Raw genomic sequence first — 144179 nt, 5'->3', positions numbered from 1 at the left:
ATTAGTAGAAAATTAAAACATTTCTACCAAAAACAAATATTGCATAAAATGGCCTTTGCTCCATCTTTATGCCAAAAACATCATGATTGAAAACCCATCAAAACCAGATTTATTTTTAAACAAAGTATTTTGAGATTGTTTTCCTTTAGCCTAAGCCTGTAAGGAAAGTTCTGCCTGAGCCTGAAAGTTGTGCTTGGGTCAATGTATGATGTGCTTTTCTCTGAGCAGAATAAATGCACTTCTAATTTTTCAAGCAAAAGTTGACCTCAGTGATTAAGTTTCAAGAAAAACATTAAATATGGCAAGGTCTGGGACATATGCTAACAGTCAGCAACTTTACTCACATAAATGATTGCCAGCTTTAAAGGCCAACACATTTATTTGCACAAAATCAAATTTCTCTTCAGCAGCAGGACTCGGAGCAGCTCAGAGCACGGTGTCAGTGCAAAAAGAGCCCGATGTAGCTTTGAACGAGGGGCTGGTGCCACCCTGTGGAAATCTGTAGGAAACAGGGCCATGGCAGAACTTGTTTCTTGAACAAGGTGCCAAGATAAGTGTGTGAAATGTGAAGATCCTGGGGGAAAAAAATCCCATCTTCATTCCAATCAGTCCAGCAGATTGAATACATCACATTTCTCAGGTGAACATCGTCAGTTAGCAAAAAAACATTAGAGAAGGAAGAAAAAGCCACATGGCTGTGCCAATCACAATTATTTTTAATTCCAAAACTTAAACACACAGATAGATTGAGATTCCCCATGGAAGAAAGCAAGGTGACAAGGTAGTATGGTGTTGACACACCTTAAGAGAGAAGCTGTCAGCCCTCATGCTAGGAAGGCTCCCAAACTAGCTGTAATTTGCATGGTTGAGACCTACAGTTTGCGTGGTTAGGAGATACCTATTAAACTCATCAAATTATAGAATGGTTTGTCTTGCAAGAGTTCTTAAAGATCAAATAGTTCCAATCCCCCTGTATTGGATAGGGTTACCTCCCACTAGACCAGGCTGCTCAGAGCCCCATCCAACCCATCCTTGAATACTTCAGGGATGGAGTATCCACAGCTTCTCTGGGCAACATTCAAAATATATAGCTAGGGAAATTCTCCTGAAGAACTTCCTATCATTGGAGTGACAATCATAAGAGTCAAACATGAGATTTATAATGTAAGACAGACTCTTAAAGACACAAAGGAAATGGGAGTATCACAGAAGAGTAAAAAAACATTTTGTTTTTTTCTCCTTAACTTCTAAATGTTGAAAGATGGAAATAGTGACTCCACGGCAGAAATGCCAAAGAAATCTTGGGATTTTTTTGTGTGGTAGCAATGATATTTGTATTAACATCTTTCTTCTACTGAATTCGTATTTCCTTCAGAAATCCATGTTTACTGATCCAAACCCCTGGAATCTGCAGGGGTGAGCAAATCCTTAGCCTTGTACCATGAGAGCATAACAGGCATCAGTCAGGGGAGACTGGGAGCCACCATTTCATATTGTTCAGTGCTATTTTGGGCATTTGCATGAAAGCAGCAGCATTTGGCAGAGATGAGGGCAGGAAAACGGTGTACTGCAGCTGAGGGCAGGGCTCCCAGTGTGTACAACACACAGGGGACAGATGACTTTGTGAGCATGGGAATATATTGCCATTTATATTGCATGGGGGAGATCCCATGATCAGATGGGTCTTTATACTTATTGGAGTGCCTGCCATCCAAAATATCCTTTTCTAAAGGACATCCTGCCCTTCTCCTGCATCTGCAAGTAGCCATGAGCAGCTGAGTGAGAGACTCATGTCAAGAGCCAAAACAGCAATCTCCAGAGGCTCTTGACTCTGCAACTCTGTATAAACTTTTCCAAAGCTCTCTCCTTCTGTGCCGGGACATCCAGACTGTGGGGTTGAAATAAAAATCCTCCCAGTTGGCTGCTGTTGCTCTTACTCTACAGATTGACACAAATGCTTATTTTTCTGATCCAGGCATAAAGGAGGGTGGTAACTAGAGAGAAAACTATTAGCTTTGGTAGGCTGGTGACTACTGGCTTTTTCCAATTATTTGACCAAACATGTATTTTTGAGGCACTTGGATCCCTTCTATTGCATCCTACAGCAAGAAAACATAGTTTTCTGTGCCTGTAATACTGAGCTATTTTGTGGTTATTGTGCCAGGGTGCACATGGAAACTGTTTTTGGAGACGTTGCCCAGTGCTGGGATGAGCAGGTGTTTTGCCTGATTGATAAAATCAACCCTATTTTTTCCTCTGTACTGTTAATTTCTTCCCATCAAGTTGTTCAGGAATGTTGTTTTCCATCCTTCCATGTTATTTATATGCAAATAAGAGAGCAGAAATATCAGTAGCAAAAGGCCTTTGGGGCTTCCTTGACTTTCGGAGGAATGCCTCTTGCTGCTGCCAGAAAGGATGGTGGGATAGTAAAAATGAGTGAAAACAAAGACATGGAATTACCTGAAATGCCCAGATCACACACTGCTAAATTAACAGTCATTATCTCAGCAGGTCTCAACTTCTTTTTTCTCTTTGAGGACATAAAAATAACATACCCATTTCCCAAGGTTGAAAGGATCCCTGTAATAATGAAAAACAGAATAACAATCAAATTAGAAGCCTCCTCAAAAACAGCAATACCCCATCTTCCTTGTGAAATTCCCTGATATTTTCAGCCTAAATCTGTGGTCCTAAGGCTGGACATTTTACTCTGAAACATGGTCATCTCATTGTCATTATGCAGCTCATAGAGGCATCGACTACAGACACCTCCCTCCCTCAGCAAATACTATTTTCCCCTCTGCAGCAGAGCATTGCCTTCACCACCTGAGTCTGCACAACTATTGACTGAATGTTCTCAACAGAAATCCCATAATTCCTCTGTTATTGTCAATCCCATTTTTTCTCACAAACCATAAGGACTCCTGTGTGACCAATCTTAAATTTATTATATGTTGTAATCAGAGGTAGAGGAATGTAAATTAAGATATTAATATGAAATCTTGAATTTTACAATAAAATTAATTTCTATAATCAGAAAGAAAAACAATAAAATTAATCTGATTAATCTGATTTTAACTTCCAGGTGGAATTCAGTGCATGAGCAGGGACCCATTTCTTGTTGGCTGACATCTTTTTTTCCATATCACCACCTAAGCAACCACAGAGAACCACACTGCAAGTGGTTGATCACCCATGGAATTAATCACACCGGTACCAAAAACTGTAGGGTTTCCATTTCCCATAAAGAAAAATGTTTCTTCACTAACTCAGGTTTAAGTTCAGCATGAGGGTTTTGTTGAGGAAACACAGGACAGCACACACAACATCCCTTTCATGAAGCAAGAATCACACCCAAAGGTGGAAAACCCAAAGGGACCTTTGCCCATAGAGTCTCACACCAGAGCAGAGGAGACAAGTAAGAAGGAGGGAAACACAGAAGAAAAGACTGAAGAGCAAAGAATGACAGAAACCCCAACCTCCTGCCCTGACATTGTCTCACCAAAGGGACCTACAATGGCAACGAGGAAGATTTTGGACAGGAGTTCAACTCAGAGAAGCGTGAGAAAAGGTGTTCTCCTTAAGTACTTTATGTTTGTCATCTTTGTTTCTCCCTACGTAAACAATAATTAAATGTTAAGTTTGGGGGGTTGGAAGTTTGGGGATTGGAACTGGATGATCTTTAAAGTCCCTTCCAACCCAAACCATTCTTTAATTCTATGATTCTAAATTAAATTCCCCTCAATGAGTCTGTTTGCCACTTCAGTAACTGGGGATGGATCTCCCTGTCTTTACCTCCACCCTGGTTTCATCTCCACTGTTTTTTCTCTGCCTATTTCCTCCCTATCCCACTGTGAGGGTCATTCTGGGCGCTTGGCTACCAGCTGAGGCCCACTCACCACACTACTTCAAAGAAGTCATAAATACGCCAACTTTCCTCTGTTGATGAGGCAGCAAAGTCACCTTTTGTGATGTCTTCATCCACATGGCTCTGCTGGGGCAAACTCAGCTGTATTCTATGTTTCTAAAAGACCCCAGCAGCCCTCCAAGCCTCCCAGCAACTCTGACCTCTCCAAATACTGCACCTTTGAATACCACAAAATTTTCATCAGAATCTTCTGTCAGGCCAGACCTCAGGAATTGAAGCTCAGTAATTTAATTATTTAGTAATTAATTGGGTAATTCAGTAATTAATAGGCCAGTATTTAAATGGGTATTTAATTATTTACCGTGGCCCATCAATGGAACAATCCCCTTGCAAGGGTGCCATGTCCTCAAAAAATTGAGAAGCCCAACCTGGGAACATCCATGAGGCAGAGAGAAAAATGGTTCTCAGAGGCTAAAATCAGACTGCTTACCAAGACATATAACCAAGACATGTAACCATAGAGCCAAGAGTTTACCAAACTCAGGACAAAAATACTTTGATTTTTAATTTTTTGGTATTAAATGCAACACTAATTGGACCCTCTTCTTATTTTTATATTGACAGTATTGTTTTCTAGATTATTTTAAAAAAAACAGACAGGACAGAATCTGGCTTATTATTGATCTTAAGTTTTCACAGTAAATTTGATTTACCCGTGGTTAATTAAATTTAAAGAACAATCTACTCTTATGGCTCTACAAATTTAATCTGAATTATAAGCAGAAAGAAGTATTCATATGAATTATTTTCTTCCTTGCAGCTAAGTCAATGAATCTCAATGTCGTGAGAATTTTTTTATGTATTTTAATCCTTTTCTCTCTTATTGCCATTTTTCTCTCCAGTGATATTTTAGATAACTAGAGTGTCAGCATCCAATTTGAAATACTTTTTGAAAGCACTTGACATTTTCCTGAATCTTTTTCAACTGACTGGCAGTCTAGAGAGACATCTCCATCAGGCAAGCCTCTAAAGCAACTGCTAATTATTAATACCAATGTTCCAGAGAGCCCCAGCCCACTGACCTCCTAATCCTGCATCTGGAAGGGGCCCAGTGATTAATTTATGTCTATACTTTCATTGACAATTGCTTATCTGAATTCTTTTTTAACTCCTCAGTGATCAAAACTTTATAATCTCCTTAGAGGAGCATCTAATGCTCCATTTCCCCTTCTATTAAATGATTTTCCTAGCAGTTAGCTGGAGACCTTGCTGGTGCAATCTCCAGGTCTGGTAGTTTGGAAACAGGGGAAAAAGACTCTTCAGTTATAAAATAAAGGCTCTTTTCCAGGAGTGAACAGTTCAGGGTAAACAGTCCACGGCACTGCAGCACTATTACATATATACAAAGAGCCAAGGATGTGATAACTAAAAAAGTGACACCTGCAGAGAAAGAGCCAGGTTGAGATACACGACCTGCAGCAAGAGGGGAAAGTGTTTAAAAGTAGTAAACTAAAGAAATAAGCTTCCGTTTCTCCAACTGACAGCAGTACTAAACCACTAGAGAAAATGAAAAAAAAAAAACCAAAATGATAGTTCAGGATTTTTTTTTTCAATTAAGCTGTTTCATAACATGCTGAGGAAGCATGCAGCAACAGTTTGCAAATCAATAGTTAGTCGCCACAGGGTTTCAGAGGAGCTGGCAGCCAGCAGGCCTCCACTCAGTAGTTTGTCACCCTGCCTGGCCATACAGAGAATCAATCAAGCCAGTGATGAAAAAGCTGGTGGGGGAAGTGACAAAGTAAAAAGAATTGGATTCTCAAAACCACATGCATAGTTTGATTTATTTTTTTTCTAGACAATTAAAAAAACTACACATGGAAATGAACTAATCAGGAAAAAGGATCATGTGCTCACAAAGAATTTAGCACAGATTGGTCAAGACCCCTGATTTTCTTCAAAGACAAAAAAATATTACTTCTTCTATTTCAAGTTGCAATACTTCAGCTGTAGAACCAGTCTGACCCTAAAGCTCTGCCAAGTTGCCTGTTAGCATCGCAGCCTTGTTCAGCCACAGTGCAGCTTCTTCCCCTTTTTGAAAGAAATTTTAAACTCATTTGCACCTTACACACCTCAAGGGCAAAAAGATGTGCAATAGCAGTCCTGGCTTCCCACCTCCTGGCTTCCCTCTCACTGCTATCAGGATGTCCACACAGGCCATCCTCAAGAGGGGCCACAATTTTCTTGGAAGGGATCTGCAAAGGAGTAGGGAACACAGTTCAGTGCTGCCACTGAACTGAAGGTGACAAGTTCAGTCTGAACCACAAGTTATAACAAAAAACACAGACACATAATTATAGGATCATTCAGATTGGAAAAGACCTCCAAGATCATCAAGTCCAATGTCTACTTGTTTTCTAAACACTTCCAGGGTTGATGATTCCACCATTTTGCTGGGCAGCCTATTCCATCTGCTGAACCACTTTTTCAGTGAAGAAATTTTTCCTACTATCGAATCGAAACCTCCCCTGGTGCAATTTGAATGCATTTCCTCTTGTCCTATCACTTGTTGGGGGAAGAGACCAACCCCTACCTGACTACAACATCCTTTCAGGTCATCGTGGAGAGTGATAACGTCTCCCCTGAGCCTCCTTTTCTCCATACCCTCATTGGTTACAGGAACTGAATGCTCCAGCTTGGTTTTCTATCTTCTGTAGATTACACACACAATTTATAAAGTAAAATCTGCAATACTGCAGAGTTACCCCAAGGCACAGCTATGCACAAGAGCTATTAGAGTTTTGCTTACTGTTTTGGACACTTGGGAGCTGTGATTAACTGTAAAGCTGCCAATTAAAGCAAATTTGCAGCCTTAGCAATCTTGCAGTGTGCAATTTGATGTCAGTGAATAGCTTCATAGAGGCAAGCTTCCTTCTCCACTATCTACCACCCAAAAACTTTACAGAGCAGTGCTTTATGTCCTAACATAGATGTGGATGCTTTGAATTGCCAGAAATCAGCTTAATGGAAAAGGAAATTTGAGTTGTTCGTTGTTTTGGGTTTTTTGCAGTAAGTAAAAAAAGCTACTCAGAGATTTACCTGAGAACAATGACGATGAATTTCCTTCTAAGTTCTCAAGTCCAAGATATTACTAAGATGTTGCTATCCACCTAAACATGAGTGGGTACTAAAATCTGGACCTGCACAGCAGGAGGTGGTAATGGTGGCATCCCCAAGGCACTACACTAAATCAGCCTTGTGAGCTACAGCTCACATGAGAAGAATCAATCCAAGTCAAGCTTTATTTTTTTTTTTTAAGAAAAATGTGCTTAAAGGTTACTTTGCCCCATCTATTCACAAACACAGAAGACCTGGCATTGGTCCTTCCATCGGTTTTGTTTAATTTCCTCTCTTAGAGGCTGAGCCATAAGGTGAAATTGTACTTTACTGGTAAAAACTATCACACTCTCCTTCACACAAATCCCTACAAAAGGGTGAGAAGGGAGGAGGGGGAGTGGAGGGTTCTGCACTTCTCTTGGCCTTTGGCCACTTCATGTGCATTACTGTATGATATACAATGTCTAAAACATTGCTGTGCTGGTCTAGAAATGGTCTAGTTGCTGAAATGGCTGATGTCACAACTGAGCAGCAGCTTGGTGCTTAAAAACAGTGCAATGATTGCTAAAAGGAATTAAAAATATCTGTGCCAGGTACCGGTGGTGTCTTATTCTACAGATCCAAGTCCAAGGAAGATGCAAATGCAGCATTTACATGCATATGTGAAGACCATAATTCCCTCTAATGAAAGCTGCTACTGGAGTGTGTAATGGCCATAAGGGTAAAGTAACTAACCAAGTAAAATGCAATGCAAAACAAGCACATAAAAAATAAGTTAAATCTGGATCTAAGTGTGGGATATGGTGTGTAGAGCCACACACACAGCAGAACTGTGTCTTTAACTTCCCTGACTTGGGCCACTGGATGCAATGAGTCCACCACAGGCTGTCTGATGTCCAGTCCACAACATCAGGAAGGTGGGAATCTTATTGATAAATCCAATATCAAAATGATTATCAGACCTTTTTGAATTATAATTGCAGACTCCTCACACTGCTCATGGAAGTCTTTGCCTTTATGACTGGTTTTTGGCTTTTCACTGGAAACTTTTATTTCCTGTTCCTTGCCTTAATTTGATTACACCTGAGTTTTTCAATTTGTTTCATACCTGATGGGGTATTTTTTTTTTTTTTTGAACAGGATAAATCTACCCTAAATACAGCAAACATAACAAGGCAACACAGTGTATACTAGAAAGATTCATTGCAGCTACTCAAATACATTTCCTGGGATTAAAGCTAAATTTGCTTAACAAAGTGAATAAAGACCCAAAGTGGGGGTTGTTTTGGACAGTTCAGTGAAGACATCTCTCTGCAGAGCAGCAGGAAAAAACATATATGTGAAAAGTGAGGATACATAGAAAACAGCACATGAATACCAAAACCAGCACTGAGAGACAGCTTCACCTGCCACCTCTGCTGCTCTGAATTCTTTTTTCAATAAAGACATAAGCAGGAAAAAAAATGATAAATTAGCAGAAGGCATAAGTAGAAGAGAAATCATAAAATAACTCTGATACCTTTATTACAGAAAAGATATTAGATTACTTAGATCAGTGGGAGGAAAGGCAGTACGTGAGAGTAGGAGGGAAGGATGTAAAGTAGTGAATGAGAAACATAAATGTAGGAATGACAGATCAATCCTTGTATTTTGTGCAGAACTGGTTGAACAAGTTCTGGTTGAATCAATACTGAAATAAATGTCAAGGAATACGGTACACCCTGTATTCAGACTGGTGTTCAGCTGTCTGAACTGAGCTCAGTTTGGTGTAGTTATTTACGTGTCCTTAGCTCAGCTTTAGGAGAAAATCGCTGTGAGAAACTGCATGAACCAAAGCCATAAAACATAACAAAACCTAAATATATAAAGAAGAATAGAATAGAATAGAATAGAATAGAATAGAATAGAATAGAATAGAATAGAATAGAATAGAATACAGAATAGAATAGAATATAGAATAGAATATAGAATAGCATAGCATAGCATAGCATAGCATAGCATAGCATAGCATAGAATAGAATAGAATAGAATAGAATAGAATAGAATAGAATAGAATAGAATAGAATAGAATAGAATAGAATAGAATAGAATAGAATAGAATAGAATAGAATAGAATAGAATAGAATAGAATAGAATATCCTGAGCTGGAAGGACACACATGGGTCAACGAACTCCGACTCCTGGCCCTGCACAGGACACCCCAACAATTCCATGTGCCTGAGAGCATTGTCCAAACACTTCTTGAATTCTGTCAGGCTTGGTGTTGTGACCACTTCCCTGGGGAGCCTGCTTCAGTACCCAATCACCCTCTGGATGAAGAACCTTTTCCTAATATCCAACCCAAACCTTCCCTGACACAGCCTCATGCCATTCCCTTGGGAGTTGAGACAAGTACTGACACAAAAAGATGTAACTCCAGCCTTCTCCCTAAAGCAAATTTTTCCTGCTGAATGATGACTCCTTGGCATATGAATACTTAATGCAGAAATCAGTCCCAGCTATCATCTGTGTGCACTAACCAGTACGTAATTGTATTTATTATGCTTGCAAAGTCACTTTGAACATGGTGAAGGACTGCAACACAGAAGGCCGGGGAGGGTGCTAGGCAGAAAATATTGTTCAGTGTAACGTGTAAAAGAGGACAGATGATGCCAGGAGCTGAGCAAGGTTCAAATGAGCACATCTCAGGATGTTCTCTGCTGCACAGGCATGTGAGAGAGGCTTTGAAAACAGGCCACATGGCATAGTGGGAAAAATTCATTTCTGCTCAGAGACAATTAAACCATAAGGTAGTAACTTATCAGTAGAAAAAAAAATACCATTTATTCACTTTTTGCTGGAAGGTCCACTGCCAGTCACTTGTGGCTATCTGGAGCAGCATTGTCTGTTGACACTAACTGTTGACACCATATTTCTAATGCATTTTCTCCTCTACCTCCTAGATTTTTCTTTCTAGTATGAAGAAATATGTAATTACACATCAATGCACAGCAGCTTCTGCTTCCTTTGTGAGAGCTACAAGCAGGTAGTCATATCTCAAAGACCAGTTATAAAATCATTACCAATTACTGTCAAATAAAAGCCAGCTATGATGTCAGCTTCTCTAGAAAGCTTTGATGCAAAAGGGTCTCCCTTCTGGAGATAATGTGGGACGTATTCTTCCTGGGAGGAAGTGTTGTGGTCTGATGCCATCCCACTCATGTCCAGTTAAGTGCCTGAAAAACAAAAGAACAGTTTGCAATAGATCACATCTGCTGCTGGAAAACACGAAGATATTTTTGTTCATACACAAGATGCATCTTCCCATCCTCATTTCTGCTCTGCCACTTGCCAGGGCATGGTAGGATCCAACTCAAAATTGCGTAAAGCATCCTGCCATGATCTATTTCATGACTTTATCCAAGAACATCGTTATTCACATGGCACCACAGTATAAAAAAGACATTAAGGTATTAAAGAATGTCCAAAGGAGGGCCACAAGGATGGTGAAGGGTCTGGAGGGTAAGCCATATGAGCAGCAGCTGAGGTCATTTGGTCTGTTCAGCCTGGAGGAGTCTGAGGGGAAACCTCATTGCAGTCACAAATTCCTTGTGAGGGGAGGAGGAGGGGCAGGCACTGATCTCTGCTCTGTGGGGACTACTGACAGGACCCAAGGAAATGGCCCAAAGCTGTGTCAGGAGGGGGTTAGGCTGGATATTAGGAAAAAGTTCATCACCCAGGGGATGTTTGGGCACTGGAACAGCTTCCCTAGGGAAGCCGTCACAGCATCAAGCCTGATGGAGTTCAAGTAGTGTTTAGACAACACTCTCAGGTACATGATGTGACTCTTGGTCCTGTGCAGGGCCAGGTGTTGGACTCGATGATCCTGATGGGTCCCCTCCAACTCAGTGGATCTGTGGGTCTGTGGCAGTCCCCACAGTAACCCCTCTGAGCAGGTACCATTGTATCATGGCTTTCAAGACAGGTCTTTGGAAGTGCCTTCCCTGAATATCTTAAGGATCTCCCTGTTTCCAGCTTGGTCTAAGAGTGCCCCAAGACTGAGAATCCAGAAAAAATAAGCAAGGCAATCTTTTGTGTCTGATTATCTTCATTGCTCAATGTGTTTAATGTATACTGTACTACTTGTCTTTATCTATACACACAGTTCTCTTAATGCCAAGACACTGGTAATTACCAGTAAGACAGTCCCAGCAATTTCTTCATATCCTGAGGGACACTATGTCTACAGATGGCAACTCTAAAAATTTTAAAGATAAGTGAAAACTCATATCTATAAATTCTCCTTAGAGTTATTTAGGTGTTGGGTTCCAATGCAAATAGCTTTTCCTGGCTATGGTTATAAACAGCAATTGGCTGCTACAGTCATGAAGAAGCAGTAGAATTATTAAATAATGGACTCATGTAGGAAAGCTTGTTGAGTTTTCTTTCCATTTCCTTTCATGTGGAAATTGGCCATTGAGGTCAAATATACTAATGGAAATAAAGTGAACCCAGACATGGGAGAACTAGAATGTGGCAGACACCCCTGAGGAATATCCCTCCAGGACAACTGAAAAAGTAAAGTGAGGAACCCTTGCATAAGGCAAAAACCTTTCTACCATGCTTGAAACCACACAATCAGGAGCTTTTTAGGGCATTCAGACCCCTCAGTTCTTCTTGCCAGTGCTTGGTGAGAAGGAAAAAAGCATTGCCTTATTTTACCCATTTGCTATCTCTCCCGCATTTTGAAGGCAGACCTATGTGGCCTGGTACACCTAAAGCACAATCCTGTTGTCCCTCTAGCTCTGAAAAAAAGATGGTCTAAGGAGACCATCTAGTACAAAAGGATGGACTAAATCATGAATCTGGGAAACAAAATAGTCAGAACGATTACCCTCTCCATCCTATCATAGCCACAGGTCTTGATCCAGATTCCACCCGATCTTTAAAAGAATCCTGATGCTTTTCCATCCCCCAGCTTGCATGATGCCACAACTCTTCTGTGGCTGCAGCATTTGGGTGTCTGAAGTGATGCAAGTGGAAAAGCACATCTGGGACCTGTCAGGACAATTTGGGTTTGATACAAATACCAAAGTGTTTAAGGGCATTTTCTTCTTTTGAGCCACACTAGAATCTCCCACTCCAGTCAGTATCAGGTGGCTGACAAGGACAATCGTGTCCAGCTTACAAGCACACAAAAAAGTAGCTTTAAAAAGGAAATTTCAACTCCTGTATATGTTAAGCTTAACCACAAGTACTGCCATTGTGATTTTAAATTGGCATTAAAGAAAAGGTGCAGGTTTCCCAAACAAATCACAGCCCTGGGACAGGAGGGAGCCCTCTCTGATCCAACTACTCATGGAAGATTTTGCTACTCTGGTCAATCTAAGTTTTTTACCTGCTTGTAAATGTTAATGTTGTAACAGAGTACTCCTATCTGGTTGCTGAAAAAGAAGCACCTTATTGTGGCTTTAAGCAGAGAGAGCACATTATTTCTTGAAAATTTTCAACAAAAATAAAGGGAAATGATTGTCAAATTTCCAAGAAGATACAAAAACTCTCCTCGTTATTGTAATAATGACTGATTATTAATAATAAATTTCAGATATAAGGAGATAAAAAACAACTCTACTTGATTTACACAAAAAGTTAACAATGACATGTAATGCAGGGTATTAATACTAGATTATGGCTTTAAAAAATGTTCATCATCCTGATTAGGCAGGAATTGACTGTGTCCCCCAAAATGAAGCTCTATGCAAGAATCAGATCTCACTTTTAGAGCACATAAAACAGAAAAAGATGCAATTAACAAGGCAGAATAATTAGTTCTCTCATAATTCTAAGTCAAGAAAAGCTGTAATCCTAATCAGTATCTAGTATCTAAATGTTGGGCAAAAACCTATGGAGAGAGATAACTTTTATAATAATAGGCAAATCCTAGCAATTGTAGGGGATGTCCACTTTCCCAGACAAATTATTTCAGGAACCAACATCGGAACTGCTAACTCTGTTGGTTTTATTAATACATGTGCTTTTTAAGATGCCACAGTATTAAATGCCTGATAAAAGTCATAAATGTTCTGATCCACAGCTCCTAAAAGTTAATAGTCAGTGACAGGGACTACAAAATGTTCTTTTAATAGGAATGCCAGTGATCCCCCCTTGTACCAACCCTCATTGCTCCTGTGAACTCCTAAAACATATTGGGAAGCTACAAATAGGAAGTGGACTAACCCAGACTCCAATTACGCCTTCTTCCGCGGGGCTTAGATAAACATGGGCACATACAGGCAAAATCTGAAGTCCTTCAACTAAATTAGTAAGAAAACAATCACTATACTTATGTTAGGCAGCTAAAAATATAGTATATTTAGTTTATGTAGCACAGCCAAAGTGGTATGAAGTCGGGAAAGCGTTTTTGTAACTAATGAAGGAAATATTAATACCAACCATTAAAAAAATTTTTAAAAAAATCTGAAAAACATAAGGGTATTTAGTATTAGAAAAAGCCTTCTATGTTTCGTAGGAATCGCAGAAACTGGACTATTATCAGATGCTGCAGAAATCTGTGAAAGTTACAGTGGCAGCAATGCTTTCATGTGTTTGAAAAGAGAGCACAAGACATCGTGGACCACGTACAAGTGTTGTAATTATTTGTAGAAGCACACTAATTTACCAAGTGATAAATGGCAGAGTGGAACAAAAGATATCCATGATCCCAGCATCACCTCATAGAAAGTTAGTAGAGCTCGTTTTGAAGGACTTAATACAGCTGAAGTGATAACGTTATCAACTGTGCTAATTAAGAAAATAATTTTCTGCTCTCTCATGATACGTTAAAAACAATAAGGTTATGAATAATTTTATCTGAGTCAGTAAAAGACAAGAGCTAAAAGGATAAATCAGTACCAGCAAGTATTGTTATCTTTTTAAGAGAAAAAAAGGTAATTATCTCTTCCTTCAATTTGTCCGATGACATCTATTTCTCAGAGTCCCCACAGCAAAGTTAGTCATCTGTCAGTGTCTGCTGGATCCCAACTCCTGCTGTCAAGCATCATTTTTATCCTAAACTTCTCCTGTGTATTTTGAGGAGCTCATTTCATAGACAAGGGCTGTGGAAACAGGAAAAGGTCCCAATGGGCAGTGAGAGGTAAAAGTTATCTCTAATTAAAGCCCTGGTTAGGTGCTTCTATTTCCTTTCAGTTTTAATGCTATGCAGTAAGACTTACTATTGAACTTTGAAAAACATGCAATAATTTTAAAAAATGTGATGATAAATTCACAGGTAGTTATGTGAGTTTTAGGTGCTCCCTTCGCCTTAAGGGTGGGTTGTCACAGTGCCTGCAGCTACTTTTATGTTAGTAAGCAGTGCAGACCCCCAGCAGTGGATCTGCAAAGCAAAACAGGTACTGTTGAGGACCTTTATTTTTCCAAGGCTGTGCACTTTTCAAACACCAGTGCCTAAAAAAAAAAAAGGGAAAAGAAAAAAAAAAAAAGGAAGAAAAGAAAGGGAAAAAAGTGAATCAAAAAACAAGACTGCTTTTAATTGAGTCCTTGATTCTGATTAATAAGCATAGATATTAATAACCCAAGCTCTCAAAAGATATTTTGCAATATAAGTGCTTCATCTGCTGTAGCAGGCACACTTGGACAAGCACTGGGAAATGATCCAGTTATCAGGGACTGGTTTGTTCTTGCTGCCTCACAAGACCAAGTGATTCCACATAGCAGTAGGTCTCCAATGTCCAAAGCGTGGGAGCAGAGAGCACTGCACCACAGCCTACCATCTAGCTCATCTACAGACCATCTTTCCAGCACATTCCATGATGAAAGGCCCCCTGTGCCAGTGAAAACAGATTTAAAACCACAACAAAAGAAACCAACCTGCTGCTTCTTAGAAATGGACTCGTGCTTCTATCTGTGCTGCAGACACTCATCTTTAATTAATACGAACAATTCTGCTTTTAAATAATATATTCTTTAAAATGGAACTGTTCAACTCTAGCCAACCTCAGAAGATCAAAAATCATCACCCAGACACTATAAAATGTCAATATCAAGCCTCAGAACTCCTGACATTAAAGGAAAAAATTATTTGAGGATTTTTGTTGGGCCTCATGAATGCAGCTCTGCCCACCCTACATCAGTTTTGCTCTCACCTCTCTCCTCATCTCTCATTGGGGTGTTTCAACATGTCCTTTGTGGTTCAGCCAGGCTCTTCTCACCCTGAGGAGGGGCAGGAAACTACATCCCCACCTCTTTCAAGAAAGAAGCTGACCACAGAATAGTGGTAACCTTGCTGATCCCTTCCTCTTACAGAGACAGCACTGAAGGAGAGGGGAGAAAAAATCTTGATTGTTCTTGCAGAGCAGCTGATGCTTTTCCTCAGATTTAGGCAAATCCTGGGAATTTTCACCCCAGATTGCCAAAAGCATGACATTTTGCAGGAGCTGAGTGGAAGCAACCAAATGGACTTGACCATTCCCTGTCATTTATCATACAATCATGACATGGTTTCAGTTGGAAGGGACCTGAAAGATCATCTCGTTCCAACCCTCCTGCCACAGGCAGGGGCACCTTCCACTAGACCAGGTTGCTCAGAGCCCCATCCAACCTGTTCTTGAACACTTCCAGGAATAGGGTATCCACAGCTTCTCTGGGCAACCTGTGCCAGTGTCTCACAACCCTCACAGTAAAGAATTTCTTCCTAATATCTAATCTAAACCTGCCCCTGTCATTTTATTTCCCTTATTTATCAGGCACTGACATTTGGGTTCAGGGTTTTGTAGACCCCTTGGTGGCTGGCTCACTGCAGACGCAGCATGAGACTTTCCATGCCCCCCCAAAAAGTTTAGCCTGTGAACCTTTAGGTCCCATCTGCATATACGACATCACCTGGAGAAGAAAAAATTTTCACAGTAACTGCTACCTCAGCAGCTGCAAGCCTGTCCAGTCTGTGTTTTTGTCCATTTATATTTCATCACACATCATGACTTGGCCACTGTCCATCTTTTCCATACTAGCCCATCTGTTTTCCCATCTTCTGATGGAAATTCTCACAGTTCCCTACTCTCCTGAGGGAACAGAAAGGTCTGGAGGAGCAAGTAGAGAGCAACCCCCTGGGTCCTGCTGAGTTTCATCCCTTCTTCAACTTGATGGGCAATTTTCAGCAAATTGCTAACCCTCTTCCCCCTGAAGAGAAACAGAATGAATTTGCATCTACAGAGGAGGTGGGACAATGGACTAATGTGTTCTGGTGTAATGGCTCCCAAGTCAGTGATCCGAGGAAGAAAAATATGTTCAGCTGTTTTGGAAAATTATTATAAACCACAAGGTGTCCTAAGAGTTGTGGAGGCATTCAATGCTTTTGTGAAGCACACATTAACTTCTTAGCTCCAGCAACATCAGCTTATGATTTTGCAGGTGATGGAAAACTCAGAGACCTGAAGTTGTGGGCTTTTTTTCCACAGCATAACATCTTCAGAGGAAAACTGATTTCTTTACAAAAGGGAGATCAAACTGAAATTTCAGATTCATCTCAGCAGCCTGTTATATTTTCAATTTTTGATGTGAAAAACCACAAGTATTATTGTTTTCAAAATTTATACAGTTAGCCTTCAATATCCAGAGGGCATGTAACAACATTCACAAGCCTGAAGTCATCTGGATTATACAACATATTTGTGGATTTGTTTTCCTATAGCTCAATAAAATAATGAATAAATAATGATCTCTGTGGTGTAGTGCCTCCTAATATCCCTGCCAGTGGTCAGATATGTATTTTTGTCCAGGAGTAGCATCTGAAGCTGCTAGGGCATGCAAAAGGTGGAAAAATTCCTTCTTCTGAAAACAGCTGTATATTTGAGCGAGATGGGTAGAGAAGCAGCCTTCACAATAGCCATCTCTGATTAGGCAGATAAATCTCTTACATCCTCACTCTGGCTGTTAATAGACCCCCCTGCTGTTAATAGACCACTCCCCTCTGTGGTTTCCCAGAGCCCAGAACCACGATGCTCAATGGTAATTTTGAGTGGTGACTGGAGTGTCACACCCTGTAGAAGACAGACAACTGGGAAATGAGATTGTGGCATATGATCATTACAACCTTTATGACTGAAAAACAGGCTGGAGAGTACGTCATGCAAACACGTATTCCCTGTCTGATTTCATAGAAGAATAAATTCTGGTTTTGCTGCTACTGATGAGTGTCCAGCCTATTCCTAACCATGGAAATTTCACAGCTTTCCAAGGTAATTTTTCCTGAGGTTAAGTAAAATTCTCAGAGAATGAAACTTGAGACTATTCACCTGTTAAGCAACTTAAATCATTAGACCAGAAAAACTAATTTTCCTCCCAGATCCTTAATATCTGATATAGGTAGGTTCTTTTGGGGGATGAATAATATTAAGGATTAATTTCAATATTTTAGGGGTGTGATTAGTGCAGATTCAATGATCTGTTGAATTCAGCCTTGATAAAAGCCTTGTTAAAGCAAGACAGATTATGAACAGGGCTGCACACAAGGGAGGGAAATTCAAGTGCCTTGAACAGGGAACACACATGGACAAGGGTAGTAGTATATTGACTGGTGTCACTGCTTTGGCAAGAACTGGGCATCATCTGTGCTTTATAATGACTAAAAATAATATTGAAATTCGCCTTGATATTACATCACAAAATATACCTGAGCTTCAAGAACTCTAGGTGCAGGAAGATGAGAGGATCGCAGTAAGATAAATTCAGAAGAACTTGAATTCAAATACAAACATTACTTTATCTGGTGAATAGAAGGTGTTCAAGAAGCACTGAGAAAAACTCAGTTAAGGAAATTAGGATGAAGAACAATGTAAATGTAAACGTTTGATAAACAACAACAAGATTTCCTTCTGCTTGGGTTCTGGTCCATAAAACCAACCTAACTGCAAAGCACTGTACACACCAACACCACAACAACAGCCAGTGCCCACAGCAGAGGACACTGCCAGTGACCTTGCCAGGTTGGCAGCACCTGAAATGCATCCACAGCTTGCCCAAGAAGCAAAGCACACTATACCAGGGACCCTGTTTAGATTAAAAATTCATCTCCAGATCTGAGCACTCTTTGCAAAGTTCCTCAAAGTCGAGAGCCAGCCTATTAGGAGAAAAAGATCCGTATTCCCACTGTATCCTGACTGTATCAGGGAACCCTCTGACACATCAGAATTTCCTTACATCCGTGTTTGAGCTCGCCTTGTTTACAAATTTCAGGACACCCACCCTTGCTCTTGTCTGGGGAAGGCAGCACCATATTTTTTTGCAACAGTTTTCCTAGGAGTCCTGGTAGTGAGCAGATCAACTGTGTGAACCTGCTGCAGCAGAGTAATTGGCCCAATATCTGGCTCTACCCCTTTCCTAATATTTCAGAGGGAACTTGGCTGTCTCTATAGACCTAAGTCAAAACAAACTTAAATAAAAGAGACAGACATTTCACAGGATCTGGAGAGGCTGCAAAGCTTTTATTGACTATTTCTATGGCATCAACAGTACAGCAGCAAATAAAGCATTTCACACTCCCGCTTTCCTGAGGTTGACTTGTGAAAAAAGCATGTGCCACTCAAATATGGGAGCTACATAATCAGCAGAGGCAGTCTAGAAGAAAATGAAAAGCAGTCACAAACGAGCATCATTTAGAGAGGATGAAAAATAGTCTCAGTAACCCAGCAAGCAACATTTTAACCAGTACCCCAATTGTAGCACCACAGGAGGACAAGCAACAAGGAAAAGCCATGAAAATAAGACCACTTGGAGAAGAACAGAAAAGCAATGACAGCTCATGAGATACAGAACCTGCAATTTCAGTTTAGGCTCCGAGAACACTTTTTGGTAGAGGTTTCCTATTGCACAGAAAATCCTATCCCTCTGTTTCGACATCACTGTCCATTTGTCCATTACAGAAGTGTCCAGGAGACACACAAAAGCCTGACCCTGTCCCAGGGAGAAACAAGTGGCTTCCTTGCAGACCAGCATATGAAATCTCATCTGTTCCTTTCTCATGTAAAACAGAAGGTCTGGAGTAATGCACAACTATTTTCCATCTCATAAACTTAATTAGAACAGCTTAGTGATCTACATCCAGTCATATAACGAGTCAGAGGCTGGGAATGTAACTCGGAAACGCTGATTCCCTTTCCCTTACTCTCTCTGCTGGATCTTCTCCTACTGCAGGCTGAGACTGATGTTAGAATTGTCCATTTGCTGCCTGTTTCTGACTGAGGTGGTTGAGCACTGCAAACTGGGGTGCAGCCAGGCACCCAGAGAGGGTGCTGCATCCTGCTCAGCAAAGAAACAGTCTCCAACTGCAAGCAAATACAAGGATGTGCTGATCCCTGACTCTTTGGTGAGCACTTCAGGGCTATTTTACAATTAAATGCAGCTTAGAGTTCTGCTAAGTTCAAAGAACTGGATTTTCTTTGGTGCAAAGTGCCATCAAGCACTGTGCTGACTTGTTGTCTGGAGTTGTACAACTCCAGGCAATTCCCTTCTGTCTATGAACAAGGGAGTTGAACACAGTTTCTGCAAATACTTTCTCTCTTGTTGTAAGGGAGTGCTTTGGGATATTAATTTCTTCCTTTGAAATTAACCAATTATCAGTATAAAATCAATACCAGTCAGATAATCAGTATCAAATAAACAATGTTTTAGGTTTCTAATATTGTCCAAAGGCACAAGTGATCAGTTCTCTTTCAAATTCATTTTTTAATAAAGGCGATGCCATATTTGTGCAGAATTCCAAAAAGACTAAAGAAAGCACCAGTCTAAAAAGGATAATATTTATCAAAATGCCATTACACTGGCAAGTCCTGTTACACCATGAAATTATTCCTGGTTATATCACATATGCCTGGAGACTCTAATATCATCAGAAGGGGCAGAGGAAAGAAAGGAATAAATGACACCATGTAATATCAAAACTCTCAGAAAATATTTCTGAATTTCTCAGGTACATTTCTAAAGACTGCACTCTAAAATCTTTAATCCTATGGTGAAACATTTTACTCTACAGGAAGGAGAAGAAAAGTAGAATGGCAATCAAAAGGATTCTGTGAAACTAAGTATCAGTGAAGCTAATATGAAAATGGACCTAAATGAGGAATACAGTGAAAATACATAACATAAGCACCTAGATGTGTATCTATGCATGCCATTTTGCACCTGTATATCTTTTGCATGTACACAGCTACACTTTCAGCATCTTACAAGAACAGGAAGAGAAACAGGACGTACCTTATTAATGAACTCTGTATAGAGCATCCCCCCTAGAGCTCCACAGCTGCTTTTATTTCAATGTCTGGACCAGAGTGATCTGTAAAAGCATAAATCCACAGTGCTCTTGGTGTTTCAAGTTTTAGAATTCAAGAGAAAGAGGGGAAAATCATTCTGTTCCTCAGTACAAGGAGATCTCCCTCATTTTCCTCCTTCCCAACTCGGACTCCCAGACTCTGGATGCTGTGCTGTTCCTCCCTCTGTCACTCTTCCCAGTGGTGCTGCTGTCGATCACCCATCTCACCCCCCGAAATTCACTCTCCGGAGTACCTGCCCCTCTGTCCGTGTGAATCAGCTTTCCAAAGAGCACTGACACCTCAGAGAGGGACCCTGGGAGTGTACCACTGGCAGAGGAAGGGGCATAAGCCAAACCCAGCCAAAATCTGTCAAAGCACATGTCACATGTTGCTGGATCCCTCCTGTGAGCTCAGTTGTAATCCTGTTTATCACCCGCACCACAGAACAGCGAATGCTTTTAAAACTCAAAGGTGCTTTTTCTCCTCAAGTTATTCTTACTTTGTGGTAAGAGAGGAAAAAGAACTGCAGTCCTAAAAGGTGCTTTCACAGAGATAATAAAAGCATCTTTTAGGGTTCATTTTTCTTCTCTAGCTCCACCAGTCACTTATAAAACTGGGCTGGGTAGTAGAAATGCATGTGTGTAAATCATCATCACTGCCCTGAAAATTTTTAGATAAAGTGAAGACCTGACTTGCAATCCCCACTGCAGTGAAATAAAATCTAAAGTCTGAAGAAGCTAACAAAGATGAAATACAGGAATCAATCCCTGATTTTTCTCTCCAAGGCAGATTTCTGAGTCTGTATGGCTGAGCCCCACGGAGTCAGTTCTTTTTCATCAACTGCCTGGTCAAGAAGCACTTTCTTGGGTAACATAGCAAACTGAATCCAGTCATGGATATGGAAAGATTATTGCAGGGAACATTTTTAGATGCTTTGTAACCTGACACTTACCCTGACACCTTTCTGCCAGGGGCTAGGAATTAAGAGTCTGAAGAAGTCACTGAAAGATTTTAATAAACAGCAGCTTCACTTGGCATTTTTAATATCAAAGACAAATAGAGACTGTGACAGTTGTTTTGCTTTATTAAAAAAAAAAATCATGAATTTCATGGGAATCTTTCTATGCTTGCCAAAGGTGGAAGGATTGTATTCTACAAGTAACAAAGAAGAAAGAGTTCTCTCCTACAATGGTAAAAGAAAATAAAGGAAGTAAATTATTTCCAGAAATATGGAGATTTTTTGAGCCAGGGCAGAGCCTCACAGTAAGGCTGGACACAGCTCTCTGATGGTTACATAAAAACCAAAAAGTAGCTTTTTTTCTCCTTTCCTAATGCAGGAACTGGGAATAGCCCAGTTTTCAGTTACAGACTGGCCCCAGTCAGTTCAGTGCACACACACAGATCCTTCAGCTCACCAGCACTGCATGTCAAGGGAGGAATCCTGAAACTACAGAAAGTAACTTTCTAACTGACCCAAAATCCAGGCTACACCATCAAAAACCCTGTGTACCAAGTGACTCCAGGCCAGTTCACTGCAGAATTAACAGGGACACAGTGCTTTACGCTCAGCTGGTTTGAAGCTGCTTTGCAGAAAATGCTCATCGTTAATGCCATGTTTTATTTAGGGGGTGAAGAACCAGAGAAAGGTGAAAAGTACATGATTTTCAAAAAGGAAAGCTCACTCTAGGTAAGAATTGCAGTCTTCCAAACTTATGGTGTGTGCCAAAACAGTTGTAGACATCAGGAAAGCTCCAACCCCTCCAAAATCAATAATGTTCTGATACCCTGCAGGACTCAAGAGGAGACCAAGGAAACTGGCTGCTTTGTAGGTGGTAAGTTCTGAGGACAGATGACATCTGGTGTCCCTCCCCTCCTGATCTCCACCTTTTGATATCAACGTGGAGCAGAGCAATAAACAGCATCATTCAGTGAGGGTTAAAGAGAACAGTATAAATCAGGATGGTCAGAACTCGGTAAGGGCAAAGAACGATTGAAAAGGAGGAAAAGGGAAAGATGGTTTCTGGGTTATAGTATATAATCTCATTATGTATATCTGTCTTATATGTAAAAATATATATATTTTTGCTATAGCTTTGGTTGCTTGGTTTTTTTCTCCCCTCTCTGGGAAGCAGTCAAGTTTCAGAGACTTGGTGGGAAGCCAGCTCGAAACTTGTACAAGTGTAATTTAGAGCATCACCCAGAACCCTTGGCACTAGGAAACTGAAGGATCATGATTCTTCTCCAAGCAGTAATTTCTTTAAAGAGAACTCAACGGTTGCTATGGACTCAAAAACCAGTAGATATGAAGTATAAATCAAAGTCCTTCTAGTGCATATCACTTATCTCGAGGACAGAGTTTGCAGAAATCATGACTAACAACTCATGAAAGGAAGAAATGGAAGAAAACTGAGTTTATTTCTCAGTTGATTGCAGGTAGTGTTTGTGATATGACATTGTCATTGTTAGTAACAGGTTGCTGATGCCAATTCTCATCTTAGCTCCCATCTTAACTGGTCTTGACATGCTTTGCTAACTGGTCTTGAACTTGGTTTCCTTGCCTGAGCAGCAAAGTAGTCAGGACACTAAACTCTTAACAACAAAATAAGAAAAATGGTCAGAGAGGGTTATTTTTTTAACCAAAGTCCTTGTTCAGTAGCTTTAATCCTTGGAATTGTTCATATTTGGTAAGATTCAGTCATATTACACATGGCAAAATTCCAGCAAGGAACCACGTGTGAGTGAAAATCCTAACATAGTATAGGATCATAGATAGCTGGGAGAGAAGCTCACTAACAAAAATAGCATAAAATATCCCCAAGAAAACCACAAAGTTGAGGAGTATTAGAAAATACAAATCATTGCCATCAGCAGCAACACTGGCAACTTGGGGCACTGACATCTTGTCATGGCAGCCCTTGGCCAGACCACAGGAAAGCACAGGCAACAAGGCAGGGAAAGAAGCTTGGAGGAGAGGGACAGTAAGGGGACAATGTAGCCAGGATCTTGTTATTAATTACATTAGTAATACCACTCCTTTTATTTTAATTGAACAATTTGGATTATTGGTGCATTAATGTAATTTTAATTGGATTCAAAAGCAGCTTTTACCTTATTTTAATTAGACTAACAACCAATTCTTGTGTTTATTTATAAGGTCCATAACAGGATTTTGACTGTACCAGGGTAGGCTGAAGATGTAGTTCAAATGCTGTGAAGTGTTTGATGAACTAGTTTAGGCTTGGTGAAGATGTGAGACTTAAGGATTCAAGTTGTTGAAAAAATTTTTCAGGAATCCTGGAGACAAAGAAAACCACAAAGTTTGGAAAATGTTCCAGTGGCTGAAAGAACTAAGTTGCTGGTCTCCTGAAGCTTGGATGAATCTAGGTGGAATGTACCATGAGAAATAGAGAAATAAAAGCCAATATTGAACATGCTTGCAAGAACAGAAAATTGAATATTTTATTGATTTTTTTTTTAGGAAAATAATGTACAGAATAAAAAAGGTACAGGGAAAAATATCCTTAGCCTTCCAGCTCATTCATTATTTTTTTTTTCTATTTTTAAATCAGCTTTCTAACAGATTATTGATTTAATATAAAGCAAATAAAAAATAAATCAGAATGGCAGTATTTCTATTACTGATACACCACAACACTCTAGCACATATTTTCAACAACCGACACAAAGCACAGTGAAGCTCCATGTTAACTGCACACCACTACTCAGTAATCTTGGTGCAACAGTAAGAACATCAGTCCAGAGCAAACATAGTCATATGTCAGCTGCAGGGTGTCTTAAATGTTCAGCATATTTATTCACATGGTTATTAAAAAATATAAATTGCGGCTTTATTTTTTTTAATGCCACTCTGATCAACTGAGATAAAAATTAACTCTCTGCTCTGCTTGAGGGATTAAATCTTGACTACACGCAATGGGATGAAAGAAAGGAATTTGAGTCCAAAAGCTTCATCCATCAGGATGTGTCTATTGAAATTAGTCCTATGGCACTTGTATACTCTCATTAAAAAGTAGATGTGAGGACTCATTAGAAGGCAAGGCTGTGTGAACCTCCAAGTCATACATTACGACGTGTGACACGGCGAATTAACACAATGCCAGTGCAGAGCTTGAGGCACAGAAGAGCTCAGTGGTGGTGGATGCCATCCTCTTTTGGGGACTCATATTCTAGCTGCCAAAACATGTTAACTGAGTCACTGGCTGCACTGAATCTACTTGCACCGTTTTGGATGACATTTTAAATATTACTGCTGGGGCAGTTTTTCCAAGTGGAGCAACTGTGCATGTGCCCAGGTCTTCCCTGTTGATATGACACTGGATGAGCCCTGCTGCCCTCACCACTGAGAGCTTCTCCATGGTGCTGACCTTCTGAAAGGGATACCTTGCTCAGAAAATGCATAGGATAAAGAGAAATACAATAAAATCTTAAAACACCTTTCCCTCCACCCACCCCCCTTTTTCCCAGGTTCAACTTCACTCCAGATTTCCTGGCCCTCCTCCCCTCAGTGGCACCTGGGGACAGGGAATGGTTCTGCAGTCAGTTTGTCACATGGTGTCTCTAACACTGCTTCCTCCTCAGGGGCAGGACTCATCACACACTTCTCCTGATCCAGTGTGGGGTCCCCATCTTGAGAGACAGTCCTCCACGAACTGCTTCAGTGTGAGTCCTTCCCACAGGCTGCAGTTCTGCATGACCTGCTCCAGTGTAGATCCCTCCCACAGGCTGCAGTCCCTCAGGAACAGGTTGCTCCAGAGTGGGTTTCCTGCAGGTTCTGGCACCAAAACTGCTCTTCTATCCGTGGGGCCACAGGTCCTGTCAGGAACCTCTTCAAGTGTGGGCTTCCCGTGGGGTCACGTCCTCCTCTGGGCTCCCCCCTGCTCCAGCACAGGTTCCTCCATGGACTGCAGATGGATCTCTGCTCCCCTATGGACCTGCAGGGGCACAGCTGCCTCACCCCGCTCTGCACCACAGGCGTCAGGGGAATCCCTTCTTCAGTGCCTGGACCTCCTCCTGCCCCTCCTTGTGCACTGACCTGGGTGTCTGCAGGGCTGTTGCTCTCACACATTCTCATTCCTCCCTTCCAGCTGCTGTTCTGCAGCAGGTTTTTTCCTTCCTTCTTAAATATGTAATTACAGAGGCCATTTTACCTCACTGTAGAATTCATAGTTCAGAGTAGTCAAGTGAATTGTCCTCCAAAAATGCCAAGTTTTCTAGAACTAGAGAACTAGGTCTAACTAGAACTAGTCCTAACGTTTTCTTACGTGTCCCTCCAAAACAACCTGTACCAATCTCCACTGCAAAAGTAAGCAATGCCTCCTTTAGCACGCACACATGCAGTAATATATTTCTCTTACTAAGGCATATAAAATCTGTGTGGTCAATCAAGCCACTAATTCTGTCCTCTGGGTGTGCAGAACTTGCCAAAGACATCTTCAAACTAGGCCACCTGCTGACAGCTTACTCAGACCATCTGGGTACATCTCACTTTAAAAAAGGCCTGTCTCCAGCAGGGAGGACACCTTGGGATCCTTCACTTCCAGCCACTGGTCCCCAGTCTCTCAAGAAGAGAAACATGAATGGTACAAAGCAAAGAAACAACCAATAAAGTGCAGGTGAGCAGACTTTATTCTATGGCATATGAAGATAATTACATATGCAGGCGAGATTCATCTCACCTGATGGGAGTTGGTGAAACACTAAGCATCAAAATTTAAATACCTGTCAGCCTTTTATCTTTAGGCATCAGAAAAATAAACAGAAAAAAAATAAAACGTTTTCATCATTCAAAAGGGGTAAAAGAAAAATGGAAAAATGCACTTTGATTAAAAATTGAAATTAAAATTTCTGATGTTAGATACCTTCTAAATACTCATTTTTATTTCTTTATCCCTGAAAACGCACATTAATTCTGAAAATTTAATTAAAGTTAAGCAGTTGACTTGTTTCTCGGTTTCTTAAGGAAATGAGGACTATATAATTACACTGCCCAAGTTTTCCACACTAACTTTTGAACTTATTAATTCTCTCAAAACCAGAAACTAATGGAAATCTCTAATTATATCTCTTTTAATGTTTTGAAAAAACAGCAAGAACATAGATAAAGGAGATGCAGAACCATAGGCAAAGCAAGGGGAACCTCTAAATTTACGGTTTGGAGCAGCTCCCTTTTTTGACAGCAAATCCCTTCCCTGTCCATCTTTATCTGGAGAGAAGTGCTTGGGTTTGTACCTGCCAGTTTTTCAACTACAGATTTGCCTGCTTTTTGTGTAAGTTTTGTTAAACTAATCTAACTTAGGGCAGTGGTTTTAGCAAGTGGTTTTGATAAAATTCCACCCAAAACATGTCTCCTAATAGGAGCTGAGAGAAATAAATCTCTGCTTTCACAGTTACCACAAGTCCTCACTGGAGTCACTGGTTTATTCACCACAGTGAATGATTCTGTCTTGTTCCTTGATCCTCCAACAAGGATCAAGGAACTGTAACAGTCAGATCAGCCAGTTTAACACAAGGATGACTCAGCTGAGGCCACCAGCTGAGACATCCAATGGTAACTGTATGTGTAAATTATATTTTCAAGTCTTTCATTACCCTGGGTGCTCTTTGGGGACAGAAAACAAGAGAAAACTCTGTCCTTTAATGCAGAGTCTCTTGAAGAGAAGGGAAAGAGCAATTGCAGAACAGAGGAAAAGGAAAATAAGTGAAGAATGGGTAGGAGGTAGTAAAAAGAAAGATATTCAAACCAGTGAAAGCAAGAGAGAAAAGTCTTGAAGTAAAGTGGCCTGGAAGATGAAAGATATTCAAAAGGGGAAAAAAAAGAAAGAGGAGGAGTTTCTGAAAATACATCCTAGTTCATTTAAACAGTATCTTCTAGGGTGCAATAATCCCCAAGATCCCATTTAAAGCTTCAGGGTAGGGACATCTTTCCTTTTCAAGTCCCTATGCAATTCTCCACCTCAGCCTTGTCTATCATTTGCCTTTTCCCCTCTCTCCCCACTCCCTTCCTGGGTACTGTTACATATTTTAGTCCTTGGACAAGTCTCCTCATCTCCCCAGTCCCACAAGTGTCAGGCTGGAGTTTATCTACTATGCTTCATTTACTTAGAAATAAAAACAAGGAGCCATGATGTGATTTTGAGACTGTTGTTCCTGGTCTGGGTTATGTTTGTGGTGCCCTGACAACACGAATTGTACCAGCTGCATAATAGCAAGTGTGGGAGCAGGGAAGTCTCTGCATGCAGCAGAGGGATAAGAAGGCTCTACCATCAAATTAGCACTTTATACTACCAAAAAAAATGTCTAAACAGAGTTATCTTCAGTGCAACAGGAGGTGGCAGGGAAGAAAAATGGTAAGTTTCTCCAATAACCCAGAAGGAATTGGAGATGTGCTTGGAGTTGTTGACCTTTTGTCATTGATTTGTTTTGGGTGGAAATAAGAATGAAAAGTATACTTAATAAGAAAATATATAATCACAGCAGAAGACTGTTACTTGAACAACTTAATTAGTGGTTTTTTTGGAAGATAGTATAAAGGAAACGTTCCATTTTCTACACTTGAATGTGTTGGTGATAGATGCAGGTTTAACATTAAATCTTTCATGGTATTTTCAAACTTCAAAGACAGTCACATTTTATATTTTAAACAGGTATCCAAAACCTCAACCACTGCTTATTTTCTATCAGTAAAGCAATATTTACCCATTTTGCATCACTTGAGTCAAGATATAAAGAAAAAATCCTGACAGAACAGGAAAATCTTCCCAGCTGGGAGAAGACACTTGGGAAATACCTTGGGGATTGGGTCATTATACAGAAAACTGGACTGAACAATTACTAAAGTGAAGGCCACAGGAGATGAGAAAAGGGCAAAGAACAAGCCAATAACATTTGCAAACAGTTGATTGTAAGGGGCAACAAAATTTGAATTTGATGTAAATAATTTTTCACTTTCTTCAATTTTTGGGACCTAAAGGCAGCTGTCCCTGTATCCATAGAAAATGCTATCAAACAATGAGCACAAACCTTCATTTAATGGGACCACAGTGCCTACTTCTGACTTATTGCACACTGACAAATTTTGTGACTTCCTCGGATGTCATTAAATGCAAATCCAAAGCGCTGTGTGTTCATGTGTATGGATCAATATGAGAGGTCTCTCTGTGTATGTGGTCCAGCGCAGACCGCAGCCTGGAAACACCTTCCTCCAAAACAAACCCACTTTTTCTCTTGCTGTTTTGCACTTTCACAAAAGGTGTGACATGCAATGGCAGCAGTGGCTCACTGAGGGAATCCCACTTCGGTGACACCTCTGCCACCAGGACCTTCTGACTGGTTCTGCAGCTACAGAAGTGGTGCCCAAAAGTAAATAAAATGGAGTCAGCCTCAAACTCCTGACAGCACCTGCATGCCACCAAAGGAAGAAAAAGGTGAAGACAACATGGCCAGCCCTGCTTGATGACTCCAAGAGATGCCATCACTAGAAACACATATGAAACGTGTCCAGCTTGGCAATAGTGTTTCTGCACCTGTGTGCCAACCACTGCAAAACCACGTCACAGAAAGTACCAGCAAAGACTTTTCAGGTCATTTTTCTCTATTCTACATAGATAATTTTATTTACCACAACATTGGTGGTACAGTACTAGATCAGCTCAAGAACATAAGTCAGTTGTTTTCCTCTGCTAATGCAAGGTTATGATTCCCTTAATCCTAAATTCTCCTTCTTGAAGTCGTTCATACTGTGTGGATGGATCATTAAAAGTGTTTAAAAAGTGGCTCTTGGGTAAGCTATTATCACTGCCTATGAAGCCTTCTGTGATAAACTGCTCACTGGCTGGTAGAAGGCAGAGAAAAAAAGGATGATGGAAGAAAGTTTGTCTGACCCACATCTATTCACTGGAATTCAAGTGTCTAGTCATTTGGCTCTGCCTACGGATGCACTGGCACTTCCCAAAGGCCATTTGCCTCACTGTGTGCTTGCCAGTCCTGGCTGAAACAATATATCTTCTTTTGAAATAGAGATATAGATAATCTATATAAGATTAAAAAATAGAGAGGGAGGAAGACTATATTTAGAGATTATTTTTGATGCATTTAATACGTGGCTTACAGACTTATATAAGTATCCAGATGAAGAAGGAACACAGCATTAGGAAGAATGTTCAGAGCTATGAAATCTCACCACCAGCACTGCAGGCAAACAGTGTGTGAGCTGATCATTTTCTCTTTTCTGTACTCTCTTTCTCTTTCCTCTTTTCTGGATATTTGTTCCTTTTGGTTTTACCATAGGCCTATTCCCAGTGTTCATTCAGGAATTGTTAGAATTCTTTCTCTAAGGTCCAGCCTGAACACATACCTATTTGTTATTGTGTTGAAACTCTCCTGCTGCTCTGCTAACTTTCCCTGTTACACCATTTATTTCCCCATTGCATTAGAGGAATCATCATAATTTCAACCTTCCTTTAGTCACACAGATAAATGAAGTACCTTCAGTTTCTTCAAGAATAGAGATTCCCTGTTTCTAAGATCACAGTCGCTCTCATGATCTTAGTTTATCCACCATTTTTCAATGAGAGACATTTCATCCTAGATGAGGTTTTATAAATGTCACAACCTGAGAGATCCATTCTCCCTGTTGTTTTGAATACTTCTATGATACAACTTAGAAGAACTTTCAGATTTTTGACAGTAATGAAACAAGAGTCTGTGCTGAGTCCACGGTGGGAATCCTTCGTGTCAAGATAAGCTGAGCTCAGGAAACAACATAAGTGCAGCTTCTGTCACTATTTACTAAGTACCTACTTTGTCCTTGGTACATTATCTATCTCACTCCATTTCCACTTATTTCAGACTTCAGGATGATTCTGTTTTCATTGGCCACATTATTGCTGGGAAATTACTCCCTGGCACTGAATCTGTCACCTACACTTAAGCTGAATTTTTGGCACAGACAAATCAGCACCCTACCAACAAATCCCAACCATGGGTCAGGAACTATTCCCCAAAGGTAGTTGGATGTGGCCACACCATTTTGGAAGCCAGAACTTCTTTGTAGAATTGAAATACTGGGCTGGCACCAGGGCCAGAGGGGTGCTGCGATCCTGTTAAAGTTTCTGGTGCAAATGCACCTGATGTGCAGTTTTATTCTCCTGATGATCACTGAGGACAGGAACAGACTTGGCTTGTTGCTGATGCTTAAATCAGTAAAAAGCAGTATATTTCCTTTTGGATTAAGGATGACTTTTGTCTCTGTAACAGCTAGCTGTGAATGTGAGGAACTACAATTGTAGAAATCCATCAGTTTCTGAGAAAATACCGACATATTTAATTTCCAGCCTGTGGTGTTTATGAGCACTTTGTCCTTTTAAATATTAAAGCCTATAAGATATTTGCCCCTTTTTCTGTTTTGTTTTTTTTTTTATGCTTTTCTAAGATGTCAATTAGACTAATGCCTTCCAATAATCCTGAGGGGCATTTTTGTGTCATCCCAAAGCAATATTACACAAGATGCTAAAGGTAATAAAACCAAATCAATTCCTGCAAATAAAATCTCCTTCTTTGACTAGTCACTGTGCTAGGTTGATGGTTGATGACCTTAAACATCTGTTCCAACCTTAATGATTCTGTGACTCTTTGAATGCACTTCCAGTAAAATAGTTACTCTTCCACTTTAAAAAAAAAATCTATTAAAAAGCAGTCTAATTGTTCTGAACAAGGACAAATTGGATTTTAAAGACTTTTGATCATTAATACGATAGGAAACAGATGTGCATCTGTTTCTATAGAAGATATGTCATGCTAACAACAATAAAAAAGTGTTGTCTAATTCTTAAAACAGACATTGTATTAATTGGACCTTTTCTCCACAAACAAAAGAATTAACTTTTAATGACTAATTCTTGTTTATACTATACTAAGTATTGCAAAGATAATGCTGTTATTTTCAAATTGTGAGCTATCATTAAATCCAAAAAGTTTTTATATAAATCAAACTGTTGCTAAAGGTGGGTATTTAATTGCTTCAACATGCACAGAAGCAGAGAATCTATTTTCTGACGTTATAATAAATCTAAGATATTAAGCATATATTTAGCATACAAAAATTCAATGTGCTTTTAAATTATTTTACTATGACACATATATTTTTAACAAGATGATTGATGTTCTAAGTCCAAAGTAGATTAAGTGGGAGATGATAAAATGAACAGAGTAAGAGTTACAAGGTGAATAAAATCAAATGAGGCATCGCAACTATTTAAGATATCCATAAGAGATTATATTCACTAAGAGATAGAGACCAAAATGAGAGGTGGAGCACTGAGTGACTGCAGCACAAAAGGGTGAGGATTTAACCAGCACTCGTGGCCATGGTATGCAGATAAGCCTGGCTCAGTCTTGTAAAGGTCAATGAGAACAGACACATTTTTTTTTTCTAAACTTATCTTTTATGATGTTCTCATTGCAGTATAAAGACCATCAGAAAGATGGAGAAAACTTCCATGTAAGTAAGAGCCCTCTACACTCAGTGGATTAATTTTACAGTCTTCACACTATGAGAGCCTAATGTCCCACATAGCAACTGAGTAAAGTTCCAGTAAAAAACGTGTAACCTGAAGTGCTATCCTCTAAAAACATTTTGTTCCTAAAGGAATAAAAGATTTGAAAACATACAAACCCAGGATGGTGGATAAGCCTTCACCTCAACCGTTTCCAGCCATTCTATTTGTTTATTTGAAATCCCTTGCTGTTTGCAGTCTCTCCCTCTAAATGGTGACTCAGGAGTGTTATGGTCTCTGCTGGGGTACCGGCAGCTCCCAGACAGAGTGTTGGATCTCATAACATGAACTGGAACTTGGAAAAAAAGGTTCATCCAAGAAGCAAAAAATGCTTTAATAAATAACTTCTTTAGAACTGTAAACACATAATTTCAAAACAGTGTTCCCTGAAAGGACCAAAAGGAGAAAAGGTAATTACTGGAATGATGGCTGGAATTTTCACAACTTTGGGGGCAATCCCTTGAGGACTGGTAAATGACTAACACCTTCCTATTGAAGGAAAGAGGTTAAAAGAAAAGACTCAGGTGTATCATGACACACTAACCAGCACTCATACAACACTGAATATTTATGAGTACTTCACTAAACTATTCTAATCTGTGCTTTGATGAGGTCCCTAGTCCTTCTATGCCATGAAAACAGATTTACTTTTGCCCTCTCACAAGCAAACACAGTTCATCCATTAAACCATCCCTACCAAGATAATCCATTTAACTCATCATCTGGCAGCTATGCACCAGCCCTGAAAGCTGTAGCCTCTAGTACATCACTGGAAACACATTCATCTGCTTTCATGTGCCCAATTGAGAAGATGTCTTATAACTTTATTTTGAATCATTACTGCATTATGGTCCTCTAAAGTCCCAGTAAAATGAGGGTCTGTTTAAGCTTGGAAAGGTCTTCTGGTTAAAATCTACAGTATCCCAACTACGTGAGGCTGAGATGTGCAACATTATTTCTTTCTGAATCTCTAATTAGAACATTATAAGGCTTGTTTCTTTCTTCAGATTGTAAACATGAAGCAACTAGTCTTAAGTAGAAAGATATAGGTAAGTTTTTCTTTCTTGCCCTCACATTACTTGATTAAAGGGTTCCAGGCATTGCACAGAAATGTTTTCTCCTTACACCCCAAATTAATTTTAAAAATATTTAACTAGTAATTTTCTTTATGTATTATATCATCCATTTAATTGCAGGGTGCTTCCTTCCCATTCAATCTCCTTGAGATTGAATCCTTGAGATTTCTAAGTTTCTAAGATTACTACTCTTAAGTCACCAGAGAGAACAATAAAACTAAGAGATACTTGTCTATACCCTTGTGATTTAACAGCTTTTAACAGCTTTGCAAAGTATAATTAAGGTGTTTTTTTTTTAATTAACAATTTGCCAGTGAAATTAGTGCACGCCAAACTCATGCTAAAGTTCAGGATGATCAGCACGTATGGGTGATTTTTCTGAGAAAAGTTCACAGCCAGAAATTGCCTCAAGAATGTTAATTTAATCAGGTCACACTGACATTTTCCCCTAAAGAGAAATCAGACAACAACAGGAAAAGACACATCACATTTCTAATGAAAACAAATACCAACAGCATAAAATGTTCAGCTGATGAGACCATTTTACATGTGCAAAGGTGAAATTGTGCATTAACTTGCCAAGACAAGAAGATGTTTCCATTATCCTGCCTAAAGAATTTATTTAAACATTTTTTTCAGCTAAGCCGTGATTACATCTCGGACCGCAACAGACAGCCCCAGTGACAGAGGATTTCATAAAATCCAAAATAGCACAGAAAATCCAGGAAAATAATTAAGAAAAGGGGGTTTTCTGAGAGTACATTTAGTGCCATAGGCAAATCAGCCAAATTGTACTCAGATACTAAGAAAAAGAGATAAATGTGTCAAGCATGGAGGAACAGGGAGGGTTGTGAATTAACTGTAAAGTGTGTTTTGGACATTTATTTAGATTAGACAGACTTTGACTAAATTTCAGTTAAACCTCCAGTCAGACAGGTACCAAATTAGTATCCGTTATTCCATATGGGAAGAGCCTGGAACAAATAAAGGGGTAGAGATAAAAAAATGGAGTGAGAGAGGATTGACTGGCCTTCTAAAACATCTGCTCATGTTTGCCCGTAACACAGGAAGGAAAACTGCAGATGACATTTCTTATCTGTGTTACACTTACAGTCTGTGGCACAACTGTACTGCTAAATCCATCAAATTCTCCAGGGAATTTATCTAGAGCAACCCAATCCACACCAGTGAGGAGCCCAGGGGAACATTGGTACGTGAGTAGAGTTGTGGTGGCAAGTAAATCTAGCAATGCATGCTTCCACAGGGAGAATGCTGACTTACTGTTTCTATAAGGTGTTTATAAAAATGTTCAAAAGTTTGAAATAACCCCAACTTTTTCCAAGAAATACAGGTGCAATGAAATTGAGACTAGAGCTCCAGTTTTATCCAAACTCTTCGTTCTGTAAATTTTAGAAATTTTAAACATCAGCCAGGATACAGAAAGAAGACTCATGACTGATACTGGACAACAAGCACACCAAAAATTAACAAATCCACATGTACTGGCCATACAGTTTCTTGTGCAGATGATCCAGGACTTCCTTCCTCTTCCTTCTCCCTGTCCATCATCTGGCCCCCACCCATGGTACCAGCAGATATATGCAGTTCACTCAACTGCCCATGGGAGAAAAATGCAGTGACGTCCTGGAGCATTTACAGGCTTATCCCTGCAGTAAGACAAGACAGACATGGATTTTTTCCAAGACAACTGCATTTTGCTCTTAGAATGCTGCACAGTCTGTCATACAGCTGAGGGAGGGCCAGAAGAGCCCCTGCAAAAAGCTGGGGAAAGCATTCAGTGCAAGTGCCCCCATTTGCAAATTACTCCATTTCCTCCAAACTTCCCTGTGGGAAAAGGCAATACCCTGCATGTGAGAATCCCAGGAAGAGAATGGCAAGGTGTAGGTTGAAGGCTGGGTGTACTTTTTGCCTGAACTAGATGTAGCTTGAGGTCTCCACCTCAATACCCTTGGTCTAAAGAGTTAGGTGAATATTTACAGAAGATACAAAGTCAAATTGCACATTCTGAAAGTTCCCAGTAAAATACAGCTGCATTTTCAACATATTTCAACAAATTTCATACCAACAATACCACAGAATGGTTTGGGTTAGAAGGGGATCATCTGAAATATAAAATTTAAGATCATCGCCTGTACTGATATTTATGCAAGGTCTATCATTCAATTTGAAGATGTCAGGTCTCTAAACCCTGCAAACTCCCCAGGTCAATTTGTTACCTTTTTTTCGTACGAGTCAGATTCTTTGATAAATATTGTGAAATAAATGTACCATTTAAGGTAAGAAGCTTAATGTTCACAGGCTGCATCTTTTGGGTCATCAAGGGAAGTTTTTTTGCCCAGTGGAACAGGCAAGAAGAGCCGTAAATGCCATTAAATCATCTCTTCCATCCTGAACAAAACGGGGGGGCTTGCTAGCATTACTTCTGGTACATTTGGGTAGTGTAGGAGATGTTAGCAGTGAGCTTGGATTGTTACCCTGCACACAGAGAGACAATAAGCAATTATAAATTACTGAAAGTGGACTGTATTTGATAATCTCATGAATGCTTTCTGATACACTGTTTCTGTGAGGAGTTGGGCTCAGTGAGATGGGAATTGTTTTGCTGGGGAGAACACACATTTTTCTTACAGACTTCTGTAAGAACCTTGCTAAGATCTGAGATTATGTAGATCTCTAATACATCTTTGGAACTGTTAATATCTGAAGAGAAGATTTAAGATTATGCCACAGTCCCAGGGATGAAAAACCTGTTCTTTGGTTTAGGATCTGGTCAATAAAGAGAGGAAGTTCAAGTGTTTGTGTGTATTATCCCTACAAATATGTAATTTTGTGGTTTTAAAAAAAATATCATTTGGATTTGCTTTGTGTGGCTGATTCTGGTTGATAAATGAGGTTCTTCACGGGATGGAGAGCTCAGAGCTCACACTGAAAATTCCCTGTGGGTCTGTGCTCACACTGATGAGAGGGTGAAAATCTATGACATTAAAATGACAGATTCCATTATATTTGCACCTTCAGTGCTTGTCTTGTCAGGAAAAAGGAAGTGTGAATGTGCTGAGCAAGATGACTTTGACTTTTTAAAAAGCGCTTTTATCCAGGTCACGCAAAGAGCCAAAACTTTTAACTGGGTGCTGATCCCTGACCACAGGGATGCTCACCCTGTCCTGGGCTTCCTCTTTGGCTTCACACAGGAGTAAGGGCACAAGGTGTTTTCCACGTGACAGAGAGTCAAACCAACTATTTCCAAAGGCGCTCAGCTCACACCAAGCAGGAAAAGATGTTTCAGAGATGGTTTTTAGTTCTACACCAAGAAAAGTCTAAAGCCACAGCCTATCTGAATAATCTATCAGAAAGTTCCTGCAGTAGCAGAAACAGCAAGCAAAAGGGTAAGATCAGCCATTATTGGGTTCACGCTACAGTCAGGAAATATTGAACAAGGACACAAAGTCAGATTTTCATCTCAAATTCAACCCTGTCAAAAGATACACAAAAATGGTTTTCACTGACTTCTCATCTTGAAATTGCTTTCAATTCTTTTGGTGGACCATTTCAGAGGGGGCAAAGGTTCCTTCTGCTGTCCCCAGAAAATTGCTTTTTTGTTGCTAATAAAACAGCAAATCTCTAAAATATTCATCTTTTAAACCAAAATTTATGACTTCTTTGTAATTAAAATGTTTTGGTTTTACTTTATTCCATATTGTTTTCTTATTTCCATATTCTTCCACATTGTTTCCATTCTTAAAGTCCTTCAGTCAGCCTTCAGGGAAAAATTCTTGCCTTCACCTCCGCCCCTCTGAGAAGCTACTGTCTGTATCTTTGATGAAAAAAAAATGAAATTAATTCATGTTAATTCTCATCTTTCTTAACAAGTGTAGGCAACAAACAATCCCATGACTCTGGGGCCACAGCCATACAAGCTCTAACAGATACCACATCTTTGCTGCTGGCCACAAATTGGTACATTTCAGTCCTATCAAAGGCATTTCACTTAATTGGTTCAGTGGTTTATTTTTAATTATTCTGCTTATCCAAAGCCTTATAAAGATGTTAACAAACAAAATAACTTATTCCATGCACAATCTCTGTTGATGTTGCACGCACAGATGTACTTTTTCCTGCACGTAGAAAGGCTGTGCAGTGTATTTTGATACATGTACATACCTACACATGCCTTTAAGTCTGGTGATAAAGCCAGAGAAATATCTATCACCCACCTAAAATCTACCACATTCTACCTTTACAGCACTTTACTAAAAAAAAATAATAAAATTAATGCAGTGAGAAACACGTTGCTAGAGAAAATAAAATCATAAACTTCATCCAAAAGCTGCTACAGAGGTCTGCAACCTGAGACAGACCAACCCTCCCCAGGATACTTCAGGGGTAAAAGCCTCCTCAAAGCTTGTAGAATTGGTGTCTTTCAGGTCACCTTTCACCAGAAGCAACACAACCAGAACTATGCAAAATTTTTAACTAACAATAATTTTGCAATAATAGAAGGTTGTGTACGATTCCTCTTCACCAGGAACTGTAGTGACAGGACAAGGAGTAATGGGTACAAACTGAAATGGGAAATTTAGGTTAGATTTTAGGAAGAAATTTTTTACTGTGAGGGTAGCGAGACACTGGAACAGGTTGCCCAGGGATGTTGTGGATTCCCCATCCCTGGAAGTGTTCAAGGCCAGGTTGGACAGAGTTCAGAGCAACCTGGTCTAGTGGAAGGTGTCCCTGTCCACGGCAGGGGCGTTGGGACTGGGTGATCTTTAAGGTCACTTCCAACCCCTTAACATTCTATGATTCTAAGAAAGGGTTTAGGTTCGCTGAATGGCCCAAGGAAAGGCCAGAAAAAAAGTTGAAATTCAGATAGAACTTGCCTCAAATGTTGTTTTCCAAACGGGTATTTTGTGGCAAAGATGTTTTTTCATTCCTAACTTGTACAGCTGCTGGGTTGAATGGATGCCAAGACGATCACAATATAAAAGGCAACTGAAACTTCAGGCTTCTTCACATCAGGGCAAAGAAACTTTTCAGTAAGTGCCCCAGTTGCTCCTTCAAACTTTCAGTTTTTCTTTACTTATTAGGATAACTGCACTGTTGAACAAGAGAAGTGAGCAAATCCCATTACATTTGTTTTCTACTTTTCTTGGTTGCATGGTTTATCTTTACTGCAACAATGAAGTGACTTTGGTCTGAAAACAGCAGTAAAACATTGTGGAAATCATGGGTTTACCCTGAAGAAATAATCCAAGAATTTGGTACATACTATCTACTTTTATTTACATTGTCATAAGATCTGTCTCTGAGACACACGATTCATCTTTATTTCCTGGAAATAATGATTTAGTTATGTCAAATCATATCAAGCTAATTAGAGTTCAAGCCCACAGTTCACCAGTTGAAAATAATATGATTTTTAACAGAGTTTCTTTCATAGAAAGATGTGACTTCAGATGTAATGTCTGCAGAATACCCCTTTCCAGAGAAAGCTGTTGGATTCACTAGCATTTCTTATTACTATTACTCATACTCTGGCATCATGCAGGATCTTGAGCCATGGTCCAGGACTCTACGATGCTGAGTCCTGTGCAGTCACAGCATATTGGGACTCAATGATCTTAAAGGTCTTTTCCAACCTAAATGATTCCACGATTCTACAGCACAAAAGGACACGTTGTGTTCTCGATATTAATTTCTGGTACTTAGGTCAGGTTTGTGTTACCCCATTTCACCAAGGGAGAAGTTAAACAAGGTCAGAGAATACAGCTACCAGTGTGGACCAATCATCCACGGAATTGATTGGACTGGTCAATTTTATGAAAAATCAAGTTATTGACAACTTTCACTATTACAAATAGCATGAATGGATTTTTCTAACAGAGTTTAAAAATACAAGAATATGTAAAAAGTTTTTTTTACTCTCTGTAAAAAAAACTCTTGGGTAGATCCACATTTTAAAGTATTACTGTCTTGACACAGGAATTTTTAGATTAATTAAGGCATTAAGATTCTGAATGAGTTGAGGGTGAGCTGTGGATTCTCTCAGCCCTGATTACATTCAGCTTGATGTTGCCAACACATAATCTGTAAAACATTTTGTTTCCTGTATCCTGACCAGGGAATTACACAGCAGGACTGGGACTGCAAACCAGCATTGGACCTTTCCTGTGGCAAACTGGTTTTTTTTAATCTCTAAAGAGCAAATTCTGAGTTTTCAGCAGTTCTACCTGTGACCATTTCTGCTTCAGGGTTGCAGCCCGTGTCCAACCCATCCAGTGTTAGGTTATAGTCTCAGGCTCCCCACACATCTCCTCCACAGAGGATGCCAGACTTGGAGCTGTTCTTGGGTACAATCAACCGTACTGATTTTAGAAAAGGAGGATTCAGTCTCACATCCTCTCACTTCTTGAGGTTCCCCAAGTGAATTTACACACTGGGAGACATATGGACAGATAAACAGCAGTTCCACTAGTCTCTGCAGCAACATGACTGTCCCACCATCAGAACAATTATATTTTAGGCGTATTTCAGCTGAAAGTCAGGCTCGTTGGACTTACACAGCTTTCCTTCACGTGATTTCACCCCTCTGCACACTCGTATCCATAGAAAAGCTGGAAGCAATGATTGTTTCTAACTCAGCCCATCTTCTTTCTCCCCTCTGGCTCCATGTTCCATTTCCATAAAGCACTCATATTTTCAAGGATCTTGTAGAAGCCCAAGTGATCAGGAACACATGGCAGTTGTTATACAGCTCTATCATTCAGTAATTTGAATTCAAGTAAGTAAGTTGTGGCTGCCCCATCCCTGGAAGTGTTCAAAGACAGGTTGGATGGAGCTTTGAGCAACCTGATATAGTGGAAGGTGTCTCTGTCTTTAAGGTCCCTTCCAACTCAAATCATTATATGATTCTATGGTTCTAATTTAGGATTTTGACCAGCGAAATGGAAAACATTCCCTTAGAGAAAAAGGAGTCATTTATTCATCAGGAGCATCCTGTCCTGTGTGTTTATTCCTCATAAACGCTCCATAGTAGAGCATCCTAAACAGAGGCTGCCTTCTGCTGCTGCTAAACAATTGGAGAGCTCCAGATTACCTAGGAGAGCAATCTTTGGGCGTATCATGACCTTCTGCATCACCCTTTGCTTTCATTTTCAGGTACCTGCTGTCTCCCATCACCCAATATCCAGACATTTCAAATGCCCTCGGACAAAGCCTATCCATGCAAAGGTCTCCATGGAACTACCAGCCAGTGGACTTTCCACCTCTGCCATGAGGTAGTCAGAAAATCTAAATATTTGTAGCTTTTTTCATTGCCAACATTACAATTGAGTTGTCTTGTATCTCTTTCAGAGATCAGCTACTAACTGTTATGAATTTCGTTCCTGTATTTGCAGCTTAAGACTCAATAACCCAAATTTTTGTCTCGACTCTCCTTTTCCCTGCAGGTTTTCACATACATTCATTATAGGAAGAAGATCCAAATTCCTATTACTTTAACACAGCTTTTAACCTGACGGATGCATTTGTGTACTAAATTAATTCTTCTGACTGCAACAAAAACGGAAATCAATACAAATTCAATACTACAAGTCTTCTTCTTAAAGGGAAAAGACAGGTTAATCTATCTAGGTTGCTCAAAAGAAGCTTGAAAAGTGGTTTGATCACACTGGAGAGGAGAAGGCTCTGGTTAATCACAGCAGTTACTTCTGGCCTAAAATATAAAAGCTTAAAAAAGCTATCACTGAGTCTTTTCCCAAAAGCAGACATTTTCAGGATACTTAGGGTTTGGCAGCTCATTTTAAAGGCAGTGGGGAAATTTTCCTGCTAATCAGCACACTTCAAAGTCAGCCTTCAAGTTTTGCCTTCAATAGATCTTTTTGACAGAACCTGACATACATTATACTCCAATAGCTTTACAGCTTGTTGATAAAAAAGTCAAAATCCTTTATTCTGCTCCCTTATTCCTGGTCTGCCCAGCAGTGCCTACATTTGTGCCACAGGAGATAACAAGGGGATTTCTGCTGCACCTCTCCAGCTGCTGAGATGAATCCCTTGGGCTCCCTGCAGTGAGCAGGGATTAAGATAACATTTTGTAATAATGCGGAAGCTAAGCAAGAAATCCAGGCTGTCCCAGAGCTCCCAAGCCAACCATCTCAGCAATGTGGGAGATTTTTCAGCAACACCATGACAGAAATAAAGATTGCATGAATAATTGCCATTACTCAGGAAAAAATGGATCATTTACTGTGGAAACAGTGGTTGCTCAGAGAGGCACCAGAGGGATGGATCTGATGTGATCTAAACAGGCGAGTGGTACTGCAAGTCAAGTTCTGCTCCCTTATCCCACAAAAAGTGAGGGTTAACTACTGACATCAGTGGAGTATTTCTGAAAGAAAAAACACTCTAAGAGCAAGGTTGAGGGCCAAATGTACCACTAATGAACAACGGGGTGTATTAAAAAGCTTGGCCCTGATGCAAGTCTACTGAAACAAATACCCCACCTTGCTTTTCCTTACAACTGCCATCAGAGCCAGTCACAGCAGAGAGCTCTGCCTGGAGATGGCCACCTATAATACCAGAAATTCACGTTTGGCTGCTGCTAACAATACTGCAATGGTAAGAACAGCCTGGACAGTGATCAAGCATTAAGGCCAGAAGGGTCTGTTCCACAGGCTGGGGAACAGCTTTCACACCTTGTACAGAGCACAGTAATTAGTGTTTACTGAAAGCTGGTTTAGCAACATCTAAGGAAACTCACTGCTTCAAAAAACACTCACCCCACTACTAACTTACCCTTCTTAAACAAGGGTATTTAAAGCCAGACAAATTCAAGCTAAATATAGCTCCATCTACTAACAGCCCAGTAATTGCAATAGTCTGCCAGTTCCCTGCCCAGAGAGGCTGCAGCATGAATAAGAACTACACTGTAAAACTCAACTTGCACTGCCCAAGGGTCAGAATGATCTTGCTAATCAATCCATTGTTCAACACTTAATCCTCAAACAGCCCAAACAGATGATTTATTACTGGTCTCAACCTGAAACAAAAGTACCCAAAGGGTACATATACATCTTATGTGTGGGTTGAAGAGCTATAATTAAAGACTGATGCTTAAGCAAGCAAGAAAGCACTGGGCTTTTCAAGTTCAGCACTGCTGAGCAAATAAAAGTGCCATTCCCTGACTGGCTACAGTTCAGTAAACAAATAAACCTCAGATGACTTTTTCCAGTTGTGAAAGAGAGCAACTATAGCACATGGCTGCAGTAATTAGTGACAGATGAGCTATTTCTGTAAAATCAGAAGGGTCATGCACCTTTTCCCAAAGCCTGAACTGGCCTCAAGGTGTCACTGGATACAGATACAACAGGAACCTGAGAGGCCTGAAGGAACACAGTGTCCAACGACATCTGACCCGAAATTTAGACTTCATGTGAATAAGTTTACAAGCTTTACACCATTAGAAAGGTTTTGGTGTTGTGCACAGACGAAGGACAAATACCTCTAACCACAGTGTTCAGAGCAAAACCATGGAAGTTAAAATTCCAATCAACTGCAATAGCATTTTACAGAATCACACAATGGGCAAGGTTGGAAGGGATCACAGTGGGTTACCTGGTCCAATCTCTCTGTTCAAGCAGGATTATCCAGAGCACATGGCACAGGATTGTGTCCAGATGGTTCTGGAATATCCAGCGAGGGGAATTCCACACCCTCTCTGATCTCTGTTCCAGTGCTTGGTCACTGCACAGAAAAGTTCTTCCTCAAATTCAGGTGGAACTTCCTGTGCATCAATATCAATTTGATATTGATATGCCCCCCTTGGGAGAACAAAACCAAAAAATAATCTGCTTTATAGTGCAGAATATGTTAGAAAATGTGACTATGTAATCAGCATCATCTTGCCTTCAGGATACAAACGGGACATCTGACCTGGGGGTCAGGGAGGAGGGATGCTGTTGGGTTTATGATTTTGACCTAATGGTATTCGCAGATGTTCTAAAAATACATTCACATAGTGCTATTGGCCTCAACAAAACCATTGAAACTGGAGCCAGAGAAGGAGGCAGTGCTTTCAAGGGGCTCACTCCTGGAAGCACATCCACAGGGGATTTCAGCAGCATCCTCACTGTGGGGCAGGAGGTGAAAGAGGGCTCCATGTTCCAAACTATGCTTTCCCCCAGAAATGAGATTTAACTTTGGGAGAACATAATCCTACAGACCCTGCTTGTGTAGTCACATACTTGGCCATGCAAACAGTGCTGTAAATGTGTGCAAAAAAAATGGGATGTCCCATTAATTGTGACACTTTGTGAAGAAGGGCACTTTGGCAGGCAGTATGGAACTGCTCCAAAACAAGCTCCTGCACATCAAGGGATGTCTCACACAACACTGACATTATTAAGCTGTTTCTATACAGATAATTTGGGAAACAGGTAGAATTCCAACTTTAGTGATTCCCTCTCCTCAGCTGCAATTAGAACTGGACTCTCAGCCTATGGCATTTAGAGAAATACCAATTTTCAGCCCATGAAGGAACAGCTACAGCTTTCACCTCTCAAATATATTTATTCATTAAATGCTCCTGGTCAGTTTAAGTTTAGGGTATTAAAAATAGAAGTTCCGTGCCCATCCCCATCCTGTACCATTACCTGGTTCTCTGTAAGGCCCCACTCCCACCAGTTATTTTTAAATAAAACATGAGGTGTCACAAAACACAAGGTAAAACAAGGATATGTGCCAGCAGCTGAAAATAAGTACCATACAAACACCCTTTAATGAACAGCAGATGAAACAGATTTTTTTTTTTCATGGTGCTATTGCCCAGGCAAGACTTCTGCTGAATTTCCAGGGATTTTGGAGGAAGTTTGTATAAGGTCTCATCCTAGACCTTCTATAAATCCACAGTTTTAACAGACTTTTTTAACATGCGTGTTTGTGCACGTGAGAGGAGGGCAGGGTGCCAGGTTGAGGTAAGTTTTCTTAAATTTTCAGGTGTTATGGAAAAATCCAAACATTTCATTAATACAATTTCCCTGTTAACAGTGTAGCAAATGAAAAGAAAAAAATCCAGTTGAATTAAATGTGATCCTGAAGAGTGATGGGAATGGAACTCTTTTTAAATCCATGGTAGCAAATTCAGGTGCACAGCAGGTTGCTTTCTCCATGCTGCCAAATGCACAACTTGGCCCCTTTCCTTCAGAGGGAATAAAGGTACCTGTGTAAAGATTCACAGCTGCAAAGGACACCCACTGAACACTGACCAACACCTTCACCCGACACTACCTATCCCGTGCCAGTCTTTTATCTATTTTTTTAAAACACAGAAAATAAATCAGGTGTGCAACACCACAATGCAATAATCCCCTCAAGTATGAGGAGCACTGAGGTAGCTCTGATAATACTTGAAGAAGGACATTCAGGGGCTTGGGGGAGATGCTACTGATGTAAAAAAGGTTTAACAGAGACAACCCCAAGATACATGTAACTTCCTGGGGGGGGGGAAAGAAAGAAAAAACTCTCTCAGTGCTTCAAGGAGAGAAAGAAGCTACAGCAGAGAAGGAAGCTACAGCAAAGAAAATGTTCCTTGACACCAAGTAGCAGACTTAGGGATAATGGTCTTTTTAGATCTATGTTACAGCAGCACATAAGCCCAGTTTTACCTCTAATTGATTAAAGCTCTCCACTGTGTAAAAATACAGTACAGACTCTTGTAACAAGACCACAGTTTACAAGAAAAGAAGAGAGGAGAGTCAGCAACAGAGCCCTGAGGAAAAGAAGTGTCTCATGGCCCAGAGTAGAGCTCTGCCCTCCACCCTCTCCCACCAGGACATCTGGCTGTGGGTTTTTCCATCGTACATATCACACACCCCACACTACTCAGTTCATTTGCCAGGGCATTTTAATCCCTCTTCAGTAAAGGTGTATTGATGACATTAAACTCTATTATTTTTATTAAAACTTCTATATCTCAAATGTACGTGAAGCCACATGGGGGTAAGTGATTTCTGACTTGAGTAACGGCAGTGAATACTACAGGGCATTTATCTACATGTTTGGTAGAGAAGGATAAGTACCACTTATTAGTAATAATGACAAAACTTTATTTCCATTTGAAACCATCAAGTCATCCTGACAACAGACAATAATGTTTCTATCAAAGCCTTCATTAGAAAGGGTTTCTCAGACCAAGGACAGATTTTCTACTGAAACCAGATACTCCATCTCACATGGAAAAATCATTTCCTTGCTTAGTTGATGTCCATCAACTCTTGATTCAACTCTGAAGAATATTCCAAGCTTGTTTTCCCACATTTAAAGAAGGAAACTGATTTATTTGCAGAGTCCTCTTTATTATTTGTCTCTGTCATTGCCTTGCAGGACAGGAAAAAGAACAAAAATTCTGTCCTAACAGACTAGAAAAGGGTTTTGTACAATTGCTCTGACACACAGGTACAGAGATGGAGAGAACAGCTGTAATGCAGAAATAAAGTTATGTTATCCATCAGTCTGAGAGGACAAATGGAAATGATGAACACAGTGACACCAAATAGAATCGGTTTTGCTCAAAAGACAGCCAAAAGTAGCTAGATAATGCTCAACATTTGTACATATTAAAAATTAAATAATTTTAGAACAGTTCCACATACTGTACAGCTCCATATTGCACTGACATGAAAAAAAAAAAAAGAAAGAAATTGAAGCACTGAAATGGCAAATGAGGACAAACTCTCCTCACAGCAGTTTTCACAAAGGTGAGAAACAAGCTTTATGTATCAGCATGTTTCCTCCAAGGGTTGCAGCAACACTGATGGTTTCCTGCTCCTGACAGCAGGTTCGAGGTCTTTTCTCTTCTGGTTTTCATGATGCTTCCTGTGGTTGTGCTCCCAGACAGTGCTGTCCATGCTCCGAGCTGGTCAGACACTTCAGCTCACCTCAAACCAGGACTTCTGTGCAAGAAGTGCTCGTTTTCTTCTCGCTGGTCAGATCCACTGAAGACAACTGTCCACTGCTAGGACTAGGGAGAAAAAAAAAAAATCAGCAGGTCAGATTACAGATATCATCCATGGAGGGGGAGGGTCCACTCCAAACAGAAGGTGCTTCAGCACCCTGTGAGAAATGTCACAGGATGGTCAACTTAAAATCTGACCCAGAAGAAAGGCTCCTCTGAGTCTGGGGGAACATGAAACAAGTCTGCATACCCTTCTAGATGTATTATATCTCCACCATTAAACCCCCAGACACACAGTCCCATTTTGGGTCTCTCACTACAAGAAGGACATTGAGGTGCTGGAGCAAGTCCAGAGAAAGGCAGTGGAGCTGGGGAAGGGTCTGGAGTGCATGTCCATGTGAGGGGCAGCTGAGGGAGCTGGGGGGGCTCAGCCCAGAGAAAAGAAGGATTAGGGGGCCTTATTACTCTCTACAACTCCCTGAAAGCAGATTGGCTAGCCAGGCAGGGCTCAGTCTCTTCTCCCAAGTAACAAGTCATAAGACAAGAGGAAATGGCTTCGAGTTGTGCCTGGGGAGGTTTAGATGGGATATTAGGAACAACTTCTTCACTGAAAGGATTGACAAGCATTGGAACAGGCTGCCCAGGGCAGTGGTGGAGTCACCATCCCTGGAGGGATTTCAAAGACACATGGATGTGGCACTGAGGGACATGGTTTAGTGGTGGACTTGGCAGTGCTGGGTAATGGTTGGACTCAGTGACCTCAGAGGTCTTCTCCAAGCTAAACAATTCTATGATTCTGTGATTTTGAAACTCCCTGAAATGAGACTACTTTTTTTTAAATAACAATTATTTCAGGTGTGACCAACTTTTTCAGCTCTCATGAGTCAAACCCCATGCTTACACCCAAGTTTACAAAAGTGGATGACTAATATTTTCCCCCTCTGTTATGCCATTATAAACACCTACACATGGTTTCTTCCACCCAGGTGAGTGACAACATCAACCCAAATTCTTAGGCACATGCAGCCACAGTTTCCACACCAAGTTTTGCCCAGTGAGATCACTTAATACTTTTATCAAACGTTGCTGAGTCATGGGACTAGTGAAATTTAGAACTGTTGTTTCCAGAAGGTTATATTGGTGGTGACTTGAGAAAACTTTAACTTTCAAACTTTCAGTCCTGACCTAAAGCCTGATAAGATGTGAAACACCTTCACTGTTGTTTGGATCCTCAATCTGTATAAGCAAGAAATGTAATCTCAGTTTGTTAAATTTGGGGCAGCCACAAACACATCCTTTCTTTTTCCTCTGCTGGGTAGGAAAAATCTTCAGCAGAAATTTGAGGCTTGGTGGTTTTGTTTGTTATTGGGTTTGGGGTTTGTTTTTTTATTTTTTTTTCACTGGTTAGTTGTTTTGGTTTTGGTTTTGGTTTTTTTTTTAAGAGAAAACCTTCTGCAATGCATTTAAACTTAGCACATAGGGCTGGATGCAACTGAAAACTAAATTGGAGAGGTAGGATGCAGAGGAGTTAGAAGTTCCACAAACATGCAGCCTCTCCTGCCCCAAACAACCCAAATGCTGATATCAGAAGGGAGCCATAGTTTCCACAAACCCTCTATTTCCCCTCATAAATTAAGTATGTTTGCACACACTGTTAGTGAAAGACCCTCTGCAGCTTTCAATACTAGAATCACAAATGGATAAAAGCAAGGAAATTATTTTTTCAAAGTCCAAACTGAACTGACACAGTTTCTTTTGGCAGACAGCAGGAGTACTGTAGATAATTCTTGTGAGACTGCTAAAGAGGATTCCCTTTCATAAACACAGGGTAAAACCACTAAAGCCTTGGTACCAAAAGAAATCTGAGAACAACAGACAAAAGTTTTCCAGTACAGGTAGGAAGCACCAACTCAGTGATGCCAACACATCAATTCTGACAAGGTTTTCCTAGGAAGCTGCTGAAACACAGTTGTTTCCTTAAGGTTTAAACACTTGCTTTTAAGGAGCTGCCCTGATTTTTAAAAAGCCCTCAAGCTCTCGTGAGTACACAACATCAACTAGCACCAGCAAACACACTGTCTGGGCTCTGAATGGTTTCCATCCATCTGCTGAAAGCAGAACGATCCTCTGACATCCTAAAGCAGCCCTGCTGGCATACAGATCCACATTTTTGTGAAGGAAGCAACCAGGTCATTACATTGGGATTTTGGACTCCTAATTCTGTTCCTTCCTTATTCAGTAACCTTAAAGTAAATCTAATTTACAGATGGGGGGGGGGAAATGTCATTGGCATTGTGTATCTAAAGGGCTTGGACATCTACAGGTGAAGAGATTAGAATAAAATACCATTTTTAATTTTGTAACAACAGCAGTAGGTCATGTAGCAGTAACAAAAAAAGATCAATGGTCACTTCTGATATTTAGGAGCTTAATATCCTCAACATGCTTTTGAGATACCTGTATTTCCTTCAGCAAGCATTTGCCTTAGAAAAATGTTAAACTAGGTAAGATGCAGTGGATGGTTCCATTCTTTTCACATACAAATAAGAAGGTGTGTAAATTGGTAAATTAAGACAGTAACAGGGAAATAAAATAATCTTTACCTTTTCTAGACCCCACTTCCGTCTTGATGAAAGGCAGTTCATCCTTAAGGCTTCTCTTGTCTGTAGATTTAAATTAAAAATATTAAAGGGAATGGTTTCTCAGAGAGTAGAAAATGTTCATATAATCCAGAATAAGTACCTTTCTGTCCAGAAGTGTCCCAAACAACAGGATGAAGAATCCCTAAGAAATTGCAAAACCAGTTAACAAAACCAGCATAGCCACATGATGTTTCTTAAGTGCTTCTAGATGTCATTTCTGTAAGGACAGACCTCATCTGCTGTCATTCAGGTAACAGCAATGCACAAAATGGGTTTATCCACCCGGGCCATATGGGCTGTCTGGGAACATCAGGAATGGATATACAACCTGTGTTAATTCTCACTACAAACTGGACTGATGGGTTACATACCAGGACTTTCTCAGCCCACTCAGTTACAATCTGAATCAAGAAGAGCTAAGACAGACCAGGTGTACAACAGTGTGTCAGGTAACACTGGATGTTAACACCAATCAGTTATTCAAAACCATAGAATCAGTCATGGAATAGTTTGGGTTGGAAGGGACCTTAAAGACCATGTTGTTCCAACCCCCCTGCCATGGACAGGGATACCTCCCACTAGACCAGGTTGCTCAAAGCCCCATCCAACCTGGCCTTGAACACTTCCAGAGATGGGGCATCCACAGCTTTCCTGGGCAACCTGTGCCAGGGCCATCTTCAACAGTAAATGAGAATGTTCTGTGTATTCGTTAATTGATAAGGATGAGACATCTTTGCAGTTACTGGACATTAACTGGTATATTTTATGTTTAACAGAAATTCATCTTCTTAATTGTTCAACACACTTTAAACCAACTATTTTGCCCCGTTACCCATCTACCTTTACTATTCTAATGCAGGATGCCTCGTGCATGTATTATGTAAAGGGGCTGAGTCGAAAGGAAGGTTTAGATCCTATTTTTCATGCACAATGCATGCTGCCAGTCCCTCTTTGACCTGATACCTTTATCCCAGGCTCAAAATCTGAGCACATACTACTCCTGGTCTCCCAGAGTTTACCTGGAAAGCATTCAGCAGCGCGAACGTGATGTGGAACGCCAGGGATCGGCTGTCAAGAATCGTGGCCAATCCAAACCCCCAGGTGAGACCCAGAAGAGGAGTCAGAAGGGCAACGTTTTTGCTGATTCGGATCATGCTGCTCAAATCTTGTGACTTGCAGCCTTCTCCAACAGAGGACCTCCCAGTCTTCACCACAACCATCACCACCACCACCAGATTCACCACAATGATGCTCAGAGCAGGCACAACAAAGGCCAAAAGGGCTTTTGTCTCATACCAATTGAGCCAGCAGGCTCCACTCCTTAAATATCCATTCTTTGGTTCAGTGATGGCAACAGTGAGGACAGATATGACCAAGGGACATCCATATCCAATAGAGAATGCTGCAGCCAGGAACACAGATCTCGTTACCTTAAAAAAAATTAATAATAATCCATAGAGAATCAAGAGGCCCAGTGTTAACATCCAAAAAAACAAGGCAAGGTAGAAAAAGTGAAGGAAAAAAGTGGCTGCTACACACAACTGGTAGTTCAGGGCTGTATTGTGCACAATAGCTGCCAGGATGAACAAAACATCAGCAACGAGCAGCGACACAGCGATGTTGACCAAACAGAAGTGGCGCATGTAGGTTATTTCAGTTTTTGTGACGTGGTGCCAGACAACAGCCTCAATGACAAGGCAGAGAACCAGGCTGAGAATGGAAAGGCCTAAGCCCACCCTAGTGATGTAATCCAGCGCCATGCTCCGCGGCGTCGCGGGGGACATCAGAATGGAGAAGGACTTGTAGGTCCGGCGCTGGTGGGAGCAGACACAAACCACGCTGCTGACGGTGTCCAGCTGCGTCCTGCACGCCCGGCTGTCCCAGCGCCGCTCGGCAGAGTGCCACCCCACACACTGGGCCTCCACCTGCTCCAGCTTATTCACCTTCTCAAAGGTGAGCGAAACCCGCTGGAGCTCCTCCGGCAGCGACACCGACAACACCATCCCGTTCACAAACCCGGGGTCTGACCGGGTGCTCTCCATAACGGCCCCGAGCGTTGGGAACGCGATGCTGATGGCCTTGGAAGCCCTGGGCAACTTCAGAAGCTCTTCTTCTGGGATCACCATGTGCCCAGTGATGTTGCCCGTGTTGTTGAACTCCAAAGAAAAATCAAAGCTCGTTCCTGAAGTGTTTCTGTGTATGCTGTAGCCTTTCGTAGCGATGAAGGGTTCCTGCACACTTTCCGACCCGTTCCTTAGAAGAAGCTTCCCAGCAAATAAATTCACTGAGTCCAGTAATTCTGAACCAGCATTTCTGTCCCTTACAAAAGCCCAGTTGGAAATGATGGAGCTGTTCAGAATATGGTTTGCTATCCTGCTGTAGCTCTGAAACAAACATGAAAACAATATTTTTTTTTTTATATTAGAAGAAACCAAATATTATTCCACTGGCAGAGCTTCCCAAAAGGCTCATTTAATTCATGAGTGACTTTTACTTTTCCTTCTGACACTGAACATGCTCCCCATGATCCATCCCAGTCAAATCTAAACATCTCATTACTAGAATTGTCCTATCCTCTTCATATCATAGATCAAAAGGTGATTGGAGAAGTAAACATAAAGCAAAAAATCAGGACACTCTAGTTCTATTCCAGACACTGACCCACTGTGCAGATCTGATTTACGTCACCCTTCCTGTATTTCTTCCCCCACCTCTCTGATTTCTGAGTTCATCAGGAAAAGATACCAGTTTCTGTTGTGCAACACATGACAACACAGCTGCAGGTCAGCATCTCCAAAGCTGCCTTTCCTATAGTGTCATACTTCAAAAATTAATTCTTCCTTGTACTGCTATTCCACAGCTTCAACAGCAGGTCCTGAAAACTTTTGCTTTTAAAGAAATTTAATTCCACAGTATATTTTCATCACATGTGAATAAGTCAGTTTCTCTGACAACAAAACAATGGCCCACTCTGAAAACTCTTTCCAGCTGATCTCTGTGTGACTTGCAGCCACCACTTCATTGGACATTTTTGGTCATAAGGACAAAATACTGTATAGATGCTCTGGAAACCTCAGCAGCGCCTCCCAAAGCCCACGAGAGTAAATACCTGCATTTTTGCTCTAGTGACATTCTCTGATAACTGCAGAGAAATCTTCTTCAGCAAATCCACTATATCAGCTATGTTTCCTGGAATGGCTGGTGAAGACAGGATATCTGGGATGATGCACGAAAAATCAGCTTGGCAGCTCCTATTCCCACGGTCATCAGCACCAAAATGTTTTGGCCCATCTCCAGGCTTCTCATGCCCTGGCTTTCCTCCTGCTACAAAAGGAAGATGTTCTCCAGCAACATGTCCTCCAGAGCATGGAAAGAGTCCACTTTCAGATATCCTCTGGAGGGAGGAAAACACATTTGAGACAATTAATGAACAGAATGAAAATGAAGCTTCAGTTACAACCAGGCAAGAGGTCTAGTGCTGGGTGTGCAGGGAATGTGCCAGATGGACTGAAATCCAGAACCAAAGCTCACCTGAGAAAACATTGTACTGGAACAACACACAAGAAAAGAGGGGCAAGAACTAAATGTAGTGCCTTATTCTTGAAGTGATTTAAGTTTTATTTTGTCCTTGAGGAGAATTTACCACAAATGATCTGATCATTACAGATATTGCTATTGCTCTTTTCTCAGGTTCATCCTGGTGTATCCTTGTCTTGGTTGAGATCCACATGAGGAACATCAACAAACTGAACAAGGCAACTTTGTTTCTGAATTATGTTTCCACACACGGATTTCCCAAAGTTTATTTCCTTTCACTTGATTTAAGATGGTGAAAGGACAAAAGCACAAGTCTGATGAGGAGCAGCTGAGGGAGCTGGGGATATTTAGCCTGGAGAAAAGGAGGCTCAGGGGTGACTTTACTGCTCTCTACAACTACCTGAAAGGAGGTTGTAGCGTGGTGGGGGTTGGTCTCTTCTCCCAAGTAACAAGCGACAGGACAAGAGGAAATGGCCTCGAGTTGCACCATGGCAGGTGTAAATTGAATATTAGAAAAAATTTCTTCACTGAAAGGGTGGTCAGGCATTGGAACAAACTGCCTAGGAAAGTGGTGAAATCACAATCCCTGGAAGTGTTCAAAAAACATGTGGATGTGGCACCTGGGACATGGTTTAGTCATAAACACAGTATTAATGAATTGTTATGGGTTAATGATTGGACTTGATGATCTTAGAGGTCTTTTCCAACATAAATGATTCTGTGATTCCATGAAGTCAAAGTTTTGCTCAAGATTGAGAGGGTATGGAGGGACAGGCTGTCTTTGCAAATTATGAGCATCGGCCAAAGAAGGTGCATAACAGTTAACTCACCTGAAAAAGGGACTGAACATCCAAGTTTGCACAGGCATCAGACAACATTTGCCACTTTCTGTCTTCACAGACGAAGCTTGTCTCCCCATGGAAGGAGGGAGAACAAGGCTGAATACAAATAGCTCCATTGTCTTGGCAGGGAACGACATTTATACAGGCATCTGAAAAATAAATCAAGCAGATATTGTTATAAGGTGTAAGACCTCATGGTCCTCATGGTCCATGAGGTGAGTATGGGTGGTGTAAAGTATTGATAACTGATAACAACTCACAAAGAATTAAACAAGATACATAGTTATTCACTGTACCTTGCTCATTACCAGTCTTTGATTCCCTACCGAGAACCTGAAAAATAAGAAGTAGAATATATGCTGAATATTTAAATAAATAACTAAAGGATGATTCCTTGGTACAAACCACAAAGAGGGGAAATAGTCCTTTTGAGTCCAGAATGCAGAGCTCATGTCCCCTTGCTCATACAGACCAATTCAGAATTCACTACTTAGAGTTTGTCTCTCTAGATGAAACCTTCAGTTGGACCCTTCTACTGAAATGACACACTGAGGATCACACAACTCCAGCAGTTACTCCTCAGTCAAAAAGCCTCTGTTAGGTTCCAGTATTTCTCATGTTGATGAGAATATATGAATTTCTGATGTGATCTATATGACTTTTGCCATAAGATAGTGCTACAGTTGTACAAATACCAATATCTGCTTTGCTCCCCTCCGGACTGGGGAGCAGCCCCGAGGTCTGTGTGTAGAGCTCCTGCAGGCAGGAACACCTGCTGGAACTGTGTGTTGTACAGCCTGACACAATCCAAAACAGCTTCCATCGTTGCTTGGGCCATCATCTACAACCAGTCAAACCTTCCAAAACCTAAAGGGGGCTACAAGGCTGGAGAGGCACTTTTTACAAGGGTAGAGTGGCAGAACAAGGGGGAATGGCACTAAAATGACAGAGGGCAGGTTTGGATTAGGTATCAGGAAGAAATTCTTTACTGTGAGGGTGGTGAGGCACTTGCACAGGTTGCCCAGAGAAGTTGTGGCTGCCCCATCCCTGGAAGTGTTCAAGGTTAGGATTCATGAGGCTTTGAGCAACCTGGTTCTCGCAAGCTGAATAGCAGGTTTTTAGCACTGCAGGAGTTGTGCTGGAGGTTCACTGGCATCTGGCATACTGAACATACTGAATACTTCAAAGTATTTTCTCCTACAGCAACAGGACAAGGGGTAATGGTTTTAAACTGAAAGAGGGTAGATTTAGACCAGACGAGGAAGAAATTATGATGAGGGTGCTGAAGCACTGGAACAGGTTGCTCAGAGAAGCCGTGGTTGCCCCATCCCTAAAAGTGTTCAAGGTCAGGTGGGATGGGGATTTCAGCAACCTGGTCTAGTGGAACTCACCCTGAGAGCACTGTGTGGTGTGGCCAGGAAGAAGTGCACAGCCCAAAGGAGCAGGAAGCAGACCACCCTCACATCCATCGCTGAGCATTTGCTGCTTTCCTCCTGGAAGAAACATGTTAAAGAAGTTTAGACACCACTGTTTCCACTTTTTGAACACAGTCTGAAAGCAGATAAACCTATGACAAAGACTGTCCTTACTGGGCTTGCAAGGTGGATTTGGGGCATTCATAATTTATTACCTTTACTGAGAATGATTTGTGAGCCCTTTCTTGAAAAAAAAAGAAAAAAAGACATAAAATCTGTCCAACACTGAAAGTTACTGCATTAATAATTTACTGTAAACCGAGAGCTGGAGAGCTTATTAAAGCAGTTCAGCCTGTGGGTCCCTTTAGAAGTGATTCAAGACAGCCTTGCCTCCACTTCGACACTGCTGCTCTCCTTGGGCAGTTCCTGAGGAGCCCCATCATGAGGTAAGAAACTTGGGCACTCAGGCCTTGGATATCAAAAACTAATAAACAAGGACCAGACCAAGTAAAGAGTTATTTCCTTTGCAGGTGGATTCAGACCTCTGGTCCCTCCATGAAGCTTCCTGTGGTCCTTGATAGAAGCTAAACATCCTGGGATGCAACTTGTTACAGGCATATTTGTTGGAGGAAAATAATTCAGTAAAAGAAATTAAGGAAAAACAATGTTTTAGATCAAACCTGATTATTACATGCTTTACATGTCCAAGGCAAAAGCAACAGCTGCTCTGCATTCAAAAGAATTGAGACACTGATCTTCTATCAGTGGATGTATAAGTAGATTAGGTCATTTACTAAAAAATAAAAAACATAAAACCAGTGAGCGAAAACACTAAAGCACAAAACAAATGCTCAGCTGCAAAGCAGGATGGTTACTAGATTTCAGGAGATGGCAACAAGGAAAAGCTCATCAAACCACCATGCCTTGATAGGACCCACTCAATTTTCCCCTGACACATACTGATCAGCACAGATGATGTAGATCAGAAGTACAAAGGGTCCTGTACTGATGGAGCAGAGATGTGTTCTCCCATCCAGGAGACTCCAAGCTCTCACCATCTGACAGCATCAAAGGCCCAGGCACACAGCTGGCTGCCCCTTTCATCTGTGACATTTGTTCACACCTTTCTATGCTTTTAGGTCTGTGGGTTTATTACTTAACTGTGAAATAATCATAAATGTAGAGCTTGATGCACTGAATTTCTAAGCTAGCTCTAAAGGAGAGCCTTGTGACAGCCTCTTGAATTCAACTGCTAACTGGAAAAGCATTTTCTGGGTTAAAAGCTACAAGCCATTAGCTTTATTAGGAAACAAAATGGATATGGAGAAGTGAACCAAAATACTTGGATCAATATTGCCAAAGAAGGGGAGGTGGCTGGGAAACACCTACAGGTCTGAGGCAAAAGGTTGTATCAAATTCTTTCCCGATTTCTGCAGTCATTAATGTTGATTGTATGCTCGTAGCCCTAATTCCATTTCACAGCTACAATCCTTGAGCTCATCATGCCTCACCATTAATTAATTCACATTCATTTTGTATTTAATCACCAATGGATCTCCACCCAGGGCTGTTACCTTTGAGTGAGGCAGAAATCTGGGACACCTCCAGGTATCTCAGGCTCACAGAGATACTGGCCCGTGTTGCCAGTGAAACACTGATCTCGCTCAGCTGCATTGCTTGACTCATCATGGAAACCTCCCAGTCTCACCAATGCAAGAATCCGCCAAGGAAACCACTGTGCAGCAACAGAAGCTTAGAGCAAAACAAGTAATACAGCAGCAAGTCACTGCCACTTTAGGAAAAAACAGGGATGTAGTGACACAGGGCCACATGAAGGCATATACAGATAGTCCTCCTCCTCCAAAGCATCCAATTATGGCACTCCAGACAGAGGATAATTTATCTCTTCTCATAAACTGTCTACTACCACTGATGCCTGACTTTTTAAGCAGCTGTAAACATGTTAATTCTCTCTTCCAGAGGATTCTGTTTTGTCGGGACACAGGTACACGAGCAGCTGAGTTGTCAATACTCTCTCACATGAAAAGGATTTTCTAGTGAGAAGACACTTCCACACCCACAGGTTTCTCCCACCCAGCTCAGGAGACCGTCACCAGCTGCTGATCCTCCTCCAGGTCATTTCAAAGCCCTCAACAGAAGGGAAAGAGCAAAGAGTGAGTGGAGGGACAGTGGTTACAAGAGAGCAAAGAGCCTCTTAAAACAGTAAAAAGAAAGGTAAACTGATCATGTATTTAAAAAGTAATCCATATGCTGGTTAATGCATCATAGCCTCAAATTCAAATCCCTTACTCTGTCACTCTTGTTGGCTTAAAACTGAAGTATTTCATAAAATCCTACAAAACTATCTTCCTTGACTCTACCCCAAGCATGTTCTTGCTTTTAACTTCTGGCAGGAAGCATTGCATGGCAGTCTGGCCCCAGATGGGCACAGCTACCAGAGGGCTCTGCCCAAGCAGTGACAAATGTGGTAGCTACACCCCCACACTGGTGGACCCAGGGTCTCTGGTTAAAGGGTTCTCCATCACCTGGAGTCACCTCTCTTCCCTCTCCACATGACAAACTATAGTTAAGTTTACAGGGAAAGTTACAAGCTCATGTTGTACAAAATTAAAATTTATAGTGACCTTGCCATAATTAGCTGGACAAATATATTTTCCCAAACAGTAAAAACTTGCACTGTGTGTATTTAACATTTAATAAAAATACTAAATCCATTGTTACAGAACCTAATCTATTAGTTTTAGGGCTTGAATGGCCATGATCACTTGCCACTGCTACCATGCAATTTGAGGCTGCAGCAGGAGACTTCAGAGTGTTCAGCATGCTCATCCAAGCATAAAAAGTAAATTTCTTAATTCTCCCAGAATGGTATTAGTTGTATTTTTAAAGGAATCACACTTAAAAAATTTAAATAAAGCAAGTTCTGAGAAGAGTTATAGTTAACTTTAGCCATAAGAAAACTCCAGATTTTCTTAAAAGTTACAGCACCGTGATTAGAGACCAATTACAAAACTTCAAGAAAAAAAAAATCAGAGGTTAAGTAATTATTTCCAAAGATGCAAAGAGAATGTAAAACAGATGAAGTAATTGCAAAGTAAATACAGCCACAGCAATTACATGCATTTTAGATTATGAATGAACCAATTTCACAGATAATTCCCAAGCAGTTCTGGAATAGTGAAGTTTTGTGATAGTACTCACCGTTTTCAGAAGTCTGGGTTCTGCATTAAGCAAAGTTAACCCAGCCAGAGATCATCAAGGTATCAGAGGTGATTGTCTAACCATTCATCTGCTGCCATTGTGCCCCAGTCTCACTCTCACAGCCTTACCCAGTGCTCCCTGGGTGCTCTGATTCAGCTGGAGTTTTCCCATGAAGAAATAACCTTGGGCACCAGCTGCTTCTTGTCTTGCCTGACTGGATTAATGTTAAGGAATCTGCAGATGACAATGAAGGTATTGCACTGCAAAATGACAAAACAAGTTACAAACACACCCACAGAACTGCCAGATTGCCACCTTTGCCAGGAGTCCACACTGATGAATCACACCCATGTGGTTGGTACCCTTCCTCCTGGTGGAGGAGGCAGCTTCTGCTCTTCTGTATTTCACAGAACTACAGAATGGTTTGGGTCAGAAGGGACCTTAAGGATCACCCAGTTCCAACTCCTCTGCCATGGGCAGGGACACCTTCCACTAGACCAGGTTGTTCAGAGCCCCATCCAACCTGGCCTTGGACACTTCCAGGAATGAGGCATTCACAACTTCTCTGAGCAACAGACCTTCTTAACACCCCAAAACAAAATCTTATCAAGTTAATGCATCACCCTTTATAAATCCAAGATGACAGTGCTGACAGGAGCACAGCTGAAAAGCTCAGTGAGCAAGTAATAACCTTTTCTTTAGGGACACCCGATTGTAAGGGGTGACAATTGTCTGATGAACCTCGTGCCATGGCCACTGCTGGCTTTCCTAAATATCACCTCACCTCCAACAGCCAGATTCCCAACAGCCAGTAACATACAGCAAGTAGTTTATTGTAACAGATGAGAAATTCCTAAAGCTCTTCCTACTAACAAGGCTGCTTTCAAAGAGCTTTAGTCACTACATTTTTCCACATCCTTGCAATATGTTTACAGGGTTTCCTGAGATACTGTCATTTTGTCTGCTACCACAAATCCAAACATTCCTCAGCCACAGGAAAGTCTCCAATTTAGCTGAAAAGTAGGTATTATTTACTGTTCTGTTTTGATACAGCCAGTCTCACATCTCACATCAGCACTAAGTAGGAATTTAGCCAAGCACAATCATACACAGCCAACACAACCCACCTGGGAAGGTTAAATTACTTGTACCTGATACAACAGGAGGTAGAGATGAATTTAAAAAAATACCTCTAAGTAAGAAGGGCCAAAACCCAATCATGTTGAAGTATGGACACCTGTTTTAAAAGGCTTTAAAAGCCCATGTCACCTGGAGCTGTGCTTCTACATACCCTCTGAACCCTTATGATGGCAAAACTGAATGCTCCTTGATTGTCAAACATCTCCTCAACCTCAGCAATAGTCCTCTGAAGGACACAAAGACCAGCATCCTGCAACACTCAGATGCAAACCTGCTTCTCCCAGGAGGAATAACTGAATTTGTGCTCCCAGGGGGCTTGGAAAAAGACTGAAACCATGACTTCCAGCAAGGGGGGCACTCCAAACCCTAAACCAGCAGTATCAGTCTGAGGCTTTACAAGCTGGTCATGGTTGTTTTCATTCCTCAGGCTGGGAGGTGTGTGCCCAGACACCCAAAGGGAGTGGTTTGTCTTCTCAGCTCTTGCAAAATCCAATTACTCAAGATCTACGATCAGCTGCCACAATGCTGTGCTGTTTGATTTCTCGGAGATCAGAAACATCTCAGATAACTTTAACAGCAGCCAAAAGCAGCTGTGAAAACCTGTTTTTACCATCCCTTTGAAAAGAGTTAACAGACTTCTGAAAATTTATGACTTTAATGAATACAAGGTATTTATTTAAAAGCTCAACAGATATTTTTCTACACAACTCAAAGTTGAAACTTGCATGACGTCACAGGCTTCCATCAGAAACTTCACTACCATGAAGCAACGTTAATGAAAAAAGTCATCTTTGTGGAAAAAATCAAAAAAGTAGACCTGTAATTTCGGTGTGTTTGGTTTTTTTTACTATACTTTGTATGCAAACAAAACCTTTTTAGAGAATCTTGTTAAGATTGAATAAAAACCTTAAGAGTTTAAAAACACCCTTTTGTTGTTCTGTTCCTCATTTACCTTTACCCTCATATGTATCCCTATTAAACATCCCACACCACAGTCTTCAGTTCTTCACTATACACTTAAGTGCTTCATGCATTCATCCATGTTACTGAATGGAACAGGGAGCCTAAAAAGAGGCTCTGAAGATGCACATTAAGGTCAGTTCAATATGAACCAACAGGGGGGAAAAAAAAGAGAGAAAGAAGAAATCCTGAGAAGTTACATTTGCAAAAAGCCCAGTAAGCTTTCCAAATATTTGGATCCTAAGCCATCCTGACAGTCAGGAACCAGAGCATCCCAGTGAACAAATGAAAATCTGAAAGCCTCAAATGGAGACTGTATAAATACTTTGGCCTGCCCTCCCCCCGCAACTCCTCCTGCAAAGGATTTACTAGCATACAAAATCATTCCTGAACAGAACTGAGAAGACATTTGAACAGGTTTTTATACTGATTTTATTTGCTGAGTTTGGATAGCATGCATCATTTTACAGCACCAGTATAAAGTCAGTGAAGCACACAGCTCGTAGGAACTTGTACTGTGGAATGTCTTCAAAACCATTACCCTCTCCCCCTCCACCGCAGTACATAACACTGGCTGAAGACAGGACAGACACATATCAGGGCAACTTCCTTATGGCTAAAAATACTCATAGCAGCGACTTTTAAAGAAGGGTTCATTAAATCAAGTCATTGCACTTGGGTCATTTATTGCTATAGCAAACAAAGGCCATTAAATAACAAATGCCTTCCATTTGTGGCTTTAACTGATTGTCTTGTTCTGTTCATCCTCTACAAGCTCACACAGAGGCACAACTTCTGCAGAGCAAATCCATCCCAAGATTTGTTTCGTGCTCCAACCACAGCGAAGAGCTTGTATAACAAAACTGAGTATTCCATTAGGTTCAATTCTTGCTTTCCATCACCTGCTTTCGGGGTGAATTCCAAGCAAGGGTTTAGTGTCTGACGAGAAGCATTGCTGCTGCACATGATTCCTCAACATAAACACATGGCTCAACCCTTCATTTGTGGTGCATTTAGGCAATTCGAAGTTAAAAGCATTAATATTGAATCAGCTTATTACCAATTTGACTAGCAAATATTCCTCAATACCTGCATAGTATATTAATCAAATTTCATTAACTATTTGAATCAGCAATTGATGAACATCCTCCAGATGACTTTCTGACATTTAATGTTTTATGATGCATCAACTGTGGAAAAAGTACACTCTCAAGAAGCAACACTTCCATGTCACTTGAGCTAGTGACATACTAAATAATTACTATATGTATGACTACTCCCATGAATAGAAGTTTAATTACTTCTTTAATTGGTGAAGTTGCCAAACTATGTGACACTTTTTTTTCATTTAAATTACAGCAGATCAAAATGAGATGAGCTGATTACTAACAGAATTAATGCATTTTGACTGGCTTTCTAAAGCTGTATGTTTTTTAATTCTTTAATCAAACAAACACAGCAATAAATACCATTGTCTCCCACCACTTTGCATATTATTTGTATATTGTTCTGCTGCAAGTGCTGAGCTCAGGGGTTAAAGATAATGGTAATCCACAAGATCTCAACTGTTTTCCATAAAATAAAGACTCTGTCTTGGACATCAGCAAAATCATGTCAAAGCAATTGTTCCAATTACTCATTAAAATACAAAGGTGTTATTAAATTTAGAGGTACACAGTATACTGAGAAAGGTCATGGCATAAATATATAAATATTGAGACCTTTTGAGAGTATCAAAGTTCCAAAGGGATTTATTTGGAGACATGTTATAAACAAAACCTGACTACTGTAAAAACAGATCAAGATGCATATTGAACCATTACAAAGACTGATGACTTCAGTTTAGACACACAGGTACACAGACGTCGTGACTTAAGGTTTCCTTTTCCATGCTGTATACTGGAGTATTTCAGGCACATCAGGTTAAGACTGGACTCAAGCCTTTTTTCTGTATTTCCTGCATTTTGTGGTTTTACAAACTGATTTTTTCATAATGTCATGATTCAGTCCTAAGTCCCTTTTTAATCCAATAGTGCAAGTGACAAACCGTTCTGCTGAACTACTCGGATTAGATCATCCATTCTCACTACAATGCATAGGAGTTTCACCTGCTTCATTGCACTAACAAATTCCTATCTCATTACTCAACTTATAAACAGCATAGTATTAATATTCTCACTGCAGACAGGCACAACAGCATAACCCTGGGTGAGACTGCCAAAATTATACAAATATCATATACTCCCTTTTGCGTGTAGGGGAAAAGTAGTGACTACAATTACAATACAGTTATTCCACCCCTCCCAATAGACTATTTTACAGATTAGTTGTAAAGATAGATCACCCTATTTATAGTATACATCTCTTTAAAAATTAAGCTACAGGTATTCCATAAAAATCTATTAAGAATTCCCTCTCCTTTCTATACAGATTCAGTAGTATTTTCTAGCAAACCAAAAAAATAAGGTCTGCAATTCCAGCACAGTAAGAAATAAGGCCTCTTTTATATTGGCAAAAAAATTACACCATTATTCTTTTTTGTTTTCTTATCTCTCTGAATATAAGACTATATTCCTTTTTTTACTATATTTTTTCTTTAAGACTGTAGAACAACAGCATCCATCATTATGAAATAAGAGTCAGTTCTCCTTGTGTTCAGCTTTGAATTCCTGGTGAGTTAAAAACATTGAGTCCATAGCTCTCATGTAGACATCACTGCTTTCTTCAATTTTTCTATTTCAAGCTGGAAAATGGACATTTTGAAAAGAAAGTTAGCACTAAAGTAGCAATAAAGGAAAGTCTTCAGAGCTTTCACCAAAGTTGTAACATTTTCAAATACACTGAAGTTAATAATATTGTAACATTACTGCATATAACAGCTCAATATTTACAGCTGATTTGGTAATACCATATTGCTAAACAAACAGGAACAGAAAATCATTAAGAATTTGCCTACAGTTCTGGTACATCTTGTCAGATAAACTCACTCTGAACAAAGCAAAGCTGAGTTATGGAATCACTTGATGTGTCCCAATGTGATGCTGCATCATCACCTCAGAGTAACTTTCTACAACAGCCTTCATACAAAACACTGTGCCATGATCAATTTGTATTTCTTCAAATGCACTTAGGGGATACCTGGAAGTTACCTCTTCTTCATCCCCAGTGCATATTTAAGGCAACTGCATTGATTGCTTTAGAGACACGTTAAAAAGTGGACTCACCAGAAGTTGTTCTCAAGTGTCAAAAGTAGCTTTGTAGTCAGTAAGATGCACTACTTCACAAACAAAATGCCCTTTCGTACCAGACTGAAATAACTTCCTACAATGAGCTCATCCTATTAACTACTTAATGGCATCATACTGCAATGCAGGCAGTGGTCTTCATCTATGAATTGAGGAGTGGTGTTCATTCATAAGGAAATTTTTCAGATGCATTCTGTTCTTTTGGCCAATTATCCACACTTAATATTTAGACACTTCATCAAAAATTTAGAGCAGTTTACTTTTGCCCTGTTTTTCTTTTGATTCCCTAAAGTAAATTTGTCTTTCAATCTTAAAAAAGCAAAGTACTACCTGTCCAGTTGGACATATTTCTAGCAACACTAAACTGAACTCACACCTCAACACCCACACACTTTGTTAGAAATAATATTCCAGGTAACAAAAGCTGAACTTGGATCTTCTATATACATCCAACTGCCTTGTGAAGGATTCATTCAACCACACACTAACACAGCAATGCAAAAAAAGACTGAACAGGTTTGTTGAGACTTTCCTGTGACATCGAATTCCAAAACAATGCCTACTTCTGAACTACCCACCCCTTCCCAAACCGGTAACTTTACCTCCAGATTGCTTCGCAACAGCTTCTCCTCTTCCAAATCCTTCTTTAGTTTTTCCAGTTCTCTCCTAATAGTAAAGATACCAGAAATACAAGTTAGAGAGGGGCAGAAAAAATCTTCACATCACTGAGGACACAGGCTTTGTTTAAATTTTACAAGTGAAATTCAGATATGAAGGTACATGCCCACTAGTGAATTGTTACTCAAATCTGTTGGACCACGAGCTTCCACCAACTCCCAACACTTATCTATCACAATGCACCTATTCCTAATTGTTAATCACAATTTTAAGTAGGCTACTTAAAAGTTCGAAACGTTATGTAACCTGTAAAGTTGAATTTAAGGTAAAATAACCTGGCAATTTCTACAAAGAGAACAAATTACTTAGAACAGAAAATCAAGAAAGTGCTAAGAATTGTGATCGTACACGGTGGAGTCACCATGATCACCAGTTTGAATATCTTTCTCTACTAACAGTCATGGCAATACTGCAAACACTTGTGCACAGTGTTACACAAGGCCAGCACAGGTACTTACGTTATTACATTATTGCCACAAAAAATTACCTACTTTTCCTTACAGTGAAAGCATAAACTGTTTGAGAAGCACTTTCAAAAAGCTGTAGCAAATGCAGGAGTGCAAATGTGTACAAATTCCAAAAATATTCTGACATCACATTTGTTCATATTTAGGACATTTAGTTGGATCAACTTTGAAAGAAAAGTTCTAAATTAATATTAATATATTATCATACAATAATTTTCTTACTTTTAATTCTGGCAATAAAGACATTTATAAGATTCTCTATATATCCCTTTGGAGACGAGAAAGAAAATATTTACCCATGTTCTTTCTTCAGTGCGTCTATTAAACCCATCAAATCATTAATCTGAGTCCTGAGTTCTTCCATAGTAATTTTTTCATCATCAGTTTCTCCTTTAAGTTGGATGTCTCCAGGTAAAAAGTCAAGTATGACAGAACTTGGTCTCTGAGATGAAGATGTAATTGGGCTGAATGCAGATGGCTGAAAAAATAAATTAGTAGAAAGCTAAGAAACAAAAACTTTATGAACTGACCACTTACAACACACAGGGTGGGAGCTAAACATGCACAAGCTTCTTTAATATTCAATCTAAAAGGTAAAACAATGTCCAGTTCAAAGGTACTACTGTAATACACAAAATAGTTATTTCATAATTAATAGTTCTTAATTAAGAGTTTCCCCGAGGTTCCTGAGGGCACTAAAAAAGTACTCACAGTCCAGTTCTCTACACTTAAAAATGTGGTTTAATGGAGCCCATTGGATCATTATAAATAAACTTTTGTGCACTTTGCTGATCTGCTTAGGTGTTCTGTCTGTCAGGAGACCAAAGGCTGAGCAAAACTGGAAGTTACTTGGGAAATACCACCTGATACAACAGTTCTCATCAGAACTGATGCACTTTATACCAAAGATAAATGAACTTCGTACTAAAGTTTTTACTATGAACTTATACTAAATGACACAGTTCACTTGCAGTTAAATACAATCATTTGCCTTTAGGTCATTGCATCAACCTATACTGGAAACACAAGCAAAATGAACAGAACACCAAGCTGCCTGGTACTCCTCTAGCTCCTTGGTGTCATCATACCTTTTTTGTTTCAACTGGCTTTGGTTTGGCACTTTCTTCTTCTTTCTGCACCTTCAGATTTTTTTCTGGACTCACATTCTGACTTCCCTGGTACACCATTCACAAAAAATGAAAAGGTTTTCAGAATTAAAAAAAATTAAAATTAAATTAAAAAAAACCAGAACTGTCACATATTTCTAAAGATTCAATAGTAAAGGGGAAATAAGTAATGAAATTTAAAATTGCTAGACTAGAAGATATTCAGTTAAATTTAAAAATAGGAATCTTGGGCAGGGTTTTCAAGCATATCTGCAATACCAAAGTCCTTGATGTTTTGGGGAGCCTGTAGGTGTTTCCATAAAACATAAATGGTTGGTGACTACAGATGGTAACTGGCATAACTGAACTGTACAACACCCAATGACAAAAACTGATTTCAAGGAGTTGGCCCCACATGCTTCTCATTGTCTGACAATCTCACATCAGCATGTAAGATCACAAGTCTCACGTTACAGCAACATTAAATTCCAAATTTGTAGTGACCATTTGCTAGCCTTGTAAGACACTGCAGACACCTTCAAAACTGTGTGTATGTGCAACACCTATTCCACCATCAGTCATGACAGAAGAGCTGAATATTTCCTGCAGCAACACCCCATGGAACAGAAAGACTCCTCCAGCTGCAAGCAACTCAATCCTGTTGTTTCTCTTACATTCACTTCCCTGCTGGGAATGGTTATTCCTCTAGACACAGTCTATAGGAACCGAACCTTTGTGGCAATATGCTCTCGGGTAAATGGTTCACAGGACTGTTTCCCAGTGCAGTCCTGTTTCCTGGGAAGTTAGTTAGTAGTTCACTAGGACAAAAACACCCCCAATATACTCACAGGACTGCTATTGAAACGTGAGGGCAGCCTCCTACCAGGCATCTTGGGCCGGTTCGCAGTCGGGTGTGACAGATTATCTGAGGTAGCTATTACATCATCAAAGCTTAACAGATCTAGAAAGAGATGAAAACAAAGACCACCATCAAGACCAGAAAGTTCTGCTGTGTTCTTTTTATCGCTTTATTTTCCTTAAGTAAAAAAAAAAAAAAAAATTCAGAATTCTTACTATTTCAAAGACCTTCAGCACATACAATACAGGAGCCACATGAAACAACTACATGACTTGGACATGTCTGGCAAATCATATTTTCCCCTTGAAAAAAATTAAGAGTTAACTCAAATGAATTTCAAGTTATGAACATAACTGCTGTAGTGGCAGGGCAGCATAAAACAAACCTAACGAGTATCTGCAGAAAAACATATTTATTACTTCTTTCAAGAGCTGCCATATTCAAATACTTGAGAGCCTATTTTGTTATTGCTAACCTTGTATGAAAATACAAGTTTACTGACTAAGACAAAAATAAAGATAACCCAGTAAAGTACACACTGGTGTATGTCACACATTGGTGAAAGTAAATTAACAGCATTAACTGCACATATGTCTGTGCAGGGTAGTTTTTTTCATATGCAGTATCTAAAGAAAATACACAACTTCATAAATCTGTAGTAAAACACTTCAAAACTCCATTCTGATAATTCATTAAATACTATAAATCTCTTTGCTCATCAGTCTCTTATGCTCACAGTTCTAGGTAATCTCTCAGATCAGCAGAAATACTTTATGTCCTCTGAGAAGAGGCAATTTTAGGAAAAAAACATTAACAGAAATAACTGAACATAACTAATCTAATAACACAAGTACTTCACCTAATTAACAACTGGACTTCTTAACTATTTCACCACAAAAATAAACATACTTACCTGGCAACAGATGTGTAGTGAGATTAAGTTGTGGTTTTTATTTAAACATTGACATAAGATTACAGTTATATATTTTACAACCCAAATTCATCACTTATTTTATATATTCTAACTAAAATGCCACCCAGTATTTACTACAGGCACCAAAAGTAATGTTTAAGATTGTTTTGGGGGTTTTTTTGTGTGATCTCTGATTCTTCCATGACATTATGATTTAGCAAACAGAACCTTCTTTCCCTATGTTTTCACTCATTTTGAATCTACAGCAAGAGGTCAGATAAGAATAAAAAACCCTGTAAACACTGAGCCAGACCATTCATACTCCTTCAGTGTCTGGAGGACTTAAAATCATCTGATTAATGCAAGTTTTACTCACACATTGTCAAAGCTAATTTATACCTGCACGTACTGAGTTTTCCACTGAACGTTTTAATTGATTTTAAAGTCTTCTCATATTAATATCCTTGAAGTCCTTAAAACATTCACCTCTTTTGGACAGCCCTGATCAGACCTACTTCATCCCCCATTCCCTTGTTGAAATGAAAGCATTTGTAACACTATCTGTTACCAATCAGTTTTGCTGCTTTTTACTTCTACGAAAGAGAATGTCAAAAGAGTCTTTTGCAAACATGCAACCACATCTGCAATTTAAAAAGCAGGGAAGAAAAATAAAGAAGGGAGAAACAGAAGAATGATGAATGGCAAGCAGCTGATGGAAAAGAGGATGAGGGGGAAATAAATGTGAAGGGATTTCTGTTGCCAATACAGTATTTAATACAAGACAAGCAACAGTGACCAAAGGGTGTATCTGCATGGTCTTTACTCAATTATCAGTAATCCCAGAGTACTAATCCATCACAGAATCACAGAATGGTATGGTTTGGAACAGACCTTAAAGAACACCTCATTCCACACTCCCCCACCACAGGCAGGGACACCTTCCACTAGACCAGGTTGCCAAAATGCAAATTAGGATTTATGTTACCTAGATGTTATTAAAAAGCTAATAAGAAAAACATATATGCCTTTTCCTCCATTTCAGTAATTTCTAACTGTAAACAATCCTCCTTTTGTCATTCTGCAGAAATGACAAATCATTTGGCAGGAAATTTAAATAAGAATTAAAAATTGAGTTGCTATTATGATTGTAATGCCAGCCCTGTCTCTGCGAACAAAGCAAACATCAGGCATATTAAGAATATTATGAATTTACTAAGAATAATGTGATATTAAAAAAAAAAATCACAATATTTGACAAGGCTTGAAGATGAAGACTGCTACAGTCTTGAACTGTAAATCATTTAAATATAGATGGTAGGATAACACTAAAGCCAAGAATTTTTTCCACGTTATTAGGAGTTTCTAAAGGAAATTGTTACATTTGAGAGAATTGTTCAGCATTAAAATATTACCAGCAGATTACAGTCAGAGGGAATTCTGACTGCACTTGCATTTTCATTTTTACCTCTCCATTAGTATAGGGAAGAAATTAGAACACAGGTTGGTGGGGATTTGTGTTTGTGTTTTTGACGGTGGGTTGGTTGGTTTCCTTGCAGGCTTAGGGGGTTTATTTGATTGTTTTTCTTTTTAAACAAGATTTTTAGTTATTTTAAGAGAAAATTAAACCAGTAAACCATTAAACCAATAGACATACTGATGAAACCCACTGTAAGTTCACAGTTTACACTCATTTCAATCAATAAAGTGATTTATCAATTAAGATTCTTATAGACAGCCTGTGAGTAACTGCTAAAGAAAATCCCATCATAGTGCCAAAAGAGCAATACCACACATCTGGGGATACTCTGAGTCAAAACAGAATTTTAAGGTTGAGCAAGGACACCTTTCTTTCTAAGAACACAAGCTAAGCTCAAACAGTTACACTGGATGGACTACTAGAAATGTCTCTTCTGTAAGCTTACCATGGATCCATCACAGAACTGTTAGGAGCTTGGATATAATTAGGTGAGAGGTTAAGATTTGTGAGTGCTTCAAGTGTATTCACAGCAGTTTGCCTTAAAAAGCCTTCACAAAAAGAAGCAAAGCTGAAGGGGTGTCCAAAGAAATTACAGTTCCACTACCTCATATATCTTGGGTGTTTAAACCCCAGCCACAAGTGAAATGTATCCAATATTTCAGAGGACAAAAACTCACATTAATCTGTGGAGTAAGAAGATGGCAGCCCTTTCTCCTATTTCTCATCCTGCTGAGATTTCACCCCCCAAAATTTAGGGGACAGATATAAGCTTTCAAATATTCACATGAGCAGTCAAGCAATAGTAAGGTATTTGATACAATTAAGAATGTGCCTAATACAGAACTTCTAAAACTACTGTTTTACAAGACTCATGATAAACTAAATAGTCAACACTAATGGATCCACTGCCTAAAAGCTTCAAAATTGCATAATTTATGTGTACAGAATGATAAATCCTTCCAACCTACATATACCTAAAGGTACTGAACACATTTCACTATAAACAAACACTAGGTTTGGCTTATCAATAGCTGAAATGTAAGTTTTTTTCTTATTTTGTTTTAATCCCCAAAAGTTCCTAATTGAAAAGCATACTTAAAAGTAACTTCTTTTAACAGCTAAGGAAAACAGGCATTCAAACAAACAAATAAAGCATTTTAAATAGAAACCCCAAAGTTTTACTACCAATAACTGCAAATGAAAATCACGCTTATGATGTTAAGAAGAGGATATGTGTATGGAATAAAGCATTTGGATTTCCTTATAGATTGTTATCTTACCAAAATGGAGAAGGGTAGGGTAATTTCCTGACACGTAAGAAGGGAAACATGGCAAACAGGATAGGAAACAAAATCTGGAAAGAAAAGTCAAGGAGAGGAATGTCTAGAAAAAGATTCTGAACAAAAAATTATTTTACAAAGCAGGAAAAAGAAACATTTGTAGAAGAAACAGAATTGCTTTACATGTTCAGCATGCCAGTATTAAAGCTTTAGTCTTTCACAGCACTTGAATTCTATTCCATCAGAGAAACATTTATGCATTTTTTCAAATAACACTTCAGAAGGAGCTATTTCAATGTGATCAATGTTTCTGAATGGTTTTGAGTATTTGTCCTCATTTGATGGCTGGGGGTCTAATTTTGGTAGACTAGGTTGTTTTTTTCCTTACACAATATGTACAGCTTCTCCTTATGCTACATGGAAAGTGGCTCAACCTACACCACACTAAGTTGCAGAAAACCAGAACCCATACTTAAAAATCAACTGATTTTCTAAAATTTCATTCACTTCAGGATCATAATCTAAAGGTGCAGGGGAGGAACTAAAAATAAAGACTCTGGTAAAGCAGTTGCCAGCCTCAGCCATACATTTTCCCTCATCTTTTAGCATCTATTCTGGTTATTGTAAGATTAAACAGCCTTAAACGTTATATAAGGACCCAACATCTTTTGAGTTTTAGAGAGCCTTGGCTGCACAGAGTATTAGGTCTTTAGCAGCAGAATATACACAAGGAAAAAGAGCATGAGATTCATTATGTTTTACTGGCAGGATTTTGGACTAGTCTTTTTTCGCAAGAGTAATAAAACTAAAAGTGACTTATGTGGATTGTTTTGAGGAATGTTTGACATAACAGAGGATTTTCGAAACTGTCCTTCAATAGCAGCTCCTTGACCCTGTCAGTGCTGCATCCCCACATGGACTCCCTGAGCCAAACAAGGGCCACTGAACAGACCTCACCCACAGGCTTGTTCCGCACCTCTGTCCACCCCACCATCTGGGTATTAAAAACTTTACTTTCTCCATAAGCCTGAACAAACTTATGTCAATAAAACAGAATTCACTGATTTATTTTTTTTTCTAAACTGTATGAAACTAAGGGGTTTTATATATATATGAACACCTAATATCACAGCTAATATGTTACCAGTGTGGTTATAGATAACCACAAGGTAACTGCACCTGAAGAAGAAAAAAATATATTCCATCTGTTTTCATAGGGAGTTTTTTCCTGAGGTTCAGTGATACTGTGCTATACAGTAACACTTCTAATACAACCCCAGAGATAATCACAGAATGGTTTGGGTTGGAAGGCACCTTAATATCACCCAGTTCCAACCCCACTGCCATGGGCAGAGACACTTTCCACTAGACCAGGTTGCTCAGAGCCCCATCCAACCTGGCCTTGAACACTTCCAGGGATGGGGCAGCCACAGCTTCTCTGGGCCACCTGTGCCAGAGCCTCACCTCCCTCAGGGAAGAACTTTTTTCTAGTATATAATCTGAGTAGTAGGACAAGGCTCACATTTTAAGATTAGGTTTGCATCCCTCCTTCATCTCTCAGCTTATTTTGGTCTGGAAGTCTTTCTTCCATACCCTCACTCAAACTCATCTTTAAGTAGAGGCAATAGTTAAACTGCCAATTCAAAAGCTCCAAAATAAAGCCTATCACAGCACAGGTACAGACTTTCTGGGAAATAAAAAATGAATTTCTCCTTTAGGGTATCACTGATAATATTTGTAGTGTTTCCAGGATATATGATTACCTGCTGAAGACCAGCTTTCTGTGGCTCAGGAAAATATAACTTTTGTGTTACAAACAAACAAGAACTAACCTTTACTCATACAAAGCATTTATGCTTAGAAGCATATTTTAAAATGCTTAATAAAAAAATCAGGAGCACTCTTTTCTATTCGTAAACTGCTTCAGTTTTTCTAATGCATTATTTTTATCTTCTAGATGAATTTATTAAACTTTAGAACCAACTATTCCACAATCAGAATATCATCATTGGCCTAAAAAATTAAATAAATCAAGCTATATTATTTTAAAATGTATTATTACTAAAAACCTTTTCTGAGATGAAAAGTTACATTTGAGACGTGCAAGACACATACTGCAAGTACAAGTCACTAAATCTTTTTATATGCTGGTTAATCACACAATTAATTTAGAGTTTAGAAAAATATGCCTGCAGCAGGTGATCTCTGCCTAAGAGACACACAAAAGTCTCATATCAGTTGCACTGTCAGTAAAGGATGAAAGGTAACTATATAGTAGCTCAGTCTGATCCTCAAATGTGGGTGCTTTAACCAGTGTTAAGGTTTTTACTGGATATGTCTAGAATGAAAGAGATGCCAGGTTTGGTTCAAGGTGCATCAAGCAAAGCCTTATGCATGAAATTCAAATGTACAATGCTCATGCTGGCCCAAATTTAAGGTATGATAAAAGTCATAATCTAGAATAGCTCTGAACTTAAGAAGGCTGAAGGTAACAGTATTACTAAAAATACACGAGTTAGCTGGAAAAGCAAAAGTTATCTGAAATGCAAGAGCAGAACAAACAGAACCAGTCAGTAAGAAAAACAACGTCATAAAAACTCAAGATAAAAGTAGCAGCTAAAAAAGCATGCATTCAAATTAGAAGAACAAATCATTACCTACATTTCCCCCTTCCTGTCCACTGTTACAACACAGAGCTCATCAGCCACCTCCAAATACCCTGCTGACATCTGTTCATCCCTTCATCCCTTCCTCACTCTTACCTTCAGTTATCTTCAGCAATTCTAAAAACTACATTTTTCACTGAACAGGTAAAACCACACTCAGTGGTATTTTGAGTAAATGACCTAAAAAGCTTATTCCAAAACCCTGTGAAACACTGCAATCCAAAGAAAGACCCAAAAGAACATTTACTCTTTTCTTACCTGATTCTTTAGAGCTCTTTACCACAAGTGAATCTACCTCTACTGATTTTGGTCTATGTGGTAATGGTTCAGAGTCTAACTTTGGTTTTGCTACTGGCTCAATTTCAGATTTCGGTCGAAGAGAAACAACTTCTCCATTAGTTCTGTAGTGAGAAAAAAACCAACAAAACATACCTAGTCAAGAGATTAAACAGTTTAACAGTAAAACATTCCAAGAATTAGATGTAAACGGAAAAATATTGTTTTCTAAAGCCTTGGTTAAAATCAAGTCTTTTGGAGACCAATTTTATTCCTATAAAAGCCAATTCTTCTGTTCCAGCTCTCGTAGAATTGTCAAACATGTACAAACCCGTTGTGAAAATAATCCAGAACTTTTTCTACAGGGTACACTTTGGCTCTGCAGTCCAAAGTATTACACTTCAGAAAACAAGCAAGCTGAATAACATCTTCAGGAATCTCTCTCGAACTAATTCAGAATCTGACTCCTTGAAATTAAACAAATATTCCTGCACAGGAAAAAACCTGCCAAGAACAAGTTATTTCTTGCTTGATGTAGAATAAACTACCCTGTACGCACGGCTTTTGTTCTACCATGCATTCTTTGCATATCTGCTCACATCATTCACAGACACCAAAAAAAAAAACAAACCCACCAAAAACCCCAAAGAAATAAACCTCCCACCAAAATAAATAAACAAAAAAGAACAGATAACATTTTCCTTTAAAATTCTTGCCATCACGAACCCTGGCTGACTGGGCCTATATGTGTGTGGTGGGGGTGACAACTGACCAGTTGTCACCTTCAGTGTGTCCCTGTCATTAATTCACCACCCAAAGCCTTTATTTGGAAATTTTACTGCAGCAGCAGAAGACACAGCAGCCTTATCTTCCTAAAACAATTTCAAACCTTCAGACATTTTTAAATACCTCTAAGATTTAAAGGTTTCAATTACTAAAGGCTACAGACCTCTATTTAACTGCACATGTATACTCCCTTTAGAGTCATAATTATTTTCTAAACAAGAGAACATGATTTGTGGCTTAAAAAAGTAAAATCTTTACTCAGGAAAGTCCCCAAATGCCAAGTCAATATAACACAATTCTATACTGAAAAGGTATTTAAGGTGCAAGCTCTTTGATGTAGCAGATGTCTGCTCCTTTATTTGCACAAGGCCAAGTGCATCATGACCTTACTTTCTCAAGGTTCTTTCAAGCCAACTGAACATCCCAAGGGGACAGTAACCCATCAGCAGTTTATTTACAATTCTGGGTAAGGATCTAGCAAATACTTTGATGGAGAAAGAAAGGAACACTGTGTGGGAGAACATACTGATGTAAAATTAGTCTTAGAGAAAAACTATAAATAATTGTTTTCATTTCATGAGAAAAAAAAATTAAGTGGATCTAAAAAGTATTTGTCCCTGTTTGTCCAGTAATCCAACTGAAAAGGCTCAACAGTACAGAGAGTCAATGTGCTTCTGTACTAAGTGCTTTTTCCCCCCCAGAGGAGAACATGAGCCACACTGAGTGCCTTTAGCACAGGTACTACCTGTGCTCAATTCTGCCTTTCCATCTATCTTGTCCTACACAAAGTGCTGAAACACTGAGGCAGCTCAAATCTTCAGAGGTTTTTTCAACACAATAATAATTCTCAAGGACCGTGTCCCCAGATTCTTTTACACCACCAAGCTACTGTAGTTACAGCTTCTACTACATTGTGGGGCAGGCTCAAAGCAAAGCAGCCCCCAGGTGTGTAAGTTCACCTGGTTACTTATGCTGTAATACTGACTCTGAGATGGATTCAATGTCTCAAAGAATTTGAAAGGTTTACATTCACATTGATAAAGACTTGTTGGAAAACTAAGACACTGGTTGGTGTAGGGCAAAATTTATCCTTTTCACCCTTAAAACACACATTTCTGCCCACCTCAACCATGAGGGAAGACCAAACAACAAACCAAATAAAATATACTCAGTGCACACAGTTTAAGTTGTACTGACTTGGGTGCAGGTGATGGCAAACCAGGTTTATCCGGGCGCTTTGGGTGCAGGAGTCCTGCTCTCAGCAAGCTGTTAGTCTTGCTTGGAGGAATAGGCTTCTTGGGTGGTACTTGAGGAGCTTGTGGTTTCAAAGGCTTCTGATCCAAAGCTCCTTTTTCATCTGACAAAATAAGTTACTATTTTAAAAACACCACACTGTCTATAAAATTCTTACACCACTAATCCATCAGAAAGCAACTGCTGTCAGAAATACCTTCTCTGAAGATCAAAGTGAAAAACAGATATGTGTCTTAAGTGATGCCTTATCAAGACACACAAACTACTTACCTGAACTTAAAAAACATTATCTTAAAGTAAGCAAAATGCCTTTCTACTGACGTGAAACCATGGTAAGAAATTATGGATCACATTATCACACTACAAATGACAGCTAAGAACCAAGAGTCTCTCTGTACAGCAGCACAGATAAAGCTATTGCTTTATCTTTTTTTTGAATTCACCTTATCTCCTTTTAAAGAGATAGGGTTTGGGTTTTATTTTGTTGTAACCAGACTTCTTCCATGCACACAAAGCAGCATAATTATCTCTGAGAAAAAAGGGGGGAAATGAATATTTATCTAAATAGCCGAATTTATTTTAGATAAAGTCTACTTTCCTACAAATAGATAGGAATTAAGTATAGATAATCAAACAAAAAAAGTTAAATTTATTTTTTAGTGACTGCATGACCTAATTGAATACTGTCCAGAGGAGCTGACATATTACATGGGAAACTGAAAAATTCAAGCTGTTTCACAAACATTAGCTGAATACTTTTCAACCCATGTTCCCTAATCCTACCTTGTGGGACATCCAGAACATACTTTCTACTTTTTCCTGTAAAACTATGCCACAGTTCTTCAGGCATGCACAAAGTAGTGAGGATTTAAAGAAATAATTGTTAGGTTACAGTTCCTTACAGTTAGTGCCCTTATACATCAGCAAATCAGTAAACTGGGATGGAGAGAGTGACCTTCAGCTTTGATTCTCCCCATTCTCCCCTCCTATGACTTTGCTTTTAACCAAGTATTGATCTAATGTAAAATGTTTGCATATGGTATGGATTTGGGAGCAGGGCTGGATATTTGCCTTAGCTCCCTGTCAGCAAAGTGCCTGAACTGCCAGGTCTGTGACTGATTTACTGCGGACAAGTCCTGCAGCCATTGTCAGTCCTCCAACCCTAAAATGGGAAGAGGCCAGTTTTCTTTCACACAAATCTCTGGAAGTAAAGGAATCCCAGAGATCCTTCTGCCAAAAGCATTGTCCAGGGCAGAACTGCCTTCCCGCTTTGGGACACTCGAACATCAGCAGGAGCTAAGAACAAAAAATCTAAACTGGTTGGCAACACCTTCCAGTCTGTCTCAGTGTGGAGTTAAAAAACCAGGATAGCGGAGCAGTGGGAGGATTTGCCACACGGTGGTGCTGGCTGTCCTGTGTAAAGCAGCCCTTCAGGAGCGCCAGCCACTCCTGCTCCTCACCCTACACAACATTTACATTTTAAATGCCCAACAGCAGCTAATATTAACTGCAGATCAACTGGCTTCATTTAAGCGGTGCTGAACAAAAGTTGAGAATTACCCCTTTAGCTTTTAAGAATAAGTGGGTTCATAAATAGGGCAGAAAACGTGCTGCCACCAAATCGTATCCCTGAATTCTTATGTCAGTTTTCCCTTCAATTACTCCCACTCAAAATCTGAATATAAAAACTGTATACAGCTAAGTGGAAAAAGTTAATACCAAAGGTCAAGGTTCACCATGAGCACAGAAACTGGACATTTCTGCTGGACAAAATGGTATGCCTCTTTCTGGGATTTTGGTCTTCAATGAAAAAGAGGGTTGGCTTAAAAATGAGCAGTTTAATAATGGAAATAAAGATACTAATCTGAAGGCATTTACACCGGACAAAAATTTCTACATGACACCACTAAGTGTCCTTCACTATAAATACAGAAAGACTTATAGGAGTACTGCTTTTAATTTCTGATCACAATTAAAGGCAGATTTATTAGTCTCCCAATAGGCATAAAAAATTACACGGTTTGATAGCTTGTGATTAGAGCTGCTCAATTAATACTTTTTTTTCCAAAAAGTAATTACAGAACGATTTCATACTTAATGAGTTTAATCACTAATATTAACACGTGGTTATTCTTCCAAAAGTACAATTGCACTGATAAATGGGCATATCTTTCAGTAATACATGACTGCCATCTAAAAAGTAACTTTTAAGGCCTGACCTGAAACTGAATACAGGACAAACTTTTCCTCCATCATTTCCTGTATCTCAGTAAAGGATGGTTCTTTACTTTATGTAATTTTTCAGAAGGTTTCAGCTTCCTAAGTATTTTGGATGGTATCACTCAATACTTTTTTTTTCCTGTATTCCTCCATGAACAGTTGAGCTCAACTATGTGAAGGTTAACACCAAGGTACAAACACACCAGTCTAAAATTAAACTTATTTCCATTTAAAAGAATTTAAAAAGAGACTAATAATCAAAATTTTTGGGATCATAGAGTTGATCTCAAGTCACACCTGGAGATACTGTTCCAACAGATAATAATAATAATTTGTTTGCTCATATACAGAACAAACAGAACTGACTTTAACAAGTATTTTCATATGCAACACCAGAGAAGGTGCTTTGTATAAAATGGAGGTTATAAAAACTTCTCAAGGAAGCCAGGAAACCCATGGAGCAGGCTCACTTGTAGCAATAATGGTCAGCCACAGTTCACCATTCACAGAATAGTGTGGGTTTGTAATTTGGTTAAGATGCAGTAACATTAGAACTTCTACAAGGCCCAACCAGCATGTTTGTTTAAGCTTCTCACTTTTAAACATAATCAAAACACTGTGACTAGGAAAGCTTTTCAAACATCTGAAGATGCCTTTTAGAAACATGTTTGGCATGATAAAGTAGCTTTTCTTCTCAAAAAAACTGCCCTTTAAATTTTAAGAATAGAGCAGTAAACATCTCCAAATTCTGTGGAACTTGAAAACATGGAATATATCAAGAATAGGAAAAGGAATCTCTATTTCTGAGCATTGTGACTGTAACATCTGTCTAAGGAGTGCTGTAACTGTTCTGTGCAATTCTTTCAAAATATTTTCAATCACAGACTGATTTTGGCCAAAACCTTCAGAAGCAGCAGTTAACCTTTTCATTTCTAATAACTTATTACTGTTATTCAAAACTGTAGTCACTGTCACAAAACTACCCTTACAGGAATTTAATTTAACTACGTTAGTGTGCAGTGCAGTAACCCATTTTCAGAATTTAATGCAATAACAAGAAATAAACATTCCAAAAGAGTGCAGCTGTTGTTCTAACCACTCCAGACATTTCTGTAATATCACAAACACAACAATTTCAGCAGATGGTATCAAGAGAGTCTGTATGATGTCTCCTGAAGAGGGAGCCTACTTCCAGAGCAGACAAGTCAAAAAACTGTAATTTGTTTACAAGAGCACGGTCTGAAATCCACCATGAAAAAACTGGTCTCACCTTTTTCTTCAGGCTTCAAAGATGGGAATTTCTTCTCTCCAGTTGGCAGTTCAGGCCTTGGAGCTGAATGAAAAAGCAAACCATAGGCATTTCTCAAAAAGCCTTAATTATCTTGGTCACTAACTAAAAATAAGACACACACCAAGCTGTGTTTATATTCTTTCCTCTGCAAGGAGTGTAATACCATTTATAATCACTCACTTGAGCCTAGAAAATGGCAAGCCTGTATTAAAATGTTTCCAAAGTAGGCTCCATCATAACTTGGAAAAATAGACAGCAGCAGCAAAACACACAAAGCATGAAAAGTAACCTCAAAGTGTGACTATGGGTGGCTGCATTACTAGGAAATACAAAGCTACTTCTGAATTTTCATTTGAAATCATGCACTGCTTCTGAAATTTAGTATTTCCTCAGACATGTACCACCACACACATACTACATACCTGGACTTTTAATTGGAGGTGGAGGTTTCTTTGGCTTCTGCAAAAATGAAGGAAAAAAAAAAAAGAGTCAAACAAACAAGCAAACAGATATTCTCTACCCAAGACAGCCTCATCTGCGTTTTGTTTTGCATATTGTAACTTCAAGCTTGTTTATTAGCTGATTTCAAAGTATTTCACAAAGGAGGCAATCAATTTACAGACAGGAAACACAGAGAGCTGGAAGAATTCCTCTGATATCTCCCAGACAAGTAGCTGGAAAAACAGAAACAAAATGCAGTTTTTTTCAAATCAGTGCTTCAGTAACGTGCATAAGCACCAGAGGGACAAAGAACTAATACCCAAGTATTATATCTTTCCTAGTCTAAAGAATTGTTCTTATCACTCTCATTTTAATTTCAATATTGTAAACCTCAATCCAGTTTACAATCCTGTAAACCTCAATCCAGTACAATTCCAGTTTAAAAGAGTAACCATGTAATTTTTTGGACCAAAAATTGTCCCTTTCACTAAAACAAAAAAAGGTTCTAAATTAAGTATCAGAGTAATGACTTCAACTGACTTCTAAATTACAAGTGTAAGAAAAAATAATCAGCAGCATTTCTCTCATAAACACTGCAGTTACAAGAAAAATACTCCTTTGAGTTTCCTTATCACTGTATATTTAAGTGGGAAAGAGGATAAAACTACTCTAGCCATTAAAAATTTACACAGTATCAGAATGTAACAGTTTGTACATGGAAATTGCCTGTTCTGAAACACAGTCACTCACTTTTTTCACTTCCCTTAAAGTGATACAATTGAATTTCAATCAAAGAGGACTGGCACCTCTCAGGACTGATCTCAGTCACTCATTCCTAGAATCTGATTCAAGAAATTGCCCGAGAAGAGGTGCCTTTATGGTTCTACTAAGGACCAGGCTCGCTGATAAAAGATCACAAAAGCCTACAAAACTACTTGTTCTTTATCCAAACACTGCTGAAACCATACAGGCTCAGTCTAACACAGCCCCTCCAAAAAATGCCTCAGTTGGTATTTTTAAAACAGTTGCTATGGATAGATTTCATTTCTGTGTCCCTGCTGCTATTGCATAAACTTTTCTTAATGGACCAAGAGTTTATTCTGACACATGAAATGTAATTAAGCAAGTGGGGAACTTATATCCAATTTCTTGCTCTGGTTTCAGAGGACACAAAAGCAAGGGAACTTAGGTAACAAGACTGTATTTTCTTTCTTTCCCACAAAAGCAACTACATTATCCAGCTGTGCAGCATTGCTGCCTATATCGAAATCAATTACACTGAGAGTATGGCATCAATTTGCCATTATATGATTCTGATCTGTGTTTTTAATAAAGTTGATATCAAATAGCTGATTACAATAAATCAGCTGATTACAAAGCTGCTCAGTGCAAGGTGAATCCCTGCACTGAGACACAGGACACAAAGCAGAATAAAGGATCAAAGCAAGGTCTGTCTAAGGAAATGCTCTTTATGGTTAAAAGAACGGGGGTTTCCCCTCTCTCAAGGGAGCAATTCTATGTATTGTGAAACAGTGATATCACCCACCCACCCCCTCCAATCAAGTCACTTGTATGTTATAGCATTTATGCCACCCTTGAGCAGCTGAGAAACCACCTGAAAAGAAAGTGCTGATTTGGGGTAGGTAGATTTTCTGTGTAAGTGAGGCAACTCAGGTTAAATGATAAATAAATAACTCCTGATCTGGAGCTGATTCCATCCCACCTGGAGATGACATACATTTGTGAATTAACAGAACCAGCTTTGCTACACACACTTGACAGAACCAAAACATCACACTAATCTCAATGAAAAAAATTGTAACATGAGAACCAAAATTACAAGATCAAGGAGTACCACATGAAAACCTGAATTTCTACAAGTTAGCACATGAAATGGTGAAAAGAAATTTCTAAATCCCACCTAAAGATTATCCTTCACCCACTGAAACCTACTGGTAAGTGTTGACATGGAAAAAATCTCAATCAGTCCCAGAGGAGGCATTCAGTTTTTTGCAATTATAAGTTACTTATGGACTTCAGACAGAAGAGACCAACTGCTTACCTCCTTTCAAAACAGTAAGGGTTTAATTCAGTAATCAGTAACACATAACATCACATTATCAGAGCTATATCCTTTTCTGTATGACCTAATCATTCTCATTAATTACAGTTCATCAGGAAAAGCATATTTAAACACAGTAAGTTTAAGCACAAAGATTAACCTTTACACCTTTCTTTGCTACAGCTAAGTCAAGACAAAGTTTGAACTGCCACAATTGTAATATTTTAAGCAGCATAATGTACTATGAAACTCCTTTATTCTTTGCATTTTCATCAATACTTTTTTGTGATACTGAATGATACATGTAAGAACTTACAGGAAAGTCTTTATCAGACTCTTGTATTTGAACAGCAAAGTTATCTGGGAAGAGTCCTTCTTTACCATTGAGTTCTCCTTTCCACCAGCCTGGCTCTCCAGTGTCCTAAAATAAACAACAGGTCACTTGAATCAATATTTACTTCTTCCCCAGGAGAGATACAGTTACAGGAACAACTTTTTTCCTTTTACACACAACTTTGGTCTGAAACAGTGTTTATAAGAGGAATACTTTGGCCACTGAGGAATGGGAAACAGCTACAAATCAGATCAGGTTTGATCAGTTTTTGTTTTCTAAAAAGCAGGATTAAATGGTATTACGTCATATATAAGATAAGGGTATAAGGATAAGATCTGCAAAGGGAAGGAAAGTACACAAACCCAATTATGACCTAACACATGACATTTGACCTTCTCAGCTTCCTTGACCAGCAAGTTATTCAGTAAATACCTAAAATGTTATTGGAGTGACACACAGTTCTACTAAATAAAAGTGATTCTGATGTGGTGAATCAGTTCCACTGCTCTGAGAAGGGTGAAGATGCAAAAGGATATACTCTCCTGAGGGAAAAAATAACCATATTAAGATATAAGAAAATAAAATAATGGAGAATTAATTTAGTGGCACAGAAATCCATTACATGATGCTACTGATCAAGGTCTTCATCCATAAAAGAAAGTATGATGTTACTGGAGTATTTTAGCAGCATAAATAAAAGCTTTCCTCTGTGCCTCAGATCCAAAATTCTGCAGGTAAAGGAGTAAGGGGAAAATAAAATATCAGATATTTTTTAAAAATCTGAGCCTACATAAAACTAAAGGGAAAATCAACAGAATAAGGACCTGAATAGGTAACTAGTTCTGAAAGTAAGACTTTGCTAAGGTTTTGTTTCTTTTTTTCCCCCTCTGTCAGGCTTTGGATTAAGTACTAGAGTCTGATTTCTGAACACTGTGCAGTCATGAATGCCATAAGGCATCCACTGCTAAACTCCATTTAGCCAGTACTGAGGAGTGGCAGAGAGCCAGAGAGAACCCATGGAAAATTATCATCTGCAGAACAAACAGAAAAGAAATGGCCAAGGGGAACAGGCTTTACACAAAGTCTAAGTGCTGACAGAGAAATCACAGAACAGTTTGGGTTGGAAGGGACCTTAAAGATCCCCCAGTTCAAACCTCCTGCCACTCACTAGCCCAGGTTGCTCAGGGTCCCATCCAGCCTGGGCTTGAACACTTCCAGGGATGGGGCAGCCACAACTCCCCTGGTAAAAAAACTTAACACTTGGCAAGCCCAAAACCCTGGTCTGAGGCAGCCACCTGGAAGTTGCATTAATACACTCAGACTTCAGAAGATGGTTTTGGAGGGAGAGCTCTGCTCTGGACAGCTCTTCTTGGCTCCGCTTTGGACCAGTGTATGCTGTGGATAAATTGGTTTAAAAAGACAGAGGCAAGAGACACAGCGAAGATGGGGCAAGGCCATGCTGTGTTTTAAAAAATGCCTTCCATAACCACTCTTTTCCGCTGTCATTACAGTCAGTGATGCTCATAATATCAATTTTCTTGTGAAAAAAATGGTCATCTTTTCCATAAAACTAAAATCCTCCTAAAGAAAAGGAAGCGTTAGTTTTCCTCTGCAACTGTGTGAAAAACTGAAGATGAAGCTTTCCACTTTTTTTAGGAAAGTCATTATTTCTTTATATAGCAGCAGATAAACTAACAAAATGCTGCAGAGTATTACAGGGAAATTAGGTATGGGTAGGTTAATTTCCTGTTTAGAACCATCTCTGCAACAAGATGATCTACCAAAAAGGTGCTTTCAGCATTCAACACAAACGAGAACATTCAAATAAATAATCGTGTTTCTCTAAATAGCCAGACAGTATCAGTAACTTCTGTATGGTTATTCTGAAATACCAAGTACCTCTAAGACCTGGACTTCATCCTCCTACTGAAAACATTTGCTCAGTTTTTTTCATAATACCTACATCAAAATCAGTAAATACAGATCTTAATTTCTCACCTCTTGACACAATAATGCTTTTCAACTACTACCTCTAGGTCAGCCTGATGCATCACCAGAGAAAAAGAACAAGTTCTGAACGTAAAAGTGCTATTTGCAAAGCTTTTCTATTTTCCTCACTGAAAAGGCATTTGGTACTGAGTGTACATTGATCCCACTGCCCTTTGAGCACTCCACAAAAACACCCACTCCAGAACAATCTTTAAAGTCATCTGTATCTCCACTAAGTGCAGAAGCAAAGAGTTGAATATCTACTCCAACAGACTCTCCTGCTTTCACAATTCACACATTAACTACTTGCACAAAATACACAAAAGCTTCACACATGGTTAGAGCAGACCAAACTTTCTTACCTTACTGATTATTTGAATAATATCACCTTCTTTAAAGTTGAGTTCATCATTTGAGCCTTCATAGGAAAATATTGTCCTGTAATATTCCTTGGCTGAAACAAAACAGCACAATTAATTTGGAGACCATGGGTAGTAACATACACAATACCAGCTCACTTCTGCTGTCTCAGAGCTGAGAAATTACCACTATAATCACACTTCCCTTCTAAACCAGCCACCCAAGCTGCTTTATGCATGTTCAATATCACAAGAAAAATAAGAGTATGTATTTATAGAGCAATGAAGAGAAGTCTTTGCGAAGTCAGGAGTAAAAGCCCCAAAACATTTTTTTCACAACAGAAACTTAATTCAAGTCCTCTGATTTCAGAGGGAGAAAAGGGGAGTTAAAAGTATAACAGTTAAAATTTTAATAGCCCATCTAGCCCTCCCCATAGCATTATATATTCAATTCTGAGCCACTTTAAACAAGAATGGTTTCAAGCTTAAGAGTTTATACATATTTTCTCATTTCAAATTTCAAATTTGCATCCTAATTAAATACAGGCAATTGTTTTCAAGTGACATCCTTTATTAACACATAAAACTACAGAAACCTCAAGTACTTCAAGCAGCAGATTTGCTGAAATTCTGCAGTGAAACCAAGTAACTGAAGCAAAGGCATTCCTTGGCTAAGCACCTGAAACCAGAGCTCAGAGTGATCAACTCTGATCTGACAGTCACAACCTCTTCCACAAAAGCAAAAAGAATAATTCTTTCCATTTGATACAGTTCAAAACTAATCAATTTAAAATGGTGATAACGATTCAGGTGAATAAGCAGGAGGATTTGTTTTCCTTTCCCACGCCAGAACATAAACACCACAAGAAAGGCCAAATACATAAATATATAATGTTTAACCCCAGCACTTAAAATAACTCAGTGGATAAAAAGGTTGAATTTCTGTATATAAAGCATTAAGGAAGAGGAAGCAAACAAAAAGGACTCAAAGGTGCTGCTGTAACCTCTTTGGCACTGACAACACACATAAGTTGAGGAGCTGCATCACTCCCAGTTAGAGCAGCACAGCACCAAGTCACTATGAAAATCATCTGCAATTCTTAATGACAGCCTTTGGCTGGGTGGTAAGAAAATTAATGAGTGAATTGCAGTCAAATCTTTTTGCTGTTGTTACATTTCGTTTAATAAATCTTTAGTTTAAAAATGCACAAACTGTATCGTCAAATAAAAATCTCAGTCAGTGACAACCACTGTGTTAAAATGCCAGCGTTTGCCAAGCTTAAGAGACAGAAATATAGAGATATCTAAGTGGATGTACACAGAGATGTAACCACAAGAGTAATCTTAACTACAAGAACTTGTATTACTTTGCTGCCTTATCTAGGGATCAAAAATGCTCAGCTAGATTGACTAAACTGTGGTTTGTGAAGAACTACAGCACCGTAAGAACCATGTCAAAGAGATGAATGTTCAAACTGAGGCCCAAAAAACAAAAATCACATTGACTCTAAATAAAAAAAAAAAACAAACGAAACAAAAACCAGGTACACTACAAATATCTATCAAATCTGAGGACTTTATTCAGTAGTAATAACTGTAATACATTTCACTACATCCTGATTCTGTAAAAATAGATGCATTTCCTTACTGCCTGGGGAGTTGGTCAGTATAATCCTTTATATCCTCTGCTCCTCCAAGTACTTCTCCCCTCTTCACATACATCAGAAGTCCCACAGCAGACAAAAAATGGTGCCAGAAAGGGGATCTTTCACTGTTCTCCAGGATGGCTGGAGGCAGGGAGTCCTGCACCCTGTCCCCACATGCTGGGCTGTGAACCCCAGCTTTCAGCACCACCAAGAAACTCGGACATGTATGCAAAAAGTATGTACAATTTGCCACTTTAGCACCTTATTTTGTGAGCCTGGTATTCTGCCACTAATTAAGACAGAGTTCAGTTTAACTTTGCAGCATTTAAACTTCAGTAAATACTTTTAAGAAAACGTAGTTTAAAACTGAGTCTTTTCCACAGAGTTGAAACTAACTATACAGTAGCAGAAATCACAGATATTGTATCCTAACATAATGGGGGGAAAGAGGACTCAATGTGTGATTATTTTACTTTTTAAAGAAAATATTTTTACATTCTTTCACCAGAGGCCAAAAAAAGCTTTCAGAAACAGCAGAACCTCACTGCAAAATAAGCTACACTAGTCTAAACACTTCAGAGATCTTTGTTTATCTGCTAACACATGAACATAGTTTATTTTAAACTTGGTCTCTCAAAACTGAGGATGAGGTACATAAACTATAATATGGTCTATACTAAAATAAAAACACTAAGAAAGAAATACAAACTTTCCTCCTAAGGTTATAAGATGTTCTTGTATGGTGTCTATATTACCTACTGATGTTCTCCTACAGTTTCTATTACTGTCATAATTAACTTCCTCTCTGATGTATTTGTTTCTCTGGGAGGCAGAGACCCAGCAGGACTACTGGATTAGTCCAATTTCTCTGGTTTTAGAACCTGAAATTATGAAGAGAGCTAAATACTGAATGTTCTGAGTGTTCAGCACTGAATGCTCAGATTTTTTAAGCAAAGTTGGGTTAATTTTAATGCAAAATTTTAGACAAGTCAAATTTCACAACACTCAGGGCTGCACACTGTCATGCTGGCTCTTGGAGCAATAGCAGCGGAATGGTTTAAAAGCAAGATGTTGCAGTTTTCTTATTTCTGCAAATTATGCATTCCATAGAAAACAACACACCAAAATAAGGTATTTCCACATAAAACAAAAATATACTTGAAATTACAATATATAAGTTGAAAAAATGTCTGCTCTGGAACCAGGGAAATGAGCTGTCTACACATCACATAATCAAAGTTAATTTTTTATATGGGGTTGGCACTCCCACAAGATGTTTTGGGTTGGCTTAAAAACATCTCTCTAGATAGAACCATGCAATTTGGTAGCTAAATGAAGTCATAAATTCTTAGAGATGATAAAAAAGAAAAATACAAACAACAAAACAACAAAAGCCAAACTGAACCACAATGAAACTGAATTATTGAAGGAACAGACTTCAACAGAACATAAGTACCAACTTTCTGATCCAAGAAACTTTGCACAGAGTTACTACAGCTTAATACCATCTCCATAGTAAACCCTGAGCCTAAAAAGTACCTTCTACAACCTAGGGACAGAAATTGGGTTGGGGGACCGTTCCATGGAAATAGGTCTCCAGCATCCCATTAGAACACAAAGCTATGCAGAGAGTAAATCACTTTGAACACATCAATAGAAAATTAATATCAAGGGGACTGTTGCAGTAAAACTTCATACCCCAGACTTATTTTGTTCTGGGATACAATCCCACAAATGTTTTTGATTCTTTTTCTACAGAAATGTAAGTCAAAATTCCTTTAGACTTTTTTTGCTCCTCAAAGGTATAGAAAATTACAGAAAAGCCCAGTATACATTAAAGTTTTAGATTTTTAACACCAAAAAAATTGATAACCAAATACTTTTCAAGAAAAGACTCCCAAATAATAGATGTACATGTTCATCAGCCTTACCTTTTGGTTTACTTTCGCCTTCTGATTTTATTACTTCTGGTGAGTTTTCAGTTTTTGTTATGCTGGGAAAATGAATTAGCTTTGATCCAGGAGAATGGGTAGGTAATGACTGTGTGAAGGGAAGAGAACTTTGTTAACGAAAATTCTTTACAGGTTTTATTTTTCATTAAACTACAGAACACAATTTTTAATTAGCTGAGATAATGCAAATCAACATCTCAAAGAGATTCAGTGAGCTTTCCCATTAAGCACTTATCCTACTGTAGCTACTCCATTACAGACACTGCAATTAGACTTCATCTACTGACTGAAGACAGAGCCCAGCTTTCAAACTGGAAGCCAACCTCAGGACAGGGCCAATGTACTTCAGCAATTGTATTTCAGCAGTTCCAGGTGTTACTCTCCCATTAGCCTGAAAATTGCCTCCTCCAGCACAAAACTCTGCTTAGAGGAACTCCCTGACAATGCTTACTTTGCACTGGGATAAGGCAGGAATATTCAGCAGCCACACACCACCTCAGACAATCAGTTTTAACTACTCAACCAAATGTAAGAGCACATAAAAACCCATCCCAGTTTCCCTTCACTCTTAGACATTTGTACAAAACAGGTGAGTGTCACTCAAGACTTCTGAATGAAAACCACTACAAGTTTGAGTTAACATCTAACCAAAATAAATATTACAGTATTTTTTTTAATATTTTTCCCCAGAAGACTTACTGAGCTGCCAGATTCTGACAGCTTCAGCTGCATCCACTTCTTCACAGCCCAACAAGCTACAGAGTATGATCTTACAGTCAGTACTTACCTGAGCAGCCCTAATAGCATTACTGATGTGAAAAATCCCACTGCCTTTAGTAACTCTGTTCATTTTCATTTACAGTTCAACTTTGCAGATTTTCTACTGTCAGAGAAACTAGATTTGCTCTCCCCAAAACCAGACAATGCCTGTAGGCTGGTATTTGGTACCTCTGTCATACCATGGAGGAAGTCACGGTCAGTTGGGATGTTCCTGGAGGACATATGCAATTTAACTCTCTCCAGAATGGTATATGAAGGAAGCACTAAAATAACCCACCTACGAGATTAAACAATTCCAACATGGAAATAGTTCTCTATATTTCCCCCTTCCAAAATGAGATGCAATTAGAAGTAAGAGAGGAAGTCTAGGTAGGCAGGGTATAAATAGCTGGAGCCCAGGCAGGATGCTGGGACCAGCTGAAACAATCTCCTGCAGCAGCAGAAGTGCCCTTGAGAACTTCAGATACATCAGTACTCAGCTGCCCTGTGCTAAACAGTCTCTGAATTTCCCAGGGGAAAAGAGCTCTCTCTACTCTAGACAGCTTTTTTTTTCCCCTTGCAGACTTAACAACAGAATGCCCTTCCAGCAGCCCTTTATCTAACCCTGAAGCGAGTTAAGCACAAATCCAAGGAAGCCACCTATTTTCCCAAGACCTTCATGAGAGTTACCTCCCTTGGGCTCTCCATGTTGTTCTCTAAGTCCGTCTGCCTTTGGGATGACTTTGGCAACAAGTGGAAGAGGAATATTAAGTGCTAAATGAAATTGTTTATTTCTTTGTCACTGGGCTATGCAAAACTGTTTTCTCACTTCGTTTCCTCTCTTGCTGAGAAATGGCCTGCAAGAGCTTTCCAGAAAGGCCAACCAACAAAACACAGCACCAGCATATTTTATTGTTTATACACAGTCAAATACGACAATTCAGAAGGTCTGAGCAGACTTCATATTAACTGAGCAGAGTTTAGACAGGCTCCTTATACTCCCAGGTAACAAAGAAGAAAGTAGGGAAACGTGCTTTCGAACCATCGGTCTTGCGACAAGAAGGCAAGATGAAGCTACGTCCTGTAGCCCTCGTCTAACAGCATTCACTTGAAGATTTAGTGATCCCACAGACCCCCACTGCAAGGGACAAGGTCTGGAGATATCTGAGGAAAATCAGTGTGCCTTCACAGAATCACAGAATGGTGTGAGTTGGAAGGGACCTTCAATGACCATCCACATCCAACCCCCATGCCATGGGCAGGGACACCTTTCACTAGGATCAGGTTACTCAAAGCCCCATCCAGCCTGGCCTTGGCTGGGCAACCTGTTCTAGCATCTCACCTCCCTCACCACAAAGCACATCATCCTTATGTCACCTCTTTTCTTCCTAAGTCTCTCCTCTTTCAGTTTGAAGCCATTGTCCCTTGTCCTGTCACAACAGACCTCGGCAAAAAGTCTCTCTCCATTGCAGTGAAAGGATGCAATAAGATCTGCCAGGAACCTTCTCTTCTCCAAACAAAACAATATATTCTTTAGGAGGTAACATTCCCCAAGCCTTAAACAGAAGGCAACACACTTGCAACTTTCATTTTCTGAATCATCTGATGCTTCTGACTGGACCAGAAACAAAGAAGACATACACCATGTCACTGCTCTTAGCATTGCTATTGAGGGAAAACACATTCAAGGAAGTCTCTCTCCCTACTGTCCTTCCAGGGACTCAACTGACCTTCTGCCCTACACCATTACAATTATTTCCATGGCAGCAGAGGAAAAGAAATCAGTCAGCAAAACAGTATTAATAATCATAACAGGTAAAAGATTGAAATGGATAAAGGCTTTAAAAGCTTTCTTGAATTCATCATCTGAGTCAAATCTGAAAAATTGGACTATCTCAGCTGTCTTTAATTTATCAAAAGCTAAAAATCCATATATAAGCTCTTGGAATAAACAATGCATAAGTTCAAGATAAAGGACTGAGAATCGTTGTTGTGCTTTCAAGGGGTAAGAGCACTCTCGGGTTCAGATCAAAATAAAACCCAAACTGCAGCAATTCCACTATCATTGCACTATCTGCTCTCTCCTAAGCTCCAGTAAGTTCAGTATAGAGAACAGAAGTGCTCCTTTTTCCACTCACTCATAAAAATGAGGTAAAAAAAAGAATGAGGATGCAAAATTCTAAAACTGTATTTTTCAGGCTTACATTATCAGCAGTTTATGGAACCAAAAGCTTGGCAGTATGCTCTGAAGGTAATGGCAGTTGACACCTTGAACAGCAATTTCAACATCCACCAAAACTTGAAAAAAAAAAAAAACCAAACAAAAACTTAAAGAAACACCAAAATATTCCTTGTTTTAAAAGACAAGTTTAACTTGCTCAAGTAGGCTTAACAGTCTTGTCCCAGACTACAAAGTCTGTTACAAGGAGGATTATGAGAGACCTCACACTGCAGATGTGTTTGAGAGTTCGTTATGTCTTACACCACATGGCTCTGAAATGACAATTTTCTATCACCTTGGTTTTCCATCTCTAATTATTTAAATACCAAGACATTTGACATTCTGGAATCAATGTTAAATATAACTTACTTATAAGTTATTAGGAAAGAAGCCTGAGGGGATTTGTTTCATTTTTATAGGCAAGAGCCCTATGAGATGATGATGGTCAGAGCCCACATTTCTTAAATTGTTTTTACAGGAAACCCCAAAATAACAGTATGTACCAGTACAAACCTTATCTTGCTTTTTATCTTCTGATTCATTACTAGGTAATCTCGTCTTAAGTTTCACTGAGCCTTCTTTAAAGATATCCCCAAACCCAACACCTCGGATTTTCTTTGGCTGTGCTGGTCCAGATGCAGGTTCAGCCCCGTTTCCTGGAGAGGCCACAGGTGAGGTAGGACTATTGGAAACAGGCTCTGAAAGTAAAATAAGAAAGGAAAAGTTATTTTAATAACTGAAATTATATATTTGCTTTTCTGGGGTAAAAGAGTGGAAGCTACACAGCTGTGTGCACTGCTCCTGTTAAACAGCTTTTCTAGGAACTGTAGTTGTAATACCTCACATTTGTTCTGGTTTTATATTCAATATAGGACCAATTGAAAAACTGAAATGACACCAGTATTGCCCTGATTACTCTGGCAATTAAGTCAATAGATCACTAATATTTCTTGCTATTTCAATTATCACTCAGGCTCCACAGCCTTTTAACATCAATGTTTTCCATTAGTTTTATGAAACACTGCTTATTCATTCTCTGAAAACGGGGTTTTAGTCCAACATTTAAAAGCTTCTCATTAGCAGAGCTGCAGCCACAGACAGCGATGATCAATAAAGGTCCACAGTGAATCCAACCATGTTTAAAGAGCCACAGGAAAACACAGTGTCTCAGTGGGAGATGATGCCTCTCAAGGCACCAAAGTGAAATTTTCCTATTTCCTATTCCAAATGCAAATAGATAACAGAACTATTTAGCTCTTATAATTTTTTAGTTTTAAGGGATAACATTTATCCAGCCCCCACAAAACATATTTCAGAGAACTTAATTTTGGCATTAAGAGCTTTGAGACTTTTTAAACTTTTTTTTATTTTTAAGTTATGGTCAAATCTGTTGAAGTTTACAAACCAATATTTACAGGTAAACTACTTTTACATGCAGAATTCCAGGAGACAGTCATGTGAAAATGGAGAGCTTTTATAAGCCAAATTCAAAATAGCCTCCACAACTTTTAGGATTTTGGTTAAGTTCTCTTCAGCCTATGCATGTTTGGAAACTGCAATAAAAATTAAAGCCTCTTCCCTCTATCATAAATTTAAGATATTTTGATGATACCATGAGGCTACATGGCTCTTGACTTCAGTTTCTCACCTTTTCTCTATCCAGTTGCTCTTCACTCAGCTATATCCTCTCAGATATCTAAAAGGATAGCTGGACATCCCATTGATGAGGAAAGTCCAGGTCACATGTTTGAAAGACCCCAGCTGAGTGTATGAGGCAGTTACTGTTTCCCAGGAGTGAGGATGGGAAGAAACATATTCAAGATGCTGTCTGTCAAAGTACTGAGCATTAAATATAAACCCTGGGAAGCTGAGGCCTGTTAGTTACTGACAGAAAATACAATTACTTCAAATTACTGTTCAGTCTCACTGACTTCAATATTCAGGAATTAAGACCAACATATATCCATTTGTAAATTTATCTCAGACCCCACTAAACTCAGGGAATTTGTCCTCCAAGGATACAGCCACTGAGCTATTTGCAACAAGGATTGTCAAACAACTCTTGTTTTACACTACTGCAATTATTTCCACAATTTACAAAAGAAAAAAAAAGAAAAAAAATCCAAGCCAGACTCTCCTTCCCTATGTCTGAGTAAACCCTTGTTTGAAACAATCAATACTGAACATCTTGTTCAGTACTGAATGAGGGTGCACATTACCACAAGGTTAAAAATCACTTTTCCCCTTGAACGGTACACAGCTGTCTTTAACAATCAATTAACTCCTGTTATGATGTTCCCAAAAAACATTCCTAATTCTAGCAGTGTCATATCACAAGTCTCAAGCCTTCAAACAGTTCTTCGTAGACCAAAATGTTCCTAAGGTGCATTTTTTCAAGGGAACAAAGTAATTGCCTGTAAAGCACAGTCCTGCCTGGCACCACTCAGCACTCAGCTGTTCAGCCAGAGACCCTCTGCTTCTGCCCCAGCTAAACAGCCACAGCCAGAAAGGAACAGCTAAATGTAAATTCTGCCTTAAAAACATTTCATTGTTAGACTAAAACACAATGAAGAATCAGGGCTCCCTTCCCAGGGCTCATTTTAAGTTGAGGCTCTCCATACTGTTTTGATTCGAGTTTCAATTCTCAAATGACTTGGTTAAACATTTAAGTTTTGTGTGTTCAAGAACTCAGGACAGTGAGAATAAGACTGAAAAAAGCTACTAAACAAAAAAATGATTTTCTGTCTAATACTAAAAAGGATCAACTCTGAACATAATAAAATTTCTAATGATAAAATGCAGAACACACATTTGCAAGACCAAGACCTTGACTGCAATTTTATTTGAAGTGCACTGAGAGCAAGACAGGTTACCTTCATACTCAGTATCAACACTTTCCAGAATGAAACTAAATACTTACCCTTCTTAGGAAGCTTGAATTCTTTACAACTTCTGCTGTACTACAACCATAATACTCCAGATTATACCCAAGATCTAAGATCACTTTGCTAAGGGTTTACAATAAAGACAACACCACCTGTGTCATCCACAGCATCCTGTGTTTCTCCATCATCCATTGACTCCAATTCCTTCACGAAGTTTGAAGGGAACAACCCTGCCCTGCCATTCAGTGTTCCACTCCACCAGCCTTCTTCTACCTGTAGAGAAATATTTTGCATGTTACCAGCAGACCAACAGAGCAAAAGGAAATTCCTATTAGTTCCATCCACACTTCACTTATAAAACTCTACAAACAACTTGGGGAAAGTTCAAAACGACCATGATTTCTTTATAGAGAAACCTACCAAAGATGTAGAAACAGTATGCAAAAAGAACAATTTACTGTCCCTTCTATCACTACAGCAGTGATCCTAAAACATGAGATTAGCCCCATGACAGTTAATCCAGAAAAGCAGCAAAATGTTCATCAACTTTCTCAGGGTAAGACAGAATAACAGGCACTGCACATCCAACAGAAGAAGAAAATATTAAACTGTTTAGAAAATAAAGATGAAACTTTTAGCCTGGCTTTCTATGGAAATTTTTATGCATTCTTGCTGTCCATGTCTTTTCCTCTGCTTTGTCCAGTTTCCACAAGTCCTGATCCCACTTGCTTTGTATCCATTGGGCAGCTTCACACAATTTCAATCAAAAGACACAAGTTTCAAAGCTAAAATTTCTACAGATAATATTGGGTAGAACAGAGAGAAGTCCTTAAGGACATCACAGAGTAATGGAAAACTAAGCTGTCCATTCCTCCTATCAGAAGGCAGCTGGCTGAGCAGGCTCTGTCTGGTGCAGGGACTTTCCCATCAGAACTGGCCACCAACAAAGGTAGCCAAGTCCACAAGGATTTTGTGGTGGCACACAGCAGTCCTAACGAAAAAAGTCTGCTGGATGCCAGATTTTGTTGGCTTTGCTCTTCACAAAACAACTCATTTTTGCACTGGAAATAAACTTGTTCAGGGATTAGGGAACATAATGACTCTAACACTCAGTTATGTGCTTGAATTCCTGGTGTGTCACTTGCACTGAAATACTCCAAAATTTAATGGAATGTTTATCAGGAATAACCCACGGTCCAAAGCAGAACAAGCAAAAAAAACTGGGCATGCAGAGGTGACAGAGTAAAACAATGCCAACAGACTAAGAACAGTACTCTTCCAATTTATGAACAGTTTTCAAAATGTCTTAAATAAATACAATCTATTTACCTAATGAGTACTACTTAAAAAACTCTAATTAAGATAAATTTTCAAAATCTTTCATTTCAGTTGCCTTGTTTTCGGGTTGGAAAGCTGTTTTTAGAAAAGCAACAGGGAAAGAAAAAGAAGCAAACCAAACAGCAGTTGTTTACATTGTCTTTTTTTAGCCTTGTTTTGTAGGTCACTACGCCTGACACACAGGCACAGTTTTAAACATCAACCCACCTCCAGGCAAGCAAAGCATATCCACAACCTGGCAGTGCAGAGACTGGCAATGAAAAGAGCACTGTTATTTTTAAAGGCATCCTGGTGCTCAAATACAGCTTTGCTGTGCATGGTTCAAACTCAGAGGCCAGTCCTCTGAAACAGATTTTAAGCACAGATTACTGGCAACTGCTGCCCAGGTTCTGGCACCTCAAGCTTTACATAACACATGATAGAAACCTAAAATACAAATGCCTTGACTCACCCAGACTACACCCAGGAGCCTCGAGAAAGGGACTTTTAATGCTTACGATACAGAAAGCAGCTTGAGAATCTCTTTCTTCTTCTGCCAAGAAATATGGTCAGCAAAGCACTTTGCAGAGTTGAAACGCAAAGTGATGATGCCAGTTCAGAGACACTCAGCAACAAAACAAATATTTCTTGAGCACACTTGCCTCAACCTCCTCAGCACACTGCCTTTAACTGACTATATACTTTTTCTGGTAATATAGTTTGTATCTTTAATTGACATTAAAAAATCCGGTTTAAGAAGTTCTACACGCTTCGGTGGAGAACATCTGCACATCTGTTGGTGCCAGCAACACAGATGACAATTTCCCAACCTTCCTCTTCCATTTCAAAATCTTACCAGATGATACAATTTTCCACAAGAGGGAGGTACAGCTTTGGCACACACAGCAGAACTCTTTTAGTGTGAATCCCAGCAACTTATTTCTATCAAAAAACTCAAGACTTCTCAACAAGAGAGAAGGAGGAAGGCTGAAACAAGCAGTTTTGCCAATACAGTTTGGGGGGTTTTTTAATAAAAACTTCATGAATGATGTCAGATGAAATTTTATTTTGCTTGATTACACCAGTATGCAAATACTAAAAATATACTACAAAAATAAATCTGCTCATTAGTGCTGCTTCTGACAAGAGTGGGTGAAGACATAAAAGAGAAACAAAGGTTTTACAGCAACGATACATTTATCACGTGCACTCTGTGCATTTTTTTCCCCACGCGTAAAACTCACATGTTCTGTAAATAAGAAACCCTGTGGATTTAGCCAGCACACAGCACAAGAGCCTTCTTCTCTAAAAGCTCTCCTCAATATTAATAATTTCATTTCTGAACACATCTGCCTCCACCTTTGATTTCACAATCAGTGGTGTCAGTTTTAAGGACGTAATTTACAAAAACAACTCAAGGACTAAATACTGAATTATTCTCAGGTAATGTAGAACTGAAGCTCATTTTACCTTATTTTCCCCATAAAGAGGTAAACAAATCATCTTTCCTTGAAGGAACAGTTACAAGTTATCTGTATATATATATACATATATATATATGGGAGTGAATCATCTCACAGTAGTGAAGACAAGTTCTCCCAGCATACAGCACAACCAGTGGACAGTATTTTCTACCATTCTGCACATTTCTTGCCCATCAATACAGTTTTGTGAAGCAGACAGACCTAGTCTACACCTGCCAGGTCTATTCTACATCACCATAAAAACAGTGTGCCAACAGCTCTGTACTCACAGTAAGCTGCAGCATTTTTCTATCTGGTAGCATTTGCTAAAAAAATTTTTAGCAGTTTTTCTTAGAAATAGTGAAGACTGGGCACTCACATATTTTAAAATCATTAGCAGAGGAGTAAGAATGAGGACTAATAAAAAAAAATTTCCTTAAGAAACCAGATGAGGAAATGCCTTGATGTTTTTATTCTGTTTATTCTGTCAGGACTGCTAGTACAGGCACCATCCACAAATTAAACTGCCGAGATTACCCAGGAACACTCCTTTACAAACGCCCACACAATGGTATTTATGAAACTGAGTTTACTGAGTAGGTTTCACAAGTCATTTGCTCTGTTTACTCAAAGATATTAAATTCTACTAGTGCAAATGAACCTAAAGACATAGCTTTTTCCTTGCTAGGAGAATGGCAGAGTTCCTCCTAGCGACTGTCAGGTGAGCACTAGCACTCTCTTCAAAAGCTTCCCACAACACAAGCTGCTATTGAATGGAAGAGATATCAAGGAAGCACATAGGTAAGGAAGAGATAAGAAACCCCCACCCCAAATCCCTACTCAATCACATGGGGCCAATGCCAAAGTCTAAACATGGAGATATCTTGAACTGCATTTCTTACCCAATGGAAAAGGGAGGCAACAGAAATAATAACATGCTGTTGAGTGCATTTGTATGCTCCATATTTTTATGCATGTGGGGTGAAGTAGATTGTACTACAGCTAGAGGCTTCTGTGCTGAATATTGGTACTGTTACTTTAATGCTTCAATGTGCTTACAAGAGAGCATAAAACTGGAGAATCAGGTCAAATAACATTCACCTAAACCAAGTTAGAGTATGTCGAATTAAAGGAAACTGGTCCAACAGTTTTAGCAAAAGCATCCTAAAAATAACAATCACACAGACAGGACCAAAGATCTGTAAAAGTCTTTCAAAAAATGAATCTGTGCTACAGATCAAAATTTATTGCTGTGAGGATGAGATACTTCCTGTAAACATCTAGTATTCATTGATTTAGGATTAGATCCTAAGAGACATTCCTAAACTAATAGCTTTAGCTGCAAAAACTCTACTTTTCCCATGCTGTTTTTCCAACATGCTTGCAAACCCAAGCAATCACCCAAAAAAGTCAATTTGACTTCTGGCACATAAAGAGATGATCAGCTCTGCAAAACAGCTCTTACCTCGTCGCTGATGTCGATCACATCCCCCACCTTGAGCTCCAGCTCATCTTCGTTCTGCGGGACGTACTCGAAGAGCACTTTGCACTGACGCTTCTTGGACCCTGAGCCGAGGGGAAGGGCACAAGTAAGAACACCCACAAAGGAGAACTAGTCTTTCCTTCACTCAAGCTCCTGAGGATCCAATCTGACCAGAAGACCCATAAGCCATCCCAAAAAGCTACGTTGCTTTTGATGCTGGTTTTCCAGTTTGTTGTGTCACGTTAAGTCTATCGAGCCACAGCTTAGATGGAGGTTGAGAACAGATGGACAATTCCAACACTGCATCGCCCATTACCAACACCCTCTGAAAACATGTTGACTCAAAAGTCAGGTAAATCCCCACTACTACGATTTTTCAAGCTATTTCCTGATGAAAATCTGCAGGAATGACAGTTGCTTCCAGTTAGCACCTGCTTTGAAGAAAACATGCAAGTTTGAGCCTCCAGTCTTTAGGCAATCCTGAAAGGAGAGACACCTTTTGTTGTGCACTGATAGCCCTTCTGCCCTCTAACACAGACCTTGTTAACCACAGCTCTGAGGTAATGCCAGCATTTGCTGGGCTCATATTTCAAAATCCAAACTCATTTTAATCTGCGAATGCAAAAAACCCTCCCTTTTCTCAGTGCCAGCATGGAGTCAAACTAAGCATCAATTAGCAGTGTTTGACAAAAGCAAAATTAAAATTAAGTGCAATCTTCAGATGTTTGCCACACATCATTAAAGCTCTGCAGGCATTAAAAAGACAAAATGACATCTCGAGATGGGGAAGCATTGAAGTGACTTCCAACAACCCCTCCAGCCACAGCAGTGTGAACCCACATTGCCTAATTACTGTGCACGTATCCTGGAGTGATGCTGCTGCTGAACCCAGAGAGTTTATGCATTTCTCCTTCAAACAAGAGGCCATGCCTTCAGACCTTTTCCACAACAGAGCAGCCAGCACGCTTTTGAGGGCAATTATCATCCCGAGCTATGACCCACACACGTTCCCTATCCTCCTCAAAAGCAATCTGCTTCAATTTAAATGAAAACATGAATCAAAAGCTTGATGTGGTAAAGCCTAAGCTTACAGGAGCTGTATAATTTCCATGCTTTTTCCCCATACTTTGTACTCCCTTCACACTGAAGCTTCAGCAATTACGATTAGCTGTGTAAAAACATTTCAAAATACAGATACTGCCTCCAAGATTGATCCTTGGCTTATTATAGCAGTGTTCAAAGTCCAAAGTCAGACATCTAGAAGACAGCCACACCCAGCAGCCTCAGTACAAAACACACCAGGCATCTGAGCAATATTCTGCATCTAAAATTTCTGAGAGAGGCCTCACCAAACCTAGAGTTTTCTCCATGCTGGTATATGACCCGTGTAAGAAACAAATAAACCAGAAATATGAAACTCTGTAGGTTACTTCTAATAACACATAATTGCCCACATAATATCCCCTTCTTTTGCCTCCACTGGAGCTCATACATCAGCCCAGAGGGATTGTTCAGTTTACAGTAATTGCAATAAACGGTTCACTGGCCTTTACTGTCTCCTGCAGCGCTTTCAGGGCTTCTCCTTTGTAGGAGATTAACTGATACCAAAAAAAGGCAAATTAAAAAGTCACAGCCATTTGGTATAAATCTGATCTCAGCATTCCTTTTTAATACTGTAATTCTACCTAAATGGGGGAGAAAACAAACCCACGGATGGGATGCATTTCACACCCAGAACTCTTCCTCACCTTTCAGTGAGACCCAGTTTAGGAAGTACTGCCTTCCAGTTTTGAAAATCCCTAGGCTAACTTAGGAAAGTTAATGACAAAGCTGTGTCAGGGGAGGTGGAGGCTGGACATCAGGAGAAAGTTCTTCAACCAGAGGGTTGCTGGGCACCAGAACAGGTTCCCTAGAGAAGTGGTCACAGCACCAACCCTGACAGAGTCCAAGAATCATTTGGACTACATTCTCAGGCACATTGTGTGATTCTTGAGATGCCCTGTGCAGGGCCAGGAGTTGGACTCAATGATCCTGATGGGTCTCTTCCAACTCAGGATATTCTATGATTCTAAGGTAACCAATCCAACTCAGGAAACAACACTCCAGCTTCACGTGGTACCGCAGGACTGCTGGGCTGGCAGCCTGCAGGCAATTCTGTTCCTTTCCAAAACAACTTGTCTGGCTTCAGGTTTTGTTTGTTTTGTACAGGGTATACCAAATTTAGCCCTTTGTTGCAGTCACTTAGCCCACCTTCTGTGTTTTCCTTCTGCTGAATAAAGGCAGACATCTAACTGATAGGAATTCTGCCTGCAGCTCACCACCCACCTGACACAAAATACCTGAATTCAGCAGGAACTGGGAGAACAACACAAGGAACTGAGCAGGACAGACAACCTACCTCACTGCACATGGAAACTTGTTATTAAAAAAAAAAAACATTAAGAGTTTCTTTAGGATTATAAACCTCATTTTACCAGGTGAGGAACCAGAAGTGGAAAGACAACTAAGCTCTGAAAACCTTTTGAAGGATGCAAGTGATTGCCCAGGCATAGAGCAAACAGGATCTGCTGGAGCTGTTTAAACAATCTTTCAAGAAAAAGGGAACAGCAAGTAAAATGGAAATGAAGACTGTCACTGTACCAAGTAAACAGCTGTGTGCCTAGAGGAAGGTGCTGGAACACCATTTTCTTCCAGAAGGATGAGACTAGCCAGAGCACTGTGGAGTTGGAGAGCAAGTTGTACCTACTACTCTGGCCACAGCCATCAGCATGAGGATGAGACATGAGATACGGGATCATTCCAGGGTTAGGGAGACCAAAACAAGTAGCTGGCAGCTGAACTGGTATCAGATCATGTTCACAGAATCCTAGAATATCTCGAGTTAGGAGGACCCGTAGGGATCACGCTTATTCCCCTTCAGAGCCTGGTTGCATTTATCCAGGAACAGCACTAATCCTTCAGGCTAGATTTTTCCAAAGCCTGCTGATTGTAAACATCTAACAGGCACATACTGGTGTTGCCAATATGCACATACAGATTAGAGACACTAAAAAGCAATTTTGAACCCTTAGTTGCCTAGAACAAACTATCAAGAAATTTATAAATCTGGTAGTCTTATATCAGGGCTTTCGAAGACAACCAGTGGCTCTTCTCCTTTTATGGGCAAAATCTCAAAGCATAAACACACCAGAAACAGTAAGTTCTGAATGCTTTCTTTTTAAAAAAGCAGGCTTAAATCATAAAAGCCTCCAATCCCTTGTAAGAGAGAGGAAGCCAGAGTAATTTAGAGCAATGTCTTATAAGAGACTGATATGTCCAAATAAAAATGACAAGTCAATTTGCTGGATGCAGGGAATGGCAAGTTTTCTGCTCTACATTTTGGTCACCACGATTAAAAAAAGTGGCATTAAAACACAGAAACCACAGATACAGAGGCAACAACACCGCTCCTCACCATCCTGAGGGTTGCTGTTAACAACAAAAGGAAAACCATGGATTTTGTTTAGACACCACCAACTCCACCTTATTTCACACCAGAGGCAGGCCTACCCCGAGTAATCTGAACTCTGGAATGCTTCCTTGTCACAAAACCTTGAATTTTTAACAAAACTTCATGTTTTAACATTTCTTTTAAAAAGACCACAGGAAGATATCTTTGATTATCATGAAAAGGCCTGCAGGTCTCATTCAGGTACCTGATAATACAAGCAGAGTTTACATGAATTTGTGGAGCTCTCTGGCATCTGGAAGGGGTCTAAATCCTGTTCCCAAGAAAATTCATCCCTATTACTGCTCTTAAAAGCTACATATAAGCTTTCTGCCCATACTTCCAGAAGCAAAAACTTGGCTTCAAATCAGTTTTTCACCCTATGCTTCTAGTTTTCCTTATAACCTTAAAACTAAGTCAGGCATTAAATAATTCATGTTTATTTTTAAAAAGCCTGTCAGCAGCTTATGCAATTGAAGGAATTGGAAGACTACATACTCTTCTTGAATCCTTTGGATGGGGGATGAGGCTGAAATCCTCCTGCTGGAAGCCCATAGCTGCTCATCCGCTGCACAAGACTGGCTACATTGCCAGATTTCTCCCTCCTGAGTGGTACAGCATCATCCTTGGGCTCTACATCCTTCTTAACTTCCTGAAACAAGAGATTTAAAAGACTGAGAGGCCACTTAAATTACTCAAGAGGTCAGTGATTTTAGGCAGGCATTCAAAAGACTAACAGATTTCAGGTACTTACCATTAGGGGTGTAATAACATATTACACTCAAAACCATGGCATCCTGCAACTAAACATATCAAAGGCCTTAATAAACTTGACTCTTCCATACAATCATGTTAGTAAAAAGGTAAGCTGATGTGCTAAGAAAATTCAGAAACAGGGGCAGCATTTTAGCCATCTACTCCAACTCTAAGAAAAGTAGCTTTGAGCCCAGAAGTCCCGTATTACAACTCTCATGTCACAGCTCATATTTGAAAACATTTGTAAACATATAAATATTACTTCAATGGTAGACCCACGGAGCAGGGCAATAAAATAATTTATTATACAAAATGATATTAGGCGATTATCTCTGCCTCAGAAAGCTCCGAGGTGTTTACAGATAAGATACAATCGCACTGCTGAAAGACACGAGTGGAAAAGAAAGTGAGATACAAGAAACAGTGGGAGCAAGTGAGGAGAAAGGTGTAGGAGGAAAATAACAGACGTAATTTTTCTGGTAATTGTCTCCCACCTTCCTATCTTTCTAAATTAGGATATTAGCATTGGAATAGAATGTGCCAATCAAGACTAAGAAGCCTATAAACAAGAAAGCATCAGTTGTTGATAAAAAGGCCAAGTATGTAGCAGTTACTCTACCACATCAGCTCATTAAGCGAGATTCCAGGGGAGAACAGATACTCTGAAAGAAGGAAACCATCACTTTGCACAAGAAACCCATTAAGGCAGATCAATGGCTCATCTAGTGCAGAACACAGCTCCCAGGGGCTGCAATCCCAGAGGCTCTGCAGAGAGCTATCCTGCAACTCAGATCCTCCCACATTCCCAGGGCACCCATAAGTGCTTCATGAGGGAGATACATCTCCTTTTTATGTCTGCAGCTGGCCCTGTCTAACCCCTTTCAGCACCCATGGTCCTGTCTGCCTCCACAGCATCCTTGGGGATAGACACCAGATATTTGCCCTTTGCTCCATAAAGAAGCTCCTCTCTCCCATCCGCTCTAGGCTGACACCTTACTACTCCCCCAGGCTGTTCTCCCCATCTCTGAATTTCATTTGTCACAATCTTCACGGCTCTGTAAACCTGGATTGTATTTCCCCTTGGCTTTGTCTTCTCAGCTGAAGAGTCTGAGCCCTGTCATCCCCATGTCAGACAGCTGCTCCATCCCTTTAACCATCTATCCAGAGGCCTCTCTCCATCCCAGTCTCAAGGTTCCATGTAGTTATGACATGGATTAGCTTTTCCTACACACACTACTTGGCATTTGGCTCCCTCCAAGCCATCTGTTTTGTCTGCTCAGCTCCTTGCCACCAGCATGGCACTGAACTACATTAGAGTTTAACAGCACTCACAAAATGGGAGTGTCCACTGTTAAATTCCCCCTCCAGATGACCTGAACAAAGACACTACCACAACTGGCTCCTGGAAATCCCATTACAGACTCTCCTCTATCCTCACAAGTCATTGATAAGTCCTTTGTTTATAAAGAATCTTCCACTTCTTAATGCAACTTTTTGTTCAGTCTCACAGGAACTTCATTCCTTCAATAACTTGATGGAGAACTTTATCAAAGACTTTCTGAAAAGCCAAGTGTGTTATATTCACCGAATCTCACACATCTGTGTGCTTAGCAAGACCCTCAAAGTCCATCAGCTTTCCCACCACCACAGAATTACAATGTCTGGAGGAAAGCAAACACCCATTAGTACTTTGCAGCTTTTTGTGATCCACGTCAGAACAATTCTTGCATCCACCATCAGTAGCCACTGGTTGACAACTCCACTACCTAATGCAGATGTAGCAGCAATAAAATCTTTAATATAACTGAAAACAATGCCAGCAAGGCATAGATATACACTTACTCATGTTGTGTGAACTCTTAAACATGAGCTTTAAGACAACAAAACCCACGCATCGATCAAGTGCCAAAACCAGCAGAAACGTATTGCCCAGGACCTTGCTGGTGCTTTCTGGAACATTAAAGCCCAGGTTACCTCCTGCAGCTGTCCAGCAGGAAAAGTCTGCAGGTCTGAAAAACTACTGATGCTTTCAAAGATACTACAAACTTCAAGTCAAAAAGACCAAAGCACCTCCCTATTTCTCAAAAGAGCAGAGCAAGTAAAATAAGCAAAACTACAGACAGCACAATATTTCTTCCCACTCATCTACATTAGATAAAAAAGGCTTTTCAGAAAACAGTCAAGTAGTTCCTGCTGTTACTCTCCTTTATCCACAGTGACTTCTGCCCTGGAGATCTTAGCTCTGCAGAGATCCCATCTTCCAAGTCAAAAAAAAACCCCAAAAAACCCACCCAAACAAAAAAACACCAACCCTCCAGAACAGTGCAGCTTCCTATCCACCTCCCATCTGAATAGACATTTCACATTTCAAAGACTTTGTCATTCTCATCTTGTTTTTCAGCCAGTTACTTGCAAGTCTGATAAACTAAAAGCAATTAAATTTGCCTACAGCTGAAACGTTTGCCACACCTTCAAAACACCCTTCTAGCTGCCTTACTGTCAAGGCCATTGTGCTCATCTGAAAAACATACTGGTACTTAAAAACTTGCCTACAGTGCTTCTGCCCCTGGATTTTTAAAATTATAATCTTTTGCTATGTGATTTATACAGCCTCCAAAATCTCCAAGCTGCTCCAGGAACTTCCAGTTAACCAGTTTCCCAATCGTGACACTTTCCAGTGAGGAATCAGCTCCAGGCTGCTTCCCCAACTCTGCACTTTGCACAAGACTTCAGAAGCAGCTCCTTCAATAACTTTGTAGAAAACACAAAGTTGCAAAAAGGAACTGGGGAAGCCTTACACTGGCAGTTTGTTTGAAAACATGACCTCCCTCTTTTTCTTTTAATTTATTAAAAGACATAAAAAAATCAAAAGAGCACACACACAACACTTCCAAATGTTAGAACACTCTGTGAGATCACCATAATCAGTAATTTGAATTAAACAGAAAATATACTTTTAAATCCAGCAGTAGCATCAAAAGCAGCAATCTAATAAACAAGTTATAAACAATAAGAAATTATTTGAGGCAAAAGCAGGGCCCACTACAAAAGACCAAGGACCCAAAACCAAAAGGAGGAATGCTTGAGTGCCTTTCTTGCCAGGCTTGAGGCAATAATTGAGTGGTGACAGGTAGGAAATACTCAAAGGTCTAACACAAGACAATAGTTAATTTTAACAGAAACTATAATGGATTAAATTTAAAAAGAGTCTAAAATAATTCTGTGAGTAATCATTACATGCAGAAAATCCTGCAGCCAGATTCAAAGGCTGAAGATTTACTGATGAAGAATTTTGTCAGCAGAAACCAGAAAGAACAATCAGACATTAGGAAAGGCTGGTACATCAGACTTTCCTAATACAGACGAGATATGAAAGTTGAACTTTGATACACAGTTAAGAGAAACCATCCTACTCCAAGGCATACAAAAGGAAAGAGGTTGCAAGGAAAAGTTCAAGGTGAGTGTGTGATAAAAACAGCAGCAGAGAGCTGCAAATCCATCAGATTTACAGTGAACAGATGTGGGTAACAACCACACGAGAGGGTCCTGCCACAGCAGATAGTGGAAAATCTAGTTTTGACAAAGAACTACAGAAGCAGTTAGGAAGCAATGCATGGATAAGCCAACAACTACTTTTTCCATATTTAACCTACTACCCTTTAAAATATTCTTGTCAAGCAAGCACTACTTTTTTTCATTATTAAAGAAGAACTGCAACATTAATTAGCCTTCCTCAGGGCATAAAAACCACATTAAAATCAAACCAAGTCAAAGCAAATTCAGGAATTCCTGGTCTCCACAGCTGCACGTGGTCTACTACAGCACAACCATGTAGTTCACATGAGTGCTCCAACAGTAGGAAAATGCTCAAAGATTCATTTTCAAAAGCACACATCAGGATCCTCTGACGTAAACACCCACCAGCCCCACCAGCAACTTCATCCTGGGCATCATCATTACGGACATGTTAGGATCTCACAAAGGAAGTAATTTCTAAACAAGACAGTTTGGATCTCTGAAAACTCACACTAATCAATGTAAACATCAATAAACACCCCATTAATAATGTTAATAAGAGCCTGCAATTCTTACATCTCTGCTCTAACAGTTTGCTTGAAGTTTAGTGGTTGGAAAATGACACTGCCCACAGGTCTCATGTCTGAGCTACCACTACACCCAACCTGAACATTCCCAAGACTCCTGTTCATTGGCTTCACAAGGAAGGCAGTTTTCTTTGGTTTTTGGTGGGTCTTAAGTCAGCCTCGTATATCCAAACTATCAGAGAGAGTCTGTGTTGTGACAATGCCAACAGAACACCCCAGGACGCTTCAGCTTGTTCTGAGATGAGGCTTTTAATAGCTGCCAGCCAGCAAAACCAAAATGAAAACCTGACATTAACCGCAGCTGGAAATTTTAATATTGTTATTATGACAGTCCACTGCAGTTCAAGGCCTTGTCAGTGTTTCCATTAGCAGCACAGATTTTATGCATTTATGACTTGGCAGTACAAGGTCAATACAGACTGTCTCTTGGCATGAAACACGTTAAACTGGGAAGTAACCACCCACTTCTTCTGTTGCAAACTACAGCACTAGTCATAAAGGTTTAAAGTTTTCATAATCTCCACTAAATGTGTGTTTTGCAACACTTAAATTTGCTGAAATCACTAAAGGCTGATACGCAAAACCGAGTATAAATTTATCTCGACAGCAAAAAAAAAAAAAAGATTGGGGTGATCTTAAGGGGCTGTTGCTTTAATTGCACCTGTCACAGTTCAATGCACATGTTTACTTATGAAAACCTCAAAACCATTTAGGTACAGCGACATGTGAAGCAAGAACTACTCTTTATATGCAGACAAAAATCCAACACATCTAAATTCATCCACAGCCTCATGATGCCTATTAAAATAAGCAAATATGGGGGCAGTCCTGACCTACTTTGGAAGCGAGGGAGGAGCTGCCTTCCCACCATCAGCCACTCACCCACCCCTCGCTCCAGCAGGGACAGCTGGATCCCCCCCACTCCCCTTGCCAGAAGCCAAGAGCACTCAGATCAGCGAGGCAGTGGAGATACAGAAAACAGGTCAGACTGTCTGAAAGGCCACGAGATAAAAATATGAATTCTGCTGCTGAATTATAGGGCACAGGGAAGTTCATTATCCAATGAATCTAAATCCTTAGCTAGATTCTTCAAGCATAAACATTAAGACTTGAGCTGCCCATCTCCTATTTATGTCATTATACAAAGAACAATCATCTTTTGAGTCCTTATATTAATTCCACTATAACATCAGCCTGTACAAAAGCAATGTGCATTTCTGTTACTGGCTGAGTACATTTTAAAGCAAGACCTCAAGAAGCAGAAAATGGTCTCAATCTCTGAAGAGGCTGAGATGAAGAATACAGAGAGATAAATGTCTGAGCCTCCACATAAAATTATCTCATCTCTTCCCCATCAGAACAGCAATAAAGAACTCATGGACTGGCAAATTAGGTTCATGATTCATATTTTACCAAGCAGAAAATAAGGAACTTGGAATTGAACCTGTCATTTTAGGGAAGAGGGAGGAATTGGAAGCTTGTAATAAATCTACAGGCAATAGTGTCATTTATACAAGACACAGCCTTGAAAACCCCATCACTGAAAAATAACACATATAAATGTGACTGTATATAAATACATATAAAAATCTGTACAGCTGCCTGCAGAAGAGAGACTGTCAGCCCCAATCTGTTCAACTGCAATGAAACACCGCAGTTCCTGGAATACAAAAATCTTCACATAACTAATTATTTAAGCCGCTGTTACCTCTCTCATTTACAGTTTTAGTTACAGCAAGACAGGCAGGCACAGGGCAGCTTTAGCTTTTACAGTGCCACTCACTCCAATCCAAGGTATTCCACATCCCTTCATATTGCCAGTGTCTCCTTGACTAGAAAACATGATTTCTCACTCTCAGTGCAGGTACCCACAGAGGCAAAATATTTAACAAAGGCAAAGAAAGAAAGATGAGCGATATGCATCTATTCCTTTCCCATAACTTTCCAAGAACTAAAGGGACAGAGCAAGAAAGTTTATGAACCAGAACTGCTGAGAAGCTCCTGAACTCCTTCCCTAAAGCATTTGGGAGATCAGAGCAGATTCGACCTCCCAACAGAAGAACTCGGCTGGGAGAGGTCAGAGGCTGCCACTGACTCCCTAGAGGATTAAATATTAATTCTTGAAAATAGAAACAAATCACCTTAAAAGATGAAAGCAGTTACCATGTGAAAAATGGGCAAACTCGATAACCTTTGTTTTGCAAGACAATTTACCTTCTGGACAGTTTAACACATGCCATGGGTCGATTTTTTGGGGGCCTAATTTATGGCTGAAGTAGGGACTGTTTAACAGTAAATCACTGGGTTTAAGTGCTGACCTACAATCAGACTGAACCAACAGTAAGGCAGTATCACTCCTTGTCTTTCCTCTTCCAAAACTGAAACTGCTTCATAACTGACTTCTGTACATCCCAGTCAAAGGCACTTCCATTCCTAACTGAAGTTGGAATAAAGTTTCCAGCTGACATGAATCTCCAGTAGTTTCCACAGGAGGTACAGACACAATGCTGTGGCAGCAACTCTTGCTGTAGCTCCTCAACACAGCACCCCTCCCTCCAAGGCCATCATCTGCTGAGCATGGCTTTGGAAATCCCTCTAAATACCCCTTATGAGAGTTTTACACAGAGCTATCCATTTCAGCTGGAAGTTCTCACACTCTTTAAACATAAGAAAGGATGCAAAGTCCTGGAAGACAAAGTTCCCAGCCATCAAGTGATGCCAGAAGACACCAATGGACTCTGTGCACAGTAGAGTTTCATAAACGGTTGGAGAAAAAAGCTGAATTATTTACATTTGCACCTGCTGCAGATTCAAATTGCAATTTCTAACTTCCTCCCCCAAGAATAAAATATAATTAGCTATAGAAGTGACTCAAACCAGTCTCACACTTCTCCAGTTTCCAGACAGAGCCTCAGCGTTGCCTTTATTAAATCACACCCACGTCAGGTAACACGGTTTAACAAGTTACCAACATTTTTAAATGTGTTATAATCTATGCTAAATATAGATCAGATAATCATCCTGTCATGCTGTGTAGGAAGAAACATCATCAATCAGGCAAGGTACAACTTCTTTTTCACAATATGTAACACATGGAGTAAGCAGGATCTCTGGGAAGCATAAAAAATTTACTAAGTCTCTTCAGACTTACAAACCTGAGCCATTGAATAAATGACAAGAACAGAAAAACAGCTGGACTTTCCTACATAAGGAAAATTTACCCCTACAGAGGGAATGCAGAAGCAGGCTTGGAATTTCAGATCTTGATACAAATTATATATATTATTATACATGCATATATTTTCTATATATATATAAATAATTCACTTTTGTCCTGGAAAACTTGTTACCTACAAGCAAGTGTCAAAACAGATTGGGACATGAAGTCTTGTCAATATTTGCAAAATACAAGAGACATAAAAAGATGCAAACAAAACACCAAAGCCCAGATGCAAGAAAGGAGAGGAGTCAACTCACCACGTCTACCAGTAGCAAAGAATCCTAAATTAACAGGAGTAACTAGAGGAAACACAGTCAGATAAAAAAATCTTAAAATGCTGATTGCATTTATTTTCTATTATATTTTCTTATATATATGACAATTTAATTATATATTTTGTAATTGTTTTCTAGAATAACAGTTAATGCCTTGTCAACCACCAGCCACCAAACAGTGCTTTAGGTAACGAAAGCAGGAATCACACATGGCAGAGGGTGAGACAGAGACCCAGCTCCCTCAGCATGTGTGTTTTATCAGCTGCCCCCACGTGGGAAGACAGGAAGACATTTCTTTCTCTTCTACCAGTTAAGAGCCTCTATTGCTGGTCCAGAGAAACACGGGATCCATTAACCACTACAGGTCCCCTTTGATGTTTAACTCAGAACATCCCTCATTCCTTCTCACCATCATCCTGACTTCCTGCATCTGCTCTGTCCTACTCAGTTTTCTTCTTCCCTGCATTCCTTTTCCAAGGCACCCATCTCTTTTCATTCCCTGTAAAGCCTCCAGCACTTCACTCATGGCCACAAGTTAAAACACTGACTCATCTACGTCCCTTCACAAGTCCTGCCTAAGACACAAAATTAAATGCTTAAGAGAATGTCAAATAAGGGCTAAAAATATAAATCTCAGAATCTCAGGGGAGATAAAAACAGGTTGAAAGTTCAAGTTTTATCAAAGATTCACACATTAACTAACATTTTTAACTGAAAATGCATCTTGCTTTCTGTTCCTCTTTTGTCAGCTCTGTCACAGGGCCCACTGCCATAACACCAAGTCCAAAGCTAACAAACTCACATATATACACCAAAATATTATTTTCAGCAAGTGAAAAGCATCCAAAAAGCTTGTTAAGCCAAGAAAATAATTATCACATTAAACTTTCATATCAGCTCATAATATTGGATAAACCCAGTGTTCAAGGAAGGAAAACATACACTCAAATTTAACTGAAAACACTACAGTAGATTAGTAGTGATTTGGACGAGTCATCCAAAATGATGACCCATCTTAAAAATAAAAGATTCATAAGTAGTGCAAATGTTAGGAGATGACAGTCCAGAAGAGCTACTCTCATGCAGGTTTATTGTCAAATTCACATGTAGATTACTTCATTTCACCTCATAAAAAAAGTAAAATGACAGATTTAATATTAACTGTGTTGGGTTGTGCAGACATAAAGTACTAAAATTACAGGGCTGGAATGCACTCCCAGAACCTCCCGGAATGTAGCAAACATTACACGTTACAGTACCTGGATAACTGATCTTTTTGGTATTATTCCATTTCAGAGTGCAAATTTATGGCCATATTTTAGAGTTCTGGACACAGGGAAAGTATAAACTTAAAAGTGAGTTTCCTGCACCTGTCCAGTCAATTATTACTGACTGAGACACCGACAAAGCTTTGTGCAGTTTACTCAACAATGGTTGCAAATGATGGAGCACACCCTGTTTGGAAGCCTCCAGCCAGGGAATGGTTGCCTTTCTCCCTTGCTGGGAGAGGAAGTTATAAGATTATGCATAAATCAAGCGTAACAACTAAATAAGGAAGGACAAAAGAGCAGACTGCTTCATGTGACTACAGGAATAGCTACATGTACAAACCTGTTGCCCCTGCCATACAAACCACTGCACCCAATGGGAGCAGCTCAGAGATTATCCAGGAGTGTGCAGTTACCACAGAGCAACATCACAAGCTGATCTGGTGTTTAGAAAAGCAAGAGGCACGTGTACAGTCACGAAACTTTGATTACTCAAATGAGAGGGAATAATTAGCATATTAAGTGGTATTCACACCAGTCATTAATCACGCTTTATATCCTGCTGTCCTTTGGAACAGCACCTTAAGTTCTCCTCCATATCATGTCACTAAGTCAAAATCTAGATGCTCTTTCCACTTCTCCCATGCTCTTGACAACACAGTATTTTCAAATATAGAATATACAAATATATGTTAAAATACTGAGTACTACAAGAAGCACCTGTGTTTTCCTCATTCTGTGTTCACATTCAGCCATTGAAGAACTCACGATGCTACAGATTTTTACTCTTACAGTGAAAAAACAGTTTGCAAATCCAAACTGAAATCTCCTTGATAGATGATTTTTTACAATTTCTTAAAGCACAGCTGCTCATCTAGAACAGGGGAAGGGTCATACAATTTCAACAAATTTTCTGCAGTAAATAGTTCACTTTTGAGGAAAGCATCTGTGACATTTCATATCTAATAGTCCATCAAGATAAATAACTCAAATAGTCACATCACTTTCATGATCTCTTTCTAAACAACATACCCATATTGCCTTGGAATATGAAATAATTCACACGTCCCCAACCAACACAAGAATAAAATTCCTATGTGGACATAGTGAAAATAAGAAAAGACAACCTGGCACACAAGTGCCCACAAGTGGCTGTGCTGGCAGAGCTGTGTCAGCAACAGTGAAGTCTGAGACCATCTGCAAACTCAAACTATCATCAAGACTTCCCCTCTTCATGCCACATACAGTCACTTCACAGAGGGACCTCAGAGGGTAAGGGCCTGACTGGTATGAACCCAAGCAGTCAATCCAGAGACTCATCTGGAAAAGTCACAGGAATAACAATAACCCATGATGAGCTCTGCACCCCAGCAACAACTCATATGTGACTGTATGCCTGTAGATCAGTGCCAGTGGATGTATCTGCCAAGGTTTTCAGATGTTGGGATTTTTTTAACCATTATTTTTAGAAACAGTAGTTTCCTTACCATAAGCAAGGCTTACCCAAGCCATTTACCTTGACATTCCAGTTGGAAAACAACTGTTTCCTTGTTTATTCAGGCCAAAACAGCTGGCTAGCAGAGACCCTTCTCTCACCCCACAAGCACAGGAATCATTATCACCGTTCTTGCAAATCCAGATAGGATTAGCAGGAGCAGCTCAGGCAAACCCAGAAGGCACCTCCTGATATGACACTCTTCTCCAGTGGCCCTATTTTCTCCGAAAGCCAGAAGAAAAATCAGCAGGAACAATGGGTGGCACCAGAGTGTTGGCAGGAGGTCTCAAAGCACCAGCCTGAACACTCAGCTTCACTCCTTGCCAGGAGACAAAGAGCCACCTTATATCCAGTGCTTCTCTCATATATTCAGCACTGAAATCGAAATTACTTAATATGGCTTTCAATCTTGCATGTAATCTTTGTTTCAGAAAAACAAGAACTGCCAGCTTCGAAGCAAACATCGCCCTGTCACAGGCTCTGCCTGCTCTGCCTGAGAAGGCAACAACACCTCCGAGCTCCTCAGTGTCACCTCCCTGCACGATGCACTGCAGTGACAGTCTCCTCAAAACAATAACAAAGCAAAGGGAAAGGCTGTATAAACTGAAATATCATTTGAGCAATAGGACTGATAAATTGCTGCATATCTTATTTTCTCCAAGTCTTACCCAGATGCAAAGAATTCAGACAGAATACTTAAAGGAGCAAACACTAAAATGCTGGAAACAGGTATTTTAATCTATTCCTTAAACACATTAGATGCATACTATTTAACCTATATGCATTGTTTAAAAGTTATTAATCTGCTTTTTGAATTAATGCTATTATACTTTTTAACTGCACCCAGGTTAGAATTAACTTAGAACAGAGAGTCTGCCTTGTCCATGATCTGGATTCCATGATTCCTGTTTAGAGTTCTGGGCGAGGTCAGTTTACTATTTTTGAAAAGGAATTACGGAAGACGCTACGCCTGAAGGAGCTTTCAGCCAAAACTTGTCTCCCTGGTTCACAGCCCAGTGTTTAACAGCATCCCACCACTGAGAACACAGGACAGAGGCAGCAAAGACAGGCTTAAGAAGGTAAGGCAGCTGTGCTAATACTCTAAAGTGCTGGTCTAGGGGTGATGTTAAGGGAAGGAAAGGGGCCTGGGCTATTGCATTTACACAAACACATAGACCAGGAAGTTGAACAGAAAGAATCACCTAAAAACAAATCATCCTCTGAAAAAGGAATTCTTCATGCAAACACCATAGCTGTCTGGTGTTTTAAGTATCTTGATGTACTAGGGAAGGGCAGATAAGCTAAACCAAGCCCGAGTAGTTTTATTACACAAAGAATGCTAAGACCAAGAATTTACATTACATATTAAAACAAAATCTAAAAATCATACTGCAACCACAACTTTTAAATTCGCACTGTTCACATTCACTACCCCGAAGCACGAAATCTGTTTACAACATTTGATGTTAAGAACATAGGGAAAATAAAGCGAAGCTTACCACCACCTCCAAGGACATATTTGCTCGAACACGCCCAGTGTTGCAGGGCTTTTTTTTTTTTTTTTTTTATTTAGGGGGAGGAAGAAAAATGTCACAGCGAGCAAAGTTCACGTGTTAACCTGGAAAGGATCCAGGCTCGGCACTAGAGCAGGAGCAGCTGCACACACCTGTGCAGGCAGGAAGCTCTCCCTGTTCCAGCTCTGTCGCCGAGCAGGCGGCCGAGGGGCTGCATGTCCCAAACACGCTCGGAGAAGAGTCCAGCTTGTTCACCAGAATGTCCCCAAAGCCTGCTGGCAAACTTCACTGATGAGAGCTACTAATTAATCCACCCCCTGCTCCTCCCTCGTCCGAGTTACTGCCTTCAGCTTATGATCGAACTGGTTTTACTACCGTGAAAAGCCTATTACTCACAATAGAGCCGGTTATAAAACTGAGATAGCGATAAACGAAATAAAACAAGGAACTTCAGTCCTTAAAGAGCTTCTCAACCATGAAGGAACAATAATCTTCAAAAATGAGCAGAGGGAAAAACACCAAATCATCACTTTCACCTTAGCAACACAACGGGTGTCTGGAAGTGACAAAGTGAGTGAACAGAGCTACTCAAAATAAATAAATAAACAAATTGTCAAAAAAGATGCAAAAAAAAAAAAAAAGAAGTTAAGATTCATTGGCCAAAGAAAGAGGGAGATCTGGGCAACTTCCTGAAGAAGGCAAGTCCTGGACTCTTGATCTTTACTTTCAGAGAACTGTTCCTGTATGTTATATATATAGAAATCTACAAACAGGAACGAAGCCCAACCCAAATCCAAAAAGCCTTCCACATTACACACGCCTTAGCATATCCAAAAACCTCACACATGCCAACTAACAGCATTATTGCACTGCAGGTGAATGAATGTGCACGTTTTACACTGTGATGGATTTTAGAACGGAAAAGCCACTCTCAAAGAAAACAATAAAAGTCTGCTAGGTTTCCACTGCTAATTCCTTTCAGGAATTTATGAAGTTGTTTATTTTAAATTGCCCATACAGGAAGAAGCAGAAAAATGGCAATAACAAGGTCAGAAACAAGAACTCTAATTCAAATATTCCAACCCCACTCAGAACGGATATTCACACAGTTCAAACAGGAATCTCAAACCAGGTTTTGTTAAAAACATTGGAAATGTGCATACTCCAAAACCCGGCACAGCAATACAGGCAGAAAATCTTTAAAAAGCCCTAGTACTGAAAAGTGAATTCAAGGAAATGAGCTTCACAAATATGCAGTGTAATTGCTCGTACTTTTTTTTTTTTTTAACCTACTTGTTTTCAACTATAAAGCTCTGGTTTCAGGACTGCTCTGGACATCCCACCCACTGATTTGCCTCCCTGCCTTTACATCTCTTCCACTCCCCATCCAATGCAGTGACACTGCCACACTAATACCCGAGTATGTTTTGGAGGCTTTATGGGATTCCCCTCAGCTGAGTCTGTTTATTCTCTTTCTTTTAAAGCAAAATTATGCAAGTGGAAGTCAGCACCAAGAACTGCACAGACTGTCTCAGACCTCTGGTTAACTGGTCAAGTGATGAACTCATGGAAAATGCCGAGGTCCCAGCTGGCACTGCCAACCAGGCACCACCAAGCTCTCACCCTTCTTCAGGATCTCACTGTCAATAGGCAAAAAGCTTGGGTAGGATCCAGTAAAACCCAACCAAAAAGTTACCAGAAGATGATACAAAGTACCAAGCATCAGCATTACATCAGTATCCACAAGAAGCGTCCATACATTCCCTTCTGCACTGGAGTATTTGAAAGTTGAACAGTGCTTACCTCACCGACACTGTACAATAAAATAACCCATTTAAAAACACAGCTTCAGCTTCCTTTGCTGCAATTCTGACAGCAAAGACTCAACTGCTACCACTACATGAAACATAAACCTGCTACCACCATGTAAAATTACTTTGCAGTGTTTTGAAGACTTGAGGGAAAAAAAAAAAAAGACAATCAAAAAGAAAGGAAGACATAATCGAAAAGCTATTTCTCGCTTTAACAACTCCAAGTGAAGTTGACAGACTCAGTCATACTTCAAACAGAAGAGACACATTTGTCTAAGCACACAAAAGTCAAAGCATGAGGAGTGGTTTAAAATGTCAGTAAATCCAGTATATGAGCAGAGCCCAGCAGGAGAGAACAGAAGGGACTGACCTGCTTTAGCAGTCACGATACAGTCCGAATCTGGGGCATCCAACATACCCAGGCAGCATGGAGCGATAATCCTCCTGTCGGCATTTTGCTTGTCCTTCAGACAGCCAAGAGCCAACCTCCTGCTGCCTGACAGCCAAGGCCAGTTGCAGCTGGCACCAAGGCAACAAGCTCCTTTCCTGCCCTCAGACAGGATGGAGAAGAGACAAACTAACAAAGCTAGCAAAACCAAACTAGATGGAATTAGACCCTCTCCCCAGTTCTCCTGCAGTTGATGGAAATCAAAGGTTTTTATTTCTTTCAAATAAAAACTTATCTTCTGTAATAACATCTAGCATCCAGACAGGTCCATCTGCACCCAGTTTAGTCTGCCATATTTATTATGTTTTTAAATATTTTACACATGAAGGTAAATCTAGTGGATAGCACACGCACTTTCAGCTTCCAATGTTAATCTTTCTCAGATAAGCACAGATTACAATTTACCATCCAAATTCTGTGTGGAGAGGTTATATGTTGGCCTCAGTTCAATTCTTAACAAACCAATATATATATATATATATATAACCAAAAAACCACCACCATGCAATGGATTCAGCCCAGATCCCCATTTAATGCATGAAATTACACTCCTAACAGGAGAATAAGATTATCCTTTCAGGAAGTAATAAATAACTCAAGTAAAGCCCCAGAATTTTGCAATCAAACTTGTAAAACTTGTTGCAACCCTCAGTCCTGTCCATAGCAAATGTGCCCTCTCTGGTTACATTTCTGCTGACCTGGGAGATCTACCCCATACACCCAAAGTTCCCCCTCAGTCCTCCTGGCCTGGCTGTCTTTCCAGCTCTTTCCTTCTCACTACGCCCTTCAGACCTTTACCCTCCTTTCCCTTTCGTGTGGGTCACGAGAAGTTGGCAATATTTGTCCCTCTTTGGCATCCTTATTGTTATTACCCCTCCCAGTTGTGGTGGTGCTAAGCTACTGGGCACCGTAGCAAACAAGTAAATCCATTTCTTAAGGGACCTTCCTCATTCACAGGGCCAAAGTACAACTCTGCTTCTTTCCATGTCCCTCCTGCATTTCACCCACATCTTGAGGGTGTTAACATCACACCAGGCCAAGCTGGGGCATTTGAATTTAGTTGGTGAGGCCTGGTACTTGCAGCAGTCTGGTCATAGTAGCATTTCATAGATTCTGCAGTATGATCCAACAACCTACTACAGCAACAAATGAGAACAGTTCTGAATGAGAAAGAAAAAAAAAAACCACTTTTCTGCAACCGTCTTCCCAGAAACAGTCTCTCAAACTATCTCTACCTGTAAATTAACTTTTAAGAAACTATAATCAAACTGACCTTGAAGAAAACCCATGACTTTCACTTCCCTAACAATTAATGCTTTCCCATCATCTCATCACTGCACAACAGTTTTCCACTCTAAACAGACCATCTTAGAAGAAAAAGTTCCCAGGATCAGCCTCATAACTGCACTCAAGTCCAGCACTAAAAAGGAAAGTTACCCCTATTGTTGTGAAACAAAAGTGATAATTTTCTTCTGCGCAACTTCCTTTCCACTTCTCCAAACCCCTACGTCTTCTAGAAAACTTTCTGTCCCCTGTAATTCAGGATATCCAGCCATGCCAGGCACATACTGAACAGCCGTAGGGTTAAAAATACCTGCAGCTGAGATACCAACATGGAAATCATTTTAAACAAAATTTATAAAAGCCACAGCTGCAGAAGGGCAAGAAAACACCCAACAAGTTTGGTAGTTAACATGGGAACAACATCACATCCAACCTCTCTTTGCTGTTCAGCAGACAGTGTTGATGACACAAGTACCAGAGAAGAGCCATGTCTGAGGCTTTCTTCCTATAGAGCACTTGAGTGCTAATTAACCTCACCAACAGAGTAATCATCAAAACACCACTTAGGGTCAAGTACTATTTATACAGGACTCAAAACCCAAAATGGACTTTGAACTAAACTACCAACAATTTGAAAATATTAGACAAGTGAAAGGTATCCATACAAACTTGTCCTTGGTAAAGACCATCTCTGAGAATAACTGGAAATTATTCCCATCAGTTTTAAAAGGAAAATACTTAAAACTCTCTGCAGCTGATCAAATATAAGTAATTTTGCTTTTTCAGAAAGATGAACAGAAAAACTGTAACATTTAAAGTAAATATGTGTAAAGTTTATAGCACTGGATAACCTTCCTCTCAGGTTTAACAATATGAAAGTATCACACTAAGGTACATTAGATAGTTCTGGTTTGCAGAGAATTAGTTTCACTTCAAAAGATGCAGGAATATGTAAATTCACTTGGACTGTACAGAAGTGTTACACCAAGGAAGCCTTGCAAGTTACTAAAAATGTCAGAAAGGAAAAAGAAGCAAAGCACAACGTCTCCAACACTTGCATAGTTTAGATGGAAAAATATCTCCAGCTCAGCAGGCTCTGAACTTCCCCACTTTCCCAACTCTCTCATGACTTAATGTCTTCTGTAGGGGTAGGTTTAGGAGTTTTCATGGTCTTGGTTTTTTTAAATCAGTTCATCTCACTAAAGCAGATAACCATGGCTCCAGACAACTTAGTGCACTGCAGAATATACAGTATAAGCGTACAAACCAAAAGAAATGCTAAAGTGAACAAGAACAGACAGTAGAACTCGAACAAAAAAAATTTTCAAAAGCATATTTAAAAAATGTCATCACCTAAAAGGTCTTCACAGTGAAAAAAAAATCATCCCATTACAAATACAAGCGATGTGCATTCTAACCATTTCAGTAATAATGAGCCTGATACACGATCACAGTAAGACCCAGCAAATGCAGAGAACTCACCTTCACAAAGTTGTCAGGGAACATGCCCCTTTTGCCATTTAACTCCCCTTCTAACCATCCTTCTTCTTCCAGTTTTTTCACATTCCTGATGATTTCCCCAGCTCGGATCGTTAACTCATCGTCATGCACTGCATCATAGTCATATTCCACAATATAGTCCACTAAAAAAGAAAAAGACCCACAGTGAGTACAACCCAGTCTTGGAAATGCAACTTGAAAGTCACATATGTGCAAAAGGCAGACCTAACCACAAATGCTAAGAACAAGTGTTTTTCCCTTACAGGAATGCTCATTTATGAATTGTAACATTCCCAACTCTTTTGGGGGGGGGGGGGGGGAACTGGACAGTTGCCTATTAGAATAAAGTAAATGCAGGAATATGACACCAGGTCATATTTTGGTGGTGGTGGGTAGGTTTTTTGCTCATGTGTGGTGGAAGGAATTACTGGCAGTGGTTTCCTTCCCCCCCACCAAGTCCCAGCTGGAGATTTACCAATAATGAATCACTGCCCACAGGGCAAGTGCTTGTTACTCAGTGCACATTTGGGGCCAAGGAGGGAGGAGGGTTCAAACACTGCATGTACAGTATGTACATACGATGCTTTGTTAATTCTCATACCTGAACCTGCTGCTCTATCTGCAAAAACTGATTGCTGCACACAGTGTTTTTGCAGGTTCCATCCAAGAAATGTAATACAGCCAGAAGGTGTGTGATTGACAACATCATACAACTTAAACTGCACAGACAAAGGCACCCTCCTTCAGAGTCATCTGGTTTATATGAAGTGGAATAAGCAAGTGAGCTTTAATTTTGATACAATTAATTTACTCAGAGGAGCATAGCAATGTATTTACATATTTGTCCATCTGTTGCACAAGATCCATGCGTTGCTCACTGACAGCTTAAGGTTCTTTTGGCAATAAAGACTCATTTGTTCATCAAGAAATTCTGTTCATGCCACAAACTTCCACAAACCTGCAGCAGTCAAATAATCTTCCCTCACTCAAATTCAGTCAGATATCCAGGCACTGCCAAATGTTAACACTGTTCTCACTGAAACCTCCTCCTCTGCAGATCACAAGGAACATGCACAATGACAGGAGCACAACAGGGTTAAAAGACAGAAATCCAGAAGGGTCTTAGAAGTTTGGGGTGTTTTTTCCCCTAGTTACTCTATTCTATCAGTGCACAATAATATTCAACAATTAATTCAAAAATGAAAGAATCAAATAGGAGGAAGTATTACTTCCTTGGTATTGAACTTACAGCTGCATTAAACCAATGTATAATTCTGATCTGTGGGCAATTTTAATCAAAAGTGCAGATGCAGTGATGTTGCAATGAAGCCTTTTTTCCTCTGCTGCCTATGGATGAAGTCAGAAAACCCTTAGCGAAAAACAGAACTACATGATGGTGCCATGAATGCAAGAGAAGCTTGAATGATCTGTATGGCAAAGTATTTTTTTAATATACCCATTAACAAAGGAATCAGTCAAATATAAAGATGAAGACTTAGTTTTGCTTTCTTTCCTTTAAGGACAAATTTATTTTCTTCCTTGTGAACTGAAGGCAGCACCAGAGTTACCTACTCATGATACACACTCTAAAACTCCTGGTACACACTTTTTTATTTTTGCCAAATGCATTCTCTAAACTTGTTTCAAAGGATCATATTCCCCCTTACTGCCTGCAGCAAGTAGAGTAGTTGTGTCTTGTTTCTGCATTGAGTTGTCTTTTGAGTGGCTGACATGAAATATTGCCAAATATATAGGAAATTCTGGCAGCCACAGATCATAAAGACAACAGCCATTCATCACCTACAGTGTGGAAATAAAAATGTCATCTTCCAACCAATTCGACCCAACCATTTTGGAAACCTTCAAATGCAGAGAAAGGTAAGAAATGTCCATGTCACATATTTCTCTCATGATACACTCTGTTTTGAAGCACATTAGCAGATACTATATTTCAATATACACACTACAGGATAGCTCTATAAAGTTAAACATGGAAAATGGATCAGAATAGAGTGTCAGTCATGGTAAATGCTCTCAGCATTGCAGACTGTGACTGGAACTGCCAAACACCTGGTCCTTTTTCCACAGCAGTAGTAGATAATCACACTCACACTGCGTCAACACAAGCCAATTCTTTTGAAAGCTTATTTATTCCCTTGGGAGAACATTCCTGTATTTGTGTTTGAAACAAACAACACACTCATTCTGGTCACCTTTGCAGGCTGTAAAACACGGACTCGGTCATGCCAACAACCAGCAGAGGCTTTGAAGAACCTCCCAGTCACCATCCACGTGTCTGTCTTCCAAAGATAAACAGCAGTAAAAGGACATCAGCTTTTTATGTTTAAAATTTAGGTGCTGAACTTCCTCTTTTATTTGTCAGTGATACTCCATGCCACCCTCACTCTCATGGATATGAAGAAAAATCAGATGCAAATTCTGTTGTCTCATCTGTGAAGTGGAAGGGATTGTGGGGAATGTCAAAATAGTTTTATCCCATAACTTTTTTCATATGACGGCACAGAAACAGCAAGAAGCCACACATCTCCCACCTAAATACTAGGTAACCCTCAAGAGGAACTCATCAGTTTTGCTTTTCAATACTGGCAAGTAGCACTAGTTGAATCATTCAGATAATTTGGACTTCAGTGTGATGGGTAAGAAACTGTTTACTGCCAAAACAGTCCACATTAAATAAGCCTCTGAAACATCTTCAAGTATAAAGTATAATATTTACCCAAGTAAAAACAGTATCCAGTGATGACAGAAAACGTTAAGGCATAACAACAATAACTAGGAATTACATTAGTCCACGGATTGCACTTCTGAAGGCTTCAAGTAGTTCTGAATGCTTTTGAATGTTTCAAGTTCTCACTTAAAAGCTTTACTCAAGAACAGATATGCTGTGATCAGTCAGCAATAAGTGTGACTCCAACCATATAAACTGGTCAAAACTTTCAAAAAACAGTCTCAACTGGTAGAACATGCAGCAGAACTCCTCAGCAACACAAAATACAAAAGCTACCTATCTTACCTCCCCTCAGTTTTTTTACACTGCTTTCTCCATTTCAAACCCAACTCAAATCAATTATCTGTATCTTATAAGTCCACGATGTATCTTATCTGTATCTTATAAGTCCACGAGTTTTCATCCACATCATGGATGAAAAATAGTCTTCTCAAGCCTGAGCAGCAACATTGTGAGATTTACTGCACTTTTCCTGCACATCCAGGAATACCAAAGCTCACCAGAGAGGAAGACAACTTTCTCCCAAGTTTTCACAGCCAGAATGGGCCATCCCAAACCACCTCCTACACCGCATGCAAAGAAGGTACCTTGACCCTACATCTCTAACACATAAGTGGCAATCTTGTTTTGGCAAGAATTCAAATATAAACATAAAGACAGCACCTGGAACATGCTTCCAACCAAGGGAAGAGGGATGGAAACAAATGAGAAGCCACATCACAGTCAGGTTGACGAGGGCATTAGAGATAATAAATTGTAACAGACTAAGAACTGACAGAACAGATTTAGAAACACAAGACTACACATTCAGTGCCCTGGTAGCAGATGAGGGGCTGGAATCCGTGCAATGAAGAATCAGAGGCAATTGAGCCAGTGCCACCAAAACCAAACTGACAGAGTACAGGCCAGAGGAGTATAAAGTGGTGTGGACTGAACACTGTCCAAAATGCCAGGCTCCAAGGGTTGTGATCAATGACACACGGTCCAGCTCGGGGGGAATCACCAGTGGTGTGTCCCAGGAGTCAATCCTGAGTCGTTCAGTACCTTTATTAATGACCTGAATGATGGGACTGATGCACCCGCGGCGAGTCTGCAGATGATACAAAGCCTGGAAGAGTGGCTGACAGACCGGATGGATATGCTGCTATTCAGAGGGACCTCAACAGGCTGAGGAAATGGACCATCAGCAACCTGATGAAGGTCACAGGCAAATGCCAAGTCCTGTCCCTGGGGAGAATCAACCCCGTGCACCAGTACAGGCTGTGGACTGCCTGGCTGGAAAGCAGCTTGGCAGAGAAGGACCTGGTGGACACCAAGTTGACAGGAGCCAGCAACACATCCTCACAGCAAAAGAGGATCAAAAGCAGCTGGGGCTGCATTAGGAGGAGCACTGCCACAGGCCAAGGGAGGGGATCTCCCCCCTCTGCTCTCTACTGGGGAGACCATCTGGAGTGCTTGGTGCTGTCCTGGGTGCCCCAATACAAGACAGAAATGAAAATAATGGTGTGAGCCCAAAGGGCCATGCAGATCATAGATAATTAAGGGTCTTGAGTATCTTCATACAAGGCACAGCTGAAAGAGCCGGGAGAAAGCTCAGGGAAATCTTATTGATCAGGGGTGGAAAAGACTGAGTGGTGCCCAATGAAAGCACAAGAGGCAATGGGATGAACAAACCACAAAAGTTCCACTTAAACACATATAAACACACTCTGTCATCTAGCCATGACAACTTTCCAGCACAATTAGGGAGCCTCCCACATGGCACTTTTTGAAGGTTCTCACCCATTTTCGGGGGCAAGGGACTGATTAAATCAGAGCTAAGGAAAAAAATATTGACTGGATATCTTTGGGGAAAGGTGGTTATAGTAAGTTTTGTGGGAGCAGTCTGCTCAGCTCTTGGTTTCCACTGAGATGACAACCTCACTTACGAAATAAAACAGACCCAACACATCAAAGCCAGTCAGCCCAGTGAACAACTACAGACATTACTCCCCACAGCAAAGATGAAAAGTGTCCTATCTAACCCCAGTGCCTCTGACAAAACAGCTCCCACTGCCAGCAAGTACAGCAACACTGCCTGCACGAGATATTCAGTCACTGCTGGCACAGGTGGACTCTCCACTTCTCCAAAACTTACACAACTGGCTCTTCTGCCAACCACATCCCAGTGCCAAGGCAGAAGCAAGTCTCCCAACAAGCATGGCCATAACACCCATCTTCACTGATTTTAAACAAAGGAAGTCTTCAGCTACTCAGTGTCTTTCTGAAGTTGTCTATTATAGGTAACTAAGGCCCTCTGGGAGCCTTAAAAGAGAAAAACCAATAAATAAAGCAAGTAAAAGAGTGGAAAATATACCGAAGTTCTAGCATGCCTGTGTCTTCAACAGAAATAACCCATGTCAGACACTCACCCAGCAAAGACGACAACTTCACATTCTTGGTACTTTGTTTAAGGTATTACAATACTGTCAGAATCCAGTGACCTTTCTGTAGTAGCCAAAATAAAGACACAAACCATGAAATAAAAATAAAATCCCATGAAAAACACATTTTAATAGTTTATAAAATTTTAAAAAAAAAAGAGGATTCATTGAATAACTGAAATCCTTGCATATATTGGGAAGCCTTGCTGAAACTTGCTGCAGACTGGGAGGAACAGAGTCCAACATGAAGCAGCAAGAGTTACTGCCATGTTCCATGAAGGTCTCTTCAGGGAGGTTTTAGGTCAGTTCAGATTTAAAGTCATTTATTGGAACATGAACCCTGGAAAGTTGTGCAGCCTCCAGAAGCACCTTGGCAGCAAAACTGCAGTTATACTAGAAACTGAGCTTTTGCTTTTCCAGTTTATCATAACAGACAGTTGCTAGATGCTTAAAATTTGCTGTTGTTTCCACTTGTACATTTATCACAGAAAACCCTCAAAGTTTAGTGTCCTATAAAACCAGGGTAACAATTGTGTTATTATGTACGAGTACATACACACAGTTACAAAGGTATTTTGTTTCACAGCAAAGTTTACACTGGAGACAAAAGACCACAGAAGATACCATCTTACCCTTATAACTATCATACTTTTCTTCCAAACTGTTTCAAAATTAGGTGCTCCTTCCAACTGCTTTCCCACAGAAGCCTTCCTACAGTTTGTGAGCTATAGGAATTCCAGTTGTTTTAACAGCAATACCATAGTATATGTTTGGCCACTTAAGACACATCTTAACACTGAAAAAGTAGTTCAGGTGTTTAAATGCTGAACAATGAAAACACCTCCAGAACTGTAAACATAAGTAGTGGTTACAAGAATGTTTTCTTTCCACTCCAACACCCTGTTACCCTGACCTGAGTCACTGATGACAACCCTTATACTCAAATAAAGAGGTCTGGTGGATTCCCTGTTGCCCTTAAAATTCTAGTTGCTTCTCCCAAAACTGCATGAGTTTTGTCATCAAAGCTCTCCCGTGCACAAGGTGAGCACAAGGGTTTGGCAACTAAAGGCAAATCCCTCCTGGCCAAAGGCCTCCACTGCTCCTTCCTTCACACTCTGCATCTGCTCCCATGATTCCCTCTCCTGTCTACACAATGACCATAATAACCAGTTCCCCGAAGATCTAAGTATCCCTTTGGGGTACAGATGTGGGTTTGGTCTCCCTCAATCTGAGTAGGGAAGCACCTCACATTTCCCAGTACTGGGAAAACAACTCTGAGCACTGGTCCTGTGCAAAAGGGTCCTTCCCTTCTTTTCACACCTAAACAACCATATCTGATGAGAAGCAGGCAAGGGACTGAACCTCGAACAGACGGAAACATCCAGCATCTGCTTCCTTCTCCAAGTGCCCAGTAAAGCTACATCACCAAAAGAGAGCAGGGAATCCAAGGCTGCATTTCCAAGACATCTTAACCCAAGAATGCTGTGATCCCATGCTCTCTTCTGTGTGCATTCACATGGTCCCTACCCCCAGCTCTGCATTTAAGATTAGTAGTTATTTATACTACTGGTGAATCAGATAAAGAAAACAGCCCGAGAGAAAACTATTTAGTGTCAACTTTCTTTATCTCCCTCAGATGTCTCACTGTAGGGTCAGAGACCCAGGACTGCTTCAAACCCAACTCAGACCCACATCTACATTACTGTTACAGCACAGATGGGAAGCACATTGCTCCTGAAGGTCCAAACCACCCTCATTTATGGTGCTTCAGTTCAGTGTGGAGCAGTCTCATAGTAAATAATCTCTGGATTTTTTTTTTCCCACTGAAACTAAACTCCAGAATACTCCTAATGTGTGTTAATCTTTAATAGGCATTACACCCATAGGGCGAGACTAGAACTACAATGATATAAAAATGTCCAAAACTTGCGAGATGAATGTCAGGTCCCTCACACCTGAAATTCCCCCTAGGGACCCACTCATCTTGCCCCTTACCACTTGCTGCTTTGCACACAGCCAAAATCTGTCATGAAACCACATCCTAACACAATGCATAAACAATGCAAGGCCATTGGATTCCTGTCAACTGATGGCAGGGTTGCAGTTGCAAGCTGTTACAAAACTGAACAAGGAACGAGTACAATTAACTAATGAAGACCATGAATTGCACACACATTTTACAGCACAGCCTTCAGTAAGTCACTGGTTTTGAGTCACACCATACAAAAGAGCAGACATTTCCCTGTGCTGAGCCATGCAGAGCCATCACATTTGTGTTCCACGTGGAGGACTTGCTAACAGTTGCATCACAAGGACTACTGAAAGCATTAACCACCACAAATAAGATGTTTTACCTTCACAGTAGCTCAGAAGGAGGTTGGGTGCCTCCTGTAAGGCCTAGAGAATGGCAGTGACACATAGCAGAGCCATTTGTACCTGTGCCTCCTCCCAGGTGAGCCACACCAGTCGTGCCAGCTCCAGCCCTGATAAACAGCTCTGTACCAAAGCAGAGCTTCCTGCTCCTGAGGCTTTGATCGCCTGTGCCAGCCAAGCAAACTCTGCTGCCACAAGGAAGGGATGGAGCAGAGGAGGTTCTCTGCAGTTTAAGAAAATGCTGACCTCATCTATTCAAATATTGACTTATGGTCTTGTTTTAAGCCAAGTGTACTGAGCCATCAGAATTCTTTCATTAGTTTATAATAATACATAACACCATTGGAATTGAAATATTTTCATGCCATTCTGTGTACATTTTCTTTTAAGCATACACAATTAATTCCCAATTTGCTGTAAGCCGATTATTTCAGTTGGGGATTATTTCAAAGACAGAGAACCTAAATCTGTACAATTTATTAGTTCTGGTTGCTGGGCAAACAAACAATCCTTGCAAGCACTAAAGATGCCTCCAACACACACAAATACAGTGTTGGACCCAAGCTGATTCTACACAAAACCAGCTCAGCTGTGTCCACCCAGTTTCTGGAAGCACCACCAACACCCTGCTGTCACCCAGTGGGGACTCAGTTTCATTGCCAACAGGATTTGCTGTTTGAAGCAACTTCATGCTGAAGTGAGTATGAGCCTTCACACTCACTTCAACACATCCCCCATGTCTCAGAAGGCTCAGCAGTTTGAAGCAACATTAGATGAGTGATGGCAATCAGCCACTATGACTGCAGGTCAGGCCAAATCCCCAACAAGCAGCTTCCCACTTCCTCGGCACAAGAGCAGAGCAGTCAGAGCACCATGCCCACCTGAGCCAACATCCATAGTGCTGTGCTGGGGCAGATCAGCCTACCAGCCCCAGCTCCCATTCCTCTACAACATTAAAAAAAACCCCTCCTTTAGAAGGGAATTTAATGTATCATTTTTCTGAAATACAGTCTATCTTTCTATCACAAGTCACTACCAAAAAGGTGTTGGACACGTGATGGTTTACAAGATCTGGTAAAAACTTAATAAGTACTCTCTCCAGTGCTTACAATAAGGGTATTTTAAACTGCTGTAAAAATGGCTTTTAGGAAAAAAAGAATGAAGTCAGAATAAATACACACCATGGAGAAAACCAACAATGACAACCAAGCCAAAAAAAAGACAACAAAACAACTTTGAAACATCTTGTTTAAGTCTAACAATATCCAGTATCTCATTTGGGCCTTTTGTTTCCCCAAACTCCAGCATCAGTAGCCCAGCTACTGTCAGCTTCCTATTCTGATTAAATGCTGCGTACGCCAAAGGAAAAAAATTACCATTGGAAGAGGGGAAGGAACAAGCTGGAATAAAAGCTAGTTCTATTATTTTCCTGAAGTATGGGGTCCTACTACATTTTATCTTTCTAATGACAACTGAGACCTTATTTCATCCTTCCAGTACATAAAGGGGGCTTGTAAGAGAGATGGAGAGATCTTTTACCAAGGTCTGTTGGGACAGGACAAGGGGCACTGGTTTTAAACTGAAAGAGGGGAGATTTAGATTGGACATAAGCAAGGAATTCTGTAGTGTGAGGGTGGTTAGACACTGGCACAGGTTGCCCAGAGAAGCATGGGATGTCTCATCCCTTGAAACATTTAAGGCCAGGGTGGGTGGGACTTTGAGCAACCCGGTCTAATGCAAGGTGTCCCTGCCCATGGCAGGGGGTTGGATTGGATGATCTTTAAAGGTCCCTTCCAACCCAAACCATTTTGTGATTCAGGCACAAAAATCTTTTAATGATATTTTACCTATGTGTTAAATAGACGATACAAACAAATTAATGTATCCGTAACTGGCTTTAGCCTGTTCTCTTTCAGAGACATCCTGTGACTTTCACAGATGTCTTGAAATCCCCAAGATCTCTCAGATCCCTCACTGAAGTTTCTCACAATTTCAATTTTACGTTTACAGCTGACAGGGAACTCTGCAGAAGGTGGCCAAACTAAAATTAATTTCAGCCACCAAAAGTCCCAAAAATACCTTTTTGCTTCTGTTCCACTGACATCCCAATCATGAGCCCTCAGACAATATAATCCCCAGCCAGCTCCAGGTGTTGTCAAAAGACTGTGATAAGGTAACTTGAGTAAAGTTCTTTTTTTTCCTGTCCATCCTGCAGTGACTGCTATTTTTCCTTAATCCTTCTGTAACTTGCTCTATGCTGCATTATCCAGTTCTAGCACAAACATTTTCTGCTTAAAGCAACAATCCCTCTACATACATAGTTTGGCTAAAAAAAAGGGAAACAAAAAAACCAAAAATAGCAGTCTACCCTTGAGACAGTCTAAAAAGCCAGACTTGGTTCTGTCAGCATGGAACTTGTCCCTCTGAAAGCCGCCCTGGATCCGCCTGGCATTTCTAGATTGAGTGAGGCAATGGTGCATTCTCCAACAAATGACTCACCACGCATTTTTAATAAAAAGTTCATGTTGAATTTTACAGCCCAGTAAGGCTGAAATAATTAGGACAATGAACAATCGAAAACAGTTTAAAATGTATGCTCTTCCTCCCAAATTATTTCAACTAATGAGAAACTCATTGTATTTTAACAGCAACCATCTCAAACGGCAGCTTCCCACGCTGGCTCAGGTACAATTAGCAGGATACTTTGAGAATGAAACTAAACAGCCCAGCAGAAACCCTGCCCAGCAGCCTGCCCTGAGAGATGCAAACCACATAGGCCTCATTTTCCTACTCCGGGCTCCTGTAATTTCCTGAAGTGCATTATAGTGCTTAACACTGTGTGACAGAACACGACTGAAAATTAAACGTTTGTCAATTTTCACTTCGCTAAAGCAACTCATATACCCTCCACATATACCCTCATAATTCCACAACTGTATCCTGCAGATGATATGCCACCATTACCAGCCAGCTGGGGAAAAAAGTGTTTTAGGGATACACTCCTCACTGCAGGTTTATTAAATCAACTCTAGAAGACTCATCCATCGTGTCTCCTCCAGGAGGAGGACATGCTATCAGAAATACTTGTCTTAAACTCAGTCACAAACTTAATAAATATCACAACTGTGATTTTGATTCAGCCCCTCACTTCTAGGAGTGGGAATTGCCAGGCTCCTCCCTTCGCAGCAGGAGAAGACATGAAATGGGAAGTATTAGAGTAAAATCTCTACCATCCACAGATATTTGATACTACTATTTGATTTATAAGGACAAAGGAGGTCAAAATGTTTTGCCTGAGAAGTGATGTTAAGCAGAAAGATGGTTTGTGCTACTTGTTATTTCTCTCAGTCTGAACTGACCTCATTGCAAGAAACCAGCCTGGAAATGAGAGGTGACACCTGCAGGAAAGGCAGCAAAACTCTTCACAAGCAGAAGGGGAAAGAATGTTACTAATTCACCATGCAAGAAAAACCAGGGATCTTAGAGGGCACAGAGGACTGCACCCTAAAAAAACACACCACATTTTCTGAAGTCATGACTCAGACACTGTTCCATATATAGATTTACGCCTCTTCCTCTGTTCTTTCCCTTAAGTTAATTTTATAACATCTACTTGGCAAAACATTCAAGGTGAGTCACAAAACACCAAATTACAAAAGCTGCTAAAACAAAGCCATGCCAGAAAACCTCTGAAGAACAAAAAGATCATACCGTATTTAGATTTTGCTCAAATCCAAAGCACCAAATAAGCAGTGAAAGTATGACAGGGTCAACTCCATATTTATAGTTTTTCCCTTAAAGCCTCTACTAGATAATTAGCTCACAAAAAAACCCAAACAAACAAAAAAAAAATTGAAGCTGAAGACTCTGTTGCTTATCTTAGAATTTTTCTACAAAGTCATTCCCCTTAAAAAAAAAAAAAAGAAAAAAAGGATTTGAATTTTATAATAGCTTCCTTCCTTCAATATCAGAACCCCATGTTACTACAAAAGCTTCAGCTCCTCCTGCAGATTTTTCTCAGGATTCTCCTAGCCAAAAAGAACATCATGATCATAGCTCCAGGTTATAAATTCACGAGTTACAAAAACAAGAAAGTCTGAGAGCCTTCTGGGTTTAAACCAAAAGAAAACTCCTTTTACGCTCTGCAAAAATACAGAAATGCTTTGACAGACAACCTGCAATTTGGCACATATCTAATTCTGAATGACAATTAGTCCTTGTGCAAACATGGCAAGAATCTGGCTTTGAAATAAATTTATGGAAACTTGAAAGCATCATTTAATGGAGCATGCACAAAGTGTTCCCTTCATCTTTAAAAACAGACATGATGCAAGAGTCTGAATGGTCCCAGATTGGGATCTTGCAAAAACGACAAAATATGCTTAGTATTAAAACAGGGACAAGTGTTTCTATCTGACTCCACACTGTCAGGACAGTCCACAGTAATTGTGGCATTAATAAAGTTAATTAACTTTTTAGTGTGGACATTTTAATCAATACAATCAACTGAACCGTTGGACTGAAAAGCACAGAAAGAAATCCTTATGCAATGGATTCTTACAAGAGCCAGTCAAAACAAGAAATGCTCAAGAGAACCCTACAACCTCAATCAGATAGTTTTAAAGAAGGTAAAATCATTTCATTAGCTCAATTATGTTTTAAAAGATCAGAGATCAATTCTGTAAATTAACTTGTAATACGGATTTAGAAGGATTTAAACAATTTTTATTAAGATCATGACTTCAACCTGCATAACTTGCAGTGCTTCCAATCACTGGAAAACAAGGTTTGAAAGGATCTCTGGAGGTTACTATTCCAACCTGATCAGAGCAAGGTTAATCTCAAAGCCAAACCAGGTTGCTCAAGGGATTGTCCAGCTAAATTTTAAGAGTCTTGAAGGGATGAAGATAAAACAGCGACCCTGGGCAGCTTTTCTGATACTCAATTCTCATAAGGATTTTTCCACACTATATTCAACAGGAATTACCACTGTCCTAACTTGCAGCCATTGATTCACAACTTTCCACCATGTCTCCAAGAAGAGTCTGTAATTCTCTTCTCCAGGCTATACCAACTCCTTGCACACCACATGCACCAGCCTCCTGACCACTCGCAGCTCTCCAGTTTGGTGGCATTCCCCCTGCATTTGAGGGGAGGAAGGAGCAAAACTGGACACAGTATTTTAGTCATGTGAGTGCCTGGGAGTGGGGAACAACCACTCCCCACGACCTGCTGGCTACTATCCTGCTCAGGCCACCTGGCAGACAGTAAGATAGTTTGTTCCTAAATGCTGGACTATGCGTTTGTCTTTTAGGAACACAAGATTTCTGTTGACCAATCCTCCCAATACTACCACAGCACAGCAATCACCCCTCACTTCATTCACTATGGGGTTTTTCAGTACCTGATTATAATCTCAAGCACTTGAAGAAACCAGGGTTACATGATCATCCCTATCTGCCTGTCCTCTTGCTTCCCTCCCAAATCTTTCACATTTGGCTAAAACATGCCAGAAGAGCAGCATCTCAAAAATAAGACCTGTACATTTTTTTATTATTTTTATTTTTTTGCAGAGTCAGCACTGAAGCACCCAAATCTCAGTCCTTCCCCAGGAAAAGACTTCAGGACTGCCCCAACACTCTTGCTCTTTTAACCTGATGGCTGGCTAATCACCAACTATGCAGCTTGGAAGCAGCTCCAGCATGTGCTGTGTCTTGCAGTGCTAATTGATAGTAATGCGAGGATTGGTATTTGAAGAATTTGAGGAGGGAGCAGAGGACTTACAGGAGGTTATGAAAAGCTGTCTGGGGCAAGGGATACCAGTTGCTGAGGTCGGGATACCAAGCACCCAAAGCAAGTTCATAGAAAGCTAACTCTCACCTCCACTGTTCTCAACACGTTCACTTGAAGGAGTAGCTTGGAATTTAGAACCAGAGGAAATCCCCTTGAAACCTGTCCCCACAGGTTTCACAACTACAGGCAAAACCCTGGTGACTCAACCACACACACACTCAAAAAAAAAAAGTAATATCAAGAGAAAAAAATATCAGCAGTATGACCTCAGCTTCCTTAAAAAACCAAGGTCAGGATTTACCACTTCTGTTGCTGCTCAGAACTGCAGAAGCATCACAGAGCACTGAAGAGCAGGATCCAGCACCTCTGTCTTGACAGCAAATCAGCACGGTCTCCTTGCTGCACAGAGATGGCAGGCTGTGTCTTACTCTACTGACAGCACATCTCCTGTTTCATAAACAGCTTTATTTCATCTTGTATTCACCCAGCCTGAGGCTTTCTCCTACTAGCTGTCTACAGGGCAAGTTTTCTTCTACAACCTACATATTAGAAGCCATTTACATTACAATCCATATATGTATCTTATAATTCTCTCTCAGGAAGAAAGAACCATTAAGATTGAAAGAGCAAACTCTCTTCCCACAAAATAAGCATCTAGTAAGATGATGAACACACAAAAATTAGAGGAAGCAATTTTATACACTCTTAATTGTGTTTTTAGTTGACAACCACCACATGGGTAACTCGCATACAGTCCTACAGCACACGGTGCTACAAGAAATGCCTTCAAGCTCTCCTAGAGCTGCAAAGGGTGTCAGCCAAGACAATTTCCAGTTCCCCTACTTCCTTGTACCACATCCTTACCCAGATATTGGTAGGCAGTAAAAGCAGTCGTTGTTATACTTACAGTTCTCATAGTGTGAATATTTTAATGTAATGCTTTTTACTACCACCTTCCACTTCACAAACACTCTTTCCCCACGCTGAAGGACAAGGTGTATTTTCATTAACACACAGGTCCAGCAAACAAAGCACATTTGATTTTCCAGAGCAAAACAGCACAGTTCATAATAATTCATGCTTAATAAAAAGACTATATTCTGCTGTTTGCACTTTTCAGGAGGATCTGCGGTCTCCTTATTTACCATACCCACGGGATTAGTCTACAAAAGCCTTGCTCACCTCAGCAATTCCACTGCCCCACTTGCAGAACAGCACCTCATTTCACCTGGCTCCAGGACGGCACAAACTCAGCTGAACACAAAGTGTTGTTTGGGACACAGGTTTCAAACAAACAGCCCATCCCCACCCGTCAGATGGTCACCTGAAACCCCATCGACACTCCCAGACAACTTGCAAATCCTGCTGAATTTGCCAAGCCTCTTACTAAAAACTCTGAACAAAATAATGCTCTTCACTTAACCACTTCGGAAGCAAAACAGGTGGGCTCTGCTTTTCAGGAACAATGGCTTCAGTCATTTACAGAGAACAGTTTTACAGTGACTCCAACACTGTGAGGCTGAAGGAATGACCCTGCAGTCTCTCCCAACTTACTCCCATACCACTGTTCCCTTGTGCTGGTCTCACAGTTATGCTGCTCCAGGGTGTGTCAGTCCACTTTGCTGCCAAATCAGACACAGCTGGTTGTCCTCTGGTTGGATTCAACTCCAGCCAGCACCTTAAACCAGATCACTGCACAGACACATGATCACTAAATCTGCCAAAAGGGAAGATTAAGGAACACACTGATATCTGCATTATTCAGGGGACTGACCATACCAAGAATTGATGGATCTAGCATTTCTCTTGGCAGTTCATTCTAGCAATTAATAACTTCCCCAACAGAAATATTCAGATGTCACAAAGAGTGCAAACAGCAATGTGATTTACCTTAAGTTTTAGGCAGGTTTATTCTAGTTAATCTTGCATTTCTTGGTTTATGACAGTACTAAATAAGCCAAACTCCATAAAAGCATTTAAGTGATGGGAACACTGAAGTCCAGCCCAATGGCAAAAAAATCAGGATACAGTAAGGACACAGGTATATTTTTTACATACTGTGCTCAGTTGTCTTCTCCAAACATACACATTACTGAAAAAAAACAACTAAAATCCACAGAAATACAAAAGGCACCTCAATTATAAATTCTAGCAGTTTAGGAACTATTTTCTCTATAAAGTTACTATTAAATCAATTTTTAAAAAAGCAAGTTAGAGGTACATTTAAAAAAAAAAACACTTGGCTGGCCTAAAGTGGATGAGGGGTAAAAAAGCATTTTAAAAATGAAGAGAAAAAGATTTGAAATAATCAGTTTGCTGGATCACAAACATTTGAGAGCAATTAATATAGAAGAAACTGATGAAACTTCAGTGTGGATGTAGTGCAAAGCAACTGCAGGTTAAAATGGAAAAGGAGAAACACTCTCCATTCCCTGGCTCCTGAAATACAGTCCCATCCACTCTCTTGCCCAGGAGCTCAAAACTGTGCAGGCAGAGTGAGGCCATTCAGCTGACAGGATGCCAAACCTGGCTCAGGAGTTTCTTCCACAGCATCCAGCTCATCAGTCACAGCCACCAGAGCCATGGTAAGCCAGAGAGAGGCAGGTACAGCTCTGGCCCTTTGTGGCAGCAGCCTGAAGTTATCTCTGAAGCACAGCCTGAAACTGCACCCACAGGAAGACTTTAGAAGGGACATTACACTCAAAGTAGCCTTAAAACAAATCCATTCATAACTCAAGATACAAGTTCAGAGTTAAGCAACATGATTCTCCTTTACTTGATGAAAACTAGCAGATTTATTTCTTCAAGCAGCAAAGATGGAGACTTGTATCCCCCCCAGTCCCAAAGATGCATTGAACAGAAACAACCTGAACCATTCTGAGAAGTTGGCTTTTATATTTTTCCTGAAAAGTGAAACAACAATGCAACTTGGGGGGGGGGAACTAAAACCCAAACTAAGGGGAATTAAGGTATACTGGTATGTTACCAATAAATCCACAACTGAACTAAAGAGCTAAAACTAGAAGACAAAAAGTCTCTACCAGGTGTGACTTTGTCAACTGCTGTAACTGCTGCAGCTGATACCACTGTAAGCAGCATCCACATCCTCCTCCTCACTCCTTCTGCCACCATGAGCTTGGTCTCAGTTCTGGAGAGCCAGTCTGGCTGAAAGCTAATTCAGGAAGACAGGAAAGTTTTGGATGATCTGGTTTGTAAAAGGAAGAGGACAATGCTCACTAGACAGAGATAAGTGAAGGGTGAGACTTTACTTCAGTGCCAGCTTACAAAGATCAAACTACATACACAGTCAAAACATTTGACTAAGGCTGACCACTTAGGAATTTTATCCAAGAGGTAGAAATTGATGACTTAAGAGACTTCTTTAAATGGTAAGTCAGGCAAGTTTCCAGGAACTCAGGCAAAACTGCGTTATTTAACATTAAAGTAAAAATCATTAGTAACTCCTATCCACAAAAATCTATTCACAGCACTCCAGATCCTGCTGCTGAAGAAGCAAAAATAAATGAGACTACCTAAGACTGCTTAATTCCAAAGCCATTTACATATCCCTCTAACAGCAAAAAGTATCATGTTTATGGTGATTTACTTACTGTTAAGAAACAGTGTAAGCTTAAGCCATTTAAATAATTTAAAGTAATGCTTTATCTAGCTGTAGCAGTGAAAGTGATAAAATTAGTTTTGAGTTTCTTTAACAATAATGTCAAATGTAAACTCAGTTTACAATCACAAAGCTCTTCAGCACCAAGTGGAGAGCTCCAACTGCAGCTCTCATGTAACACCACAGGTCATGCAAACTGCTGAAATTAAAGGGAAATGGTTCACTTTTTTCAATTATTCAAAATATTAGTTCTAATTTATTATGCTGAAAGCAATCCTGCCTAATACTGTAAGCACATTATAGGCAATATATATTTCTTTAAGAAAACCTAACTTAATATTCTAAATGACCTCATATTATATTTTCTCCAGTGTACATCACCCCAAAAGTGGAAAGATTTAACTCATTTGGCAGACAGACACATACTATGACTTCTCCTTCAGTCTGATTCAGGACTCTGGCAGTGGCAGGTCTTAAATTTTTGTTCAAAAATATCTACAATGCATCATTCTCTTTATTCAGGGTTTCTGAAAAAGCAGTGTTTCACACTGATTTTATATGAAGAAAGACAATTCTGCATGTGGCTAGAGCAGTAAAACACAATCCCACCCAAAAACATTTGTTGGCATTAGTCAAAGAAAATAAATAGTTGTGCTGGCGTCATATTATTCAAATGAACTGAAGTCTCAAGTTTATGCAAAGAAACACAGTAATTCAGGGCAAAAGGAACAGTTATTTAACACAGCAAGGGATCATTCTAGAAAAGAGGTGACTGAAAAGGCAGTTTCAGTGCTTCAGTCCTGCTTTTACCAGAGCACCAGGACAGCTACAGGCAGTGCTCACGCAGGGCTGTGCTCACATCAAGACAGGGACAATGTTGGGGAAAACTGTTTCTTATCACCACATGTCCATGATAAGGGACAGCAAAGGCTCAGGCATTGCCTCCACAGAGAGTTAGGAATATTTTAGATAGTTAGCAAATTCACAATTCAGAGAAGAGTTAAAAAGGAATATCATGGAAAGGAAAAGTGTCAGAAAAGAAGAAGTCTAATGTAATTTAACTTCATTATAAAATAAAAGATGACAGTTTAAAAAATATAAAAAAACCCCCACCTACTCTAAAAGGAACAGAAGAAAAAAGCTAAACCCCTGGCACAAACCAGAGACACGTTTTAAGAGCCCAGGTGGCCACCACAGGTTGGACCAGCTGCTAGAAATCACTACCCCCGAGACCCACGAGCAAGGAATTTCACCTGATCGACTTACCCACTTCTGTCAGAATGATTTTAGTCACTTCAAGCACATACATTGCTGCTCTTTGCTAACAAATCATTTTTATCAAGCCAGGCTGGGGAGCTCCCAGAGCAGCAGTCATATGTGACAGCATCTCCAAGGAAGCAAAGTGGATGGAAGAGCAGAGCTATGACAGGCGGAGCGGGACAGACCGGGCAGCTCAGCCCCAGACAGCACAGGGTGCCCAACCACACATTTCCTGTGTTTATGCAACAAAAACCCACTAAGAGAAAAAAAAAACCAACCCCAAGCACAGGCAGACAACAGAGAAAGCCAGTGAAGGTAAAGAGAATTCAAGGTATAGATCCTACCTAGCTGAAACAAAAACTGTAAGGAAAACAGAAGAAACCAAGACAGCAAATATAATTATACCCCTGCATGGAGTTAAGTCTTGAATAACACATACACAGTCCTGAACAACTCTCCTCTCAACAAGCTGAAAGTGAAATAAAAATTAAAATAACCATCCAGTAAAGGTGACCATCACCTGGAATGGCTGACACAGGAGGAGTGTAGATGTAGAGAAGCTTCTCAGACCAAAGCCACCAATCATCCACCATTTCTCAAAAATACTGTCAGGCAGAGTAAGCAGCAGTTTTTGAAAAAAAACAAACAAACAAACAAACAAAAACAAAACAAACAAACAAACAAAAAAACCAAACAGACAGAAAAAAAAACCACACTGAAAACATACCCTCACACTGAAAGGACATATTTCCCCCACACACACCCATTTATGTTAAACAGGGACTTCCACTGTCACAGGCAGTTGTGGTTGGCAAAACCACATTCTTCTTTGTGCCCCTTAGTCCAAGTCCCTCATGGTCCATCCCTGTCTATAAAAAAGCTCTGACGAAACCACGAACACCTCTGAGAAAGCCTATAAATTACTGATTGCCAGACCATGGGGTTTTATTTAAAAAAAAAAACAATCAAACAAACAAAAAAACCAACCAAACAAAAAAACCACAACAACAATCCAAAAAAACAAACAAGAACAACTTTCCATTTCAAATCTGCTTTCCATATCCTTTTCCTCCCTACCCACCCCACAGTCAGGACTCTCAGTGCAGCAGCTCTTCCATTCTTGGAAAAAAAACCTGAGAAGGCAAGAGTTGAGCTGACATTCTCCTGCACCTTCAATGGGATTTCTCCTCTATCTTGACCCAAGCTCAGTATCCATCAACTCTTCCCAGTTACAGTAATTTGGTTTCCCACTAGTTTAGGCATCTCTCTTCCAGAGGTCAGCTTCACATCATCCTCCCTTACAGTTCTGTCTAGAATAAAGAAATGAAGTAAGAAAGCACTTTGCTTAACTTGGCCAGTGCAAGGACAGTTGGCCAGCACTAGGCTCATCCAGAACCCGAATACAGAAAGGTTTAACAACCTGCACTTTTGATTGTCATTGTACTCATCAATAAAGAGTGATTTAAGTTCAACTGGGCATCCCATCTTACATATTTCTTGGTAAAATACCAGCAGAACTGTTCATCTGTACTATCCCATTTGCTTGGGGTTGTATGGAGCATCCCATTTTTTTTTGGGTGGGGAAGGGGGAGATTGCTGGGGTTTTGTTGAGTTTTTTGTTTTGTTTTTAAATCAAACAACAAACCCTGAAGGAATCTTCTAATAGGTTCTTGTAATACTACTAGTGAATACTGAAACAATCTGCCACTGTCTCCACAACAGTATGTTAAAAGCATTCAGTTGTCTGCTTACAAAAACCTTCTAAGATTGTTTTCTGTTGCCAACACGAAGGTGAAGAAAGCAAGAGGCTTCACGCAAGTTTAATGTTCAATGAACTTACTCTGTAGATCAAACAGATTTATACTTATTCTGTTGGCAATGAAGAAGTATGTCTGGTTTCCCAAAGTATTCCAAAATTACAAAATTGTCTGAAGATCAAATGCAGAAAAATTCAAATGTACTGACTCATGGGAACCAAAAATCAAAGCCTGTACAAATTTTTGGAAATCAAAAAGGATGGGACATGCATATAGCTAAGAAGGTATTGACAAGAGTTCAGTAGATTTTAGTGTTCCACTGTGGCAATTTATCAATTGTTGCTGTAAGATTTCTTTCTTAGCTGTAAAACTATAGAACGATTGGCTGCAAAGGGACTCTAAAATTTAGCTCAACCTTCCTGTTAACATGGAAGTTATATAGTCAAACCATTTCTTAACTAAAATTAGGCCAATTACCAGTTACTGAGCCATATAAGTAAGCAGATGTTACAATGCACCAACACACGGAACTCTACCTCTCTCCAAGTGGATATTAACCCAAGACAGCAAAAGACAATTCAAGCAAATAGTCTTTTTCCTCTAGAACATCTGAATATATTTTTTCCCTTTAAATAATCTGCTTCTCTAGCTGTTTGTGGAGTCATATATTGAATCCACATGATTAATCTAATACAGAAGGCAAAGAATTATAATGACAGAGCTTAAGTGTGTCAGTGGGCATTACCAGTAACTTCATATGGCCTCGTGTGTGTCACCTCTGACAACATCCTCCTCCCCATCCTTCGGGCGCCTGAGTGGCATGTGCTCCTGAAACACTAATTTCCAGCTACTAAAAGAACACAAAAGAACCTGTTCCAAGGCATTCTGTACTTCTGCCCTTCTCCTTTTGGTTCCTCCAGAGACACACTGCCCTGTTCTTACTTCTCCATAGATCTCAGAAACCCCCGAGTCTGCCAAAGATACTCAACACTCCCCTCTAAGCCACCTCTCACATGCAAAATCTCTTCATCAAACTGACATAAAAGGCAAACAATCTCTTATCAAGGACCAGCTCTGCCATGACGTCAGTAATAAAATAATCAACTAATGACTTCTCAAGGTAAAACGTGAGGCCACCACCGAACACAGTGAGTGCAGGGCAAGCTACAGTTAGTTCTTTTCCGCTCTTATTTTTAGAGATACATATTCCTCCCTGCTTTCGATCACAAGAAAGCAACATTTGGAAATCTGAATAAAGGACAACACCTACAGAGAAAATCTGTTTAAAAGGCTCTAGGATTATTCCACAATCCTTTATAGAGGTTTGCCAGCGTTCTGGCAGGAATTGTTCTCTAACTGCACAGACACACAAATTGTTATGGTTAGAATAACCCACGCAATAACAATACTTGACACAGTGTGTGCACCCACTCAATTCAGTCGCCTCTGAAGCAGTAATAACATGCTCATTACTGTCATCAGAAAAGGACTGCCTTAAGAAAAGGAAACTTAAGGAAAAAATACAATATATACATTGTAAAAAAATATATATACATTAAAAAACAATGTATACATTGTTTTATACCACGCAATAATCATAAACTAGACTCAGACCTTTCTGAAGTCTTATACAGTATTTCTAACTACAGTAATAAATGATACTAATGGTTTTAATAACCTAGACATACCCTATGTAAATCCTGAGGTATTCACACGGTAGTCTGACTTCAAAATGTTTAATTAGCACACTAAACTTTTATGCTTCAGGAACTACCATCACAAGTCACTGCAATGACCTGGACGGACACTCCTCCCTTGCAAATAAGAGAACACAGCCCAAAAAGAAATAAACAGCAAGTCTTACCTATTCTGAACAATCACAAAAAGCGAGTTCTTTAGAGCTTGGTTTGTATCAGAACTTAAAACACCCATTCCACTTTATAGTTTCAGACTTTACTTTCAGTGTGCTTTGGCCACATCAGGCTACTTTCACCGAGATGAAAACACTGAAAGCCCATCTTCCTAATCAGTAGAAAACAAGAGGAGCTTTTATCGCTCCAGTAACTGCACGTTTGACCTGCACACCCTCTTCAATTTTATGGGGATAAAGATGGAGATAAAGAAGAGCTATCCAAAACCCAGGTATCCTTGCACTTAAAAAGCTTAAATCCCGCTCTAAACCAGCATATTTGCACACAGCAGCATAAGCACACACTGTCACACGTACCCCTCCAGAGCACATGGAGATAATGTTACACAGGACGGAGAGCAAGGGGTGCGACAGGAGTGGAGATACCAAAGACAAACAAAATGGTTCAGTGGACCTTTTTGAACATCAGTGGGGGCACTGCCTCTAAGGAAGGAGAGCTCTGCGGAGCGCTGTTTAAGTCACTCATTCATACCTCTCCACGCCGACGCTCTCCCATTAAAAACCAGACCCAGCACAACCGACTGCTTCCAGTGTAAACCTGAACCCGCACATCACAGCACAGGAACTCTCCTGGTCGCTGTGCACTCGCTCTCTTTAAGCCAACACCTCGGTGAAGAACGGGTGAAGGTGCAGCTCAAACTGAAGCCGAGTAGGGGAAAAAAAAAGAAAAAAGCGAAAGGAGGGCTGGACGTAACCACAAAACTTTTATTCTGCAAGTAGCACCGGGTCAGTGTTCGCTGCTACTCCTCGCTCTCCCCACCGAAACCGAGGGAACCCGCAGCCCCCGAGCACCTGCGGGCACCTGCCGGGCCCGCAGCTCCTCCACCGGCCCCCGCCCCGGGGCACACCGGGGCTGCCCCGGGCGCCCCGCGGCCCTCCCCGCAACCCAAGTCTCCCCCGGGCGGGGCGGGAGGAGGGTCCGCGGTCCCGCCGCGCTCCACCACCCATTGCTGCGCCGCCCGCCCGCCCCGCCCGGGCTCGGCGGAGCGGCTCCGCGTCCCTCCGACGCGCTCATAGCCGGCACCGGCGGCTCCATCCGCGGGCGCTGGCGGCGTGGAAGGGCGGCTCCGAGCCGGCGGGCGGCCCGGGGGCAGAGGGCGCCTGGCTCGCCCGTCCGTCGCTTCGCCACCGCCGCCTCAGCCGCGCTCGGGCAGCGCCGGCCCCGGCCCCCCGCCCCGCCCGCGGCGGGGGGCGCCAGTCCCGCGAGAGCGCGCGCCGCCCCCGCCCCCACGCCGTTGCCCAAAGGCGGCGGGTGTGACGTCACCGTCGCGGCCCCGCCCCGCGCGGGGAGGGGCACCGCCCCCGTTCATCGGCCCCCCAGCCCCGTCGGCAGGGCAGTGTTCTCAGCCCTCGTATCTCCGTCATCACCCTCCTCACAGCCCCTCCTCAGTCCTCACAGACCCCTCACAGCCCATCACATGCCACTCACATCACCCTCATAACCCCCTCACAGCCCGTCATCACACCCCTCACATTTCCCTCATAACCCCCTCACAGCCCCTCATCACACTCCTCACATTCCCCTCACAGCCCCCTCATCACTCTCTTCACGGGTCCCACTCACACTCCCTCACACTCCCTCACATCCCCCCCACACCTCCCAGAGCCCCTCTCATCCCCTCACAGAATCACAGAATGGTTCAAGTTGGAAGAGACCACAGTGGGTCATCCGGTGCAACCTCCTTTCTGAAGCAGGGTCATCCGAAAGCACTTGGCACAGGATTGCATCCAGGTGTTTCTGGAGTATCTCCAGTGAGGGAGACTCCACACCCTCTCTGGGCAACGTGCTTCACTGCTCGGTCACTGCACAGGAAAGAAGTTCTTCTTCATGTTCAGGTGGAACTTCCTGGGCCTCAGTTTGTGCCCGTGGCCTCTTGTCCCATGGCTGGACACCCCCGAGGAGAGCCTGGTCCATCCTCTGCTCCCTCCCTGCAGACCCTGACAGACATGGATGAGTCCCCTTTCAGTGTCTCTTCTGGAAGCTGAGCTCCCTCAGCCTTTCCTCCTAAGAGAGATGCTCTAATCCCTTCATCATCTTTGTCACCCTTTGCTGGACCTGCTCCAGGAGCTCCATGTCTCTTTTATCCTGAGGAGCCCAGAGCTGGACACAGCACTCCAGATGTGCTTCAATGGGGCTGATTAGAGGGGCAGGATCCCATCTCTTGACCTGCTGGCAGTGCTGTTCCTAATGCACACCTGGATTCCATTGGCCTTTTGGCTCATGGGCAGCACCAACCCCCTCACTGCTGAGGCCGCCCCCCATCCCCACCCACTCACTGTAAGAGCCCCCCTTTTCCTCGGGGTCTGGAGCACAAGTCCAACAAGGAGTGGCTGAGAGAGCTGGGAGGATTCAGCCTGGAGAAAAGGAGACTCGGGTGACCTTATCATTCTCTACAAATACCTGGAAGGAGGCTGTAGCCAGGTGGGAGCCAGTCTCTTCTTGCAGGCAACCAGCAATAGGACAAGAAGGCATATTCCTGAACTGTGCCAGGGGAGATTTAGGTTGGATATTAGGAGGAATTTCTTCACAGAAAGGGTGATTAAACATTGGATTGGGCTCCCCAGAGATGGTGGAGTCACCATCCCTGGAGGGATGTCCAGCAAAGACTGGACATGGCACTCAGTGCCATGGTCTAGCTGGTGGTGTTTGGTCATGGGTTAGACCTGATGATCTCAGAGGTCTTCTCCAACATAATTGATTCTGTGATTCTATGATTCTCCCTTGGCTGGGTCAGAGAGAGATGCCCCACTGCTGCCCCACTTCTCAGTCCCTCTTGTGGAGCCACCCCTACCTGAGGGGTAATGCCCCCCTGCCCACTTGAGGTGGGATCTCTGTCCACAGCCCCTCACAAGCAGAACTGCCTCAAAGCCCCTCAGAAAACCCCACCCTGACGAGGGCCTTGGGTTGCCCCCTGCACCCGGGGGCTTCCCCACCTTCTCCCACAGCAGCCTCTGGCCTTACCCAAAACCACCACCCTGGGAAGCCCCTTTTGATCAGAGAAGTGAAGATTTGGGGGCTGTTGTGGCTGCAGGGGCAGCAGGGGCACCTTCCACTGGCCCATGGAAGGTGATATGCAGGGAGACCTGGGGAGGAGAGAGGCCACGTCCCCTTGGCTAACCTCAGGAACCTCATGCACACGTTTGTGGGCTCATGCATTGCTTCTGAAGAGTTTATAGGGTAAGGGTATTTTTTTTTTTGTTGGAATTTTTTATCACTTCAGAGATGTACTTAGGAAAGTGCCCCAAGCTATATCAGGCTTTCACTGCCTAGGTTTTTGTGGGAAACTCAGGAATGAGTGAAATGACTACTTAGAATTGAAGTGATTTAAAGAAAAAACCCTGACCCTGAGGCCAAAGGGACAAGTAAACATGGTCTGGTTTTGATGAAAATCAGGGAATATAACACAGCAGGGCTCTCAGAAATGAAAATATTCCGTCTTCCCTGCTGCAGACATCCTTTTATGAGTGGTTCAAAATGAGCCGTTTCAGCCAAACTCAGGACAAAATTAGCCTGAAAAGAATGTCAAGTATTTCCAGGAGTCAGCTTTTGCTTAGCATCTTTCTCATGGTACATAAACAGAAAATGAGTCAGATAATGAGCAATAAAGACAAAATGTGAAGTCCAAGTGTATAAACAAGCATATACCACAGTGTGTTATGATATTTTATCTGTTTCACCATACTTTGAGGCAGGCTGCTTCCATTTTTTCTGACAGCAGAAAGAACTGGTAACGTACAAGTCAGTCAGAATTTCCTTGAAGCAGGTGCAGTGTTTAATGCTGGTCAATGGCCACATGATTCTCTCCTTAAAAGGAAAATCTATTTTTTATAAAAATACAACCTTCTTGCACCCCCAGGTTTACAGTACTGAATTAATTTATAAAATTCAGAAAATAAGTTCTGTGAAGATGAATTATACTCATCTGTAAGCTGTATCATTTTTTTCCACTTCCTTTGTAGAGCTACTTCAAAAAAAAAAAAGGATAAAGGATAAGAGGAACTATAAATTTCATCTGATTTTTAACTTC

The 144179-nt window shown here is 40.3% G+C and overlaps 3 protein-coding genes across 4 annotated transcripts in view; all 3 read right to left on the bottom strand.

Annotated features, from left to right (window-relative positions):
* The window catches only part of OPN5 (opsin 5), a 19733-nt gene extending 9535 nt beyond the window's left edge, over positions 1 to 10198 (bottom strand). Inside the window, exons 1-2 of one of the 2 annotated variants that reach the window (XM_008927044.2) lie at positions 10045 to 10198; positions 2461 to 2580 (exon numbers count right to left, since the gene is read on the bottom strand). In XM_008927044.2, coding sequence (XP_008925292.1) covers positions 2461 to 2580; positions 10045 to 10183 — 259 coding nt within the window. In that variant the 5' untranslated portion in view covers positions 10184 to 10198. The remainder of the gene's footprint in view (positions 1 to 2460; positions 2581 to 10044) is intronic. The other variant, XM_029965828.1, reaches the window with a different exon arrangement.
* Positions 10199 to 45041: 34843 nt separating this feature from the next.
* On the bottom strand, positions 45042 to 54416 carry ADGRF4 (adhesion G protein-coupled receptor F4). Its single transcript, XM_018088962.3, has 8 exons — positions 54312 to 54416; positions 53217 to 53253; positions 52909 to 53069; positions 51651 to 51935; positions 49561 to 50925; positions 48642 to 48683; positions 48503 to 48562; positions 45042 to 45965 (listed from the first exon to the last, which is right to left on the bottom strand). The coding sequence occupies exons 1-8, from the start codon at positions 54387 to 54389 to the stop codon at positions 45960 to 45962; spliced, it is 2034 nt and encodes a 677-aa protein (XP_017944451.1). The 5' UTR covers positions 54390 to 54416; the 3' UTR covers positions 45042 to 45959.
* Positions 54417 to 60070: 5654 nt separating this feature from the next.
* On the bottom strand, positions 60071 to 141187 carry CD2AP (CD2 associated protein). Its single transcript, XM_029965767.1, has 19 exons — positions 140944 to 141187; positions 140624 to 140689; positions 118230 to 118390; positions 101072 to 101225; positions 97069 to 97169; positions 92976 to 93096; positions 90452 to 90636; positions 86938 to 87046; positions 83364 to 83455; positions 80995 to 81099; positions 78598 to 78634; positions 78155 to 78217; positions 74608 to 74767; positions 72607 to 72749; positions 66002 to 66114; positions 65136 to 65222; positions 64344 to 64525; positions 63505 to 63568; positions 60071 to 62400 (listed from the first exon to the last, which is right to left on the bottom strand). Exons 1-19 carry the CDS (start codon positions 141185 to 141187, stop codon positions 62359 to 62361), a joined length of 2229 nt encoding a protein of 742 aa, XP_029821627.1. The 3' UTR covers positions 60071 to 62358.
* Between the last annotated feature and the right edge of the window lie 2992 nt (positions 141188 to 144179).

The sequence above is a fragment of the Manacus vitellinus genome, unplaced genomic scaffold (genome assembly GCF_001715985.3).
Source record: "Manacus vitellinus isolate BGI_N305 unplaced genomic scaffold, ASM171598v3 scaffold_11_pilon, whole genome shotgun sequence".
Lineage (NCBI taxonomy): Eukaryota > Metazoa > Chordata > Aves > Passeriformes > Pipridae > Manacus > Manacus vitellinus.
The sequence above is the reverse complement of the archived record's forward strand: the minus strand, read 5'-3'. Positions and strand labels throughout refer to the sequence as shown.

Coding starts and splice junctions, on each gene's coding strand:
- ADGRF4 (XM_018088962.3), bottom strand. CDS start 54,389: ATGGATGTGAGGGTGGTCTGCTTCCTGCTCCTTTGGGCTGTGCACTTC. Junction 50,926..51,650: donor TCACTAGAGCAAAAATGCAG/GTATTTACTCTC, acceptor TGTTTGTTTCAG/AGCTACAGCAGGATAGCAAA. Junction 48,684..49,560: donor CGCTGCTGAATGCTTTCCAG/GTAAACTCTGGG, acceptor GCAATTTCTTAG/GGATTCTTCATCCTGTTGTT.
- CD2AP (XM_029965767.1), bottom strand. CDS start 141,187: ATGGAGCCGCCGGTGCCGGCTATGAGCGCGTCGGAGGGACGCGGAGCC. Junction 101,226..118,229: donor TCCCTGACAACTTTGTGAAG/GTGAGTTCTCTG, acceptor CTCTTGTTTCAG/GAAGTTAAGAAGGATGTAGA. Junction 87,047..90,451: donor AAGATAAAAAGCAAGATAAG/GTTTGTACTGGT, acceptor CCCTTCACACAG/TCATTACCTACCCATTCTCC.